The sequence below is a fragment of the Rhinoraja longicauda genome, chromosome 8 (assembly GCF_053455715.1).
Source record: "Rhinoraja longicauda isolate Sanriku21f chromosome 8, sRhiLon1.1, whole genome shotgun sequence".
NCBI classification, from domain to species: domain Eukaryota; kingdom Metazoa; phylum Chordata; class Chondrichthyes; order Rajiformes; family Arhynchobatidae; genus Rhinoraja; species Rhinoraja longicauda.
The window spans coordinates 49601589-49737817 of NC_135960.1; the positions used below are offsets into that span (position 1 = coordinate 49601589).

General features: G+C 39.9%; 4 protein-coding genes across 15 annotated transcripts; 2 read left to right on the forward strand and 2 right to left on the reverse strand.

Moving 5' to 3' along the window:
- Positions 1-11099: 11099 nt before the first annotated feature.
- umps (uridine monophosphate synthetase) lies at positions 11100-35490 on the forward strand. Of its 2 annotated transcripts, XM_078403903.1 has the most exons (7): positions 11100-11279; positions 13270-13423; positions 17799-18494; positions 19848-20023; positions 20549-20663; positions 24208-24409; positions 33302-35490. In XM_078403903.1, exons 1-6 carry the CDS (start codon positions 11145-11147, stop codon positions 24384-24386), a joined length of 1455 nt encoding a protein of 484 aa, XP_078260029.1. In that variant the 5' UTR covers positions 11100-11144; the 3' UTR covers positions 24387-24409; positions 33302-35490. The 2 variants fall into 2 exon arrangements, with proteins under 2 accessions (XP_078260029.1, XP_078260030.1); XM_078403904.1 differs by lacking the exon at positions 33302-35490 and having other exon boundaries at positions 20599-20663; positions 24208-24344.
- Positions 34270-37910, reverse strand: cybrd1 (cytochrome b reductase 1). The gene is made up of 4 exons (XM_078403913.1): positions 37586-37910; positions 36581-36789; positions 35929-36083; positions 34270-34966 (listed from the first exon to the last, which is right to left on the reverse strand). The coding sequence occupies exons 1-4, from the start codon at positions 37770-37772 to the stop codon at positions 34675-34677; spliced, it is 843 nt and encodes a 280-aa protein (XP_078260039.1). The 5' UTR covers positions 37773-37910; the 3' UTR covers positions 34270-34674.
- Positions 37911-48524: 10614 nt separating this feature from the next.
- Positions 48525-81473, reverse strand: dcaf17 (ddb1 and cul4 associated factor 17). Of its 4 annotated transcripts, none has more exons than XM_078403899.1 (15): positions 81355-81473; positions 77192-77435; positions 76032-76135; positions 75137-75227; positions 73946-74082; positions 71095-71173; positions 69778-69867; positions 65315-65422; positions 61648-61753; positions 61408-61550; positions 57621-57730; positions 56866-56953; positions 54768-54848; positions 51133-51288; positions 48525-49126 (listed from the first exon to the last, which is right to left on the reverse strand). In XM_078403899.1, the coding sequence occupies exons 2-15, from the start codon at positions 77375-77377 to the stop codon at positions 48995-48997; spliced, it is 1611 nt and encodes a 536-aa protein (XP_078260025.1). In that variant the 5' UTR covers positions 77378-77435; positions 81355-81473; the 3' UTR covers positions 48525-48994. The 4 variants fall into 4 exon arrangements, with proteins under 4 accessions (XP_078260025.1, XP_078260024.1, XP_078260027.1 ...); XM_078403898.1 differs by lacking the exon at positions 81355-81473 and adding an exon at positions 79079-79156; XM_078403901.1 differs by lacking the exons at positions 65315-65422; positions 81355-81473 and adding an exon at positions 79079-79156.
- Positions 80858-113559, forward strand: mettl8 (methyltransferase 8, methylcytidine). 8 transcript variants are annotated; one of them, XM_078403907.1, is made up of 11 exons: positions 81643-81946; positions 85367-85543; positions 86351-86442; positions 90605-90999; positions 92052-92101; positions 96576-96636; positions 97320-97462; positions 101541-101647; positions 103239-103304; positions 104344-104453; positions 113474-113559. In XM_078403907.1, exons 1-11 carry the CDS (start codon positions 81846-81848, stop codon positions 113501-113503), a joined length of 1332 nt encoding a protein of 443 aa, XP_078260033.1. In that variant the 5' UTR covers positions 81643-81845; the 3' UTR covers positions 113504-113559. The 8 variants fall into 8 exon arrangements, 7 of the variants coding, with proteins under 7 accessions (XP_078260035.1, XP_078260033.1, XP_078260031.1 ...); XM_078403909.1 differs by lacking the exons at positions 81643-81946; positions 113474-113559 and adding an exon at positions 80858-80973 and having other exon boundaries at positions 104344-104890; XR_013547552.1 differs by lacking the exon at positions 101541-101647 and having other exon boundaries at positions 113474-113489.
- Positions 113560-136229: the final 22670 nt, after the last annotated feature.

Below are 136229 nucleotides of genomic sequence, written 5' to 3' on the forward strand. Positions count from 1 at the left end.
CCTTGCAACACAGTGAGGGTGTGCCTGGAGCAATCACTGTGATGGCTGTTTGTGTTAAAATTGTAATTGTGTGTCTTGTGTTCTTTATTGTCTACTGCCGGACCCTGATGTGAGAGGACGCTGGCGCTATTTGTTCGGCGCTTCTCCGTCAGGATAGTTCGCCTGTTTGTTTTTGTGTCATGACTGTTTTTGTAAAGCGTCTTTGAGCATTTGGAAAAGCGCTACATAAAATAAATGTTTATTATTATTATTATTGTCCAAAATAATACAGCAAGATATCTAGACAAAATAATATAATATGCTAAAACAGCTAGCTCAAACATTAATGGCTCCTACACACCGGCCCCTAATTGTTCTACGTATATAACGAAACAATTATCAATAAACATTAAAAGGAGCCATAAAAACTTTACACATAATCAAAAAAAAAGTATGCACTATATGTTGGCATCTAAACTACCTTTGTGATTCTTTAACCTTTAAAGCCACCAGTCCTTGCTGTACTCAGGATCAGCTTCTAAGAGCCAACATATCATTGTTATTGGTCTTTCCAAGATGTTGCTCTTAGTCTTAAGTTGAACTGTGCACACAAGACCTTGTGCATCTGGTAAGGTCTCCAATATTCTGCCCATTAGCCAGGAGCTTCGTGGTGCAGTGGAATCAGCCACCACAACAATGTCACCTGTAGCAAAGCTTCTTTTCACCTTTGACCACCATTGTTGTTCTTGGATCTGCGGCATGTATTCTCATATCCACCATTTCCAAAATAAATCTGCCATATATTGTACCTGTCTCCATCTGCATCTAATGTATAAATCTTCCTTTCCAAAGAGACCGTCCGGGTGGTAGTATTGGTTTGCCTTTCAACTGAAGAAGATGATTTGGTGTGAGTGCTTCCAGGTCCATTGAATCATCAGTAGCATCCCTTACAAAAGGGATCCTGTTTGCTATACAAATGTTTGTAAGCGTTTAGTTTTATTGTTGATGTACTTAAGCACCGTTGTGCTATCGGTCCAAAAGATTGATTTGTCTAGTTGAAGCTGTAATTCATTTTGCAGCATTGTGTCAACTCTGACAGCTAGGACTGCAGCTGTAATCTCCATTCTGGGAATCGTCTTTTATTTTAATGGTGCCACTCTGGATTTTCCCCATTATGAATGCAATATGCACCTCTTTGCTATTGTTTTCCAATCTTAGATATGAAACAGTACCGTAGCCACTTTTGCTGGCTTCTGAAAAGTGGTGCAGCTGTGCATATCTGATTTGACAAAGTTTGTGGGCTTCAATCACCGGTCCATTTTAAACTCCACAATCTTGTTGAGATCTTGGGCGGCACGGTGGCGCAGCGGTAGAGTTGCTGCTTTACAGCGAATGCAGCGCCGGAGACTCAGGTTCGATCCTGACTACGGGTGCTGCACTGTAAGGAGTTTGTACGTTCTCCCCGTGACCTGCGTGGGTTTTCTCCGAGATCTTCGGTTTCCTCCCACACTCCAAAGACGTACAGGTATGTAGGTTAATTGGCTGGGTAAATGTAAAAATTGTCCCTAGTGGGTGTAGGATAGTGTTAATGTGCGGGGATCGCTGGGCGGCACGGACTTGGAGGGCCGAAAAGGCCTGTTTCCGGCTGTATATATATGATATGATATGATATGATATGATCTGCTAGCCATCCTGTCCATCGCTGAGAGAAATTTTGGGGTGTGTTTTCATCCCATCCAAGCCTCTCCTTGCAGAGTTCCTGCATAATCAGCTTGGCTGGCAGAGTAAATGGTGCTATAAATCCTAAAGGGTCGTATATAGAGCCGACTACAGACAAAATGCCACGTCTAGTGTATGGTTGTTCCTGTACAGCAATTCTGAACTTGAACACATCTGTTTCAACGCACCAGTGCACTCTCCATTGGCAGATTGTCTTTGTCCAAGTCCAATTCCTTGATCTCTTTGGTTGTATTTTCCTGAGGAACACGTGCAGCACGGCTGTTGCTGATCCATTTTGACAGCATGAATCCTCCCATTTGGCAGATGGCACACATTTGATATGAGAGAATAGTATCACTTGCAATTGGCTTTTCATTCTGTTTTGTATGTTCTAGTTTCATTTCTTTGTCTTTTTGTTCAATGTGAAGAATTTCAGGATTATATTTTTTGCACACATCACAAGCCAAACGACTCTTGCAGTCTTTGATCATGTGACCTATTTTCAAACATCCAAAACAGATTCCCTCCTCCTTTAAGAAATCTATCCTTTCTTTATGCTCTTTCTTCTTGATCAACCAACACCACCTCAATGTGTGACCACTTTTGTTACAGAACAAACAAGAACCTTTTCAAAATCTTTTCTGATGTCGTCACCTTGTGGCTGAACATCAGATCTAACCACAGACATACTTGTACGTTGCTATCCCTTTAAGATGTGTAGATGTAAAGACGTATCAAGCACAAGAATTCAAAACAAACTGATATCTTGCGATGCTCAAGGTCACTTCTTTGTTCACAGCATTCCAAGGTTTCCAGCAGCCGTTTCCCAATACAACGTATGAAATACAGCTTTTCCAATAATGCTTAATGCTGTACTCACTTTTCCCGCAAGTGGCTTTCAAAGTTTCCATTCTCCGTTAGTCAGATTAGCGCAGGTAGTAACCCTGTTCAGTCTGTGGTATTCGGCTTCAAGGTTTTTGAAATAAAACAATCCTTGTTCCGTCCAGTGAATTTACAAGCTCCAATCTCACTAATAGAGCCAATTGTTACTTTCAATGGCTCTTTAGAGACAGTTCTTACTTTTAATCACTCATAGAGGGCGGTTCTTACATTTATGTGATGGCAACTTCAGTCCTTTCCAATAAATTCCTTTCTGCTTGCCATTGTTTCACAGAGAGTGGGAGTGATCGATCTTGATGCAAACCAACAAAGAGATCTTCAAGACGTTTCAGTTTAATTAGTGATTTGTTGAAGTAGTTGTACGAAGCAGGTCTGTAACTACCCAAGAATTCAAATCTTGTCACAGGTCTGGTAAGAACTATATCTCGCCATACTCTCTGTGTCTGACCTCTCCCGTCTCTGCATCTCCAGATATAGTACTTAGTTCTGGCTCCTCGCAGTCAATTATGCCCATATATGTATTCATCTCACGACAGTAGGTAGGTTTAAAAACCCAGCGCGGGGCTTGATCACACAGAGGCCCAGAAGCGGTTGGAGGCGGTTGGAGCAGCGTCCGGGCGGTAGGATTTAAAAACCCAGCGCGGGGCTTGTTCACACAGAGGCCCAGAAGCGGTTGGAGGCGGTTGGAGCAGCGTCCGGGCGGTAGGTTTAAAAACCCAGCGCGGGGCTTTGTTCACACAGAGGCCCAGAAGCGGTTGGAGGTGGTTGGAGCGGTGTAAAAACGTTCCCACACACTTTAAAAGAAGTGTTCTGGAGGAAGCCGCTGATTGGTGGAAGTGGACTAGAGGAAGCAGCTGATTGGGCGTAACCCCGGGGTTGTAATTCTGATTTTTGTTCGTACTTTTAGTTAAGGGTTCAGTGAGTTAAGGGTTCAGTAAGTTAAGGGTTCAGTGAGTTAAGGGTTCAGTAAGTTAAGGGTTCAGTGAGTTAAGGGTTCAGTGCTTTTTAGTAAAGGTACAGTTTAAAGGATTAAGAGGGATTTGATTTAATTTGGGGGTAAGACATGTCAGATGAGATCGGCCCCGTGGAGTGCTCATCCGGCAACATGTGGGAGATCAGGGATATTCTTGGTGTCCCTGATGACTACGTGTGCAGGAAGTGTGTCCAGCTGCAGCTCCTGGCAAACCGCATTGAACGGTTGGATCTGCGGTTGGACTCATTCTGGAGCATCCACGATGCTGAGAAGGTCGTGGATAGCACGTATAGTGAGTTGGCCACACCACAGGTAAAAGATAAGCGGACAGAAAGGAAATGGGTGGCCACTAGCCAGCATAGCAGTAGACAGGTAGTGCAGGAGTCCCCTGCGGTCATCTCCCTCCTAAACAGATATGCCATTTTGGATACTGTTGGGGGAGATGGCTCATCAGGGGAAAGCAGCAGCAGCCAAGTTCATGGCACCGTGGGTGGCTCTGCGGCAAAAGAGGGGAGGAAAAAGAGTGGAAGGGCTATAGTGATAGGGGATTCAATTGTAAGGGGAATAGATAGGCGTTTCTGCGGCCGCAAACGAGACTCCAGGATGGTATGTTGCCTCCCTGGTGCAAGGGTCAGGGATATCTCTGAGCGGCTGCAGGACATTCTGAAGCGGGAGGGTGAGCAGCCAGTTGTTGTGGTGCACGTTGGCACCAACGATTTAGGTAAAAAACGGGATGAGGTCCAACAAGGTGAAATTAGAGAGCTAGGAGATAAACTAAAAAGTAGGACCTCAAAGGTAATAATCTCTGGATTACTACCAGTGCCACGTGCTAGTCAGAGTAGGAATAGGAGGATATTTCAGATGAATACGTGGCTTGAAAAATGGTGCAAGGGGGAGGGATTCAAATTTTTAGGACATTGGAACCAGTTCTGGGAGAGGTGGGACCAGTACAAACAGGACGGTCTGCACCTGAGCTGGAATGGAACCAATGTCCTAGGGGGAGTGTTTGCTAGTGCTGTCGGGGAGGATTTAAACTAATGTGGCAGGGGGATGGGAGCAGAGAGACAGAGGGGTGTGAAATGAGGGTAGAAGCAACAGGTAGCAAGGTGAAAAGTAAAAGTGGTAGGCAGACAAATCCAGGGCAAAAATCAAAAAGGGCCACTTTTCAACATAATTGTATAAGGGGTAAGAGAGTTGTAAAAACAAGCCTGAAGGCTTTGTGTCTCAATGCAAGGAGTATACGTAATAAGGTGGATGAATTAAATGTGGAGATAGTTATTAATGATTATGATATAGTTGGGATTACGGAGACATGGCTCCAGGGTGACCAAGGCTGGGAGCTCAACATCCAGGGATAGACAATAGACAATAGACAATAGGTGCAAGAGTAGGCCATTCAGCCCTTCGAGCCAGCACCGCCATTCAATGCGATTATGGCTGATCACTCTCAATCAGTACCCCGTTCCTGCCTTCTCCCCATACCCCCTCACTCCGCTATCCTTAAGAGTATCCAGCTCTCTCTTGAAAGCATCCAACGAACTGGCCTCCACTGCCTTCTGAGGCAGAGAATTCCACACCTTCACCACTCTCTGACTGAAAAAGTTCTTCCTCATCTCCGTTCTAAATGGCCTACCCCTTATTCTTAAACTGTGGCCCCTTGTTCTGGACTCCCCCAACATTGGGAACAAGTTTCCTGCCTCTAATGTGTCCAATCCCCTAATTATCTTATATGTTTCAATAAGATCCCCTCTCATCCTTCTAAATTCCAGTGTATACAAGCCTAATTGCTCCAGCCTTTCAACATACGACAGTCCCGCCATTCCGGGAATTAACCTAGTGAACCTACGCTGCACGCCCTCAATAGCAAGAATATCCTTCCTCAAATTTGGAGACCAAAACTGCACACAGTACTCCAGGTGCGGTCTCACCAGGGCCCGGTACAACTGTAGAAGGACCTCTTTGCTCCTATACTCAACTCCTCTTGTTACGAAGGCCAACATTCCATTGGCTTTCTTCACTGCCTGCTGTACCTGCATGCTTCCTTTCAGTGACTGATGCACTAGGACACCCAGATCTCGTTGAACATCCCCTCTTCCTAACTTGACACCATTCAGATAATAATCTGCCTTTCTATTCTTACTTCCAAAGTGAATAACCTCACACTTATCTACATTAAACTGCATCTGCCATGTATCCGCCCACTCACACAACCTGTCCAAGTCACCCTGCAGCCTTATTGCATCTTCCACACAATTCACACTACCCCCCAGCTTAGTAACATCTGCAAATTTGCTAATGGTACTTTTAATCCCTTCATCTAAGTCATTAATGTATGTCGTAAATAGCTGGGGTCCCAGCACCGAACCTTGCGGTACCCCACTGGTCACTGCCTGCCATTCCGAAAGGGACCCATTTATCCCCACTCTTTGCATTCGGTCTGTCAACTAATTTTCTATCCATGTCAGTACCCTACCCCCAATACCATGTGCTCTAATTTTGCCCACTAATCTCCTATGTGGGACCTTGTCGAAGGCTTTCTGAAAGTCGAGGTTCACCACATCCACTGACTCTCCCCTGTCAATTTCCCTAGTTACATCCTCAAAAAATTCCAGTAGATTCTATATTCAGGCGGGATAGACAGAAAGGAAAAGGAGGTGGGGTAGAGTTACTGGTTAGAGAGGAGATTAAAGCAGTGGAAAGGAAGGACATTAGCTTGGAGGAAGTGGAATCGATATGGGTAGAGCTACGAAACACTAAGGGGCAGAAAACGCTAGTGGGAGTTGTGTACAGGCCACCTAACAGCAGTAGTGAGGTTGGGGATGGCATCAAGCAGGAAATTAGAAATGCATGCACTAAAGGTGCAGCAGTTATAATGGGTGACTTCAATCTACATATTGATTGGGTGAACCAAACTGGCAGGGGTGCTGAGGAAGAGGATTTCTTGGAATGTTTAAGAGATGGTTTTCTAAACCAACATGTCGAGGAACCAACGAGATAACAGGCCATTCTAGACTGGGTATTGAGTAATGAGGAAGGGTTAGTTAGCAGTCTTGTTGTGCGAGGCCCCTTGGGCAAGAGTGACCATAATATGGTAGAGTTCTTCATTAGGATGGAGAGTGACAAAGTCGATACAGAAACAAGTGTTCTGAACTTAAAGAAAGGTAACTTTGAGGGTATGAGGCGTGAATTGTCCAAGATAGACTGGCGATTGATGCTGAAAGGGTTGACGGTGGACATGCAATGGAAGGCATTTAAAGGTCGCATGGATGAACTACAACAAGTGTTCATCCCAGTTTGGCAAAAGAACAAACCAAGAAAGGTAGTGCATCCGTGGCTAACAAGGGAAATCAAGGATAGTATTAAAACAAAAGATGAAGCATACAGATTAGCCAGAAAAAGTAGCATACCAGAGGACTGGGAGAAATTCAGAGTCCAGCAGAGGAGGCCAAAGGGCTTAATTAGGAAAGGGAAAATAGATTATGAGGGAAAACTGGCAAGGAACATAAAAACAGACTGCAAAAGCTTTTATAGATATGTCAAGAGAAAAAGATTAGTTAAGGCATCTCTGGAGAAAATGGATAGGTGAAGTTTCGGGTTTGATCCTTCTTCAGACTGACTGAGAGTGGGGGAAAACACGAAGCAAAGAAAAAAACAGGACAATTCGGGGCCAGTAACATGACCCCTCAGGCAAATTTTGTGTCCATCTTTGGTATACAATAACTTATACAGTTCCTTTTTAATTGCATTAAATTAACTATGGTTTTCCGAAGCAAAACACACAGTTCTGTTGAAACCCAGTGGGTCAGGCAGTATCTGGAGAAGGAATAAACATGTTCAACACTTATTTACATCATTGATAGCAGAAATTGGAACTTTGGTATGCAACTTATCCCATTCATAGTTTTTTCTCAGTACAACTTTAAGTACATGTGCTGGTTTGATCCATTTCTGTCTGCTAAAAGAGACATTCTCTGAGGTACCTGACTGACGACGTCCAAAAGAACTCTCAGAGGCTCAAACATTTCATGAGTCAAGAGAATGTTTAATTGTCATATGTACCAAAATAGAACAATGAAATTCTTACTTGCAGCAGCACAACAGTTTTATAAACATAGTACTCAATAGATAACATAATAAACAAACAAAAAAGGTTTTCATTTATTTTTCTGTAATTTAATTTCTCACACACGATAATTAAAACAACACATGATTCAGTATCTAGGCTCAGTTACTTTTAATGAAATACCAAATTCTTAACATTAATTACTACAACTTTAAAACACAGTTGTTGCATTAGACCTGAGCTGTGCCAGATAAAAGTTATTTATGATAGGTACAAACTGGCCAAGGACATTACATCTAGTTAACCTGGGGACAGGCTTACAGCTACCCATAAAACAAGCCTGATAAGATATGTTTGACAAATAATTTTTGGGGGATTTGGCAATAGGAACATGCAAAAGATAAGAGTCCCCAGAGCTACCATCCAAAACCAAAGAGATCCATTTTATGTACCTGACCCCATTCATCAGACAATAGAGTGAGATAATATAATTCAAGGGTCAATTGTAATATGTACCAAAACGGAATAGTGAAATTCTTACTTGTGGCAGCACAATAGACCTGTAAACACAGTACTGAAAGATTACATAATAATGAAAACAAAAAAAAGATAAATGAAAAATATTAGTGCAAAACAAAACAAAAGCTCTAAGGACACTGTGGGAAGCTGAAAAATTGCAGAAGCCCTAGCTGAGATACACGAATCATTGTTAGATAAGGATCAGGTGCTTGAAGATTGGAGGGTAGCTAATGTTGGTGGAAGGTTGTTTTTCAGACTGGAGGCTTGCAACTAGTGGTGGGTTTATTGCTGTTTACCATCTATATCAATGATTTGGAGGAGAATGTACAAGGCATGATTGGTAAGTTTGCAAATGACATTAAAATAGGTGATATCATAGACAATGAAGGTGGTTATTAAGATTTGCAATGGGGTCTTGATCAGCTGTGCATGTAGGCTAGGGAATGGCAAATTGAGCTTAATTCTGATGGGTATGAAGTGTTGCATTTTGGGAAATCAAACCAGGTTGAGCAGAAGGATCCAGGAGCATTGTTGCTTGGATGACATTGCAATTTAGCAGGGCAATGAAGAAGCTTTTGGCTCGTTGCCCTTCATCAGTCAGCGAATTGAGTAAAGAAGTTGGGCGTTTTGTTGAACAAAGACGTTGGTGAAGCCGGTCATGGAGTATTGTGTTTGTTTTTGGTCATCCTGCAACATTATGTTGGAAAGAATGCAGCAAGCATTTACGAGGGTGTAGCTAGGATGAGGAAGTTGAGTAGGCGTGGACTTTATTCCTTGCAGCACTGGCGACTGAGAGGCGATCTTCTAGAGGTGTACAACATCATGAGGGGAATAGATAGGGTGAATGAACATTTTTTTTTCCAAAGGTAGGGGAATCAATAGCTAGAAGGCATAGGTTTGAGCTGAAAGGGGAAAGATTTAATCTGAACCTGAGAGTGGTGAGAATATGGAAAGAGCAGCCAGAGGAAGTCATTAACGCAGATACAATAACAACAGTTAAAATAAATTTTGACAGGTACATGGATAGGAAAGGTTTAGAGGGATATGGCTAAGCTTGGGCGAATAGGACCAACTTGCATCTTGAATGGAATGGACAAGTTGGGCCATGCACGTTTCATTCTGCTGTATGACTCTTAAGAACAAAGAAAGCTGCAGAAAGTGGTAGACATTACTTTCTTCATTATAGTTACTCACCTCCCCACCAATGAAGGAATCTACAGGATGCGCTGTCTTAAGAAGGCAACTAATACCTTCAAAGACCCACACCTCCTGCCCAGGTTCTATTCTTGCATCAGGATGAATGTACAGGAGTCTTATAACCATTACCTCCAGGTTCAAGAACACCTTCTTCCCATCAATCATTAGTTTCTTGAACTATCCTGCACAACCCTACCTCAGCACCAAACCATTACCGACTTTGCACTACTATGGTTGCACTGCTACTTTGCTTTTTGCATTATCATTGACTTGTTTGCTTAGAATAACAGATAAACTTATTGTACATTTCTTGTTGTGCATCTAATGATATGGTAAAGCTGCAGCAAGTAAGATTTCATTGTTCCAGTTTATATTTGATGTATATGACAAATACACACTCTTGCAACTCGTGTATCCCAAGGGATAGCCAAAAAAGGGAGATATTAGCCTCCAAATCTTGACTGAAAATTTCTTAAAATCTGGACTGAATAAATCTTAATACCAGCAACACAAAGAACTTAAAGATGCTGAAAATATGAGCATAGCACAAAGTGCCAAAGGAGGTCAGAGGGGCAGGTAGCATCTGTGGAGTAAAATGAATGGACAACGTTTCTTCAGACACAAAATATCATCTATCCATTTCCTTGCACAGATGTTCCCTGACCTGCTGAGTTCCTCCAACACTATTAGAGTCATAGTAATACAGCATGGAAACAGGCCCTTTGGCCCAACTTACCCATGCTGACCAAGATGCTCCATCTATGCTAGTCCCACCTACCCGGTTTGGCCCATATCCCTCAAAACTCTGCGTTCCATGTAGCTGTCCACATGCTTTTTAAATGTTGTTAGAGTATCTGCCTCAACTACCTCCTGTGGCAGCTCGTTCCATATACCCACCACCCTCTGTGTGAAAAGATTGTCCCTGAGGTTCCTATTAAATCTTTCCCCTCTCACCTTAAACTTATGTCCTCTGCTTCTTGCTTCCCCTATTCTTGTTAAAATATTTTGAGCATTCTCCCTATCTATTCCTCCCAGGATCTTCTCAACTCTCCACAACACTCTCATGGGTCCTGCCATTCATTGTGAAGGTATTTTTTGATTAAATCTCAATACTAATTTGAAGCAACTCAGAATAATTCATAGGCAATGAACAATTTATATTACACCCGCTGAATGCTGCCTTTTGCTTTGTTTATAGACACAAAAAGCTGGAGTAACTCAGCGGGACAGGCAGCATCTCTGAAGAGAAGGAATGGGTGTTTCAGGTCGAGACCCTTCTTCAAACTAGTTAGGGATAAGGCAAACGAGAGATATAGACGATGATGTAGAGAGATAAAGAACAATGAATAAAAGATATGCAAAAAAGTAACAATGATAAAGGAAACAGACATTCGCTGTTTGTTGTGTGAAAACAAGAAACTAGTGCGACTTGGGTAGGGGAGGATTAGAGAGAGGGGGAATGCTGGGGCTACCTGAAGTGAGAGAAATTAATATTCATACCATTGGGCTGTAAGCTGCCCAAGCGAAATATGAGACGGAAAGCCCCGCCCAGGCCTCCGGGTTACAGAAAGCCCCGCCCACGGGTTACGGAGAGCCCCGCCCACGCACCCCGGTTACGGAGAGCCCCGCCCACGCCCCCCGGTTACGGAGAGCCCCGCCCACGCCCCCCGGTTACGGAGAGCCCCGCCCACGCCCCGGGTTACGGAAAGCCCCGCCCACGCCCCGTGACGCCGCGGTCGGGAGGTCAGGGCCGCGCACGCGCACGCGCAGCCTGCCCAACGGCGGGTCGCCAACATGGAGTCGCTGGTGTCCGAGCTCCACGCTGTGCAGGCCGTGAAGTTCGGCAGCTTCCTGCTCAAGAGCGGCATTTCGTCGCCCGTCTACTTCGACCTGAGGGTCATTGTGTCCCACCCGGCTCTCATGAACCAGGTACTTACGCGCTGCCTGACGCCCAGAGTTAAATTCTTCACGGAGTTAAATGCAAGGAAGATGGGGTCGAGAGCCGGTGATGCTCGGGCGGCGTGAGCACGGACAGTGGACGGACGCTGCTCTAGCCAGGTTTACACTCTGCGATGCGATCTGGCCCGGATCCCGCATCCCGCATGTGATTTGATGTTTGGTAGTTGATAGTCTGGTGTTTTAGTGATGGGGAGGTAGGAACTCCAGATAGGCATAAAATGCTGAAGACTGTCTGAAGAAGGGTCTCGACCCGAAACTTCCTTCTCTCCAGAGTAGAGATGCTGCCGGTCTCGCTGAGTTACTCCAGCATTTTGTGTCTATCTTCGGTTTAAACCAGTATCTGCAGTTCCTTCCTACACAAGGAACTGCAGATGCTGGTTAACACTGAAGATAGACACAAAATGTTGCAGTAACTCAGCGGGTCAAGTAGCATCTCAGGAGAAAAGGAATAGGTAACGTTTCGGGCCGAGACACGGTCTGAAGGAGGGTCTGAACCTGAAACATCACCTATTCCTTTTCTCCAGAGATGCTGCCTGTCCCGCTGAGTTACTCCAGTATTTTGTGTCTTTTTTAGTTGTGTTTTGTTATACAAAATTAAGCTAATTCAGCTTTAATAATAAATATTTACAAAAGTATTTACACTTTGATGTTTGCATAAATGCTTTTGCAAATATTGTTGTAGCTGAATAAACTTAGTCTTGTTTAAAAAAAATGTGATGAGCAACAGAGTGGAGAGGCACTGATTTATGAGAGGTGGAAGGTAACAATACTTACAAAGGCTGCGTTTCAATCCAGTTCCATTTGGGTATAGGTTCAGTTATTGCCACAGTGTTTTCTGTTGACGTGCTTTCAGAAATCGAGTCATACAATACTTTAACAGATAGGTAGTCTCTTTCCCTGGATGATGCATTTATACAGACACATGGTCAAGCAGGAATTCATGTGCAAGCAGATGTGCTGTTCCAATTGGCGTCATGGCCAGCAGAGATATTTTGGGCAAAACCTGAGTTCTACTGTAATATGCTCGATCCAATAAATGTGCAGATTGGTAGGTTAATTGATACTGTAAATTGTCCCATTGTGTATAATTGAGTGGTAGAGAATGTAGGGGAAATAAAAAATGGAATTAATGTAGGACTGTTGTAAATGAGTATTTGAAAGTCAGCGTGGACTCTGGGTTAAAAAAAACGTTGTCCCCTTTAATCTCATACCCCTTACTTAAATTTGTGCCCTCTGATTAATAGACATTTCTGCTAAGGAGGTAAGTTCCTCACTATTTTCCCTATTTTCTACATCCCTCAAACTTTCTTTGTCACTTTGGAAAATAAAAACCCACCCTCTTCATAGCTGAAATGCAGCATCCCCTGCTGTATCTCCTCAGCAGTGCAATCATGTCCTTGTACAGCTTCAATAATGCACAGTACTAGCCTTACTGATGTCTTATATAATTGTACCATTATATCATTGCTGTTGTGTGCCACACCCTGGCTAATGAAGGAAATTTGTACACTTGCTTTCTTAACTGCAATTTCTAACTATGTTGCTGCATCATTCAGATATCTTAGACATGTTAGATTATGAGATTGAAGCGAGATGTTATTTGTGATATATTTATGTAACAGCCTGTGCATCAATAGAAAAACATGCATTTACACCTTCTAAATGTATATGCACTTATTATCAAAAGTTGGACACTCAGTAGATGAATCAAATAATCTTTTCCACTGCTGTACACTATTTTGTGGGACACCCCCAGTATATACAAGTTCAAATTGCTCTGAATCTGGTTGCATTATTTTTGGTGTTTTTAAATATATATTTTCTGTGTATTTGGTTTCTTTTTGCATTTTTCATCGAGATTCATTTCTGATTGCTGGTACACTGAGTATACATGCTGGCATTTAAATTCTTAGCTTGTTTTGCCACTTGCAATAAACAAATCAAATGTCTTTCCTCACAGGTTTCTGATCTCTTGTGGCAGACTGCAAACAATGCTGGAGTTAAATGCAGTTCTGTTTGTGGGGTTCCATATACTGCCTTACCTCTTGCAACCATTATCTGTTCTACCAATGGAATTCCCATGCTTCTTCGTCGAAAGGAGGCAAAGGATCATGGTAAAATTTATCATATGTAATCATAGAATTAAATCATTGTACACAGGCCATTCAATTTATTGTTCCTACCAGCTCTTTATGGAGCAAATCAATCTTGTAGAGCAATCTAATCTCTTAATTATTGCACTACTTTGTTGGTTCTGAGAATCAACCATCTGTTAATGGGAACAAAAAAAAGATGTGCAGAGTTGGAGTTCAGTGGGTCAGGCAACATCTCTGGACAACATGGATAGGTGAAGTCTTTGGACTCAATGAAGAATTTTACAGTATAAATATTGTTTTCTCTGCAGCTATTCTTATCCATCATTTTTTTACACCCCCTCTTAAGTCCCTGATGTGATGATCAGAATTAACATCAATCTAAGATGGACATAAAATGTTGGGAGTAATTCAGTGGGTTAGTCAGCATCACTGGAGAAAGGGAATTGGTAATGTTTCAGGTCGAGATCCTGCTTCAGGCTCCAGTCTAAAGAAGGGTCTCGACACGAAATGTCACCTATTCCTTTTCTCCAGAGATGCTGCCTGACCTGCTGAGTTAACACCAGCATTTTGTGTCTATTTTCAATGTAAACCAGCACCTGCAGTCTCTACTGACACGTTAACATCAATCTGCCACCTATAGACTAATGAGTTTTTAATTGTTCAAAATAATCTGCCTGCATTTTTTAAATCTATGAAGCCGAAGCTTCTGTATTCTTCACAAGCCATTCTCTATTTGTTCTGCTACTTTCCAAGACGATCTTTAATCCAACCTCTATTACTACATTTTTTCCAGATGAATGCTGAAATTTAATGATGGTGAAATTGTTTGCGTTTTATGATTGCTTAAAAATTGCCATAACATTACAAAGGTTATGCACCACATTAATAAGTCATTTGACCAAATAAGTCCAATTTATCTAAATCAATCAGCATAGCCCACTATTTCATTCCACTACTGCCTCCCTTTTCCTTTACCTCTACCATTTCCTTCAACCACTTGCGATAATGATTATCATACATGTTCTTCTGGACAAAGGTGTTTCTTCTGAATTCCCTGTTGGATTTCTTAGTGACCATCTTGTATTGATGCTCTCTATGTTGTTCTGTGCAAGTAGAAACACTTACTTTGCAGTCACTTGTCATTTTAGCAAACTATTATTTCAGCCTTTTATTTTCTAGAGTTAAAGAGACAATCTGTTTATCTTTTCCTGATATGTACTTCTTATATTTCTTTTGTATATCAGTCATTGAAAGTAAACATGCAGGTACAGCAGGCAGTGAAGGAAGCAAATGGCATGTTGGCCTTCATAGTGAGAAGATTTGAGTATAGGAGCAGAAGGTCGACCCCGACTGCAGTTGTACAGGGCCCAGGTGTGACCACACCTGGAGTACTGTGTGCAGTCTGGTGTCCTAATTTGAGAAAGGACATTCTTGCTATTGAAGGAGTGCAGCGTAGGTTCACCAGGTTAATTCCGGGATGGCAGGACTAACATGATGAAAGAATGGATAGACTGGGCTTATATTCACTGGAATTTAGAAGGATGAGAGGGGATCTTATCGAAACATATAAAATTCTTAAGGGATTGGACAGGCTAAATGCAGGAAAAATGTTACTGATGTTGGGGGGAGTCCAGAACCAAGGGTCACAGTTTAAGAATAAGGGGTAGACCATTTAGGACTGAGATGAAGAAAAACCTTTTCACCCAGAGAGTTGTGAATCTGGAATTAGACTCCACAGAAAGCAATGGAGTCCAATTCACTGGATGTTTTCAAGAGAGAGTTAGATATAGCTCTTGAGGCTAACTAAATCAAGGGATTATGGGGAGAAAGCAAGTCAAGTCAAGTCAATTTATTTGTATAGCACATTTAAAAACAACCCACGTTGACCAAAGTGCTGCACATCTGACCAGGAAAAAAAAAGAAACATACAGTGGCAGGCAGCCAAACACAACGGCGCGGCCATCTTGAACAAAATGTTAATTCAATCACCCACAGTCCAACAACAAAAGCATTAAATAAGCATCAAAATTAAAACCCCCAAAAACACAGTCCAACAATAAAAGCACTAAACAGGCACCCAAATTACCCAACCCCCAAAACACAGTCCAACAATAAAATCATTAAATAGGCATTCAAATCACACAACCCCAAAACCCCCAAAAACACAGTCCAACAATAAAAGCGCTAAACAGGCATTCAAATTACACAACCCCAAAACCCCCAAAAACACAGTCCAACAATAAAAGCATCAAACAGGCACTCAAACCACCCAACCCCAAAAACACACAAAAAAAAAGCAGGAACGGGGTATTGATTTTGGATCATCAGCCATGATCATATTGAATGGCGGTGCTGGCTCGAAGGGCGGAATGGCCTACACCACCTATTTTCTATGTTTCTCATTTTGTCCTTGTAAATGTTTATACCCTTCGGTGTCTCTATGTCCTTTTTATGTTATGGCATAAGACATTGAGTTCTGCATGCTCTAATGAAGATTTTCTATATAATTTCCCTACTTTCCAATACTGCCTTCCTGGCTATAAATCCTAGTGCATGGTTTGCTTTTGTTGACTTTAATAATTTTGTGCAGTTATTTGTAGTGATTTTCTGTGGAGCATTGGAGGCTGAGGAGAGACCTAATAGAAGAATTTAAAATTATGAAAGATATAAATAGGGTAGACACTTAGAACCTTTCTCCTCGGGTAGAATTATCAAATAATAGAAGGCATAACATCTGAGAGAGAAAGTTTAAAGGAGATGTCCATGGTATGGTTTACAGAGTGGTAGATACCAGGAACGGTGATGGAAGCAGATACGATGGTTGCGTTTAAGCACATGAAAATACAGGGATATAGAGCATATGCAGACTGAATGGATTAGTTTAAGTAGACACATGTTTTGTACAGACATTGTATATTTTGCGTTTTGGTGTTTAGAAAGTTTTTAATATGTGGTACTGAACGATAAAATTTGTAACGTTGAATAAAGATGCAAACAATATTATTCGGCCTTTTGATATATATTTAGATGGCCATGCTTATTTTCAAATAATAAAAATTTTCAATATTCTCAATTAAACGTGTAGATAAACTATGGAAGATCAAACTTGGTTGGTTTTAGGTAAAGCAGTGATGAGTGAGTTGTGCCCTGATTTGAGAATACAGTACACCCTTGCAATAACTGATCATGGGGGGGGGGTGTATGGGGGTATAGGTCAGAATGGGTTAAATTGCACTCATGCATAACTGATTGTGTAATATAAGTTGGAACTAGGGTTCAAATCTCAATGATGACACAAGGAAATATAAGTTTGATTTGTTTGATAAATCTGGAAAAACTTCTATTACACAACTTCTATTATAATGAAAACCATTAAAGCTCTTTGCTGAATAAATCCATCCTGGTTCACTCATGTCCTTAAAAGGAGGAAATCTGTTATCCTTGCTAGGTCTAGTCTGTTGGTCCGTCAAAAAGCACCAATGTGGCTATCTCTTAAAACTGCCTCGTCAATTGAGATGGACAAGAAATGTTGGGTTCCCAGTGCCATTCATGTCCAGTAAACAACTTATTTATCCAAAATGTTGGTAACCACATTTCTGTGATATAGCGAGAATAACCTTTGGAAGTTGGTAGCTTTTAGTCAGCAAGAGGATGTTAGCATTATTGATAGTTTTATGATTAGAGTCTGACAGAAGTGCATCTACCCAGGTAGCTAATTCCTTTCATGTTTAAAGGCAGCATTAAAATTAGATTTATTCAGCAAATATTTTCTCATTAAGACTAGCAGGACATATTTAATTTAGTTTATTGTCATGTATATCAAGGTATTGCAAAAAGCTTTTGTGTTGCATCCTATCCAGTTAGCAGAATGATTACAATCCAGCACCCTACCGTGTACAGACACAGGATAAAGCAATAAGATTTAGTGCAAAATAAATTCCAGAAAAATCAGATAAAAAATAGTCCGAGGGGCTCCACTGAGGTAGATGGTAGCTCAGGACCACACTCTAATTGGTGATAGGATGGTTCAGTTACCTGATAACAGTTGGGAAGAAACTGTCCCTGAATCTGAAGGTATGCGTTTTCAAGTTTTTGTTCATCTTGCTGAATAACTGAATAGTTTGGAATAATGGCAGTGACGAAACGTCATAGACGTTGTTCAATGCTGTATAATACACTTAAAAATTATGGGGTGCGATTTGTGTGGAAGAAAGTCATGTCGTTGAATGTTTAGATTATTTAGTTCAATGTTAATACTTTGTAAATTATTGAATCTTAGATTTTTAATATTTAGGTTGGCTTGGAAGAAGTCAGCCATTTTAGATTTTTTTCTCAGTAAAACCCTTTTTAAATTGTATTGGGGCATTATTTTTTGTTATTTCTATAATTACAGGCACAAAACGGATGGTGGAAGGCACTATTATCCCAGGAGAAGTTTGCCTTATTATTGAAGATGTTGTCACAAGTGGTTCCAGTGTCTTAGAGACTGCACAAGTTCTTCGTAAGGAGGGATTAAAAGTCACTGATGCTGTGGTGTTGTTGGACCGAGAACAAGGAGGAAGAGCCAGATTAGAAGAGGATGGGATATGTTTGCACTCTGTTTGTTCCTTATCTACACTGTTGGAAATTTTACATGACCAAGGCAAACTTGATTTTGACATGGTAGAAAATGTTAAGAAGTTCATAAGAACAAACGCTAATGCACCAGTCAATGAAATGATAAATGGCTCGGCAGAACGACTCCACAACCAGTGTAATGTAAAAACGCACTTTAAAGAAATGAGTTATTGTGCTCGTGCTCAGCTTCCTGCGACTCATCCGATTGCAGCAGAGCTTTTTAAAATAATGGAAAAGAAGCAAACAAATTTGTGTCTGGCTGCTGATGTCATAAACTCCAAAGAGTTGCTTCAGCTAGCTGATTCGCTTGGTAGTGAGATCTGCATTTTGAAAACACATGTTGATATACTGAATGATTTTACTTCAGATGTGTTCACAGAATTAAGAGCAATTGCCAACAAGCATGAATTTTTGATATTTGAAGACCGAAAATTTGCAGATATTGGAAACACTGTTAAACACCAGTATGGAGGTAAGTTTAAAAGCTTGTAATAGATATTGAAAAATAAATCCCTGAAACGATTATATAGCTGAATAATTTGCAACTGAATTGTAGGACTCACAGTAGATATTTGGTTTAATGCAGAGAGACTCACTTTGAGTCTGGAATTAGTATGTTCGGGTCTGGTATGTTCCAATAAGCAGGAAAGGCAATGGTAGATTTATAGAACATTGGATGACAAAGGACATTGAAAGTTTGATGGGGGGGGAGGAAACACATGTATAGGCAACTGGGTTTGAGGGTGTCCCTTGAGGAATATACTGTGTTGTAGAGAACTTAAGAAATTAACAGCGTGGGACAAAGGGACCAAGAAATGTTTCTGCCAGGTAAGATTAATGACAGTCCTATTCAGGAACAAGGGGGTGTGTCCGACAATTTGATCCATTGGGCCTTCCAACCTGCATGGTATTGGTTAGGATTGAGAGCGGGGGAGAGAGGTCGTCTTTTCTCTGCCATAACTGATGGTGTCAAAGGAGGTCAAAGTGTGCATCTGTTTGAAGAAGGGTCTTGACCCAAAACGTCACCCATTTCTTCTTCAGAGATGCTCCCTGTCCCGCTGAGTTACACCAGCATTTCGTGTCTACCTTTGTACATGGGGTATGTTTGGTGTGGGCCTGTTTCCATGCTGTGTGACTCTGACTACAACATTTAAGCAATCAAAATCAAATTTGTTGCAGCATTATTTAGCATCCATTCCTCTTTCATTATTTGACCTTAATTGTAATAAACAAGTGCTTGAGATTGTTCTGAGTAGAAAAGAACTGCAGATGCTGTTTTAAATCGAAGGTAGACACAAAGAAGGGTCTTGACCCGAAACGTCACCCATTTCTTCTCTCCAGCCTGTCCCGCTGAGTATTTGGTATTTGAGTGGGAAACCAAAATAGTGTGACCTGTGGTGATGGCGCATTGATTTAGTTTTAGTTTAATTGAGAGATACAGTATGGAAACAAACCCTTTGGCCCACCAAATTCACGCCTACTATTATTCATCCACTCGCACTAGTTCTGTGTTATTCTCCTTTCACGTCCACTCCCTGCACCTTGTGGGCAATTTTACGGAGGATAATTAACCTACAAACCCGCAAGTCCTTAGGCTGCGGGATAAAACCGCAGCAGCCCGAGGAAGCCCATGCAATGACAGGGAGAATATGCAAACTCCACACAGACGGCACCCTAGGACATGATCGAACCCAGGTCTCTGGCACTGTGAGGCAGTAGCTGTACTAGCATTAGAATTGACTATGGTGGACACGAGCCTTGGGAGTTATCGATATTACTCCAGTGCAAACGTGTCTTTATTGATTTTTTTCTTTTTGTTCACCAGGTGGAATATACAAAATTGCTCAATGGTCTGATCTTGTGAATGCTCATGTGGTTCCTGGCCCAGGGGTCGTAAAAGGACTAAAAGAAGTTGGGTTGCCTCTTAAACGAGGTTGTTTGCTGATTGCAGAAATGAGCTCTGAAGGTTCCCTAGCTACAGGGGACTACACCAAAGCAGCTGTAATTAAATCATTTTGATTTGTATTCTAATAAATTGGGAACACAAATGAGAGAACTTGGCAGGTTAAATCCACAATTGTGAAGGAGGATCTTCACCACAAAACTCTTCTACAACATTCCAAGACCCCTATTATATTGAAGAAAAGAATTCCATTCTTTTTTGTCAATATTGACTTCTTACTCAAGGAATAATACTAGATAAGTGACAAAGGCCTGCAATTTAGTGATACTTTTATAGACTTTAAAATTCCATAAAGTCCAGTAAATTGGACATATAATTATGGTCATAACCAGTATTGTTCACTGTATTTTTCAAACTTCCAGTTGATAGTGATATCTTTAATAATTAAAAAATGTAAAGGTTGTTTCGTGCAATTTTTAAGATCATGTAAAATGTATTAACTTTGAATTAACTGGGGCCAAAAATTAATGCATGAAGCTATTTTGTGAACTAATGCTCCTAAGTTCTGGAAAAAAATTCAAACAGTGATAAGCTTCTAATTTTAACCTATTTGTTTTATTTAGGTAAATCTGGCTGAACAACATACTGATTTTGTAATTGGGTTTATATCTAGCTCAAACATCAGTGGAAGATCAGAGTTTGTACATATGACCCCAGGAGTTCAGATGCAGATTGGAGGTAAGATTGCTGCTTTTGAAGTTTGATTTTAAATGTGCAATATAGAAAAGACAACATAGTGTTCAAAAAGATCTATATCTTATGATGGAAGATGTTCAGTGCAGTTGAAATGTTGCACAGTCACAGTATCAACACAATACAATAATTTCATGATGACATTTGACTCTCCAGACCCAGTAATGGATTCTAATGTTTAGAAAGATGTGAACAGAAATGACTTGTTTAGTTCAAGTAGCAAGTGATTACACAAGGCTTAGTCCCGGTCCCATGTATGTGCCAGTTTCTTAATTGTTTGTACGATTAATCATTAACTTCAATACAAGAATCTGTGCTGTTTAAAGCATCGGTAACTTATTTTTGAAACGTTTTTTCCCTAATTTAGATATCTTTTAATCTTTACAATTATATTTGCTCAAATGCTGGAAGCAATGCTGTAAAAAGGTTAGATTTTTAGGCTTTTTCCTGCACAATATTAAAACCTGGGCTGCCATGAGGATATTTAAGGAGCTCTAAATTCTGCAACTTGGAGCAATGTTGAGTGGTTGAATACAAAGATCAAAAACTTGTGCATTGTTGGGAGGTTGCTCAGAGCAACTGCAGATTTAAGTAAAGGCTTAGAGAACTGAATATGAGGGGAAATAGAGATTAGACTGAGAGATGGTTGAGGACTGGCCTGAGGATGAGGTTGGAAATCCTGTTGCTGTAACCAGCAGTAATTTTGCTAAGTACTCAATATTATTAACTTGCATTTTACCCATTGCTAGTAATCCCGGAGTGATCAGTACTTATGACGCTTGCTTCGGAACAATGTATAGTTGAACTTGGGGTCAGAAACATCATCAAACCCCTTAATTGCCATTTGGCATGAAAGACGACTCGGGTTTTGCTCAAAATGGCATCCAGATTTATGGCTGATTTCAAAGCTGATGTCATTTTGATCTTGAATCCTAATTTCACATATTTTCCTCTCTCTGGTTGTATCCCTTAATAATTTTCAATGTGTTCTATGACCTGACAATATCTTCTGTGAAAGCAGGCACATTTATACCCATCATTTGTTATATTTGTATTTCTTCAAATCAGGCACTACCCTAGTGATTTGTATGCATTACTGACCTTTATTCTAACTTCCCTTCTTTATTTGGTAACAGGTGAGGTGCTCTATTCACATAATGCAATATGGGAGTTACATGATTAAATCCAGTTGTAGTGAAGAAAACCCATGCTACATAAAGCTGAGGTGGTGTGTAATTTAACAATATAAACAGCCATTGGTTGTTACAAGAAGCCTAATGATTTGTAGTGACATACCCAGTGTAATATTTTCCCTTGCAATTATATTGTCCAAAACAAATCTGGAGACACCATAGACTGCAGAAGCCAGAATCTGAAACAAATCCTGATGCTAGGTTTCCATCCAAAACACTATACCTTCCTTTAACCCACAGATGTTGCTCGACCAGTTGAGCTCCACAAAACCAATGTAACCGATAAAGATTGCAACACAGGCGTGGAAGTAAAAACAGTATATGCCTTATCTATAATTGAGATGGAACAAATGCTAGAATTTAAAAATTGTTAATAAAGTCCCTCTATCTGCAATTATTCTGTTTTCATCAAATACTCACACAGCACTCTTGACATAGTAATCCTGAAGTTTTTTTTCCAAACAATGAAATTTGACACAGCTTGGTCAGTTAAATGAGTGTCAAGAATCAAGGAACTGTAGATGCTGGGAGCTTGAGCAAAAAAAAACATTGCTGGAGGAGCTCAACAAATGAGGCAGCATCTGGAAGGGAAATAGACAGGTGGCATTTCAGGTAAGGAGTCTTGGGTTATGCATAGCAGAGGTTGAGGCCTGAGCAGCTGAAGGCAAACTGATTGTCATCATTATATTAAAATTGGTATGCCATTTAATAGTTTCCTAATGTCACATTAGGAAAATATATTATGGGAGTAAGTAGACCTCATTATCTTCATTAACATGTCCAGTTTTCACACCAAGCATTTCTGTTTTCTTTTGGAGAATATCTCCAGGATTCTGTAAATGAATAACCATATAACCATATTACAACTACAGCACGGAAACAGGCCCGTTCGGCCCTACCAGTCCACGCCGACCACTCTCTGACCTAGTCTCATCTACCTGCTCTCAGACCATAACCCTCCAATCCCCTCTCATCCATATACCTATCCAATTTACTCTTAAATAATAAAATCGAGCCTGCCTCCACCACTTCCACCGGAAGCCCATTCCATACAGCCACCACCCTCTGAGTAAAGAAATTACCCCTCATGTTACCCCTAAACTTTTGTCCCTCAATTCTAAAGTTATGTCCCCTTGTTGGAATCTTCCCCACTCTCAAGGGGAAAAGCCTACCCACGTCAACTCTGTCCGTCCCTCTTAAAAATTTAAAAACCTCTATCAAGTCCCCCCTCAACCTTCTACGCTCCAAAGAACAAAGACCCAACCTGTTCAACCTCTCTCTGTAGCTTAAGTGCTGAAACCCAGGCAACATTCTAGTAAATCTCCTCTGTACCCTCTCCATTTTGTCGACATCCTTCCTATAATTTGGCGACCAGAACTGCACACCATACTCCAGATTCGGCCTCACCAATGCCCTGTACAATTTTAACATTACATCCCAACTTCTATATTCGATGCTCTGATTTATAATGGGTAATTACATCACCCATTCCTTCTCTCCCGAGATGCTGCCTGACCCGCTGAGTTACTCCAGCATTTTGTATCTACCTTTGATTTAAACCAGCATCTGCAGTTTTTTTTCCTACTAATTACTTGTACATGGACAAAACCAGGAAAAGAGAATGTCAGGTTGTTGGACCTCGATTATGCACATGCTTTTTAGGGAGTCGCTTCAATGCAAGGCCCAAAATTGTTCTTTCTGGGCAGCTGTTGTCAAGTTTGTCTTCAGTATTAGTGTAATACTCTTCTGAAATCTAATCAAAATGTTTCTCCTTAGTTGAGCCATTTTTTAAACATAATTATTTAAATATCTGGTCTTTTTAAAATTCTTGGAATAACAAAATGACTTTACCTTATTGTTTACCTTCCCAATAATGCCATTCCTTCCATAAGCTAGGTACTGCTCGATTCACATCTACCCCCATTGAGGGCATTGGACTTTGTCTAATGAAGTGATGTGCTACAATGCTGAGAACTACATTCTGCACTCTATCTTCCACTTTGCTCTTTCTATTGTACTTGAGTTTGTATTGAATGTATCCATTTATGGTATATTTGATCTGTTTGGATAACATGCAAAACAAAGCCTTTCACTATACATCAGTACATGTGATAGTAATAAGCCCAAGTCAACACAGGAGACCAGCTATTTTACTTTATGTTATCCATTAAAAGTAATTGCTGGACATTCTCAATGCCTTATGTTCCCAGAGCACGGGCAACAAAAGGATTTTTTAATTAATTTAAGTTGATAGTTTTTTTTGCTGATGCTTGTTACACTGTATCATTGACGTGTACACATAGTAACTATTTGTTTCTGCCTCAATTTCTTCTCAGTGGATAACCTGGGCCAACAGTATCTGAGTCCTGAAGAAGTAATTAACAAAAGGGCATCTGATATTATCATTGTGGGCCGAGGGATCCTGTCTGCAAAGGATTGTATGGAAGCTGCAAGAATATTTAAAAAAGCTGGATGGGAAGCCTACCAGAAGAGGCTGATGTCTGCTAAGAATTGAAAGTTAGATCCAAAAATACAAAGGTTGCTAAATTCTTTGAAAATCTGTTTTATCTCTTTGCATTGCTATACATACAAATAAAACTCAGTGATATCAAGACAACCTCTCTCATCTTTACAATACATAACATAAATTCTGTAAGTTGGAGACGTTGGGAAATAATTCTTCACACTAGTGATAAAGAAATATAAGAATTACATGTCATTTGGCCCTCTAAGCTTGCTTGAACATACACAAGATCATGGAAGATCTTCTACCTCAACATAATTTTCATAATTATTCCATATCCCTTAATTTCTTTAAAATTCAGAAATCTTATCAATCCCTGTTTTGAATTAACTTAATGACTCGGCCTCCACAGGCTTTCAGGCTAGAAAATGTAAAAGATTCGCCACCTTGAGTGAAGAAATTTCCCCACTTTAAGCAATCTGTGGAGATGATGTACTTTTTTCCCCAAGGAAGCTTTCTTTAAGAATATCCATAAATTGTTTACTTTGCCCTTCCGGCAATCTCTTGCTTGATGGAACTCGCAATAGTGTGTGTTTCAGATGTATTATGACATTGGTCTGTCATCATAGTTGACTCAGGGTGTTGTAAAGATAGCATTGTGCTGGTATTTTAATGTTTTTGAGGTGCATGCTGTAAATAGTCCGTGGTGAAGTAAGAGAATTATCAACGGGTTTGCACTTGGATCAAATAAGAGATATTTATTGGAGACACAAGGAATAGCAGATGCTGGAATGTTGAACAAAACACACAGTGCTGGAGTAGCTCAGTGGGTCAAGCAGCGTTTGTGGTGGGAATGGACAGGCAACAAAAACCCTAATTCCGAAGTCTGAAAAATGTCTCGTCCCAAAATGTCATCTGTCCATTCACTCCACAGATGCTGTCTGACCCACTGAGTTATTCCAGCACTTTCTTTTGTGTGAGAAATATTTATTTACCAATTGAGAGGAGCAAGAAATCCATTCACCTCCCGGGTATGGTCCACATACACGCAATTTGTACAAGTTATGTTTTTATACAACATTTGAAGAGAAAGCACAGCATTCTCAATGATGTAGAGATATTCAATTGTCAAGAGCTTGGATCAGTTAAGTGACATCAACTTTTCATGTTCATAAGTGTATATTAGCGATAAGTGCATCTGGTTGGAGTACAGTGGTTTCTTATCTGGCATTTCTGTGTTCCATTCAGGCCTTGATAACCATGATGATGGTACCAGAGGCAGGCCGATATCGCTGGTTACAACATTCCTGGAGAGACCATCTGTTTCTCTTATCTTGTGTTGTTAATTAGCTATCCCTCTTATCTGCCCACATTTTGAGCATCAAATATGCACTGTTACCTCTGTATTTTGGTCATTTATATTTTCAACTATGTACCTCTCTCGCGTGTTCTGGCCCAGTCCTCTTATTGCCTTGGGGACTTATTTATAGGATGTTCTGGTGTTATCCATGTTACCACAGAGACAATTGTGTAGCTAGAGACAGCATCTGAAATTGTATTGCTGCGTTCTTGCGCACTGCTGTGAGAACAAAGTTGACTTTTTTTTTTTTTTTAAATATTTTATTTAAGTTTTAACAGAACCCATACGTTATACATTTTACATTCCTTAGTAAACAATAGTCACTGACCTATAACTCCGATTATACACGTATTGTTCTGTATTTTCTCCCCTCCCCCCCACCCCCCACTTCAAAAGAAGGAAAAAGAAAAAGCAGAAGAAAGAAAGAAAAAGAAAAACCTGGAGTCCCGAGGGAGTCACTTCCGAGTAATTTCTTTTTAAATTCTTGTTAGGTATCAAAGCAATCCTGAATTTAACTACTTCCTATTCTTAATCCTAGCTTTGCCATGAATGGGTTCCACACCTTCAAAAAGAAGTCATATCCATTTCTCAGATTATCCGTTGCTTTTTCTAATGGGATACAACTCCGCATTTCTGCATGCCATCTTTCAAATCTTATTTCATTTTGTTCTTTCCATGTGACCGCAACACATTTTTTTGCTACTGCTAATGATATTTTGAGAAATCTTTCCTGATGTTTATCCAAACTTAGTTTTGGTATTATTCCTTTTGTATCCATTGGTATGATCTTATTCATCAATTGATCTAAAAACTTTTTTAGGTCTTGCCAAAAAGGAATTACCTTCTGACATGCCCATGTAGAGTGTATAAAAGTGCCCACGTCTTGGTTGCATCTAAAACACCTTTCAGATGAGTTTGGTTTAAATTTATTTAATTTTTCCGGGGTTAAATATAGTTGCTGCAAAAAATTATACTGTACTAAGCTGTATCTCACATTAATAGTATTTTTCATACTATCTAAACACAGTCTTTCCCAACTTGGTTCATCAATAATAATATTAAGATCTGTTTCCCATCTTTGTCTTGCTTTATGAATTCCTATCTTTGGACTAGATATCTGTAGTAGTTTATACATTGATGATATAAATTTTTTCATTCCCTTGCCCTGAATCAAAGATTCGATTCCTTTAATCTGAAATAGAGACATTGAATTACCTAACTTTTCCCTTAAAAAAGATTGTAATTGATAATAGAAAAAAATATTATTCCCTGGAATTTGATATTTATTTCTCAATTGCGAAAATGTCAAAAAGATATTCCCTTCATAGCAGTCTCCTATATTTTTAATACCCTTCTGTTCCCAGAGTTGTAGTATTTGATTATTCCAAGCAAACGGCAATAATCCATTTTTTACTAATGGAGTTTTAGCTGTTAAGAAAAATCTTTTATCCTTAACTTTAACTGTTTTCAACAATGTATTAATTAAATGTTTTAGCAAAGGTGACTCTTTATCCTTAACTAATAGCTTCGCTTCCCATTTATATATAAATTCTTCTGGACAAGATTCTTTTATTTTATCCATTTCAATTTTAACCCATGCTGTTTTTCCACCCTCTTGATAAAAGGATGAAATAAAACTCATTTGTGCTGCCAGATAGTAATTTTTAAAATTTGGTAATTGCAATCCACCTAATTCAAATTTCCATGTTAATTTTTCCAGAGACACTCTTGGCATTTTACCTTTCCAAAGAAAATTCCTCACAGTTTTGTTCAATTCTTGAAAAAATTTATTTGACAAAGGTATAGGCAGTGTTGAAAATAAATACTGTATCCTCGGAAAAATATTCATCTTAATACAATTCACTCTCCCTATCAATGTAATTGGAAGATTCATCCATTTCTTCAGGTCCTCATCTATTTTTTTTATTATTGGTTTATAATTTAATTTATACAAATTATTTAACTTATTATCTACATTAACTCCTAAAAACTTAATGCCTTCTTTTTGCCATTTAAACTGACTTTCTCTTTTACATTGTTCATAATTGCCTTCAACAAGAAGCATTATTTCAGTTTTATCTTTATTAATTTTATATCCTGATACTTTCCCATATTCTTCCATAATAATAATAATAATAATATTCATTTATTGTCATTGCAACGAGTACAACGAAATTAAAAAATAGCCAATCCTGATGGTGCGTAAAAACATATATGCAATAAATGCAAAAACAAATAAATACATAAATACAATTATATTAAGTACAAGATTTTTTAACGGTGTTGCCTAGTGCAAAGGTAGTGTTCAGTTCTCGTATGGCCCTGGGGTAAAAACTGTTCTTAAGTCTGTTTGTTCGGGATTTGATCGACCTGAAACGTCGACCAGAGGGCAGATGAACAAACAGACGGTGGCCGGGGTGGGATGGATCTTTTATTATTTTGCCTGCTCTACTGAGGCAGCGTAGGCTGAACAGGTGCTCCAGGGAGGGCAGTGAGCAGCCGATGATCTTCTGGGCCGTCGTGATGACCCTCTGAAGGGCCTTCCTGTCCTTTTCTGAGCAGCTGGCATACCATGTGGTTATACAGTATGCCAGCACACTCTCGATGGAGCAGCGATAGAAGGACAACATGAGCTTCTCCTGCAGGTTGGTTTTCCTGAGGATCCTCAGGAAGTGGAGTCTCTGCTGTGCCTTCTTTACTGTGGTGATGGTGTTGGTAGACCAGGTAAGATCCTCTGCGATGTGCGTACCCAGGAACCTGAAAGCGGGTACCCTTTCCACACAGACCCCATTGATGTAGAGTGGGTCGTATTCTACACTGGTTTTTCTAAAGTCAATTATAAGTTCCTTTGTTTTGGAGGAGTTCAGGACCAGATTGTTCACTGAACACCATGCTGCCAGCCTTTGGATTTCATCCCTATAGGCTGTCTCATCTCCTGCTGAGATGAGTCCAACCACAGTCGTGTCATCCGCGAACTTGATGATGGTGTTGGTGGGATGGGTGGGGGCGCAGTCGTGAGTGTAGAGGGAGTAAAGGATGGGGCTCAACACACAGCCCTGTGGTGAGCCGGTGCTCAGTGTAATGGTGGAGGAGAGGTGAGGGCCTATTTTGACGGTCTGGGGGCGGTTGGTCAGGAAGTCTGAAATATAATTTTCTTAAGGATTCCAATGGTCTAGTAAGACAAATTAAGACATCATCAGCAAATAAAGTAATTTTGTGATCTTCCTGATTAACTTTAAATCCTTTAATATCTAAATCTGATCTTATTAGCTCTGCCAGAGGTTCAATGGCCAATACAAATAAAGCCGGAGACAAGGGACATCCCTGTCTACTAGATCTTTCCAAATTAAATGATTGAGAAGATTGGCCATTTGTCACCACTTTGGCTTTAGGTTGTTTATAAAGAGCTTTTACCCAGTTAATAAAACCATTTCCTAATCGGTACTTCTCTAATACTTTAAATAAAAAATCCCATTCTAACCTGTCAAAGGCCTTTTCAGCATCTAAAGCAACTGCTACGCTCAATTCCTTTCTTTTCTGTGCTAAATGTAAAATACTTATAAATCTTGCTACATTATCAGATATTTTCCTTTTTTTGACAAATCCAGTTTGGTCCTCTTTAACCAGCTTCGGTAAATATTCTGCCAATCTCCTTGCTAAAGGTTTAGCAACTATTTTATAATCTGCATTCAACAATGATATTGGTCTATAAGAAGATGCATTTAAAGGGTCTTTCCCTTTTTTTTAAATTACAGTTATAATTGCCAATGAGAAGGAGTCTGGTAATGTAGAAGTTTTTTCCGCTTGATGTATCACTTCCATAAATAATGGTAACAACAAATCTTTAAATTTTTTATAGAACTCAGGCGGAAAACCATCTTCCCCTGGAGATTTATTACTTGGTAAAGAATATAATACTTCCTCCACCTCTCTCAAAGTAAAGGAGGCATTTAGTCCCATCTGCTCCTCATTAGAGATTGTTGGTAATAGTATCTTGGATAAAAAATTATTTATCTTAATTTCATCCTTTTCAGATTCAGAATGGTACAGATTAGTGTAGAATTGCTTAAATACCTCATTGATTTCTCTAGGTTTATAAGTAATAATGTTCTGATCTGTTCTAATTGAATTTATTGTTCTTGATATTTGTTCTTCTTTCAGTTGCCATGCCAATACCTTGTGCGCTCTTTCTCCTAATTCATAATATCTTTGGTTAGTTCGTAATATTAGTTTTTCTGTTCTGTGAGTATGTAAAGTATTGTATTGAAATTTTTTATTTGCAAGTTGTGTTTTTTTTGTATCTGAAGAAGTTTTCTGTAAGTCTTTTTCTAATACGGTGATTTCTTTTTCTAATCTTTCAGATTCCTTCCTATAGTCTTTCTTTATCTTAGATGAGTAGCTTATAATTTGGCCTCTCAAATAAGCCTTCATTGCATCCCATACAATAAATTTATCATCCACTGAATTTAAATTTGTCTCCAAATATAATTCAATTTGTCCTCGAATAAAATCACAGAAGTCTTGCCTTTTCAATAGTAAAGAGTTGAGTCTCCATCTATACACTGACTTCTTTATCTGGCATCGTAATTTTCATTAATAATGGTGAGTGATCCGATAACAATCTAGCCTTGTAATCTATTTGTATTATTCTACCGCTTAATTGAGCTGAAATCAAAAATAGATCTATTCTAGACTATGTATCATGTCTATTGGAATAAAAAGAGTAATCTCTTTCCTTGGGATGGCTTTTCCTCCAAACATCTATTAAATTTAAACTTTCCATTAAATTCAAGGTTGTCTTCGCTGCTCTTGTCCTTGTCGTTGTCCTTGATGATCTATCCATTACTGGATTTAAACAAAAATTGAAATCTCCCCCTATCAATATATTTTCATGTGCTTCCGCTAGATTTAGAAAAGTATCCTGCACAAACTTCTCATCATCTGTATTTCGTGCATATATATTCATTAAAGTCCACAATTCTGAGAAAATTTGACAATGTACAATTATAAATCTACCTACTGGGTCACTTACAATATTTTGTATCTTAATTGGTAGCGTTTTCTTAAATAGGATAGCAACCCCTCTTGCTTTTGAGTTAAAAGAAGATGCGACCATACTTCCTACCCAATCTCTCTTTAACTTTTGATGCTCTTTTTCCGTTAGATGTGTTTCTTGCAAGAAAGCTATATCTACTTCCAATTTTTTCATCTGTGTTAAAATTCTCTTCCTTTTTATCGGTCCATTTAACCCATTCACATTATAGCTTAAAAAATTTAATGTGTTATCCATTCATTCCTTTTTTTTTTTGTTTCCTTACCTTGATACCTCTTCCGGTATTTACATTGTGCCGTATTTCAGTGTGCTCCCCTCCATAGTCCAGGTATAAAAACAGAAAAGAAATAAGAAAGATAGAGAAATAGACCCTCCCTCTAATGTTGTTAATAAATAGATTAGCAACATTACCCCCCTCTATTATACGAGGTGTGGTCCGCACCACACTTGTGCCCATGATTATGGTGGAGCATCCACATTCTCCAACCCCCCCGATATATCAAGTACTTCTAAAAATTAACAATCCTTAATACAGTTAATCCCCTCTATAGTATACAGATATTATTAATAATCAATCATTCATGAATCTTCTTAAGCATTTCTCGATGGCAATTCTTCCGCATACTCTTCTGCTTTGACAAAGTCTTTAAAAAATTTATTTTCTCCAGTGTTGATCATAATCTTCAAAGTAGCCGGATGCAGTAAAATAAACCTATAGCCTTTCTTCCATAGAATATTTTTTGCCTTATTAAATTCTTTTTTTCTGCTCAACAAGGCGTTACTGATGTCTGGGTAAAAGATTATTTTAGTACCTTCATGTTCTATTGGTTTTCCCTCTCTTATATTATTCCCGACTGTTTTGAAAACCAATTCTCGATCTTGGTATCTTAAAAATTTAATCAACACAGATCTTGGCTTTTGATTAGCCGAGGGTTTCGGTCTTAGAGCCCTATGTGCTCTTTCTATTTCCATCGGACCTTGTTTATCTATTCCCAGAGTGGTCACTATCCAATCTTGAAAAAAGTTAATTGGGTCTTCCCCCTCCACTCCCTCTGGCAAACCGACAATTTTAACATTATTTCTCCTGCTATAGTTTTCCAAGGCATCCAACTTCTCCACCGTCTTTTTGCTTTCAATTGCTGCTGCAGTAATACTGTCTTCATTTTTTTCCACTCTAGATTTTAACATTTCATTTTCCATTTGCATATTATCCACTTTATTTGTCACTGTTTGAAATTTCTCCTCCATTTTTTTCAAAGCCTTACGAAATTTCTTGTTATCTTTCCTCATTAATTTGTTATCTCCTTCAATTTTCTTGAGCCTGTTAATAATTTCTTGAAGCATCGTTTTCATATTAGTCTCTGTATCTTCTTGCTTTTCTTCCTCTTCTTCATTTCCACTTCCACTGCTAGTGGAGTCTCCCGTTACCTCATCGTCACTCGAGTCCGAAACTCCAGACAAAACTCCAGACAAAACAGACAAAACATCAGCAGCCTCTCGGCAAACAGTGGGCTTTTTTGGTAACTCACGGCGACTCCCTCGTATTTTGACCCGAGTCAAAGAGCGCTTGCTGGGAGTAGTAGATTCCAGCTTCATACCGGAACCCTCCCCAGACTCACCGCCTGCCGAGGGGTCACCAAATCTAGTCCCCTGCTCCATCAGAGCTGTGGGCCTTCCTTCGATTTTTTTCCTTGATTCCTTTGCTTGCTTCTGTGGCAGTTGTACTCCTCCTTTTACTTTCTTGGAAGGCATCTGCACGTTCTGTATTCTTTCTGATTTAATTTAAAGTACTTGATTCCTTTACTTCGTCTTTTTTTAGCAGTTTAGGGCTTTGTTTTCGGGAGTGCTGAAAAGTTATGTCTACTCAGCCAAGCATTGGACACGCCCCTCCAAAGTTGACTTTATGGGGCAGAATGCATTGTATGTATTCTTCTATTATGACATGTCAGTTTACCCACCAAGTCATTACCCCATAAGGCCAAGTCATTGGGTATTTTTAAAGTGGAGATTGATAGGTTCTTGATGAGTAAGGGCATCAAAGGCTTGGAGGGAAAAATAGGTCAGCCTTAATCAAATGGCAGAGCAGACTCAATGGGTCAATTCTGCCCTGATGGATTGTAAACAAGTGGCTTTCCGATGTCCATGTCCTACATGTGCCACTGAGTCAAAAGTACACAGGATGGCCAAGTGCAAGCATAATCCAGTAAATCGTGAGCTTCGTGCAAGACCTTTTGATGCACTGAAGGCAATGGGAAATGTTGTTATTGAAAACAGTCTTGAGGGGTTGCTCCCAAAATATTTTTACAGGGTCTTGCATTGGTATTGTACAGCAAAGGAAATTTAATTGTTTCATGGATGTTAAGTGTAAGACTGATTCTTGCTTCTGTTTCAGTAAATGACTTGAAGATGATTCTGGAATTTGGCTTCAGAATGCACACATGCAAGTGTTCTGTTGTGAGAAATTGATTTTTAAGTTGAACCTCTAATCCTGCATTCCACTTGAGACAAAAGAGTGCAAAATGACCTGAAACATTAACTCTTTTTTCTTCACAGATATTACCTGACATCCTGCTTATTTTCTGCACTCTGGTTTTAATCTACGATGTTTCATGGCTCTGAACCTTAAGAATGCTGGTGGAACAAGCGTACGGAAGAGAAGTGCACAAGAGGACTTGTTAGCTGTCAAAACATTTCTGAGAGTGTATCTGGCTGTGAATACTCAGCCATGGTGTTTAGGGGGGGTGCCTTAGAAGATTGTTAGGACCTGGACAATCTGCATTGCTTTTGTGCAGAAAAGATCCAAAGTTCAGAGCATTGTTAGAATTCTATACCATCCTGCTTCCCCTTATCTCTAGCGTGGGTGCATTGTCATAGCAGTACTACAAAACTGTCTAGACTACTGCACAGTAGGCCAATTTTTAGTGCCAACAAAATCCTCCACCCACTGTAATTAAAGTACAGAGGTACCCAATTCAATTAAGCTCCGTTTACCTCTTTTAGTTTAGTTTAGAGATACAGCGCAGAAGCAGGCCCTTCGGCTCACCGTGTCCATGCCAACCAGCGATCTCCGCACACACACGACCTGACACACTAGGGACAATTTACCATTTTTTTACCAAAGCCAATTAACCTACAAACCTGTACGGAGCACCCGGAATAATTCCACGCAGGTCGCGGGGGAGAGTGTACAAACTCCACACAGACAACACCCGTAGTCAGGATCAAACCCGGGACTCTGGCACAGTAAGGCCGCATTCTACTGCTACGCCATCATGCCGCCCATTCTCTCGTTCTGCTCATTGATAATTATCCTCGTAAGTTGATTTTGAAAATGGTGAGGAGCTGTCCCTTGATATTGCTTGCGTTGAACCATATGGTTACGGAATTGGTTCAACGCACGCAATATCAAGGGACATGCAATAATATATTTACAAATATATAGAGTCAATGTATACAATGCACCATAATATTGAAGATGGCAATAGTTAAAATGGTATATTCTTTAAAGTGATGCCAAAATGCATTTGATATCATAAATGTAAAATATTTACTTCACAGCACATTTCACACGAATATATCAACACAAGTGAAAAGATTACATAGTGGAATTTAGAAGTATTTTGGTCCTTCTCACTACATAAACGCATGCAGGAAATACATAAATACATTCAGGGGAAAATGTCAATGTTATTAATGCAGAAAATATAAACCAATGGTGTAAATACAATGATATTTTTAATACTGATCATACTGAAGAGAAACTTTTTAGCCAATTTTTATACTGTGTTCTAGGAAAACAAGCTCCTTAGCTGGCATTTAAGATAGTTAATGCTGGTTATTTTTGCCCACAATACTATTAGATTGTAAATAATTAAAATTATTTCAAAAAACTCAAAACAGCAATAGAGCAAATTACAATTCATTTCTTAGAATGTCGCCCTCTGGTCCACATCATCTAAGTTGATTTGTCTAAATCTTGGTGTATTTTCTAAAGCACTGTCCAAACCGATTTCAGCAGAAGTATTTGTTTTGTTTAAGATAGATCCTTCTGTGTTTGTGTTGTCTGTTACCTGTTCCAGTGGGCGTTTCCATTCTGGTTGTGTGGCAATCCAGAAGATGTATCCTCCAAAGACTAAAATAAAAATTCCAAGAACATTGACCAATATAGCCTCAGGAGGTGACTGGGAATATGGGAGTGTGACATTACTTCCTGAGCGCCTGGAAGAGAAAAAAAGTATGAAGTATAACAGTAATAGCAGAAGTTCTGCTTTTCATTGAATATATATATTTGTTTGTCATCTGAAAATGTTCAAATATTCACCAATAAAAATACAAATTCAGGATTGAGTATTTCCAAGTGCATTATTTTAGGAGAGAATCAAGTTTGAGACAATTTTGTAAACTGAATCAAGCAGCATCAAGAGATGAGCTGCTCTTCCCTCTACATCTTAAAATAGCAAGTAATCATGAAGGTTGGCATTGTGTTTGGGGTTACTGAGTGGGATGTGGGACTAAGAAAAATAAACAGAAAGAAAGAATTCAATCTCGTTTCACAAATTTTGTTTTGGATAACTAGAGGGCATAACTTTATGAGGGGGGACAAAGTTTAAAGGAGATGTGTATGCCTGGAATGCACCATCAGGGGAGGGTGGTGGAGTGGAGGTAGATCTGAAGTAGTGTTTAGAGGCTTTTACATAGGCACATGGATATGCAGAGCTTAGGGATGTGGATCATATGCAGGCAGAGGAAATTAGTTCAGAGGCATCATGGTCACCACAGACATTGTGGGCCGAAGGGCCTGTAACTGCTGTTCTGTTCTAAATCTGCATAGTTTATTACTTTGTTAAAGATAACACACTATTGAAATGATAAGAATTAAAAAAATATTGAATAAGAATTAAATTTGCAATTAAGATTTTAATAAAATTGAAACAATTTATCCACCATTCCCAGTCAAATCATGTTTGATGGAAGGATGGATTAAAGAAATACCTATTTACCACAAATTGTAATTGGATGGTAAATTTTACTTAGTTTACCCATGAAGAAATTAAAATCTGAAATATGGATTATGCTCCTTAAGTCGTGGATTATTTGGGTGCAGTCAATCCTGTCATTCTATATCTATAGTAATTGCCACAATTATTCAGACCATTATAATAACAGCAGTTTATACTTACAGAGTGAAAATAAGTTTTTCAGTTATTCCCATTTCAGCTGCAATTATCCCCATTCCGAAGATGAATAGACCAGCAAACACATGGATTGACATGTAAAATGTCTTGATATACATGGGAGTGAATGGCAGCAAAAAAATGCACAACCCTAATACTACCTGCAAGGTAGAAAAAAAAACTTTACCATGTAAGAATCTACTCAACGTATTCCATAGTTATACGATGTTTAAGCATAAATAATCAGGTTTCTTTTAAGTGAAACTTACAATGTCTATACAAGAGAATAGATTATCTGTTTTTTTAATGTTTAAAGGATTGGATGGAAATTGAGCCACATTATGAATAATCATGAAATTCTTGTATAATTAGAGAATACCAAATAACTGATCAGTTAATTTTCTAAAACAGGTGCCATTGAATGAATTGTAGATTTAATTGTTGATTCACCATGTTTCTGTTCTGTGTGACACTATAATAAGTTAATATTGAAGTGGTTTGGTGCAATAAATCAACTCCAATGGGCCTTCTGCACCATCAACCTCTTCATTTCTAATATAAAATGTACTTATACACTTTATTCACTCACTATTAAACTGTTTTATTTTTAATGTGGTTTGTATTTAAGCTTTTACATTTGGATGGAAAAATCACTTACCTGCAAAGTGTACATAATAATTGCAGCCAATCCAATCCAGCTGTGTAAACTGTACATGTTGGGAATCTTCTTAGAGTTATGAAAGTCAAAAACTGCCATAAGTGAAATGACCATAAGAATAAAGGTTGTAATATTCAGGCCAGCATGAATGTTCTTCATGAGAGGTTTACTGAGATTCCATGTCCATGGTAGTCTATAAATTATCAGTGCTGAAAGAAATTAAAATATCCTTACTGAAGGAAGTAAATCTGCAGCTACATGAAATTCCCAATATCACAAACAGAAACAGTTTAGTAATAATGCAATTTGATTGAAAAAGTGGGAATGGGAAAGTTGATATATTTCAGCTACATTTAAAATAATTTTCTACGTTTTGGAATGGATTTTGGCAATTAACAAGAACTAACACCTGGAGATAACTCCTACTTGAGATGATTACTGATACATGAGACAATTGCATATTTATCCAAGTCCTAATGCACGAAATATTTTTCGTATGGTGAGTTTATACTAACTTCTGGGGAGTACAAGCACTTCCTACATTCCTTCATCAGTTTGCAAGTTGAATTTGAGCCTATTTTACTATTTCAGCCGTGGTTATTTCTTTAGATGTAAAACAAAATTTTGACAATTTAAAAATTACTGAGTTTAGCAAATTACTAGAGTGCAGCAAATGCTTCTTTTCTGGCCTCACATATTTACCGGTGAAGCAATCCCATAAATTAGATAAAACTCCCAAAGTTTTAGACTAGTTATTACTAATTTGGTAACTTTTTAAGTGAGGACGATTCAACGGAAATACGCAAGCACAATCCCTGTTGAATTCTGGAATGAGGCGAGATTGGTAAAATTATTACCTCAAACACTGTTTATGTCCGGTGGGCATAAAGTTCCTACGTCTAGGAGAACACAGTCATTAAGTAGTTTCGTACCATTGCCCTCGCCGCCCACACATCTATCCCCCGACCCCAAATCTATCTCCTCCCTCGTTGCCCCCAAACGTACCGAATCCGTTAAGGACGACGAACCCTGTTGTGCTGAGCACTGGGTGCCAGTTAAATTCAAGCAGTCCCGCGTCCCATGCCAGACCCCCTCTCCAAAGAAGTACCCAGATCACAACCGTGGCGATGGAGAGAATCGCCAACAACAGGGCGGCCAAGAGAAACGCCACGAATTGCCGGAATTTCTCCATGTATTGGCGGATTCGGATGGAAGTTCTGCTGTCGGGTAGCGAGCGGAAGGGATGGTGGCTGTGCAACAAGCAGTGGTCTGTGGAAGGGGCGGGTGGAGGGGTGTGGAGAGGTGTGTGCACCGGGCCGGGGTCCGAGTGCCCAGAGCCTCTGCTGCAGGGTTGTGTAAGGTTTTCGAAGAGACTTGACATGTAACATCTTGACGACGCACACTAAAATCGCCCCCTCGTCGCCCCCCCCCCCCCCCCCCCTCAAGACCACGTCCTGTAAACGAAGATTTCTCACTTTTGAAAAATACGTTTTAGTTCTTTTTAAAACTTTTTATAGGTTGCACATGCGCGAGTTAATCATGCCAAACACATCTGGTGAGTGTGTGGACACAAAGTGCTGGAGTAACTCAGCGGGTCAGGCAGCATCTCAGGAGAGAAGGAATGTGGGGGATGTTTTGGTTCAGACTGGTGAGTGTTTGTTTTATACTTCAGGCAGAGTGGATTACTAAGTAAACTGACAAGGAGCCCATTGTATTGTTTTAATTGCAAATCTGGAAATCAAATACACAAGCAATTGCATTGTTGTCGATTATGAGAATTCAAGTTGTTTTGATGCAACTTCCGAGATGGTTCCAGCTGCAGTTTCCTCTCGGCTGTTGTGTCGCCGGCACCGTGACTCAGCAACGGAGTACGAGTGGCAGAGGAGCGAAGGAGCAGAACTATTTTTTAAAAATACGTGTAACACTTCAGGCGCATTACGGCTCTTTAGTTCATTGGTACAGCTTGTGGTACAAAAATATAAAATTCTTAAGGGGTTGGAGAGGCTAGATGTGGGAAGATTGTTCCCGATGTTGGGGACGTCCAGAACCAGGGGTCACAGCTTAAGGATAAGGGGGAAGTCTTTTAGGACCGAGATGAGAAAACATTTCTTCACACAGAGAGTGGTGAGTCTGTGGAATTCTCTGCCACAGAAGGTAGTTGAGGCCAGTTCATTGGCTATATTTAAGAGGGAGTTAGATGTGGCCCTTTTTGCTAAAGGGATCAGGGGGTATGGAGAGACGGCAGGTACAGGTTACTGAGCTGGATGATCAGCCATGATCATATTGAATGGCCTACTCCTGCACCTATTTTCTATGTTTCTATTTAAACTCATTTCGTAACTTTACAAATTATATGATGATCCATGTGATAATTATAGCACTCCACAACAGTTCAAGATTTGTACAGCGTAGAAACCTGATCCTCGGCCCTCCACGCCACTGCTAACAATTACACCTCTCCATACTAATCCCACTTGCCTGCATTCATTCCATACCCCCCATGCCCTCTTCATTCCAGAACCTGTTAAATGTTACGACTGGTCTTGCCTCTATTACCTCTTCAGGCAGCCCATTTCAGATACCAACTACTCTGTGTGAAAAATGTGCCCATCAGATCCTCTTTCAACCTTCTTCCTTTCACCTTAAACCTATGCCCTCTCGATTTAGACACCCCTACCATGGGGAAATACCCCATCTATGCCTCTTCCAGTTTTACATACCACTATCTTTTCACCTATCATTGCTCCAGATAAAATAGACACGGCGTACTCATATTCTAAAATGTAACCTCCCAATCCAGACAACATCCATTGAATCTTTTCTGCACCCTCTCCAGCTTAATCACATCTTTCCTGTAGTGTGGTGACCAGAACTGGACTCTAGTGCAGCCTGATCTATGTTTTGCATAACTAACATGACGTCCCATTTTTTGTACTCTCTGCCGCGGCCAGTGAAGGCAAACGTTCCATACTCCTCCTTCACCACCCAGTCTATCTGTTGCCAGTTTCAGGGAATTATGTACTTGTCGCCTAATCGAAGGTATCACAAAATGCTGGAGTAACTCAGCAGGTCAGGCAGCATCTGCAGCCTCATCATCATCATCATCATCAGGTAACCTGCTGAGTTACTCCAGCATTTTGTGATACCTTCGATTTGTACCAGCATCTGCAGCTATTTTCCTACACTACTTGTCGCCTGAGGTGTCTCTGTTCAACAACACTCTCCTGGGCTCTGCCATTCACTGTGTATTTTATGATCTGGTTTAACTTCCCAAAATACAACAATTTTGTTTTGACCGAGTTAAATTCCATCTGCCGCAGGCCTTGCTGAAGTTCATGAAGATACTGTCCACTGCCATGCCCTGTCAATTCTCTACATTTCCTCTTCAAAAAAAACCTCAATCAAATTCATCAGACATGCACAAAACCACACTAACTATCCTTAATCAGTTCTCATTTTACTAAATGTAAATACATCCTGTCTATCAAGATCCCTTCCAATAATTTTCTCTGATTAAGACTGGTCAGCCTATAGTTCCCTGTCTTATCCCTGACATCCTTATTAAATAAAGGCACACCATTAGCTATCTCCAGTCTTCCAGTACCTCAGCACACCATTAGCTGTCTCCAGTCTTCCAGTGCCTCGCCTGTGGCTAACGGAATTACAAAAATCCCAGTCAGGCCCACAGCCATCTCCTCTCTTGTTACCCATAACATACTAGTTTATACTTTTGCAGCCCTTGGTAAGTACTTAATGTACTATCTTCTCCCTTTCAGCATTGATTTATTTCTTAAATATTTTAAGCAGCCACGAATGCAATGCCTTTCATGTACACCGTAGCAGTATTTCAAAAAATGTTTCTGAAAAATAACTTCCAAGTTATCACTCCTAAAAGACCTTCAAAAGATTTATTTTTAGATTTATCCTTTTAAGCAGTATCGATACTTGATCCCTTGAGATTGTTAATTTTAAGGTTGTAAGGATTATTACTTCAAAGGAGAGCAGGAACAGTAACTATTTTACTGAACTTGCCTCATTCCAAATAAAATCCATGATCTCAACATCCATGTACAACATCCAGCGGCTATCTGTTTGTTTTCACAATATTGACTTTTTCTACTCTGCTAACTATCTCATTCCAAACTCTTTTGTATCCGTCCAGGCTTTTGTGATACTCAGTTGTAGCTGCAATATGCCTATTTATTTCGATGATCATGAAATTCCCCATTGCCACTTATTTCTACAGATCAGAAGTGCAGCCACCATCAAACCATTCAACCAACCCATCACAACCTGCACCTCATCACTGTGGCATTCGCCTGCCAAATAGTTTCATTTCCAAGCAAGAAATAAAATTCAGGTTAAGAAACAAATGGTCAGGCAGCATCTATGGATGGAAATGGACTTGTGACTTTCTTGTGTCTCCATTTTCATTTTTTGATTGCTTGTTCAACCTTCTGAATATCCATGCACTATCTCTTGTCTCTCCTCCCCAACCCCCCCAAAAAAACTATTGTATGGTGTCTTTTCTCCTTATTAATTTTCAGAGATGATGAATCCTGCAAATAGATCATCTTTTCTCAAAAGTGCTTTCCCTCATAGTGCAGCACAGTACCCCAGTTCAACAAACTTGGATGCCTTGAGACCCAAAGCAAAACAGTTTAGCTTAGAGATATAGCGTGGAAACAGGTCCATTAACCCACCGAGTCCACGGAGACCATCAATCACCCGTATACTAGTTCTATCCTACACACTAGGGACAATTTACAGAAGCCAATTAACCTACAAAACTGCCTGTCTTTGGAATATGGGAGGAAGCTGGAGCACCCAAAGAAAGCCCATGAGGTCGCAGGGAGACTGTACAAATTTTGTACAGACAGCACCTGAGGTCAGGTCAGGCTCGAATCCAGATCTCTGGTGTTGTAAGACAGCAACTCTACCGCTGTGCCACCGCTTGACTTTGCTTCCCATAGGTGCACCATGCATCCCAGTCAGCTACAGTTGTACAGGAAACTGGATGTTCTTTCATGTTCTTATATTCAATTCTACGAAGCTTTCTCTGCAAACATTAGTACCTACATGAGCAATCCCTTTCACACTCCGTCCATGTCGCCACACTCAATTTGGACCACAGCATTGTGAGCCTAGAGACATTATTTCCTACCAGCTCATTGTATGTGCTTGCCAATTTTATTCTCCAAACAACTCTTGGAAAAGTTAATTATTGTTTATATATACAGATCTGTTTTATGTCAAGAAAGATGTGTAAGTAGTTTTTAATATATTTTAATGTTTAAAAATAATATTCCCACCTTCATTTCAAAGGTATTCTGAACTAAAACATCCTAGCATTTTATTTGCACAATAAGAGATGTGACTGCAAATTCCATAATGGAGATGAATCAAAGAAATTCTGGAACAAAAATAATTTCCTAATGACCAAGTGTTGAAAATATAATTTGTGATCATTAGATAGACAACCACAAATTACTGCTTGACAATGTTTAAATTAATAAAAGTGCAGAGTCATCTCTTGGAAGTCTAATATCATATCATATCATATATATACAGCCGGAAACAGGCCTTTTCGGCCCTCCAAGTCCGTGCCGCCCAGCGATCCCCGCACATTAACACTATCCTACACCCACTAGGGACAATTTTTACATTTACCCAGCCAATTAACCTACATACCTGTACGTCTTTGGAGTGGGAGGAAACCGAAGATCTCGGAGAAAACCCACGCAGGTCACGGGGAGAACGTACAAACTCCTTACAGTGCAGCACCCGTAGTCAGGATCGAACCTGAGTCTCCGGCGCTGCATTCGCTGTAAAGCAGCAACTCTACCGCTGCGCTATTATTTTTGCAATTTATCTCTTGGCATTTTAACGGTGAAAGTAGTTTATCATTAAACTTCCAGTCTACCAGCTATTAAGGTCATGTAAACATAACCAAGTGTCTTAGTGTCAAGATTCTTGAGTGTTGGAACTGCATTTATCCAGGCAGGTGGAGCATTTTCCATCATACGTTAGATCTTAGGCTTTTAAATGGCGAAATGTTTTTGGGCTGTCAAGATGTAAGTAGCCTGTCACAATATATACACTGACCCTTGGCTGCTCCTGTAGTCACAATATATACACCACAGGTCCAGTAAAATGTCTGCTCAATGGTGACCTGCAGTGGTACCCAGAGATTGTATTAAAGAAATTTGGCATCTTGCTGGTTGTGAGTTCCACTTGTAAATAGCTCATTCATTTGATAGTGTTCAGTAATGTTACGGTCAGTTTACTTGTGATTAGCTTGTCCCCGTCTCCAGTTCTTCACCATTCACCGTCTGCAGTTCTTCACCATTCACCGTCTCCAGTTCTTCACCTGGTCAACTCGCCTAGGAGCAACTATGTCATGTCTAGATTCAGCACTTGCGTCATCTCCATGTGGTCCATCCACTTTTATATTCATATTCCCTTTTAACATAGTGCTATTGATACAGCTGAATGGTTTCAGAAGTCTATGAGACAAACAATGCATTCTGGGGTCATCCATTTTCCAGGATTATCTCTCCTAAAAGCTTTTGTGAACCAGGTGCGGTTTTTTACTCCCTCTATTTTTGTGGTCACCATCAACAAAAACAACAGCTTTTTGAATTGTATTCCAGAATATTAACTGAACTCAGATTTTACAGCAAAAAAACAACTTGAAGGAGGGTCCCGACATCTTTATCCCCCCCTTGATTTCCTCCAGCAGTCTGTCTTTTGCTCCAGATTCTAGCACCTGCAGTCTCTTGTGTCTCTCTTACAATTTACAGCTCACATGGTGGGCAATGAACTCCTGTCTGCAGATCACTAGTCCATTAATTTAACTGCTCTACTGGCATCTCTGGATTATGAAATATACACTACATAAAATAGTGTATTCTTCGATTCATGAAGAATAAAGCCAAAACAGTCTTGTAATTATATTTATGATTTAATGTCTTTTTTTCATTCTGAATGTGTTCAAAAAAAGTTGCTAAAAAGAAAATGTGTCTTGGCCTCTTACCTTGAAGTTCTGAGATGATGAAAAAGGAGTGAATTAGCAGTACCAGAATGAAGGACATTTTGTTCTTTACAATTCATAAGTGTTGCTATTTTCATGCAATGAACAAAGGGAAAGAAAATGATGGCCCTTATTTTTTTTTACAAAATCTGACATAATTGCACAGAACTCTATGAATATTGGTTTGTCTAAAATGTTGCTGAACAGTGACCTTATAATTGCATCGCAGATTCTAAGCTGTTGCCAATAGCAACACCACCAGCAAAAAATAAAGCTTTCCACGATCTTCTCAATACAATTTCTAAATTTAAACAGTCCAGTCTGATGGTAGAACTTCCAATTTGAGTTTTGCTATTTGATAGAAAGCATTATTGTACGGATTATGAGAAACTGTGCTATCAGGAGTTGCCTTGGGTACAGGATGGTTGAAATTCAGAAAGGAAGTGTTTAAAAAATATATATCTGTCTGCTTGGGCAGGAGATTCAAGGGTAGACATTGAGAGGAAACTGAGGGTAATATATACAAGAATATACATTATAGTTTGGGACAAGATGGTTGGCCTTGGTAAGAAAATATAACATCTTTGGAGGTATGTTTGAGAATAACTATGTTTGAGAACAGGTGCAGAATAATACAAAGTGAAATGGATGCACATCTTTTCATCTTAAAAAAGATCACAGATTGCAGGAAATGTAATTGCGATGTTATATCTTTGAATTTATGATGTGCTCGCTTAGAAGTGTAGAGGGATGAGAACGAGTGTTGGGGATGAGATTTAAAGGGCCAATCTCCCAGAAGCTCGAGGAGATACTTGCAGATTGTTTTGAGAATTTCACAAAGTGGTTTCTAATTTCCCATGGGGAAATGTAGCAATGCGCGTCCAGCGTTGCGCTGGTCGAGGGAACACAGCCGATGATGATGATACTTTTTGTTACTTATACCTGGCTAGGTGCTGTGAAAAATTCTTTGTTTTTGCATACAAAGTACACAAAAGAGTCGCCGCAGTTGCAAAATGTACTTATCCCTTCTTCACCCCCACGCCAGGTCCCCCTTTGTTCTTGGTGGTCCCCTATGTCGGGTCCCCCTTTAATCTTGATGGCCCCCTATGTCGGGTCCCCCTCTGGTCTCGGCAGCCCCCCACTCCAGGTCCCCCTTTGTTCTCGGCGGCGCAGCCTGTCCCAGAGGCTCCGTCCTCGGCCCAACTCTGTTAGAGTCTGAAGAGTCTCGACCCAAAATGTCACCCATTCCTTCTCTCCAGAGATGATGCTTGCCCCGCTGAGTTACTCCAGTATTTTGTCCAGTTTATCTTCTGTTCGAGGCTTTGACCCAACCTTGAGTTTGTAAACTAAGGACTGCTGTGCATTTGATAATGTGACTACTAAGCAAATGATTTATTTAGCATTGATAATTCGTGCCTCTACTCTGTATTTTATGTTTGATTTTAAATTGATTATCACTTGCTGAATTAGAGGAGCTAAAGATTGTATTGGGTCTAATTAAATTTCAGGCTTTACTCTAAAACTTGGAAGTGCCAATTATTCAGCAATAACATACGCACTGTTATTTTTTTTTTCATATTTCATAAATTATGATCAATTTATATTTACGTTGACCACTTGGCATCCTTTATATTCAATTGCCATTCATTTTGATTGCCAAGTTTTCAAACATCTTGGAGTTATGGGAGAGACAAGAAACTATGGATGCTGGAATCATGAGTAAAAGACAAAGTGCTGAAGGGAGTCAGGGTGCCGGCGGTCAGATGCACAGCAGAGAACAGATGGATCTGGCGTGTGGGGTGACTGCCGAGAACAAATGGGGAACCAAGGCGGGGGACCCGCTGAGAACTAAGGGAGACCATTGGGGACTAAATGGAATACTTTGTAACTTTGTCGGCACCCGGTATGTGGCAATTCTTTGTATACCTTGTGAATGCAAAAACAAAGAATCTCATTGTGACATATCACGTGATAGTTAAGTATCATAAAGTTTCATTCATTCATTCATTCATCTGTGATGGGGATGGACAGAGGATGTCTTGGCTTGGGACCCTTCAGACTGATTGGAGTAGGAGTGGAGAAAGCTGGAAAGGAGAGGTGGGGGCAGGACAAAGCCTGGCAAGTGGTGTAGGTTTGGGGGGGGGGTGCAATTGGCAGATGAATGCAGGAAGTGACAGACGAGCTGAGAATGAGACAAAAGAATGTCGGGTAAGGAAAGAAGAGGACTGAAATGTAAAGTTGGAGGTAGGGATAGGGATGGAAGGGTGTGTAATAGATCCAATACTGAAAAATGTTGAATACAATAAAACTAACTTTCCTGCATTACCTAAATGTCTCATAACATTTTGTGGATTTAATTCATTTTAAGAACAATTTTTCAACAGCAGACTATCTTTAGGTCCCTCTGCCACAATGGGGCACTGTTACACAATGGGCATCAGGACTGGGAGTGCAGCAATTCATTCTGTCCGTGAGGGAGAGAAAGGTAGAGGAGAGAAGTTTACAGATAGGTATGAGTCAGGCCAGTTACTGGGAGCCAGTGATTGGGAGATGCGGGTAGATTTAGCAGGAAAGCTTGTTGTTCCACAGAAAATAATTACTATGAGTTTGAGGCCTGATATAGTGTTATGGTCAGTTAGTCAGCGGATGGTGTATTTTATAGAACTGATGGTGCCTTGGGAAAACTTGGTGGATGAGGCTTATGAAAGGAAAAGGCTTAGATATGTAGAGTTGGCAGCAGAAGTTGAGCAGCGAGGATGGAGAGCAAGAGTCCGTCCAGTAGAGGTGGGTTGTAGAGGTTTCATAGCGAGATCGACCACGTCGCTATTTGGAGAGCTAAGAATTTGCGGACAGAGTTTGCGTCAGGCTGTAAAACAAATGTCAGAGGCAGCAGAGCAAGGCAGAAGGTGGATTGGTGGAGAAATAGTGTCAGTTGGGGGCAGAAAGGAAACGTATGACATGCAGTATGTGTATTTCTTTTTAATTGTAGTCTGCAAGTGTATCCTGGTCTTGTGCAAGGGTGATATTTGTTACAAGCTTAATGATGGGCTTGGATTAGTGGAAGATCGGATGTGGGTGTATAGCATTTGTTAGAGTGAGCTAATTGGCTGCGGCTTCCTTTAGTAGATACTGGTTGCATAGGTGGTGAGAGCAGGTATTGGGAAGGGTTGTTTTGGGATGTCATAACCAACTGTTGAGCCTTCCCGAGGTGTCGTGGGCCTAACTCAACAAAATGAAGTTATCAAGTGGGTACCAATGAAGGGAGGTACCCACTTGATAACCTCAATTATATACTTGCATTTACAGGATTGGTTGTTTTTTAAAGAGAATTAATATGTAGGTAGCTGTTTTTTTCTTCGCAAGAGAACTTATGACATTGTGGGTTGAAGAGTCTATATTGTTCTATATATCTGTGGGAGCAGGATATTTATTTTAAGGCTGTAGTTAACTCCAGTACTGTACTTTTAAGTTTTACGCCAATTCCTTTTGGCTTACGTTTTAATTTTAATGTGTTTTGCCAAAGAGCAAATATTTTTAAAGGAATTTATAAATACATTCATAGGTTGTTAGAATTCAGTCATATTCTTAAAAGTTGCAATTCATGCTCCAATGTTGTTAAATGCAACACAAGCATTTTATGGGATTATTTCAAACTTGGTTCTCCCTTTGGATTTTGTTAAACATTCTGCTATATAAATGTATTTTGTTCAAATTGTTTTGTTAAGCATTTTTCATACTGCATTGCTCAAACTGCAGAGTTTATCTGCTGTCTTTAAAGACCATAAAATAGGAGCAAAAGTAGGTTATTTGACAAAATCATAATTGATCTTCACTTCGATCTTTCTTTCCTTCCCTATGCCTACATCCCTCATTTCCTTCAATGTGCAGAAATATATCTACCTCTGTTTTAAATGTAATCAATTTCTCAACTTCCACAACCCTCTGGGATAATAAATTTCAAGGATTTCTCCTCATTTCAGTCTTAAACGACCCACCACTTTTAGACTCTGATTTCCAGCTCTTGACTCCTTGGCTGGGAAACCTCCTCGCATCTACCCCGCAAAGTTTATGATTGAATAGTCACCTCCCTTCTAAATGCTAAAGAATAGAGTCCCAATCGCTCAATGCCTCTCCATCGGACACCCCTGCCATCCTAAGAATCAGCCTGGAGAGCCCTTGCTGTATTTCATCCACAGCAATTTTGCCCTTGCACATTTCCAGAGCTTAGATCTTTACCTCACGTCCAACTTAAAACATCATTCAAAGCTGCAAGTATCTATTTTTTTTACAAGAAACTCATCCCTCAAGCAATTGTACATTTCTTTTTAGTCACAGTCACACGGGTTTAAGGTGAGGGGGGATAGATTTAATAGGAACCTGAGGGGTAAACTTTTTCACACAAAGAGCAGTGGGTGTATGGAATGAGCTGCCGGAGGAGGTAGCTGAGGCAGGTACAATCGCAGCGTTTAAGAAATATTTAGACAGGTACATGGGTGGGACAGGTTTAGAGGGATACGGGCCAAACGCAGGCAGATGGGATTAGTGTAGATGGGACGTGTTGGTCGGTGTGGGCAAGTTGGGCCTGTTTCCACGCTATATGACTATATCTCTTGACAGTCATATCTCTGTGACACAGTCATACAGCGTGGAAACAAGACCTTCGGCCCAACTCATACATGCTGACCTAGATGTCCCATTTGCCCGTGTTTGGCCCATATTACGCTAAACCTTTCCTAAGAGTCTTAAAAATATATATAAAATAACAATTTGGAGTTTACGTAAAATATTTGTATATTGATTCCTCCCACCTACGAGCTCAAACTTTACAACTACAGTTGTACTGTCGACGCCAATCAACTGGACTCTGACAACTTGCATTCATTTTCCAGACACACTTTATTTACTTGTGCAGAAGGAGAGCGGCACTGTCCCAGTTACTGTACTACTCCAAAATTCCAATCAGAATGGTCAACTTTTTATACAGATTTTGACCCTTGAAATTGTGAGCACTTTCTAATTTCTTATCAATAATTCGTTCTCAACACATTAATATACAAATGCTATAACACGAATACAAATAAACCTACATGCTATTTAATCCTTTATTTAATTTTTAATATCAAGAACCTTGTAGAGTGCGTCAAGGAATACCCATCCCAAAACATTGGGGTACATCAATGAATACCTATCAGGAACATTGATGTGCGTCAATGAATACCTAAAGGTTGTGGTGCTGTACAGCTATCCTAACCTTTGTCGTACAACAGTTTCCACATTGTACTGTACAACTATCTTAACCCTTGTTCATACTGCAGCTTCCACAGTACAAATGCAGGAGCAAATTATTTTCATTGTAAATAAAAGAAACAACCTAGGATATATCAATCTTTATTTCCATCTTCATCTTCAGGACATTGTACCATTTTGTAAATGTGACAGCAAAATGTTCGATGTGCCAGTTGTTCTGTATGTATAATTGTATCTCTGTCGAAGAACAGTTGATGATTGTAGGTCTGGAAATTTAAAACAAAATTCCCATGAAACAGCATTTAGGAGCCATGAGTAGTTTTAATTTCTTTCAAGCCTCATAATGGTGTTCCCAAGTTGACCATCTTTGATCACAAGTCTGAGGTGAGCCAGCTGCATTAGTTTCCAGTGGGGGAGAAAGAAATCAGCTATACGGTTGGTTTCACTAGCTTTTGGCTTGTTAAAAGAATGCTGATCAGGCTTCCCATTATTGATGCATTCCAGAAATCCTTGGTCAGTTTCAACATGATTGGAATAAAAAGAAAATTTTGTTGGAAAAAGACAGCAGGTCAGGCTGCATTTGTGAAGGAGAAACTGTTAATGTTTCACGTGTGGGAATCCTTTATAAAATCAGTCTCGGTAGGAGAGAACATGGAGGAGGCCAATGAGTGGAACACAGGAAACCTTCCTGACTACCACTCTCTAATGTGATAGTAATGGGGAGTTAAGCTCTTTTGTCTGTGCTAAGTATTTTTAATGTTGTAATGTCTGTAAAATGTTGCATGGTCTGACTTACTGATACATGCTTTGTAATAGTGCGGGAGACCGCAGGCAAAAAGGCAGGCAATATTAGCTCGGGAACATTGCTGGAGAGTGAGCGCAGGTGCTCTGCACAACAAACCCCAATATGAGTTTGATTTATCCAATTAGAGAATTGTGAACACTGAATGCAGTACACTAGTTTGGAAGAAATGCAACTTAATCACTATCTCAACTGTTTAGGTCCCTGATTGTAGTACTATAATGCCAATCCTTTTTGACATTTTCTTTCATTTGCAGAGTCTGATCCAAGACATTAAATTCTCAGCAGGAAAACAGGCCTTTTGGTCCAACTTGTCTGTGCCAACTGAGTTGCCTACCTGAGCTAGAACTGTCTGCATTTGCCCCATATCCCACTAAATCTTTTCTGTCCATGTTTGTGTCTAAATGCCTTTTTAACATTGCAATTGTACCCTTCTCTACCACTTCCACCATCAGGTTGTTCCACATACTCACCACCCGCTGGAAAAATACCCCCCTCAGGTCTCTTCTAAATTTTCCCTTCTCATCTTAAATCTATGCCGTAGAATTTTAGTCCTCTAACTGGAAAAAAGACTGGCCGTTCACCTTATTTATGCCCCTCAAGATTTTATATACCTCCATAAAGTCATCTCCCAGCCTTGTGTGCTTGCACGTAAAAATAGTCCCAGCATATCCAGTTTCTCCTTATAAAATCAAGCCCTCCAGTCCTCGTAATATCCTTGTGAATCTTTACTGCACCCCTTCCAGCTTAATGTCATCCTTCCTTTAGCTTGGCAACCAAATCTCACCAATATCTTGTAACAATCACATCCTTCCTACATGTGGTGACCTGAACTGCACACAATACTCAAAGTGCGGCCAAAAGAATGATTTATACAACTTTAACGTGGCATCCCAACTCATTACTCAATGACTTAGCCAATGAAAGCAAACGGACCATATATCTTCTTCATAGATATGTTGACACTTTCAGGGAATTATGTACTTGCACCCAGGTTTTCTCTGTTCCATAAAATTCCCTAGGGCTCTGCCATTCACTGCATATGTCTTCATACCATAGTAACCATACTATGTATGGTTTAACTTCCCAATATGCACCACTTCACACTTATCATAGTTAAACTTCAGCTGCCATTCCCTTGCCCACTTTCCTAATTATTCTTTATCCTGTAACCTTAGACTACCTTCTTAACTGCCCACTACACCACCAATGTTATGTCATCCACAAACTTACAAATCATGCCACCTACATTCTCATCCAAGTCAAGAAGCTCCATTGGTGAAGCACTGATCAGTTATTAAGAGGCATGTGAAAGTTTTTCTCAGCTTTCAACTTCTTTCTGATTGAGGAAGTGTTTTCCATCCAGAGTAACATGACGATGAAGTTCAGTGGGTGGAGTACTACAAGTCTGACATGACTGTATGTAAACTTTAACTAAAGTGCCAAAGAAACATTGCTGGTCATACTTACAATATCCCATGGTTCCTTTATTGAAACACTCTTAATGAATGTGCCAGTTTGGTTATCATAAAAATCGAGACGTGCATTTCCTTCGTTGTCTGTTGGAGCTACTGCTAAAACAGTCAACAGTTCAAGCTCATCTTCGTAGTCTACCATTTTAAAAGTCTTTCAAAAATGAAATAGTAATGATGAGAATTCATTCAAATTAGAATTCACTGATAAGTTTAATAATGCATATAATGGTGAGTGAGTGCCATTCACCAATATGAATTTAGATTGCTTTGTTATGTATGAAAGCAAATGTTCAATGCCTTCTAATCTTATAATTTATCTCAGCTTAATCTTCACTTATTTGCATAATTCAGCTCCAATAACATATTTTTAACATAAGATCATGACTAGATATTTAACAAGTTTTAAAATTAAACAAGAATAATAGAGTATGATATGTTAATTAAAAAGGCTCAACATAACCTATGCTGAACCTATTATGTTACATTCAGTGTTTTATTGGAAATATAAAGATCCTATACATTGTTCAGCACGTACACCGTTCAGCCAAAACATTATGACCACAGACAGGTGAAGTGAATAACATTGGTTATCTTGTTACAATGACACCTGTCAAGGGGTGGGATATATTAGGCAGCGTGAACAGTCAGTTCTTGAAGTTGATATGTTGGATGCAGGAGAAATGGGCAGGAGTAAAGACATGAGCGACTTTGATAAGAGCCAAATTGTTATGGCCAGACGACTGGGTCAGAGCATCTCTGAAATGGCAAGGCTTGTGGGGTGCTCCCGGTCAGCAGAGGTGAATACCTACCATCAGTGGTCCGAGGAGGAACAAACCACAAACCAGAGACAGGATGTTGGGCGCCCAAGGCTCATCGATGCACAAGGGCAACAAAGGCTATTCCGTCTGGTCCGAACCGACAGAAGGTTACTGTGGCACAAGTCACGGAAAATTTGAATGGTGGTTACGGGAGGAATGTGTCACAATACACAGTGTATCACATCCTGCTGCGTATGGGGCTGCACACGGAGGACCAACAGCATATTAGGCAGGTGGTCCTAATGTTTTGGCTCATCAGGTCATAATGTTTTGACTGATACATACTTCATTCAATTTAATCTCATGCAATGTCTAAGATTTGAAGTGCAATTTAGAAATATAAATTAAACTGCATATCAAGGACAATGAGCAACATGTTATTTTTTTAAAATTGCATGTGAATGCCAACATGCCCATTTTGCTGCATTTTGGATATTTAAGATAAGCAAAGCCTTTTCCAACCTGTGTTGCTATCCACCAAAGGCAAAATGATATATTTGCATACAAAGTAATGTGAGATTTATTTTTGTCATTTGTTGGCTCCACCAATGGAAGTAACTAAATGTCACCTTTGCAGTGGCTTCGGAAAAGGTACATAGGCCCCGGAACTGTATTAAGAAGGCAGGTTAAACATGAAATTATAGTATTCCAAAGCATGTTTTGTATGCAGACCTGCTATTACAGAACTCTGCGAGATGGAAGGTGTTATGTGCAATAAGGCCATTCCTCTGTCATTATCAAGCAAACAGGGTCAAACATGGAGGATAGATGCCTGGAAGTGGAGCACAGGGGTCATGCTGCAGTAATTGTGGGTCAGGTGCATTGGCAGGAGGTTAAGTTAAGTAGAGGTCAGAATACGGCACCTTGCACAGAGAGTGTGGCCACTGAGGTCATGAGAGTCTGATGGAGCCCCTCAACAGGACATATATTTTTAACAAAATGTACACCTAACGTGGATGTAAAAAATCAATTTTCAGAATTGATGGACCATGTAGAGAGGTTGGACTCATTACAGAACATATGGAATGTTGAATATGCTAGGCAATCGCATTTCTTGCACCAACTACAATTTCCTTCCCCCTCATTATTTAATTTACTTCATTAATTTATCAGTTTCAGAAAGAAGTGCGTCTTATAGACAATAGGTGCAGGAGTAGGCCATTCGGCCCATCAAGCCAGCACCACCATTCAATGTGATCATGGCTGATCATTCTCAATCAGTACCCCGTTCCTGCCTTCTTCCCATACTCCCTGACTCTGCTATCCTTAAGAGCTCTATCTAGCTCTCTCTTGAATGCATTCAGAGAATTGGCCTCCACTGCCTTCTGAGGCAGAGAATTCCACAGATTTACAACTTTCTGACTGAAAAAGTTTTTCCTCATATCATATCATATCATATCTATACAGCCGGAAACAGGCCTTTTCGGCCCTCCAAGTCCGTGCCGCCCAGCGATCTCCGTACATTAACACTATCCTACACCCACTAGGGACAATTTTTACATTTACCCAGCCAATTAACCTACATACCTGTACGTCTTTGGAGTGTGGGAGGAAACCGAAGATCTCGGAGAAAACCCACGCAGGTCACGGGGAGAACGTACAAACTCCTTACAGTGCAGCACCCGTAGTCAGGATCGAACCTGAGTCTCCGGCGCTGCATTCGCTGTAAAGCAGCAACTCTACCGCTGCGCTACCGTGCCGTCTCCATTCTAAATGGCCTACCCCTTATTCTTAAACTGTGGACCCTTGTTCTGGACTCCCCCAACATTGGGAACATGTTTCCTGCCTCTAACGTGTCCAGAACAAGGGGCTCGAAGGGCCGAATGGCCTCCTCCTGCACCTATTGTCTATTGACATTCTGCCTGGGAATCTGAGCGCAGATTCACTCCACAGGGAGAGCTGATCTCTGAGCAACACCATCACACTATTTGCCTCCAATAACGTATTTAGTTGTTTTTAAGTAAGAGTCAGAATGTGCATACTGCTAACAAGATGTTTTCATCTTGAATACAATAGTAGAATTGAAATAAATATTAGAATGATGTTTCTCAACGTGCCTTCAGAGGGATTGCATTGCCATATACTTGTATTTCCAAGTACTATATGAGTGAGAAGTAGACAAAGAGACACTATTCATGAATGACATAAATCCATACCCGTTTATAATTGTGCTCAATTTCAGACGAAGCCAGAGTGCCATTGGAGACAAATGTTTAAACACTGATTAGTTTGACTGTGTGTTTCACAAACAAATAATTTATCTGAAATGTTTAATATGTTTATAGTGCAGAATTCCCATTTAGGTTCCATTAATACTACTCAATTTCATTCACCTTGTGCACTAGCCAAAAGAATATAAAACCTCTTTATATCTTGGTTTTCTTCAGGGTTGGAATCTGACGTAGTTTGGCGAGTAAGGTAAAAGAAAGTCTTTATTAAATGTTATTCTTTCTGTTGCTCTCAACTCCAAAACCAATTAACTTGTTCCACTGCAATCTATTTGCAGATTCCCATCAATGCCCATGGAACAGAATAGTGAAAAATATCTAGTTTGTGGTCATTTGATTAAAAAAGGAATCAATTTCACGTGAATAAATAAAGCAGAGGTCACTTTCATGTGGAAGGAGGCCTGAGGGAAGAATGGTTGATATTTGGATAATGTGCTAAACTAATCCATTGAAATGACTGGCAGGTAACCAAGTCAGTTTCAAATACAAATTCTCCACCACATTAACAAATAGTTTGAAGAACTGCTTAGCAAGGGTAGGTAAAATAAATCCAGTGGGATAATGTATTCCAATTCTACAATTACCTCGTACTGATCATCATCTAATTGAGAGTACTGTCTTTTCACAACCCGACCATAGGCTGTCACAGTTACTGAGTTCTCCACCTGGAAAGCAAGAAAAGTTGGAGAGAGAGAGACATATTTTAAAAAAATGCATCAATCTTATAGTTCCAAAACTTGCCATACAAACAGATGTAGCTTAGTCCATCACACAGACCAGATTTCCTACTATTGATTCCATCTACATTTCATGCTGCCTCGGAAAAGCAGCCAACATAATCAAAGTCTTGTCCCACCCCGGTGATTTCCTCTTCTCCCTGTTCCAATTGCGCAGAAGGTACAGAAGCTTGAAAGCACACATTGCCAGACCAGGACAATCTTCCTCTCTGTTATCAGGCTTCTGAATGGTCCTTCCAAAAGCTAGGGTACCATCCAATTCATCTCCACCCCATTGCGAACATTGGACTTTGTCCATGGAATTGATGCGATAAAATGCTGAGAATTATATTCTGCACTCTGTATCTTCCCCTTTGCTCTTCCTATACACTGAGTTTGACTTGATTGAATTTCATGCATAGTATTATCTGATCTGATTGAATCGCATGCAAAACAAACCTTTTTGCTGTATCTCAACAGCGAAAATAAAAAACCTAAATGACATGAATACAATTTTAGAATACTTTGTTTTCTTTCCAAAATTTTACCAATGATAGTCAGAATTTTATTTCAACTGCATTGATCCCTCTGATAAAACATCAGGCCATCAAAATGTAAACTATTTTTGTACAACTGGTTTAGAGTTTGATTGCATGATGCTTCATAAGTGTACAATTGTGCTTTTGAATTACTGTCATGGCTTGCACACTTGACTAACGGCATGAATTTAGGAGCCAAAACATCTTGCTTGGCTTTATTGTCTCCAAGTGTTGGCTCTGGGAAAGAAATTGCATAACTAGATTGTGATTCAGATTGCAATCCTTGTGCAGTCTGAGATAGATTAGTACTGCCTTATTCCCTTTTTGACATTGGGTATAAAATTGTGCAGATTTGAGTTTCCATGTATTCCAGACAAATGCCTATTATTCCAATTTGGATTCATCTGAAGTACGGGTTTGCTATAAGGAAAAATAAATGGTCCATAATAAAAAAGCATTATGACTTTGTTACACTGCCAAAATTAATTAACTAAAATAAAATTCAAAACAGCTGACACTTCTAGAACAGCTAAATCAATTTTATTGTCTCTTAATTTGATATCACAGTTGCTAAACAAAATTATTGTTAATTGGGTTCATTAAACATTTTTTTATTGCTTAACCAATAAATGTTTGGAAAATTCCCTGCAATCAATACCTCAAACCCCAAACAAGACACTTGCACAAGAAATTCAGCCAGGAGTTCCCCAATTCCTGCCTTCCCAACAAGCATCTATCAAAGGGAGCTTGGTCATTGGGTACCACTGTGAACATGGAACACAGATATCACAGTTAATGCCCTTTTTGTATTATTTATCCCACCCTTTCACTTACTTGCATCTTCTAAAAGATTAACAAATTAATTTGACTTTCCAGTTAAAGATTTAAAATTTCTAAAAGAGGGTCTGTGCAGTCTGAAGCATTCCCACGCAGCCTATATCTATTTTCAAATATCCGAGCGTATTAATATTGCATGAGCTCAAAATACCATACACAAAAATAAGTTTGTCCACCCTAACCAGCAGTCTGCCAATATAATTCCTTGAAAAGGCAAACATAATAAAAATAAATATTTCCCCATTGCTTGACTTTTGGCTGTATAGAGACAAAGAAACCCATATACACTACAAACAGACATACAGAGGCACAGGACGCCTGATAAAAATGGTGGCACTTGCAATCTGAAGGGAAGTCAACATCTTGAATTTCCCATCCCTCCTTTTCCAATCTTAAAATGGAAGAATTTGACTCGTGATACATCATGCAAACAGGCCCTTCAGCCCGCTGAGTCCAGGCCGACCATAACCTATTCACACTAGTTCTTTATTATCCCGCTTCTCATTCCCTACAAACTAGGGGCAATTTGCAGAGGCCAATTAACCGACAAACCCTCGCGTCTTTGAGATGTGGGAGGAAAACGGATTTACCTTTCTTTCTCTTTTAGATAAAATTGTAAATGCTTGTAAAACCTGCCATCTTTGCTTATCTTCAGATTTTTCAATCAGCTGCAACACACTGAGGAACATAATGTTAATACATCAATGATGTATTACATAAAGGTGAACATACAGTGTAAAATATCTCCTTTATAATGTAAAAGAAATGCATCAAAATCTAGATTTGATATTCTTCAATAGCATTTTGCCAAATATAGATTACATTTAAAAATTTGTAATACATTACCAATAAATCAGTGACAACCATCAGATGGTGGATTAAGGTAAAATATCTTAAAATCATAATTCACAACGTCTTTCCACTTATTCTTTCTTAAACAGATTTTTAATTTAACTGTCATTTGTTTCTTCTTCTGACGGTAGCTATTCCAAGGGTGCTAGGTATAACAGTGCATGGGTCTGCTAATACGTTGATTACCAACTATTTTACATTCCTGTTAGGTCTGCTTATTTAAGAAATCTGGAAATGTAATTCTCCTTGATATATCTAATTACACTCAATTTTATCTCAATTATTCCATGATTATTATTTGTAATCTCCCAACCAGTTCCAAATAATCACACTAGTATTGTTCTAATTTGTATTGGTTTTCTCTTTATCATGCCCTTCAGGAACCTATTATTCGGTAGAAATCTTCCCTAACCCATTTTCCACAATCTCCTTTTTAAAAAAGATAATCCGAGACTTGCTCCATTGAAACTGATAATGAACAATATAAACTTACTTAATTTGTGTCGGTCCGATGTGCATGATCCTTCCAGAATCATCTGGATGGAAATATATCCAATCAGTTTCCAAAGAAGAATATTGCATCTCTTGAATTCCATTCTCTGCCTAACTGGATAAAATTACATTTGACAACTTAAATCCTGGATTATGTTTAATCAAAAAGAGTAAGTCAGAGCACAAAAGATTTTCAGCTTTGCAATTAGAGACAAAAGAAATTAAACATTTTTGATTGTAGTTTTTTCACTATATTCTTTTATTTCGGTATTTGAATTCCGAGTGTTCAATGTCTTTCTGTAATTGTACATTTCACATATTAAGATTATTATACATCTATTATTTCCCATTCACACAACTAGCAACAAAACCTCACAAGCTGTCATATCCCTGGGCTAGCAGAAGGGAAACAATGTGAAACAGTGTACAATTTTCATTTATTCTACTGAATGTGCAGTATGTAGACACTGGCCAGTTTTGGAGAAGGGACATGAGGTTCAAGAAAACCAATGATTTAATCTACGAATTCCAACAAGGTCATTGCGGGTTTCTTTTGAGTCAAAAAGTTAGGCCTCTACAAAATCCTAGCAAAGTATGGAATACCTCAATATAATAATTTTTTTCCCAATATTTTTATAGCTTCGCATAGAATTTGGTATTATGGCATATTAGATTTTTTACACATTAAGAATGTGAGATACAAGACATTTCTGTAGCCTACCTTGAAAAGATTGTTAAGCAGTTATATTGTATGAGATGTATGATCTTCAGAAGATTCAATAAGATGTTTCACAAGGTTATTGAAATATATTCAAGATAGGTAACTTTTTGCAATAAGAAGAGCAAATTGTTCACCAAAGAGAAAATAGGAAGCTTGAATAAGCTGATTTTGTTTGGACTGGGTACCGTTTAAAGCAACACACCTCAGGGTTAGTTTGAGTTCATTTTTCAGACTTGGTACAAATAGATAATTTGAAGCAAGTCCAGAGAAGAAGGTGCCAACAGAACAAAATGAGCAGGTTGGGTAAACAGAATGTAAAAGACTTCAAAATGACAAAGCAGTTTTTATAAATGTGTTGGCATGTGACAATTAAAATCTCATGCACAGTTTATATTTGAAAGAAAGGCATGAATGGAAATATACAATTTCAGAAAGACGTTGAATAGTGTGGATTCCAACGCAATATAGAATTAATGTTGAAGTAGATTAAACCAGTAAAAAGACAACATAACAGAACTTCAGAATTTTGAGCCAGGTGCATTTTGGCCAGTAAATGTAAACCAGTATCTGCAGTTCATTGTGTCTTTATATTGAAAATAAATGTTTATAGGCTAGATCATAATTAGAGAACTACGTGGAGTCTTTGGCATCCCAAATTCAAAAATTCCAGTGAACTTTGTGCAAAAATTGTTCACCAAGATTCAGAATTTTTTTAAAGTGTGCACACAGAAATATGTCATATGACTACAATTTTCAATTAAACAAGTAATTTGCCAGATTCGTTTATAAAATAAGGACATGTGACTCCCCAGTTGAGGGAAACATAGACTAGGGTAAATTGAAAATTACCACCAAAGAGAAAGAACAACTTAAAATAAATGTACTTAGTCAGAGCTGGTGGAAATGCTTTCCAAATGAGAATGATCAAGTCAACCATTGCTTTTTTTTTTTTTAAGAAGGAAAATTGGAAGCCAATAAATATAAAAGGAGAAAACAGGTGGGACCAAGATTAATTTTGAATTGTTCCAATTAACTGCAAGCGAAGGAAGATAAGTTGGATTGCAGTTGATTGCACGGCATTTTGAAAGATAAATGTTAGGAATTCAAAAAAAAAAAAAACTGCAGATGCTGGAAATCTGAAAATGGAACAGTGTGTCGGTAATAGTCAGCAGGTCAGACATTAACCGTGGAGAGAGAATAAAGTTAATATTTTAAGTCAGTGACCTTGAGAAAAATTAGGAAATAAACGTATTGAAAGATGCAGAAGGGGATGGGGAGATAGAACAAAATTAATGTTGGTGATACAATGGCGGCCATGACTGAAATGGTGGAGGTTTGAAGGCGATGAAGGTTTATTAAACATAGTTAATTTGTCTGGAGGAGGTGCAGGAAGAAGGAGCAGCATGTAGTGCAGCAGTTAGTGTTGCTGCCTCACAGCTCTAGCGATCTGGGGGTGAACCTGACCATGGATGTTGCCTGCACGGAGCTTGTACTTCCCATGACCACATGCATTACTGCTGGGCTCTTGCATCTAAAGACATGCTGGTTGGTTAACTGGTTATTGCAAGTTACATTTTGGTGCAAATATGTGGCAAAATAATCAAAAAGAGTTGATAGGTTTGTGATACAGATTAGTTTGAAGGGATACAAGGAAATAAGGAGGGGGGATGGGGCTGTTGGGATTGTTCAGTTGGGAGTTGATAATTCAAGTGGCCTCTTCCTGTGTCACGATTGAAATATGGAATTATGGAATGCAAAATACTGCAGATGCTTTAAATCTGAACTAAAAAAGAATATAAATACTCAATTGGTCAGTCAGCAATTATATTTCCAGTTGATGACTTTTCATGGAAGAGCTTGTTATATGAAATTTTAATCTCATTGCCCTGAAGTTTATAATGTACTTAGTTTGAAAATGGAGATGCTATTGCTCGTTTGATCAATGCTAATACAGTGCTGGACTCCAGAGTGGGATGGAGAATTAAAGTTAAAGGCAGCCAGAAGCCTAGAGTCACGCCTGACAACGAGGTTTTCTGCAAAGCAGTTACCTGTTTGCCTTTGATTCTGAAATGCAGAAAGAACCACAGTGCAGTGATTGAATTCAATACATAAACTGGAAGAGGTACAAGTGAATTGTTTCTTTACCTGTAAGGAGTTTTTGGGTCCACTGATGGTGGGAAGGGTAAACAGCCTAGAGCTGTTAGTGAAGACAGAATGAATCAGAATACTGTAGAACATTCCCTTTGGAATGCAGAAGGGAAGATGTGTTTACTGGTGTCATCATCTTGAAGGTGAAGAAAATTAGAGGATGATCCTTTGAATATGGAGGTCAGTAGAAGAAGAAGACAAAAGATAGACACAAAATGCTGCAGTAACTAAGCAGGACAGGCTGCATCTCTGAAGTGAAGGAATGGGTGACGTTTTGGGTTGAAACCCTTCATCAGACTTCGGGTCTCGAACCAAAATGTCACCCATTCCTTCTCTCCAGAGATGCTACCTGTCCTGCTGAATTACTCCAGCATTTTGTGTCTATCTTTGGTTTAAATCAGCATCTGCAGTTCCTTTCTACTCATGAAGGATCTTATTCTTGCTCTGGGTGGGTGAGGTGTTGAGAGCAGGAAATAGCAGAGTACAGTCAATCATAATGGAGAGGAAGCCACAGTCAAAGGAAAATGAAGCTATTTCACTGTGAGGAAAATGTCACCAAGATTGTACAAACTGACAGAATGGAATGGAGTCATGGAGTCCTTGCAGAAGGCTGTGTGTATGGAAGTGTAGTCCTTACCGCCTCCTCTCAGCTGGCCTTTCACTCCTTCCTGGACGCCACCCTATCACAGATATCCCCTTCGTTCTTTCTACTTTTTTTGCAACAATGTATTTGACTAGTAAATTTGGTCTGATGACCTGACCCATTCACTTTGTTTCCCTCTCAATAGATATTGCCTGACCCATTGGGTATTCCAGCATTCTCAGTTTTTTTAATTTCAAATGTTAAGACCCAGTTATGTATATACCAACAAAATGTAAGATCATGTTGCACAAGAAGTTTGCAATTGTGATACATTACCAATTTTTTATCCTTCAAAGAGCTAATATGGTAGGTGCCTTTCTGAATTTGCTTATTAGGTGTGATGATGTAATGCCAGGGATATCCTCCGATTTGCAATGCACTTTCAAGACAAGCAACTTCAAATAGAACAGGTGGACAATCTGCAAAAGTAAGTCTTTAAGTTTATATCAATAGTGAACTACTTGTGTATCCCAATTTTAGATAATACACATACATTATTTTTTCATGAAAAGATACCTGTGATTTTAATATTACATGGAATTCCAAATGGAGCTGCACCTACAATTCCAGTCGTGTTGTTCCATTCACAGTTTTGTCCAAGAATACAGTGTTTCATTGTAAACTGTATGAAGACAAGGGAATTAGTATTCATACTTGAAATCTGTATTACAGACAGAAACATGTAACAGATTATTTTGTCTTCGCAATTGTACTCTTTAAAAAACCTTATTTGAAAAACCTTATCACCCGACTTGGATTTTCAATATAGCTGGACATAATTGTTAATACATTACTTACTGTTACGTAATTAATATATTTTAATGTATTTAATAAATACAAACTATAAATTCCAATAGAACAGTCAGTATTACGTCAAAGAGGTGCTGAAGGTACTGTCGTGTATGAAGGTAAATGAATCTCCAGGGCCTGATCAGATATATCCAAGGACATTGTGGGAAACCACAGAGGAAATTGCAGGAGCCCTGGATGAAATTTACAAGTCGTCTTTAAACACAGGTGAGGTGTCAGAAGACTGGAGGGTGGTAACTGTTGTGCCTCTATTCAAGGAGGGCTGCTGGGAACTATAGGCCAGTGAGCTTAACATCTGTAGTTGGAAAGTTACTATAGAGTATTTTGAGGGATAGGATATACAGGCATTTAAACGGACAAGGGCTAATTAGGGATAGTCAATGTGGTTTTGTATGTGGGAGGTCGTGTCTCACAAATTTGAGTTTTTTGAAGATATGACCAAAAGGTCGATGAGGGCAGATTCTTAGATGTTGTACATATGGACTCCAGCAAAGCACTAAACAAGGTTTTGCATGGTAGACTGCTCTGGAAGGTTAATTCGCATGGGATCCAAGGAGAGATAGCTGAATGGATAGAAAATTGACTTCATGGAAGGAAGCAGAGGGTGATGGTGGAAGGTTGCTTCTCGGACTGGAGGCCTGTGACTTCTGGTGTGCCTCAGGGTTCAGTGCTTGGCCCATTACTGTTTGAAATCTATATCAATGATTTGGATTAGATCATACACGGCAAGATTAGCATGTTTGCAGATGATACAAAAGTAGATGTTTTACAGATAGAGGATGGTTGTGAAAAATTGCAGCAGGATCTTGATCAATTGGCCAGGGATGGTTGATGGAATTTAATACAGAGAAACGTGAGATGTTGCATTTTGGGAAGTCTAACATGGGCAGGACCTACTTAGTGAATAGTATGGCTCTGGGGAGTGTTGTAGAGCAGAGGGATCAAGGAGCGCAAGTGCATGGTTCCTTGAAGGTGGAGTCGCACATAGATAGGGAGGTCAAAAAGGCATTTGGCACATTTGCCTTCATCAGTCAGAAGTTGGCAGGTCATGTTGCAGCTGTATAAGAGGCTGCATTTAGAGTATTGTGTTCAGCTCTGGGCACCATATTATAGGAAAGATGTTGTCAAGCTGGAAAGGGTACAGAGAAGATTTACAAGGATGTTGCCAGGGCTAGAGGGTCTGAGCTGTAGGGAGAGGTTGAGTAGGTTGGGACTCAATTCCTTGTAGCGTAGGAGGATGAGGGGTGATCTTACTGAGGTGTATAAAATCATGAGAGGAATAGATCGGGAAGATGCAGAGAGCCTCTTGCCCAGAGTAGGGAAATCAAGGACAAGAGGACATAGGGGAAAAGATTTAATATGAATCTGAGAGGTAACTTTTTCACACAAAGGGTGGTGGGTGTATGAAACAAGCTGCCAGAAGAGGTAATTGAGGCAGGGACTATCCCAACATTTAAGAAACAGTTAGACAGGTACAAGAATAGGACAGGTTTGAGGGATATGGACCAAACGTGGGCAGGTGGGATTGGTGTAGCTGGGACATGTTGGCCGGTGTGGGCATGTTGGGCTGAAGGGTCTGTTTCCACACTGTATCACTTTGTGAACATAACTGTATTTTGTGAATATTATAAATTTGATAGAAATTACACCAGAGAGTTGTTGATCTACAAAACAATTATTGAGAAATTAAGGTGAAGCAGTTAAGATCATGGTAGAATATATTAAGATTGAAATGAATGAAATGGAATCAATGAAAATTAATGTTATTCTGAAGTTCTCTCTTTTATAACCATAGAAAGCATGGCACTCAATATTCACTCAACAAGCTCCTACAGGTTTCATGATGATTAGATAATCTGTTTTATTGATCAGGGATTAAAAAAAAACAACCAGGAGAGCAGACATAAATCTCCTTCAAGATGAAGTAGTATTTCATTTGCATTTCTTGTACCTAAGAGTACTGCATTCAGTGCTCATAACACTGTCTCCTCTACACTGACGAAAATAAATGCAGACAGGGAGACTGCTCTGCGGACACCTTTGTTCAACGAGGCCTCATGACCCAAGTTAACACTTGCCTATCACTTTAATTCTCCATCCACCATCTTTCTCTCTGGCTCCTGCACTCTTCCAATGAAGCCCAAAGTAAGCACAGGAAACAGCATTGCATCACCTGACTATAGACATCAACATTCACCACCAAATTCGGATAACCATCTTTTTGGTTTACATCAGAACTGGCCAGTCATCAACCTTTGATGGTAAATCCATTTTCCTCTCTCCGCTGATGTTACCTGACATGCCAGATTCCCAACAATTGCATCATCTCCTATTTATATTTCCTCCCAACAGATCGGCTGAAATTATCAACCTTGCATCTCCTGATTGAGGGAGTTTCTTTACAACTGTTATCAGATAACTGAACCATTCTACTACAACTAGAGAGCAGTTCTGAACTACTATCTATCTTATTGGAGACCCTCAAACGATCTTTGATCGGACTTTACTGGCATTATCTTGCACTAAACATTATTCACGTTTTTCACTTTATCATATATCTATACACTGTGATGGCTCAATTATAATCATGTATTGTCTTTCCACTGACTGGTTAGCAAGCAACAAACACTTTCCACTGTACTTTAGTACACGTGACAATAAACTAAACTCAAACTCACTCCATAGTCCGTATCTGTAATGAGCAGCCAAAGGAAGTCATAGAAGTGCATACAATTGTGACTTTTAAAAGCCATTTGGATAGATACATTGATAGGAAGGATTTAAAGGACCATGGGCCAAATGGGACTAGCCCAGTATGCCATCTTGGTCTGCTTGGTGAAGAATGGCCAAAGGGCTTATTTCTGTGCAGGATAACTCTATGACTCTATGATGTCTGTGGCATGCCACTAATGTGGCAGTGCAACTAACTTGTAACTGCCCTTCAAAATGGCTATTCAATTCCAGTGCAACAGGCCAATTAGTCTAAACAAGACACAAAGTGCTGGAATAACTCAGTGGTTCAGGCAGCATCTCTGGAGAACTTGCATAGGTGACATTTACAGTCGGGATGCTTCTTCAAACTCTATCTGATAATCTGCAAAACATATGAACGTATAGAAGAGAAAGCAATCTAAGGGAGGAGTGTTTGCTTCCATCAGCTTTTAAAAATTTCCAGTAGTCTAGAATCACTGATAACTAGCCATTTTCATTTTATTGCACTGAGCAAAATATATACTTTTCCACAACATCATCTTTCTTGGCAAGTTTAATATGAAGCAAAGTAGTATGAAAATATTTTGCATACTACGTTAATAGCAGGGTTTTCACCCAGCAGGTTCAGCACTGACCATTATACACTAAATTTTTATTTTACCATCTCAACGATCCACTGAAAACTGTAAAGCTTGACCAGTCCCACACTGTGTGTCACAATGAGCAACCCCTGAGAAACAGTGGCATCTGTTACATTGCTTCCAAAAATCTTAGGAGGAAATGAAAAATAATGTATTTAAATTTCTTTTAAACTAGGTTACATTAACTGCTAAAATACAGTTTATTGCATTTGAATTCTACCTCTCATTTTATAATGAATACTGCAAGATTGAGATTAGTTTGTTAATTGAAATTATTATAACTATATTCCCCTACAAGTATAATTCAACATATAATTCAACAGTTCAACTATTAAACGTTCCCAGAATGTTTATGCAGCCTCAAACTTTGGATACAAATATTTGAGGGAAAGAAAATATGTATGTCAATGCAACTAACAAGGGTGGTACAGTGGCACACAGCTTGTGGAGCTACTGCCTCACTGGGGCAGACCAGGGTTCAATTCTGACCTTGGGTGCTGTCTGTGTGGGTTTTGCACATTCTCTCTGTGACTGTGGTTTTTCGGTGCTAAGGACATGCGGGTTGGTAGTTTAATTGGTCGCTGTAAATTGCCCCTTGTGTGGTAAGTGAGTGGTGGAATAATAGGGAATTGATGATAATATGGAGAGAATAAAGCTAGATTGGTGTTGGATTTGTGTAAATGTATGGTTGGGGGGAGCCAAAGAGCATTTTTCCAAGCTGTATCTCCCTATTATGATTTTTAAATGTTTTTGATGTTTGGAGTTATAATACAAGAATCACAGGAAGATACAGTTCAGAAACAGGCCATTTAGCCCAACAGATCTTGTGTTAATTATTCTAACCACTGTCATCCCTTTGATTATTAACTTAGTGATTATCCATTAACACCACACAAAATATCAGAAACATTTCCTTACCTTAACATTTATCTTAATAAACCCACCAAAACAATATTGAATGAGGAAAACTAACTTTTTACAGATCTATGCCTTATCCTTAACAGTTTTTCAGTGAATCTACACTGCTCTTTTTAATTGTGATTATATTTTTTGTTACATAAGATATGCTGACATGGAAAGTACTCCAGCTCTGTCCTCAAGCTCTTAATACAAGTTCAACCAGATGATTTTGTATTCTATATTTCCAAACTGAAAACTAAAGATTCCTTTCTTTTTAATATTCTTACCTAAATCAGTTTTGTCTATCTGCATACTAAGGCCCTAATACATTTGAAATATTGCATTTTGAGGAACATTTTTATTTTATATTCTTCCTCAGGTTTACAATTTTTATTTTTTTTCTTGACTGATCTACAATCGCAATTGATTTTCCAATTCCTCAACCCTATTTCTGGTATTACTCCCTGAAAAACTATAACATTTGTTTGCAAAACCAGTTGTGACAGAGTTTTCAACCAAAAACATTATCGGTAATTAAATTTCACCCCAAATTTGAAGACTTTAAATGTAGGTCTTTTTGCAAAGGTCATGCTTTTGGGAACACTTTATGGTCTTCTTGCACAGATGCAGCCTGACTTGCAGCTTATTTTCTGCATTTACTGTTGTTAATATAAAATCTTTATTAAATTACAAAGATTTCAATACATTCAACACAGTTGTGCAGGGGTAGAACTGATGCTTCTCACAGACCAAGACCTAGGGTGCTGTCTGTGTGGAGTTTGGACCTTCTCCCTGTGACTGTGGGTTTCCTCCGGGTGCTCCGGTTTCTTCCCACATCCTAAAGATGTGTGGGTTTGTTGGTTAATTGGCGTCTATAAATTGTGTAGCGAGCGGATGCGAAAGTAGGAAAATGTAGAACTAGTGTGAACAGGTGATCAATGGTTGGCATGGATTTGGTGGGCTGAAGGGCCTGTTTCCATGCTGTATCTTTAAACTTAAACTAAACTACATCCCATTTCAAAGCCTGACATTTGCCATAATATCTTGCATTGTGACTCATGTAAATCTTTGTAAACCATATCAATGGTAACAGTTGAAAATTAATCTGTGTTCATTATCTCTTCAAAGATGTCCACATTGTAGGTAACTTGTATCTTGCAGGACATTGGTCACATAATTTCCTATTGGAGGCCTATATGACTGGAGATCCACAGATATCCACATCCTGGTGAAGCAGCAAGCATGTAGTAACCAGACGTTAGCAAAAGGCATGGGTAGATGCCAAAGAACTAATATCACAACAGGGCACCAACCATCTAGACTTCCCCAACAAGGGCATTAAGTGTTCCCAAAAGAACAACCTTTACAAAAAGAGCTACATTTAAAACTTTACATTTTGGGGTGAAATTTAATTACCGGTAATTTTCTGGCACAGAATGACTGGATTCATTTATGCCACAATCACTTCTAAATGAGTATGCAGTGTTTTTATTGAACATTAGATGGAATATGCAGGAGAAAGGTGTCAGCCTGTGGAAAATCTGCTGAGTTTTGGTTGCCCTGTGGAATTCAGTGGCATATTGCAGTGGAGAAAGTGCACATTGGGAACTAAAAATAGCATCTCTCGTCTTTTGGGGTCATTTAAAGCAAAAAATGTTAGCTTCTGTAGCTACCAGTTAGCTTTCAACAGTATTTCATCTGATGGGAAATCCACATCGGCTTCTCCACTCAGGTCTCTTCATAGTTCTGACTTGTGGATGCTTTTTTGTGAACCAAACTGGTGACAAACAAATCATGTTGGAGAACGGAAGTGCTAACTATCACATACTCTAGTGCTGGAGTTTTAATAATGATGAACAGATTTCCTTTGGCAATGCTTGTGGGGAGCAGGAAGATATGCTATTTTACACTAATATACTTTAAATTCAGCTCTACTATTCTTGGAGATCTGACAATACTGGTTACTGTCACAATGATCAAGAAATGTTTAAGGTAAGAAGTAAGTTAAGGTAAGATTTAATAGGAACCTGAGGGGCAACTTTTTCACTCAGAGGGATTGGTATATGGAATGAACTGCCAAAGGAGTCGTCGAGGCAGGTACTATAACAGCGTTTAAAAGACACTCGGACAGGAACATTGATAGAAAAGGTTTAGAGGGATATGGTCCAAACACGGGCAAATGATCCCGACCTCCGGTTGTGTCTGTGTGAAGTTTGCAGGTTCTTCCTGTGACCGCATGGGTTTCTTCCGGGTGCTCCAGTTTCCTCCCATATCCCAAAGACGTGCGGGTTTGTAGGGTAATTGGCCTCTGTAAATTGTCCCCTGTGTGTCAGGAGTGGATGAAAAAGTGAGGCTAACATAGAACTCGTGTAAATGGGTGATCGAAAGTTGGCATGGAATCAGTGGGCTGAAGGGCCTGTTTCCGTGCTATTTCTCTAAAAACTAAACTAAGCTTGTATGGGGCATCTTGGTTGGCATGGACGAGTTGGACCAAAGGGCCTGCGTCTGGCTGTATAACTTTAAAAGGCATTCTGTAATTGTTCACATTACATTATTGACACAAATCTGAAAGAACTTCATAGAATTATAGAACAATATTCGCCAACTCTTTCACGTCAAGCAGGTTTCCTTATTAATCCCATTGCCATGCTCTGTATGCCTAACCAATTCAATTGTTTATCTAGACATATATTAATACCGTCAGTGACCAAGCTTTGACTCTTTCAGGCCAGAGTCCATAAGTGACAGCTGAAAGATCAGTCATTAGTAATATGGCAAAATACTGAGGAATACAAAAAGGATTGTGTAGCGGATCAGGCCACTCCTTGGGTCAGCCCCCTCGTTACGTGACGGACAGGCGAAAGGGGTTAAAAGCCAGACCAAGGGAAGGCGTATCTTATCCCTAGGAGAACTACGCTGTGGGCAGGAGCTCACAGCCTAATAAAAGAATCTTACTAAACACTGCCTGGCGTCTTGCCTTTTCTCTGGCCTCCGCCAGGCCACTACAATTGCGGTGATAAACCAGATCCCAGAAATAAGAAAAGCATCACTTGGTGTTGATACCACTGAATGGTGTGAAACATGTTTCACAAATGCTCTAATAGTTAGGCTTGAGGTTCCCAGCAATCAATGGAAGCTGAATGTTTAATGCACATGCTAAAATCATGTGAATTTTTTTGTGATGCTGCAGCCTGCACTTATACATGGATAATGTCTGGATTTCATGATTTCACGGAATGTCATACTTATATAAAGAAATTATGTGGTCACCATTAAATAGATAAAGATAGATATTCGGAGACACAAAGAATTGCAGATGTAGAAATCTTGAGCAAAACACCAAGTGCTGGAGAAACTCAGCGGGTCAGGTGGCATCTGTGGAAAGTCTGCAGAAGGGTCCCGACTCAAAACGTCGCCTATCCATGGACTCCTGAGATGCTGCCTGACCCGCTGAGCTACTCCAGCACTTTGTCTCTTCGTGTGGAGAGAAAGGACAGATGATGTTTTGGACCCTTTTTCAGACCAATTAAAAGATATTTGATTCAATTAATTAATCCGCATTAAATTTTATCATGAGATTTACCTTTTTGTCAATGCCCATCATTCCAACAAATGTAAGAGGTAGAACACTAAACAAAGCTAAATATAACAGAACTGAGTGTTGATTTCCAGCCTGAAAAAACAAAACATTAACAGATATTACTTTAAGTTAGCACATCAGGAAATTAGATGGCAAACAAGTTGATGGAGAGTAAGAAGAGTCAACAGGTATATGGAAAGGAAAGGGTATGTGCAACAGTGGACAAATGGAACCAGTCTAGATGGGGCATTTTGGTCGTCATCGAGGAGTTGAGCTGAGGTTTTTGCCACCCCTACAATGGTTCAAAAAATCATTGACTGGGTGAGACGAGAAAGGAATTGGATGTCTGGCTCCGTCGATGACTTGAAGCGAGGGTAAGAAGTCCAGAGTCTGGTGGGGGGGGGGGGGGGCGGGGGGGACAGTGTGCTGGGGAAGGAAAGTAGTGCTGAGCTCTGGTCTTAGTGGAGTGATATTTATGCATTTTAAAACAGCAGGTACTGTAGCGACAATTAAAAGACACTTGGACAGGTACATGGATAGGAAAGGTTTAGTGGTTTCTGGGCCAAACAAGAGTAAATGGGGTCATGATGACCAACATAGATGACCTAACCCGCTGAGTTATTCCAGCACTTTGTGTTAACTTTAAGACCTTTTTAGACCCGGAGATATGAAATGTGAATGGCCTACAGAATAGAGTGACAGGAATGTGTGCCTCTTTTGGCCATTCAAACAGCAGTTTCAGGTAGTCACCAACTGTCAGTTGATTGCCATCCTAATGCAAGTGAAGATCTACATGTGCTTCCTCTGCATTTCGTTTTCAGCAGTATTGACCGATTTAATAACTCCATTCAGAAATTTACCCAAGGCTCTAGTTCGAACCTTATCATTGATTGTGTAGAACTATAGTCACCAGGATTAATGATTGTGGGATAATTAGTACAAAATAATCTCATTGAAATTTGATTTGTTTTCTGAAATTTGATTTGAATCACAAATTACTACCACTTTCATACAAAAATTAGTTTAATTCAAACCTGAGTGACACTTATTCAAGGATAATCCAAAGTTTTGGAAATACTTTGTCAACCTCACACACAAGAAAAAAAAAGTTTATTTGGTTACTTGTGAATTTTAAATGTTTGCCATAAAAGGTAGGTTATAAATTGGTGTTCAGAATAAATGGGTCCATGGACGGCAACTAATTACGCAGAATCAAAGAAGTACTTAGACCTGTAAAAACCAGGAGAATAACTTTAAAATGCAGTACACCCCCCTCCCCCCATGCTGACGCAGCAGTAAAAGCAGCAACATACTACTCACCGCTCGAGCTGTAGCTGTAACTTTGTTCTGTGTAGTCTTTACTACAATGGTCTCTTGAGTATTGTCCCAAGTCAAATACCTGAATATTTGAATATTTAGAATATTTGTAAAAAAATACCATAGTACACCCAACATAGAAATCGATCATTTTACCTAAAAGGTTTATGTCATCTTTTGCTCCAGATACACCTCTCCCCATTTGTTTACCAAAATGGCATTTTATTTTTTGTTCCTTCATTTCATTTCATAAAATCATACAATGGTTATGGTACTGAAGGAGGCCATACACCCCATTATGTTTAGGCCTGCACTCTACCAGAGCAACTCCATACTAACTGGCCCTTTCTCCATAGCCTTTAAAAATGTTTCTTCACATTTAATTCCCTCTCATAATGAACCTATCTCCACCAGATCTGCAGACAGTACATTCTGCACTATGCAAAAAATTGTTTTTTTCCGCATTGTTCAAATCCAGATTTTCTGCATGCCAGTCCTTTAGATATAAAGACTAACAAACAGTTCATCTTTCTAGTTTGTCCTTTTCATTTCAATGATCTCTATCGATGAAGTGCCATCATTAAGAGTCTCCACTCTTTCCATGTTTCACGAATTAGTACATTTTCTGAGGTAGCCATTTTAGGTCCAAAATTATTCACCTTGCTTTTATTTTGATTGAAATCCATTTGCCACAGTGTTTCCCATTTGGTTAATATCTGTAATTTAATAATATCCATTTATACTGTTGTCCATCTTTGTGGCATTGTACAAATTAGATGATGGCCTTGTATATGAGTGATAAATTGATTAAACCTGCCAATTTTAGTACATCCATTTTTTTTTTCCACCACAGCCAATTTCCTCGCCAAGTCAATAATTTGCACTCATTTCCATGAACATTTTCTTTATGTAAAAGAGTTAATTGAGATATTATCAACTGCATTCAAGGACCCCATAAAAAATAAATCTATCGGCACCTTTTGCCTACCATTTTACATTTTTGTGTGTATGAACAAATTGGGCTTGTCACAAATAACGTCCTTTATAATTTCAAGTTGGCCTTTTCTAATCAGCGAAGAATTCATTCTTAGTTGCAGTCTCCAGAATCCTCCTGTCAGCAAATATTAGGATGTATCATCTATAATTCACTGGCCTTTCTATCCCTCCATTCCTGTAATGTAAAGTGATGTGTGCAATTTTCTGAGGTTGAGGAACCAATCCTAAATAAAGAAAACCTTTAATTTGAACTAGACCATGTGCACCCGTTGGGCCCAAACCTCTCCTGCATTGGTGCCGCACCCACTCCTCCCCTCCTCTCCCCTCCCCTCCCCTCCCCTCCCCTCCCCCTCCCTCCCCCTCCCCCCCACTCCATTCCCCTCCCCCCCCCCACTCCATTCCCCTCAACCCCCCTTATCCTTCCTCTCGAGGAGATAGATTTAAACTAAAATGTGAATAACTTTAAAAATATAACACCGATTTCAATGAAACTTCCATTAGCACCAAGGTGGGCCTAAAATTGTCGTGCTATCATGTTCCCTTTTGGCTGTAGTTCCGGAACAAACAAACAAGAATTTTAGTATATAGATTTCTCCAATGTTGTCACCTTCTTCTTTTAAACCTCTGGGAATGGATGTAGGGATTTGTCATTCTTTGATGCCATTGATATTTTTTTAAATATAGTTATTTTTTTCTGAACTAATTTTGCCAAAATCCTGTCCCTCATATGATTTTTTAATCCTTGAGATGTCCAATGTGCTATTTACTTTGTCCAATTCACATACTGACACAAAGTACTATTTCCCTATTATCATTTATAATATCAGTTTGTGTACCAAATCCCAAATTTTTATTTATCTCATATTGACTTTTTAGGGGGTGTAATGCTGGTGATCAGCGATTTTCCCACAAAACTATAGTGAAATTTTGCATTGATTTTGATTTTGCTTACAAGCTTCTTGCTCTGCTTTCTTTCAGTGCCTCGTGTTATTAATATCACCTCTCTGCTATTCTTTGTATTTCTGCCAATCAGCAAAATCTGTGATGGTTTTGCATTTTTATATGCTTTTCCCTTTAGTATTATGTGGTACAATAAGTCTTTAATAATTCTTTTTTTTTAAACAAATGGTATGAGATTTAAACTAATTCCCAAGGTCATATTTTGAACAGCTCCGACCAGCCTGTTACTATTCTGCCCAAGAGCAGATACAGACACGTGGTTGATTTATGCTTTTTTGAAATCAAAGGTTGATTTACACGTTCATATTTTCAGACTAACGTGCTCAAATTTACGGCTAACAGCATAGTCACATGTATGTTGAATTTACGCATTTTTTAATTATGTACCATTTTTCTAGCACGTAACCCCCATGTAAAAAAGCAATTTATCACAATTTTTTTATAGACAGTCTTTGTCTCATCACATGGAAATCAGGCCTTCTACAGATCTTGAATAGTACAGCAATCTGCAATTTACAAAATGGCACGCTTTAATACTCAGCAACTGAGGAAGAGAGCAGCTGACAGCAGTGCGACTCCAAGGGAGCAGATGGATTGATTCTTGATAAACCAAAACATTTGATCAATTGGTTACATGTAAAGTTCCATGTGTCATTACTGAGGTTTTAATGTAGCTGTGTAAGAAGGACTACAGATGCTGGTTTAAACTGAAGATAGACACACAAAGCTGGGGTAACTCAGCTGGATAGGCAGCATCTCTAGAGTGAAGGAATGGGTGATGTTTCAGGTTGGGACCCTTCTTCCGACTGGTTAGGGATAAACTGCTTTGCTTGACTCCCCTTCCAACACATTAAACACAATCATATTAAGAATATGCAAATTCAATCACAAAACATACCTGAACTTCAAGTGAGATGAGAGGTAAACTTTTTCTAGAATCTTTGCAGTCCTGGTAGACATACGGATTAACCAGTTGTTTGCAGTAAGGGTCAAGATTGCAGGCTTGTGGTCTGATGGTTTGGGTAACATTTCACCCTTGTGTGTTAAAGAAAAGTAAAATTAATCATTGAATTTCTTGTCAAATTTCATGTAAGGTTTAGCAAAAAATTCTGATATCGAACAATGTAATGTCACATTTGTGCATTGTGGAGTGGCTGAAAACGCAAAGTGTTGGGGTAACTCAGCGGATCAGGCTGCATCTGTGGATGGAATGGTTAGGGGATGTTTCAGATCGGGACCCTTCTTCCTGACCCGAATTGTCACCTACTCGTGTTCTCCAGAGATGCTGCCTGACCTGCTGAAGTTATTCCAGCATTTGTGGGGTTTTTTCAACCAGCACCTGCAATTCATTGTGTCTCTCGTGTTGTGATAACTAGGTGATATTCGAATGATGTACAAGATGGAGAAGGGGAGATTGGGTAACAAGCAAAGAATGGTTATAGTCAATCACTAGTAATGATTTAAACTTAATTTAATATTCCTGGATCGCTTCCATCACTTAACACCTTCCTGTCGCTATACTATATGATGCGTTGTGTTTATCTGTTTGACCAATGGTATAGAAAACATTGGAAGAGTTCCTCTCAAAACTCCCCAAAAATGCCATTAAGGATGGCATTAAGGATGGCAAGTATGGGTGGCACAGTGGTGCAACTAGTAGAGCTGTTGTCTCACAGCATCGGAGACCCAGATTCAATCCTGACCTTGGGTGCTGTATGTGTGGTGTTTGCACGTTCTGCGTGTGACTGCATCGGTTTCCACCAGGTGCTCTGGTTTCCTCCCACATTCCAAAGATGTGCAGGTTTGTAGGGTAATTGGCCTTTGTAAAATTACCCCTAGTATGTAGGGAGTGGGATAACATAGAACTTGTGTGAATGGATGATCGATGTTCAGCGTGAACTCTGTGGGCTGAAGGGCATGTTTCCATGCTGTATCTCTACACACAACTAAAAAAAAAAACTGTGCCAGAAGTTGGCAGACTCCCTTACCTTTTCTCAAATGGCATAAACAGAATACTGAAAGTAAAGGTATTGATAGGTGTGCCTTCCATTAACTCTTTAATATTATACATTTTAAAATGTACATTTACCACAGGTGACTCGCACAATAGTGCATCCTCAATCTTCTCAGACTTGTGGAGCTTGGGCAATTCATAAAGCAAGGTGGGCTGAGGCCCTGTACTGAAATTACAAAAATTTAAAGAGAGTTAGTCATACAGGCCTGTAACAGGCCCTTTAATCAACTGATTCCACACTAACCAACAAACATAATTTACCCTAATCCTACACTAAACCCACTTTATTCTCCCACATTCCCATCACATTCTACCTACCTGATTCCACCATGTGACTACTCACTAGGGACGAATGACAATGACCAATTAACCTACCATATCTCACATCTGTGGGCTGTGGGAAAAAAACTGGAGCACCAGGGGGAAACACATAAGCAGAGGGGAATATGCAAACTCTACATGGATGCAGGTGGCACAGGTGGTAAAACCGTTGCCTCACCACGCCAGAGACCCAGGTTCAATCCTTACCTCGGATGCGGTCTGTGTGAAATTTGCACATTCTCCCTGTGAATACATGGGCTTCCTCGGAGTGCTCCCAATTCCTCCCACACCCCATAGATGTGTTGGTTTGTAAGTTAATAGGTGTCAGTAAATTACCCCAATATTCGTAGGGAATGGATGCAAAAGTGGGTTTACATAAAACGAGTACGATTGGATGATTGATGGTGCCGTGGACTCGATGGACCTGTTTCCATGCTGTATCTTTCAATCAATTTAATCAATCAATTGCATTGGAGGACAAAATGGAACCCACTTTGATAGACCTATGAGTTTACCAATCACTACTTGCATGTACATATCAGATATATATATCTCCATTATTTATTGCACATTTTAAGATGTTTTATAATTATACAAAATAATATGGTAAATTTTGCCCCTTTTACCATATTTAGTTTATTTGACTTACCTAATAAAACAACATCTGTAATTGTCAAAATAAATCCTTCCTTTCTCATAAAACACTGGTGAATTTGATTGTTTTGTCCAAACTCTCTCAAAAGATGTGGTCTTCTGAAAAATGATAAAGTAATCCCTTTGATTCAATTTCTGAATAAGATTTCTAAGTTTCAATAAATGTATCAGTATATGCAGCAGCAGTTTGCATTCAATTGTCAAATCAACGTTATCCACATTCAGGCGTTTATATTTAATTAAAATAAACAATTGGCAGATTATCAAACTATTGTAGAAAATGTAGAAAATTTGTACAAAAGATCTTTTAAAAATCATGGGGGTGGGCGAGGAGTGGGGGTGGGTAGGGATGGGGTGGGGGGATATGGAGGAGGGGGGAGTGGGGGTGAGTGAGGGGCGGAATGGGGGAGGGGGAGTGGGGGGGAGGGGCAGGGGGAGTGGGTGGGAGGGGCAGGGGGAGTGGGGGTGGGGAGGGTGCTAGTCCAATGCAGGAAAGGTTTGGGGGAATTTTAAGCAGGGTCGAGGGGGGGATGGAGTGGGTGGGGGGACAAGGGGGGGGGTTAAGGGGGGATGGAGTGAGTGCTAGACCAATGCAGGAGGGGCTTTAGGTCCACGGCTCCCTCTGACTGCAGCGCTGGCGGCACTGGGCCGAGGTGACTTTGTCAGTTAGAGAGGGTTGCAAGATCGTCAGTTGGGGGAGGGTTGTCCCAGGGGAGGCCCACAGGAGAGATTTGGACCCAATGGGTCCACCTCAGTCTCGTTTATTATAAAGTTTCATAGTACAACCTTTATTCAGTAACCTAATAATGGAAAGTTGTGGGTACCCAGTTATACCAAGAATACAAATGAGGACAAAGTTCTGGAAATTAGCAGTACAGATTACATAAAACTGAGTGATTCTGCTGTATAGTAGCTGAATGGAAGGATTTCTGAAGTTTGGACATTTCAGTAATGATGGCAAATTTGGTAATGCTTAATTATTTAAATTTATTGTTTAAACGTTTATTAACTCTACTCCACTCTCATAATTTAATTACTGTTATAAAATAACTCGATCTTTTATCTAAAAAAAATGTAAGCAGGGCACACAAGATAAAAATTGACGTTAACATTGCACGATTTACTTAGATTTGACACTGACCGGACGGAACATACCTGACAAACTAACTGACAGAGGATGGTCAAGTTTTTTCTGTGAATGGAACCAACTTCATTTCCATACAAGCCAAGAGTTCTTGCGGTCAAAATCCAATAGTTATTTATTTTCCTTAAACATGAAATGTTGGTTGATTTTCTCACACCGTGCATTTTTATTGATAATTTAATTGTTAAATTGTCCATGCTTGTTTGCCCGAGGCTCCTGAAGAAACTTGAGATTATATTTTCGGAATTGCCGTATCTGACAATGGAAAAACAGGAAATCCAGTTGATCAGATCTGTGAATGCTTTGTATGTGTGAAATGCTGATTTTATATTTAGTAAATTATATACTTCAAAATTAGGATGGCAACAGTCATTATTGTGCTTAATTTCAATGAAGTTTTTTTTAACTTTACACTTCCACATTTCCTATTAACCAATTAGTAAAATCATTAATAACATAATGTGCAACGGTAACATTAAACTGATCCTAAAATTAATTCCATTAATACAATCTCTTTATTGCTGTATCAAAAGTGTGAATTTTCTTTGGATACAATAAAAAAGTCAAGGTATAGAACCTACAAAAAATACAGATACAAGGAACTGCAACTGCTGGTTTACAAAAAAAAAGACACAAAGTGCTGGAGTAACTCAGCACGTCAATTAGCATCCCTGAAGAACATGGATTGGTGATGTTTTGGGTCTTAGTGTGAAGAAGGGTCCTGACTCAAAACATCACCTATCTGTGTTGTGTGAAAATACAGCTTCCTTCATTTTCATGCCCACGTTTATGGCAGGGAATGGTCTGCATTGTGTGAATAATATTAACTAATTAATGATGCTGGTTTTGCCCTTCATATGAGATAAAGGCATATTATTGAAAAGGTGTGATTAATTTGGCTGTTATTGAGAAGGTGTGATTAATTAGCATTATCTAAATAGAATCAGGTTACAATTTATGCTAATCATCAGCAGTAAAAATGGAATGAGGAGATGCAGGAATGTAAACCTGCAAGTTAACATCTTGATTAAGAGATGTTCTGACAGATTGCAGTACCTTCCAAAATCTACCATCATAGTCTCCCAGAATCAGTTGAAAATCTCAGCGAATGGCATCATAATTTCAGTTCAGAAAGAAGGAGGAAGTACAAAAGTATGTCTGTTAAAGGAAGCACTTGTACGTTGGCTTCATCAGAAAGATGGTTTTGTCTGTGGTAACTTCTAACTGAAAAAAGTTGTATTTTACCAACCATCTCTTAAAGCCATATTGTAATTAAATCAAGGCTGTATCTCAACAGGACATAAGGTGCTAGTGTAACTCAGCAGATCGTGCAGCATCCATGTTCTCCTGACCTGCTGAGTTATTCCAGTACTTTCTATCCTTTTGTGTGCATTAACCAGCATCTAGTTCTTTGTTTCTACACTATCTCAACATTTCAGTTCTTTGCACTTTGTGGATAGGAAATATTTAGAGGCATATGGGTCAAAGGCATATTGGATAGCATAGGCAAGTTAGGCTGCAGGGCCTGTGACTGTGCTGTGTGATTCTATGGCTTGTCTTTGGTCTTCTACATTATTTTACTGAAACGCTGAGCATGCTGGAGCAATCCTAACTTTATGTTGGTGTTTTGCAGTGTTTTGGCCTAAAGGTTTGAAACTATCAATGCCAGCATTGATGATAGCTTAAAATTGCTCTCCGGCAGTAGTTTTGGAAGTCAGAGTTTTGAAAGTGAAGCCATCTTGAACTTTATATGTGACTCGTAAACCTTCCACTTCCTGGACCTTCATTCCCATTTTCCTCATTTTGTACCCACAGTATATTCCAGTTCCAAGGCATTATATTCAAAATCAGTTTTCATGATGCATGCAAATGGATGTGGGTAAATAGGACTAGCTTACAAGGGCACCTTGGTCAGCATGCACCAGTTGCGCCAAAGGGCCTGTTTCTATGCTGTATGACTCTGTGTTGATTAGTCTCTATTGTATTTGATTGTTTGTCAGCATCATCAATATTTTCCTGGATAAAATTAAATATAAAATGAAAGGGAAGATTATCTTTAGATTTTCCATTTTTGGTCTTAAACACTTAAGACCACTAAAGATGGCTATTTTCATTGTGTCTTGCTCAAATTGCTATGGGAACTTAGCTGGTCCAACAGCATTTGCAGAGGGATCGGACAGACGACAGATATCTGAAGATGGGTCCTGACCTGAAGTGTCGCCAGTCTATTCCCTCCACAGATGCTGCCTGACCCACAGAGTTCCCCCAGCACTTTGTGTTTTGTTAAAGAGTTCAGCATCTGCAGTTCTTTGTGTCTCTGGCTGTCTTCATTGTTATTTTGTTACTTTATTATAGGGGAATTGCATGGCAGGCGAGGTCACAACCCCTGACCCGTACTGTTACCACGCAAGGCCTTCTGGAGTACAAGCAGTGTACTGCAGGCAAGCACTGACTATGGCTGCCAGTACAGCGGCCGTTGAATTGTCGGTTTTTTGCCAGAATTCTGCCAGACTCTGAAGCCAAAATCGCCGCAAAACTTGCAACACCTTAGTCCCAACCAAAAATCTTTATGAATGGCACCACATAATTACAGTACTTAATCACATCAAGCTGCTTAACTTCATCCCAATAAACCTGGTACAGCTAAGGTGAAGATGATATTTAAGTTTAAGATGCTCTTTTGATAACAGATAAGCCAGATACCAGCTGCAAAACTCACAAATCACTGTCCTTGTGGCTTGTAATAACAAGGAACTGCAGATGTTGGTTTGTACCAGAGAAAGACACGTATGCCAGAATAATTCATCAGGTCGGGTAGCATCCCTGAAGAATGTGGATTGGCGACATTTCGGGTTGGAACCCTTCTTCAGACTGATCTGAAGAAGGGTCCCGGCTCAAAACATGACTTGTCCGTGTTCTCCCGGGTTGCTGCCTGACCTGCTGAGTTACTCCAGCACTTTGTGCCTTTCCTTAGGGCTTAATGAAAAAGAGCTTACTTATATTTTACAGTTCCTTTTTCTTGCTTTGGTACCCAGGAGACCAATTGCAGTGGCTCGGGTTACATTTCAAAATTTATTCCTGCAAAGCCTTTAAGGCTATAGAGGGATTTAAATCAGCTCACTTAAATGCTGGAATTTGAAGATAATGGAGACAGGGAGTGTAGCCAGGCTGGATGAAGTTGAGGAGAAAAGGATGGCCAAGGGTTTAACTTGATAAAATAATATAGCGGAATCACAGAAGGGGAGCAGTGAGAGAGGATGTTTCTGAAGTCTCGTCGGAGAGAGGAGAACTTCTTCAAAGTAGACATACCTTGAGGAGATTGGACAAAATGTGTAGGAAAGAAGTGCAGATGCTGGTTTAGATCGAAAGTAGACAAAATGCTGGAGTAACTCAGTACGTGTTGCGTGTGTTACGAGTTTGTGCTGGAAGCTGCCTAGTACTCCAGAAGGCTTGAGCGAATCCGTGCGTCACGCCCTTTGACCCGATGACCTACCGTGCAATCCCCCTATTGTCACAAGCTTGGGGAAAGACGGCGATGTGTTTGTATGCAAGGTCTTGTATGCAAGTTATTTGCTTCCCATTTTGTGAGATCAGAGAAATTGGCCTTCGGGCCCATTCAAGTGGTTTTACAGGTCATGGATATTAACACAAAGTGCTGGAGTCATGGTAGTTTAACTTGGCATCGTTCGGTATGGACATTATGGGCACAGTGTTCCTGTGCTACGCTGTTCTATGCTCCAAAGCTCATGTTAAAGGAAGTTGGTTCTTCCTTCGCGCTGTACAATAGTCTCTGGTAAGAAAGTGGGATCGTAATCATCGGACCTAACTTACTGATATTTAACAGCACAACTAATACTTAGAATGACCCTGGACATGCATGTAAGCACAAGGAAATGCAGATACTGGATTACTAGAAAAAGACAGTGTTGGAATAACCGAGTGGGTACAAATAAATGTTTATTTTTCTGCTGCATATCCCAGAGAGTGCTGCTCCCGCCTAAGCCCACTCCTAATCATCCGTCCTGACTTGTTTATATTATATACAAGTATATAGCGGGGTGAATTATTCGAAAACAAAATCGAATATGCGACATAGTAATTATTGGAGGCTGTTCAATGGCCACGGTCATACCACCATCCAAGGGAAGAGATCCTACTTGCATTAAGTAGTTACCTCGGTGCTCCTTACGCCGCCGTCCTGGGCGACAGCAACATCGACCGGGGACGTGAGCCGGTGGGGGGCACGCGCCACCCGCACTTGGTTCAAACGGCAGCGCCAGGGCCCTGTTCCCGCGAAGCCTGTCGGGAAATGTAGTTTCAATCGGCCCCATTGTCGCTTCTCAGCCGGTCTGTTGCCGCGAAGCCTGCCGGGAAGTGTAGTTCATTTGTCCCCGTCGTCGCTCCTCGGGCCGTTGTCGCGAACCCTGTCGGGTTGTGTAGAGCCGTCGCCGCAAAGCCTATTGGGAGGTGTAGTTTACTGCAGGGCCCTTGGGAAATGCAGTTCATAACCGGCGCTGTCATCGTGGACTGAGGATTTTCTCTCGTCTCAGTGCAGCCGTGACCTCCTGTCCCGACGTTTCTGTTGATTTCCCGTGTCTGCACGCTGAGTTTGCTGCAGGAACTGTGCCACTTGTTCCACTTTGCAGCTGGAAGTGGGCGTACGAAATGTCGGTGATCCCAACGAGCAGGAGGCAGGGGCCGGAGTCCCGAGGCATTGCTTTTACCTCGGTTTGCTCAGCTCTGTGCTGGTGTCCCCGGAGCGCAGGGTTAGTCTTATATGTTGCCTCGGCTACATGCTGCCGTCTCCTTAATAATTTAGAGTTTTTAAACATGATCCACTTTCCACTGACGAAGATTGAGCAGAATATTTCCTGAAGGGTTGTAGAATTAAAGATGCCAGAGTAGTGGAAGACAAATGTATGTGCAATGCCTTTATGCTGCTTTCAAACCTTGGAGTTAAGTATCTTTTGAGTTTTTGTATATTTGCCCATCCATGATTATTGTTTGAAACAACCATCCAAAGAAAACTAGCAATTTAAATAGAGAAACCAGTAACAGAAAAACAGTATCAGCACGTCGACAGATAATATGGTATGAAATTAATAGAATAGGTGTAGAATCCCAACTGCAAAGAAAAGTGATGAGAACCAGGTACAGAACAGGATGCCCTGGAGAAACGTCATAGAATTCATGGCAACACAAGCTGGTGACTTTCATTACTAGATATCTCCCAAGTTGATCGCAGACCTGGCATGAATAAATATTAATATTTTTAGTATTCTGAATATTAATATTGCAGTGTTTTTACAAAATCCTGAAACACGAAGTTCAAAAAGGTTACTGATACTATCGAGAGACAAGGGACTGCAGATTTATAAAATACACAAAGTGCTGGAGTAACTCAGCAGGTCAAACAGCATCTCTGAATCTGAAGACATGTCCTGACCTCAAGAGAGAGAGTCAAGAGTGTTTTATTGTCATATGTTCTGAAATGGAACAACGTAATTCTTATTTCCTTACGTCGCCTAACAATGTTCTCCAGAGATATTGCAACACTTTTTTTGTTACTAATGCTATCAATGGGGCAACCAGGAACGCCAGTCAATGCTGACATTTTAAATGATAGACATCTTGCAAGAATTATTTTTTAAAATACATGTATATTCCCCCCCCCCCCCCCTAGTTTCACCTGCTTATTTATCGTGGCCGCTACTAATCCGTCATGTGTCGTATGAGCAGCACAATGCTTGATTATAGCTTTTACATCTTGCACTTGTATCTAGAATCTAACTCTACCCTAATAAAGTCTTCATTTTGTTCGTTGTCTTTTCATGACACTGTTCTTAGCCGTGGCTCAGTGACAGCGCATTTGTTCACGTGTCAATAGCTACTGGCTTTAAATGTGACTCCAGTGACCTGTGCACCAATTCTGCCAACCCGCAGGTGCAGTATTGAGAGATATTATCAGAGGTGTTGCTTTGCAGGTGAATGTCTCAAGTTGTGTATTGCTGTTGGGAGCAGAGCAGGGGTGTTCTCTCTGGAACATTGCCTGACTCCATTCAGACTTTGGCTCATGTTTTGCTGAAACATCTGCAGCTTTGTTGCCTAATGCTTTTTTCTAGACTATTTTGCTTGCCTCCCTCCTAAATGCCGTGCATTCCCGGGATGGCGGGACTGACATATGAAAAACGAATGGGCCTGTATATGGGCTTGTATTCGTTGGAATTTAGGGGATCTTATAGAAACATTCTAAAATTCTTAAGGGATTGGACAGCCTAGATGCAGGAAAAATATTTTCGATGTTGGGGGAGTCCAGAACGAGGGGTCACAGTTTAAGAATAAGGGGTAGGCCATTTAGAACTGAGATTAAGAAAAACCTTTTCACCCAGAGAGTTGTGAAACTGGAATTCTCTGCCACAGAAGGCAGTGGAGGCTAATTCACTGAATGTTTTCAAGAGAGAGTTAGATGTAGCTCTTAGGGCTAGCGGAATCAAGAGATATGGGGAGAAAGCAGGAACGAGATATTGATTTTGAATGATCAGCCATGATCATATTGAATGGCGGTGCTGGCTCGAAGGGCCAAATGGCCTACTCCTTCACCTTTTTTCTATGTTTCTAGTCTGAAGAAGGGTCTCAACCTGAAACGTCACCCATTCCTTCTCTCCAGAGATGCTGCCTGACCTGCTGAGTTACTCCAGCATTTTGTGATACCTTCTATGTTTCTATGTAATCCTGAGATCAATCAACATTCTCCTGCCTGCTCTGAAACTAATTCCAATATTTGTGCATACACAAAAGGCTGCAAAATCCACACAGAGCGTACTGAAGGTCACTGGAGCTAAGGGACAGCTGGACTTCCTGCTGTGCCACATTGCCGCCCTTTCGCAAGGAATTGCCTGACCTAATGTTTTAGAATTTTGGGGTTTGCTCTTAGTTTTACTGATGATTTAACTAATATTTTCATTGCTCTGTTTGTCCATCACAGAGATGCATCATCACCTCATACCCACAACTCCAGTGCCCCTGGTTCAATTCTGACCTTCAGTCCTCTCTGTGTGACGTTTATCCACCTCAGTGATATTATCTAATTCATATCCATTGGATAAACTTTCAGAATGTTTCATATGCCTTGAAAATAGTCACCTGCTTCTCAATATCCATCTTCCTTGTCTTTCGATTTAACTGTCTTCTGAATGGAACATTTCTCCTAAATAATGGCATGATCGGTTAAGGCTTTGGATTATCTTTACTGTTCTCAACTAATTTTTTTTAACACTGTGCATGCATGTTCCTGCTTATTCTGTGTTTCTTGGATTCGCCGCATTGGGTAAGCCAGATATTTGTTACTTATTGTCACAACTCCATTCTCAATTGCTATTCCTCACAAAAGTGCCCATGTTAGAGCTCTGATTAACCGGAATGTGCTGTGCAGTTTTGGGTAAGCCATACCTTCACTGAGTCTGAAGATGGGTCCTGACCCAAAACTTTGCCTGTTTATTCCCTCCACAATCACTTCAGTTTGTGTTTTGCCCTTCGCAGTAAAATTTTGATTGGAGCCAAGTTCCCTAAAGTCTTAACAAAGCCAAAAATAAGGCATTTTTAAAATTATTTCAGCTTCAAGAACAGGTTCTTCCCAACAACCATCAGGCACTTGAAAACTACAAAATGCTACCTAAACAATGAAACTAGGAATTGCCTTAGTTGCATGAAAGACTTTTTGCACTAATCGCAGGGTTTTTAATTTATGTAATTGTTTTGTTTGTTATGTTATTTATAAGTACAGTGTTTACAGGCCTGTTATGCTGCTGCAAGTAAGAATTTAATTATTCCGTTGTTAGTATGTATGACAATTAAACACTCTTGACTCTTGATCTCTTGAAACAATCCTAGAACTGATTATTTGAAATTTTGAATGAATAAACAAGCTATTGGCAGTACTTGCCTTCCTATAGTATCTCCTTATGCACATGAACTGTATGGACATGAGAGAAAATTGGACATCTGCTTTTACTGTTTAACACTGTAACAAAAATGAAGGAATGCTTTCTCATTCTAATTTTACTGATTTTCTCAAAAGTGTTATAGCTGTGGCATGGTATTAATTACACAGTTATAATAGTTCCAACTATTTAAGACCATTTAAGTTTATTTATGTAAATAATTATTTATATTTATACTCCTTGAAGTAGACATTTCATCCAAATGAAGAGGAGGCCACAAATGGCATTGATTCACACGGTGTCTATTGCATTGCTGAAGAAAGTTGGCTTGCACTGCAGATTTCAAAGTACCGGACGACCCACTGCTCCTCTCGGCTCCCGAATTTTATCTGATCCCAGCAGAGTGTTTGAACACAATATGTGGTAAGAGGAAGTGTCACAAACCAGGCTGCATTCATGTTCCTTACATAAAATTCTGTTAGAAGAAATATTACTTTAACGTTGTTTATGATATTATTCAATTTTCTTATCACGCAAGATGGTAGCAAAACACTTAAAGACGATCGCCTCTAAAATTATTACTTCAATTTGAATTTCAGATTAAACGTGTTTCTTAGTTGAAAGGGTCAGTGGGAAGACATGTAGTAGTAATAAATTGTGATGGGAGAGCACTTGGATAAGACACTCACAAACACAATTAAAACTTCACGTCAATTTGTTATGGAGCAAGACTGGTCCAAAATTTCAGATGGCCAGCTTTTTATGTTTATATGTTTTTTTTAGATTTTACGTAGAAACAGGCACTTCGGCCCACAGAGTCCACGCTAACCAGTAATCACCCCATACACTAACACTATCCTACACTTTGGAGTGTGGGAAGAAACTGAAACACCCAGTGAAAACTCACACAGTCAAAGGGAGAACGTATAAACTCCATATTGACAGCACCCGTAGTCAGGATTAAACCCGGGTCTCTGGCGCTGTAAGGCAGCAACTCTACCGCTGCATCACTGTGCCGCCCCATTTTTATTACTTATCTTTCAATGTGCAAAAACATTGACCAAAAAAAAAGAAAGGCCATCTATTTTTGTAAAAAGCTCTTTTCCTTTCAGAGAATCATCCAGATTTTAGTCATGTACAGAATATAAAATGTCTAAATTATAAAAGCTTGCAGTATTATTTTCTCTTAACAGTAGCAACCCTTAAGAAAATTAACTTTTTTTTCTACAGGGATCACATGCAATGGACTCCAGAGCAGGAAGCTCTTGCTAGACAAAAAGCTGACGAAAATTCTAGTGTTAAAGTCTCAATAGAAGAACAAGGTGAATAATGTTTTATTTGAACCTTTTGGAGATTTTTTTGGATTTTACACCAAATGGAAGACATTGATTCATATGACACTATTTGTAACAGCAAAATCTCATATGTTGAGGTAGACACAAAATGCTGGAGTAACTCACAGCAGGACAGGCAGCATCTCTGGAGAGAAGGAATGGGCTCATTCTGCTCATGTTAATGCCAATGAGGAAAAATATTGCTCTATTTTGATTTTCTAATTGAATGTAGGCCCAGGTTACTTTTGCTGTAGGCAATGTAAAAATGAATTAACTCAACAAAATAATAGATGACATAATTATGTCAGAGGCCGAGAGACCTGATAAAACTTAAAAAAGTATGAGAAGCATAGATACCTACCTAGGCTGGACAGTCATTATCTTTTTCTCAGGGTGGAAATGTCAAAGACCAGAGGGCACATTTTAAGATGAAAGGAAATGCGCCGGGCAAGGTTTTTTTTTTTACACAGAGGCTGGCGGGTGGTGGTAGTGGCATTCTGAACCTTTGTATAGGCACATGGGTATGGAAAGATATCGATCACGTGCAGGCAGAGGAGATTAATTTAAGCTGGCATCATGTTCAGCACAGACATTGTGAGCCGAAGCGTCTTTTCCTGTGCTGTACTGTTCAAGAAAAATAGGTGCAGGAGTAGGCCATTTGGCCTTTCGAGCCAGTACCGCCATTCAATATGGTCATGGCTGATCTTCTAAAATCAGTATCCCGTTCCTGCTTTTTCCCCATATCTCTTGATTCCCTTAGCCCTAAGAGCTAAATCTAACTCTTGAAAATATCTAGTAAATTGGTCTCCACTGCCTTCTGTGGCCGAGCATTCCACAGATTCACAACTCTCTGGGTGACATTTTTTTTCCTTATCTCAGTCCTAAATGGCCTACCCTTTATTCTTAAACTGTGACCCCCCCCTGGTTCTGGACTCCCCCAACATTGGGAACAGTTTAGCATCTAGTCTGTCCAATCCTTTAAGAATTTTATATGTTTCTAGAAGATCCCCTCTCATCCTTCTAAATTCCAGTGAATACAAGCCCTGTCGACCCATTCTTTCATCATATGTCAGTCCTGCCATCCCCGGAATTAACCTGGTGAACCTACGCTGCACTCCCTCAATAGCAATAATGTCCTTCCTCAAATTAGGAGACCAAAATTGCACACAATACTCCAGGTGCGGTCTCACCAGGGCCCAGTACAACTGCAGTAGGACCTCCTTGCTCCTAAACTCAAATCCTCCTGCAATGAAGGCCAACATGCCATTAGCTTTCTTCACTGCCTGCTGTACCTGCATGCTTACTTACTTTCTATGTTCATGAGTAGCATTCCAACTATTTAAGACCATTTAAGTTTGAAGGCATCATACTACTAGCTTGGAAGACGGGATGCCAAAGTCAGGTTTGCAAGTAAAATCGTTATAAATGTACTGTACCTGCAGTAGTATTGGCAGAGGAAGAGAACTGCTTATACTCTACTACACTAGCAGCCTCTGCTGTCTAAGAGCATCACCCTCTGTCTAAGAGACATCACAGTACTGTCTAACATTGTTTCCCCAATCTAGAATATTTCTTTATAAACTGCAAACTCTTTTATTCTCCGAGGGAATTTACCTCTTTTATTCTCGCTGGAGCCTGCGTACGTGAGGCACAAACGCAACTCACTGACCAGGTATTGAGGGTAGAGAGTGACGTCTCGGACTCCACGGTCATTGTTTTGGGGGACTTTAACAAGGCTAACCTCAGTCGAGAGCTTCCAAAGTACAGACTTCATGTTATCTGCCCTACCAGAGGGGCGAGAATATTCGATCACTGTTACACTTCAATCAAGAATGCATATCGCTCTGTTCCTCAGTTGGCTCTGGGTCTCTTTGACCTTATTCCGACATAAAACAGTTTTTTTTCCACGAGTGATAGTTCCACTCAATAACCAAAGTCTGTAGTCTCTTTTTTGCTCTGGTTTATTTTCCCCCACATGTTTAAACCGTAAAGCTGGATGATCAGCCATGATCATATTGAATGGCAGTGCAGGCTCGAAGGGCCGAATGGCCTACTCCTGCACCTATTTTCTATGTTTCTATGTAATGGTGTATCCTTATTGTTTTGATGTGTTTATGCTTTATTCTTAATTGTTAACTGTATGTTTGTGTTGTCATTTGTGAGCGGAGCACCAAGGCACATTCCTTGTATATGCACATACTTGGCCAATAAACGTATTCATTTGTTCATTCATTGGTATAATTGTAAATTGTAATTATAATTGTAAATTGTAGGATAGTGTTCGTAGGTAGAGATCGCTGGTCGGCACTGACTTGGTGGGCTAAAGGGCCTGTTTCCACGCTGTATCTCTAAACTAAACTAAGATAAACCAGAAAGAGATGGATGTAATCATCATGCATGAGTTACTTTAACTTTTGTGCTGGACATCGTATTGGAACCAATTCCAGGAAACAGCATAAACTTTCATTTGGGGAGGCATAAAGCAATCTGAGCGGAGTGAGCCTATGTGACTGATTTAACTACACTTTTTCACATTGAATTATAATATACAGGAACAAGCCCTTCAGCCATCATGTCTGCACCAACAATAATGCCAAATTGAACTAATCTCACTTGCTAGCACATAGGTTCAAATCCCTCTAAATCCTGCCTGTTCCCGTATCTATCTAAATGCCTCCAAAATGGTGCTATCATATCTGCTTCAGCCATCTCCCCTGGCAATGTTTAATTTAGTTTAGAGATACAGCATGGAAACATGCCCTTCACCCCACAGTGTCCACAATGATAATCTCTCACTCGTTCCCAAAACTATCAGCAAAATTCGTGATTTTTAAAAACAATAGAGGAATAGAGAATAGAGAAAAACAACGATAGGATCGTGATTTATGGTTCTCCTGGATGATTTATCCTGGCAGTGAATAAAGGGGCCAATTTTGTATAGAAATGAAATTATTGCTATAAATTATTTTGGGAAAAATAATTTGTTGCAGTTAATAGAGATTTAAATGTCTCAAGATATTTAGTTTACTAAAGAGAAGATCTGTGGAATTTCATTATACTGCCAAGGGCAAAATACTCGCTTTGGATGTTTTTATTGCATTTCATTGCAGTTACAATTAATTTACTTAAAACATTCTCCCTCCTTGTGAATCTGATCGCATCTTTTCTTGAATCAACAACTGCTGACACTTTAAATGAAATGAAAACTTGATTGCAAAATATGCACATAATAAAGGTGCCGATAATGATTGGGAAAATGTTTTGCTTTCAAATTAGATGCTGGTGCCTGTTATTGCTCAATCTCAAGTGGCAATGCGTCACCTGGTCCACTCATGATTGGAGTCCTCGAAGGACTGTTAATTAGTTCAGCTTAATTTAGTTTTGAGATACAGAGTAGGAACAGGCCCTTTGACCCACTGAGTCTGCGCCGACCACGAGTTCCATCGTACACACTAAGGTCAATTTACAGAAGCCAATTAACCTACAAATCTGCCTGTCTTTGGGATGTGGGGGGAAACTGGAGCACTCAGAGAAAACCCACGCAGTCATAGGAAGAACATACAAACTCCGTACAAACAGCACCCATAGTCAGGATTGAACCGGGTCTCTGGCGCCGTAAGGCAGCAACTCTACTTTTACGCCACATATCACCTTTGGGTCGTATTCCTAACTGGAAAAATATGATTTAATAATTTTGTTTAAATCTGTTTTAGATCTTTTTTTGTAAATACATATTTTGTTCTGATTGCACTGATTTTTTTTCGGTTTAGTTTATGAACTTGCCTTTCTGCAACTTCCTAAATCCTTCCTAAACCTTTTCACTCAGAGAGTTGTGAATCTGTGGAATTCTCTGCCTCAGAAGGCAGTGGAGGCCAATTCTCTGGATGCTTTCAAGAGAGTGTTAGAGATAGCGGAGTTAAGGGATATGGGGAGAAGGCAGGCACGGTTACTGATTGTGGATGATCAGCCATGATCACAGTGAATGTTGGCGCTGGCTCGAAAGGCCGAATGGCCTACTCCTGCACCTATTGTCTATTGTCTTTCGACTTGTGATCACAGTTTCAAAATAACTACGAGGCTGTTGATGTGACTACACTAGATACATTTTGTGTTTCCTTTCTGTTTTTTTCTACAATTTTTTATACTGCAGTCAAATACGATAAAGGTGCCTGTAGCTACTGGAATGAATTCTACAGCACTCACCAAAACAAATTCTTCAAAGATCGTAGATGGTTATTCACGGAGTTTCCCGAGCTCCTGCCACACAGAACGCACGAGTATAATGAAGTTGACCTTGAATCGGAAAAGACTTCCATGTTATTTTCTTCCGTTTGCTCGCAGATGCAAACAAAATTGGATAGTGTTAGCAGGACCTATGCTGAACAGGCAGTTGAAACTGTGGAGAAAGCAGAATCTGTGCAGAGAACAAGGAGAACAAATGATGACATGAACATGGAGCATAAAAGACAAGAATGGAAATGGATGGACAGACAAAAGAATCAAGGACATTTTCCTGGTATTGACTTCACCTTCAAAATATTTGAGGTATGTGCACAGAGCAAAAAAGGGCTTTTGCATTGTCTGTATTTTTATTAGTTCATGTAAAGTGCTGTTAAATGTACAAAATTTATACAAATTCTGCCAATACAGTATTTTCTCTCAACTTTGGTGACAATGCACTGCCAGATATGTGAGATCTACCACCCAGTTGCCAATAGACGTACTCTCTTCTCTCCTTGTCTGTCATGCTTTTCAGGAATATGAAGCAGATGTCAGATGTTTGTTTAGGAATTGAGATAAAATTTAGACCAATCTAAATTTTTCCATTGACTTTCCATCCTTTTGGTGTAGAGTTGGCGTTCAAATAGTTTGAGCTAGCCAAAATTATTTCTGTACAGGAAAACATCATTAGGAGTTTTTGATTTCCATCAGAAAACTCCTGGGTGAGCAGCAGGTTATAAATAATCAAGTTTCACCTATTTTTGGACGGATTATTTTGTATGCCATTTACAGGCTGTTTAAATCTGCAGTCATTATTTTACAGAGTTAGTGGGAATAGAGTTTAAATTGAAAGCTTTTTTCAAAGGTGTTAATTACATAAATAAATAGGCTATTAATCTGTAGTTCATATGTTGCACATGCAGAGATCATTTTGTGGGTAGGAGAAAAAATTGTATTTTAAAGAAGTTCTCATCAATTGATCTGCACTCTAATAATTAAAAATGTGCTCACACTGTTTAACATCAGTGCTTGACCTTGTATGTCCTATTCAAGTGAAGTTGCTGATTTATGATTCTGTAACCGGTCAATGAACAATCAAAGGGATTACTGAGACTACCCCTAACTTCACTCTTCCCCACTCTGCCTATATAGATTTCAGTGATGTTTAGGATGTGTGCAACACTTCCTTTCTCTCCACCCTCTATGAAGTAACTTACTGAAACATAGGTTGAACCTTTCGACTTTATGATTCAGGCTCTGCCTATTGAACCATAATATTTGACATTTATTTTACAAGTGCACTTGTGCTACTTGCAGTCTGCTGACTGCAAAAATTAATACATTTATGCTTTTATGTTTGATTTTGATATCATCAGGTTGGATGTGGTGCTGGAAACAGTGTTTTTCCTATCTTGAGTAAAATTCGGTAAGTAAAACATTTGGTCTAAACTTTTGAATTTAATTTACCTTCATTTCGAGTAGTAAATAATTGAAGAGTTTTATATTAGCAGGCGTTGAAATATTAGGTTCAAAAGGCATAGAATTAGACCATTTGGCCCATCAAGTCTGCTCCCGCCATTCGATCATGGCTGATCTATTTTTTCCTTCTCAACCCCATTCTCCTGTCTTCTCCCCATAACTTTTGACACCCTTGGGCATTTTGCAATCCTCTACAAGGAACAGTGAATTCTCCACAAAACACAAAGTACTAGAGGAACTCAGTATTATTTATACTTAGTATCATATTACTTCACTTAACAATTATGTCATGATTGAAAACATTTATTTAAAAATGTAAAATTAACAAACACACATAATGAAAGCAAAATACAACAGAATATGCCAATCTGAAAAATAAGGCCAAAGGGTCTATTTCCATGCCGCACGAGTCTGACTCCAATTGCATAACACAAAGTGCAGGAGGAGCTCAGTGGGTCATTGGTGCATTAAATAAGAAACATGCAACCTTTCCACTCAATTTCTGAAAAAAACAGTAAGATTGTTTTTGTGTTGGATACATATTGTAAACATTTTCTCATGATTGGTAATTACTGGCGAATAAGAAACGTTTTTTTCTACATTACCTGAAAATTAGAGTCTTCAAACACTTATAACTGATGTTATTACATATTAAATAGCAAAAGCTGGATTGATTTCACTATATATTCAGGCCTTGTATTTTTTATTTGCTTTGGTTGAGTTATTTTTTTTAATGGTCGATTGGCAACCAGACCACCATTAATTAGTCAGTGGTTTATGTCTGCATTTGAAAGCTATTTTCTATATTCTTGAATCAAATGAAAATGTAATTTTTGCATGATTAATGGTATTAATGGAAAATAAAACAATTTTCTGAGTTAGCCTCCAGGCTGTTTTGTTTAGATCGATTTAAAAATTGAAAAACGAATCTCTGTGGATGATAGATTTTTATTATGAAGTCTGCATCTTGTTCTGCAAGAAGTGTTCGATACCTCGCCCTCAAGATGTAGGTGCAAAAGGGAAATGGAGGGTGGGTGACAGCTGAGGTACTGTTTGGCCCACTATTGCTGACAGGCAAAACTCACTGTTCACCACTACATGCAGCTGCTACTCCTCGCTTCAACCATTTATAATGTTTCTAAAGCACGTAGCTTCCAAAGATTATTTTAGCTTGCATCAGATTTGGCACAGAAACTGTGGGACCAAGGATCTGTTCCTGTGCTGTACTGTTCTATGTTCTATATTCAAATTTAACTAATGATTGGGCAGCACAGTGGTGCAGCTGGTAGAGTCACTGTCTCACAGCACCAGAGACCCAGGTTCAATCCTCGCGTTCGGTGTTGTTTGTGTGGAGTTTCCACATTCTCTCTCTGACCACGTGGGTTCTGGGTGCTCCAATTTCTTCCCACATCTCAAATATGTGTGGATTTGTGGGTTAACTGGCCTCTGTAAAATTGCCCCTGGTGTGTAGAGAGTGGATGTGAAAGTGAGTTAACATAGAACCAGTGTGAACAGGTGATTGACGGTTGGCATGGACTCAGTGGATTGAAAAGCCTGGTTACATGTATCTTTCAATTCCATTTAATTCAACTCAAGCTCCTTGTTGTGCATGTTTGTTACTAAACAGATTTCAGTGCTATAAATTTATGAAATAATGGGGAAATGACTTCATGCAGTAAATCAGGACTGATAAGTTAAAGTAATATAGAAAATTACATCAGGGAATTTAGTTAAAGGACTAATAGAGCAGATAAGGAAAATTCATTTTGTGAACTTTTTCCATTGGGAAAGCTGTTCCTCGTCTCATTCCTCATTCTTTGTGACCTTGTTTTCCTTTCTCTTCCATTTCCGACTGATTTCTTTGAGGTGGTTATTATTTCCTATTAAAAGGATGGATTGCTATTCTGTATCACAAGAGAAGAAGAGTTCAAGAGGGTGTTTAATTGTCATATGCACTGGGACTGGAACAGGGGAATTCTTTCTTGCTGCATCTTTATAGGTACATTACATGCAACAACACAACAATAAATATTCAACAAATTATCAGTTATTCTGACTCAACCAGACCATAATAGTACAGGCATGTATTGTCTTTCTGCTAACTGGTTAGCACACAACAAAAGCTTTTCACTGTACCTGTACACATGACAATAAACTAAACTAACTAACTAACAAAGTGCAACCTTAATAGAGCAGAGTGCATAGTAGATTGATCCTAAGCTAGGGTTAGGCAGGGTAGTTCAACTACCTAGTAGTTGATGGGAAGAAGCTGTTCTTGAACCTGGGGGTAACGGTTCTCAGGCTCCTGCATTTTATTGATGGTGGCAGCAAGACAAGCATGTGGGCAGGATGGTGTGGTTCTTTGATGATGTTAGCTGCCTTTCTGAGGCAACAGTTCCTAACGATCCCTTCGATACAACCAATTTTGTCAAAGACCCACACCACCTCATTCCTACTATCAGAAAGAAAGTGTAGGAGTCTGAAAACTGTGACTACCACATTCAAGAATAGCTTCATCACAACAACAATCACACTCTTGAACACTGCACAACACCTACCTCGACTATGAACATCTACAGACTGTCTTTGGTTACACTAAGGACTAGTTTTTTTTGCACTTGTATTCTGATTATTCATTCATTGACTTTTTGGTTATTATATATTATCTGTATTTATTTTCTTTACAGACCTGTTATGCTGCTGCAAGTAATAATTTTATTGTTCCATTGTCAGTACATATGACAGTTAAAAACTCTTGACTCCTGATGGTGGAGAGGTCATTACCAATGATGGACCAAGCAATGCCCACCACTTTGTGCAGCCTCCATTGTTCTTAAGCCCTCAAATGCAAAACTAGGCTATGAAGCAACTGGTTATAATGTGCTCCATTGTTTATGTGGAGAAGTTTGAAGGAGTTCTTGACGACATGAAGAAATTCCTCGAACGTCTGAGGAGATAGAGACATTGGTGAGCTTTCACTGCGATTGCAGCAATGTGCTGGGCCCATGACAGATCACTGAAGACATGCATGTCCAGAAATCTGAACCTGTTGACTGTCCACCACCGTGCCGTCAAAAAAGACAAGTACATGCTACCTTGCCTTCTCTTCCTGAAGTCAACAATCAGCTCCTTGCTCTTGCTAATGTTGAGAGCAAGGTTGTTGTTCTGCACCATCAAACAGATTTGAATCTTCTTGATTACTTTGATTCATAGTTACCTAATACTAACCCAACAATGGTCATACGTCAGCTATAAGTTTATCCAAGTTCTTTATGGCTAGCATTCTAGAATAACATTGCACGTAGACCACAGGAAGCCATTCTGGCCAGCTGCTCATTGTCAATGTTTATGCTCAATGTGAGTTTCAAGCCTTTTTTAATCTAGACCTATCAATTTCACTCTATTCCTTTCTCCCTGTTTGTCTAACTTCTTAAATACATCTGTGCAACCTGCTTCAATAGTAGACAGTCCAACATTATAACCTCTCCTTAGGAAGAGATATCGTCTGAACTTTGTATTAGATTTATTACTGGCCATTTTATATTGTCTGAAGAAGGGTCCCAACCCGAAACATTACCTATCCATGTTCTCCAGAGATGCTGCTTGACCCGCTGAGTTACTGCAGCATTTTGTGTCTCTTACTGTTTTGCCTTATGCATAAAATTATTTTCTTAACATACATCTGTCAAATAATTTATTCATCTTAAAATATTGCAGAGAGATCAATCCTCACTTATTTTTAGAGTATGGCCTTGGCCTAGACCCCTTTGCCGTAATGACTTACACTTAGTATTGCCCCTGATCACTGAGCCATGTTATGTCTGAAGAAGGGTCTCGACCCGAAACGTCACCAATTCCCTCTCTCCAGAGATGCTGCCTGACCTGCTGAGTTACTCCAGCATTTTGTGATACCTTCAATTTGTACCAGCATCTGCAGTTATTTTCCTACATGTTATGTAGCTAGTCATTTAATTTCAAAACTTTATGACACTAACCTGGAATTGTATTGTACGACACTTGCATTTTTCTAATTGTTTTTTTGAAGAGATTGTTGGGGTGAAACTTCATAGAGTAATATGATTTTGTGCGGCACAGTGGTGCAGCGGTAAAGTTGCTGTCTTATGGCGCCAGAGACCCAAGTTCAATCCTGACTATGAGTACTGGCTGTACGGAGCTTGTACATTTTCCCTGTGACCGCATGGGCTTTTCTCTGGCAGCTCTGGTTTCCTCCCACACTCCAAAGATGTACATGTTTGTAAGTTACTTGGCTTCTGTAAATTGCCGCTAGTGTGTGGGATAGAACTAGTGTGCGGGTGTCAGCGTGGACTCGGTGGACCGAATGGCCTGTTTCCACGCTGCATCTCTAAAGTCTAAAATTCAAGGAAATGGAAGGAATTGATTATTTTTTCTGATCATTACAGAGATTCCAATGCATTCCTTTATTGTTGTGATTTTTCAACACATGCCGTGGATCTAGTGACGGTAGGCACTTGAATGTTTTTCTCTTCATTTCTTTTAATATACACTTTTGACATTTATTGATTTGCTTTTGAATATCAAAATTATACCTTGTCAGATGAACATTTTTGATCAACATTATGTTGGTCATGTTTATACTAAAGATTTCACAGTGGCACAGCTTATAAAGCCGCAGTCTCAGTGCGAGTGACCCGACCTCGATCCTGATCTCCGGTGCTGTCCATGTGGAGCTTACATGTTCTCCCTGTGACCACGTATGTTTTCCTCTCACAGCCGAACGATGTGTGGCTTTGTAGTTTAATTGGCCTCTGCAAATTGCCCTTAATGTGTGGGGAGTGGATGAGAAAGTGGGATAACATAGAATTAGTATGAACAAGGTGATTAATGGTCAACGTGGACTCGCTGGGCTGGAGGGCCTGTTTCCATTCTGTATCTCTAAACTAAACTAAACTTTAAAAATTAAATAAATCAATACAATTTAAATTTAAGAAAGAAAGATGCAGAAGCATGAAAATAGTTTGGATTTTTGTAACATGCAAATAGTACAATTTGTTTTTTTGATTTCTAATTGTCATGTCTATACTTTATAAATGCGTACAGTTTTCATAAATATGAATTATATCTTACTAATTTAGCTGTAATAGTAATGCTTTTTATACATCTGGTTCTTCATCATCTCTCTGTAGTGTCACCCTTTGTACAATGCATCCCAGTGTCATGCCTTTGTTCATGATATGTGTGATGAAGCAACTTCCACCTACCCGTTTCCAGATGGAAGTATTGATGTCATTCTCCTTGTATTTGTGCTTTCTTCTATTCATCCAGAAAGGTAGGTAAAGGGGAGGGGCAATGAGAAATATCTTCAGATTATTTAAGTTTATTTAAATAAACTCGAGGTTATCCAACATGCTACATTAGAATTTAGATCGTAATAACACTTAGGAACATATATAAATTTAAGAAAAGTACATGATGTATGAGAAATATATTGCAGTAAATATTTTATTTGCAATAATTTTACTATATCACACATTTTGCATTTCTTTGATACCTGGTGCAACGACCCATAAAGACATCCATAAATATTTTTCCGAAGCATTAAAAGGTAATGATTGCAGAGTATATTATATGGGATGATTCGTGACAGGAATGAAATAACGATAATGTCACTTGGGCAAAAGGCAGAATCTAACAAAGCTTTGGGATTGGAGAGTATTTTTGTAGATTTAAATGAAACTATAAATTACCAAAACTATTTCTGGTTTCTTGAACTTGGTGCTATTTTTACACTTCATTATCGGTAGATTCTTGAGAAATCTACAGCTTATACTGTAAGTCCATCTGCTGTAAAATTATATTATTTACCCTTTTCCATTACCAAGAATTAAATACCCGACTAAAATAAATAATGTTATCAAAATAATAAATCACAAAAGTCAATTAAAGATGCTAGAAAATGGTTTTTACGATCAAAAACGTTGGAAATCAATCTAAAATAAACGTTGTTCGTGACATTAAATTTATCCAGCATTCACTTCTGGGCTTTGATTATGGTGCATGTGTGTATAAGTGTGTGTGAAGATGCTGCAGGTTTTCAAATTATTCAGTGATTCTCTTTTTTCTGTACCACATGATTGGATCCTGGCAGCAGGCTTGTCTCTTTAATTTAAAAGATTGCCTTTATTTGGCCACTGTGGAACAGTTGGTAGCAAAGGGCATGCAGAGGAAAGATGAAATATAGCAGCTAACACACCCACACTATATTCTGCCAGTGATAAAAATCCTTTGTCATATGCTCCTTTTGAGTTATATGTGTACATCACCAACAAAATGACAGCCTTACTATTCACGTTCAGCTTCTCCATTTAAATCACCAAATGTTACTGGTTTCTTTCTTTCAAATCTTTATGTGAAAAGAAAGAAAATAATACGTATAACCCTGCATTAGTCATTTTTGAATCTGATCATGGCTTAGTTCTCAAGGTGAACTACATTTTTTGCTCTAACAATTTCTTGCTGAGATTTTTTACACTATATAGATTCTTGCAAATTCAATACATTCTCTATTGGTCATGATTTTTTAAATGTTATCATGCAGAATATAACTGATCTTTCCAAGTAAGTGGAATTATGTTAAAATACAGATTTGAAATATAATGGGTTTTGAACAAAGAAAAACCCTTAGTTTGATACCGAAAACACGAGTCCTTTAATGTTGAGTTTATATTGTATTTGTTAAGTATATGCATGTACACTAAAGCACAATTTTATTCCTGTAGTGTCGATACTTCAGCCCTGTCTTGCCTACTATATGCATCCTCAAGTAACCCGCTTGTTAATCTCCATCTTGAGTCTTCTCTGCATGAGGTTTTTTTCTGAGTTGTTCGTGGTACTGGCTTTGGCTGTTTGTTTTGGTGTCTTTCCAAAAAGTAACCAATGGTTAGAGTGCACAAGAAGTTATCTATTCAATCGAGAAATGGACAGGCTTATTGGCTAAATATCTGCACTTCCAAACATTGGGGTTTTTATTTGCATTGATCATTCTCCCTGAAGACACTGCTGCTGTACAATTCTGGCAGGTCTGTTTCCAATTAGCAGTTAGTTCACTTTTATTAATTGCCCATTTATTCCTTTGAGGGTTTACAAACAAAAGAACAAGTCTGCAATATAACATTACCTATTTACAGATACTAAGTACATTAGCTACCACAGTGCTGTTTGAACAAATGATGACTTTTGCATTTTAAAAAGCTATAACCAAACATGGTATTTGGTAATAAAAAGGAACTGGAGATATTGATTTATACCAAAGATGGACACAAAATGCTGGAGAAACTCAGAGGGTCAGGCAGCATCTCTGGAGAAAATAGATAATAATAATAATAATAATAATCCATTTATTTTATATAGCGCCTTATCGCATGCTCAAAGCGCTTTACAAAAACAATTAACATAGAAACAAACAGACAAACTATCCTGACGGAAAAGCGGCGAATACACAACGCCAGCGTCCTCTCACGTCAGGGTCCGGCAGTAGACATTAAAAAGCACAAGACACACAGATATAATTTTTTACACAAAACAGCCATCACAGTGATTGCTCTAGGCACACCCTCACTGTGATGGAAGGCAAAGTCTTATCTCCTCCTCATTCTTCTCCCGTGGTGCCACGAGGTGATCGAGGCTCCCAACTCTTTGAAGCCCCCACCGGGCGATGGAAAGTCCCAGGACCGAGCCGAGCAGGCCGATGAAAGTCCTGAGCCCCCACCGGGCGATGGAAAGTCCCAGGGCCGAGCCGAGCCGAGCAGGCCGATGAAAGTCCTGAGCCCCCACCGGGCGATGGAAAGTGCTGCGGCCGAGCCATGCAGGGCGATGAAGGGCCTGCGGGCGGGTTGATCGTACCTCGCGCGTCGGGGCGGTCGAAGCTGCTACGGCTGGAGCTCCCAAAAGCCGGTCGCCAGCCAGGAACCTGCGAACTCCCGATGTTGCGGTCTGCAGGGCCCACGGTCGAAGCCTCCGAGATGGTAAGTCCAGGCCCTGCGACCGGAGTCTTTGAGGTCGATCCCAGCTGGAGGCCGCCGACTCCACGATGTTAGGCCGTAGCGCGAACGGAGATACGACACGGTAAAGGTCGCATCTCCGTTGAGGAGGAGATTTGAAAAAAGGTTTCCCCCAACCCCCCCCACCACCCCCCTACATACACAGAATTAAAAATAAAACAAAACGTACATTTAACAACAACAATGACAAAAAAACAAAAGTGACATTTCGGGTCAGGACCCTTCTTCAGACTAATTTATGGTATTAGGTTGTATTAGTAGAGCTATTAAATTTGAAACAGTACAATTTTGTCTTTGTACAAGGCATTTGTTTGATGGATATGGTGGACATCCAGTTTTGATCCTACCATATGGTGGATGATATATCAAGCTAAAGATTTGATGACGGACTCCAGTTTAAACAATATTGGTTCCTCTGATAATTGAAAGGGATAGGATTGTTTCATCTTAAAGGTGCAAGAACTTCAGGAAGATTCGTGAGGAGTTTGTAAATTGGTTGAAGAGGTCGTTGTGTTTCTACTGACAAATTATTTCAGTTTGACAAATTAGGGAAGACCAGGTTATGCATATAAATCTCATAAGAATTGGGTCAGGTTAGATAATGACCAGTGAAACAAGCTGCCGGTTCATGTGTAGGAAGGGTCTCGACCTGAAACGTCACCCATTCCTGCTGTCCAGAGATGCTGCCTGTCCTGCTGAGTACTCCAGCATTTTGTCTACCTGCCGGTTCATGTGGTTCAACCGGGGTCCTGGTGAGTCGGGGGAATGTGACAAACGTTATTTTAGGTTAGTTTAGAGATACAGCATGGTAACGAACCCTTTGGCACACCGAACCCACGTCAACTATTGATCACCCACTCGCACTAGTTCTATGTTATCCCACTTTCTCGTCCACTCCCTGCACCCTGTGGGGCTATTTTCAATGGCTAATTAACCTAAAACACGCATATTTTTGGGATATCAGAGGAAACTGGGGCACCTGGAGGAAACCCAGCAGTCACAGGGAGAACATGCAAACTCCACGCTGACAGCACCCAAGGTTAGTTAAAATTGGATTTTTATCTCCTCGCCAGAAAAGAAAATTGGACCGGAACCTGTCTGGAAATCACACAAATTTTCCTCATAACCATCAAGATGTTTATGACTCTGACATAAATGCAGAAATCCCCAAATCCCACCAACCTAAAATCTCTAGACTGCAGATTTGGATTTTAGCAGTTTTATTTACCCACTGTATTTTTTTTAGAACAATTGCATTGTTTAATGGCTACGAAAGTGCTAATGTTTTAGATTAAATTATGAATTGGTCAACTTGTGCATGATTAACAATTATTTCTTTACCTCCAGGATGCAGATAGTAATAAATAGATTGAGCAAGTTACTCAAACCTGGAGGAATGATATTGTTTCGGGACTATGGTAGATATGATTTGTCTCAGCTTAGATTGAAGAAAGGTAATGTCTTAAAGCCTGAAATGTATTTTATTTGATGATTTCCTATCACATGCTCAATTTGTGGTAATATTTTTCTTCAAATTTATTTTACTGTCTTTCCTGAGTCGTGACTCAGGTCATATGCAGCTCTATGACAAACGTCCCAGAAAATCCTAACGATTTTGAGTAAAGGTTACAATTTTCATTCAGATAGTGAAGGATTTGTGTTTGGGTTCCACGAGTAGATGGGGAAGATTAACATCGACTCTTCTCAAAAGGGATTCAGAATTTTTTTATGTGGAGGAATTCCTTCTCTCCAGAGATGCTGCCTGTCCCGCTGAGTTACTCCAGCATTTTGTGTCTACCCAGAATTCTTTTATTTTCTGCTCATCACTAAAAACTGGGATGATTTTTTCCTAATCCATGACAGTTAGTAATCTTCAACAAATTCAGTTACTGCTTGCTTTAAACTGCAAGAGTGTACTCATCCATTGTTCCATAGACATGAATCAAATATAAATTATGAAAGTTATTTATCCATCAGGGTCTGGAATTCTGTTGTCTTGATGACTGTCTTCTTTTAAGAATAGCAGTTATTCTCAGCTCGTCCAAGAACAACCTTCCCATTTTCATATAAGACCATAAAACATAGGAGCAGAATTAGGCTATTCAGCCCATCTTTTTTCAGCCCCATTCTCTTGCCTTCTACCCATAATCTCATAATCCTAATAATTTTGCAGCATGTAAATGAAACACCAGGTATTGTGCTCAGAATTGCAAGGCAAAGTCCTTTCCAACCGATAGTTTAACTACAAAATACAAAACATTTTCGTGATGGGTGCAGGGATTGCATTAGCAATACTTGTATGTATGATTGGAAAAAGCAAGTTCAGCATTTCATCTTATCATAATGCATCACTGACTGTGATGCCTATGATTTAATCGTGTGTGAGAGATCATATATATTTTTGCAGCTAATTTTTAGTCAGCATAAAAAAATGAATTAATTTCAAGGTCCAGGTCAGTTTATTGTCACATGTACCAATTAAGGTACAGTGAAATTTGAGTTACCAAGGCATCAACATTTAGCTTCCAACCAATGGCTGTTCATCTCCAAATAAGGTTAGATGACGAGGACTATTCACCTAGCCTCTAAACTTGCCTGCTTTCTCTTTGGACGATAATTACTTAACAGACTTTAATAAGATTAATCGTTTTACCAGCTATTGATCTTGAACATCAGAGGGCAAAAGAGTCAAAAGTGTTTAACTGTCATATGTACTGACATCGGAAGAGTGAAATTCTTACTTGCAGGAGCATAGGAAGCACAATCCTCGTAGATAACATAGTCAATTAAAAAAATCTATTTAAAAAACCCCAGTGTTAGTGCAAAAATCCTTAAGTCCATAATGCAACCAAGATAGTTCTTAGTTAGTTAGTGTTTAAGAGCCTAATGGTTGTTGAGAAGAAGCTGTTCATGAACCTGGATGTTACGGTTTTTAGACTTGAATCTGCTGTTTCCTAATAGGACTATATACATTAAACTAAAATATTATCCAACATATTTTCAGTTTAATTTCAAACCTGCTAATAATTACATTCTTTTTCTCAGGTCGTTGTCTGTTTGGAAACTTTTATGTGCGAGGAGATGGTACTTGTGTTTACTTCTTTACTAATGGTATGAATGTTTGCAGACAAATTTAAATCATAATGTTCAATCAGGAATTTTATAATTCAATCTTCATATCATAAATAAAGATATCTGCAATTTCGACACAAATGTGTGAAATTTGCAGATGTTTTTATTTATGAAAAGGTCACAAATTAATTGGCACCTTGCCTGCCTGCGGAATAAGTATAGAGTTACTAAATATTCTATATTCTATAAATATTCTATAACTATACTATATTGTCTTATAGTGGAAGTGAGATTTTGTAAACACCTAACAGGAGTGTCGGCTATTTTAAATCTCTAATATATAAGCTGTCTATTCAATTTCTTTGTATGGGACTGATAGAAATGTTCAGACACCTTCCAGAAAATGTCATTCATGGGAACGTTTTGCTCTAAACAGAATACTTTATATATATCATATGTCACAGACCAAAAGTGCTGAGCCAGATTGCACTAACCTGGATTGGTTTCTGAAACACACCTATGCCAGCATTTACCTGTCTTTAATCTTTATTAAAGTCAATCTTTAATCGGACCTTACTGGACTTTATCTTGCACTGAACTTTATTCCTTTTATCCTCTATCTGTAGAGAATGGCTTGACTGTAATCCTGTTTAGTCCTACCGCTGACTGGATAGCACGCAAGATAAAGTTTTTCACTGTATCTTCGTATGTGTGCCAATAACCTAAACTACCCAGTCCAACTGCAGAGATCATAGACACACAGGCCAGCCATACAACAGAGTCAAGCAGCATTGTCCAAGTGCCAACCAACCTTGAGCATTGAGGGTTTCTTGCAATACTTAGCCATTTCACTGTGTTACGGTTAATATTCACATAGTGAACGTAATTTTTTAAATGCCCCTTTGTCGTGATGTAGAAAATCAGGTCGCTGCGTGTTTCTTTTCTGTTCCTGCTCATAGTAATTTTTGACCAGTTCACAATTTTATGTGTAGACACCAAAAATATATTTTAGCCTGACTGCTAATTAAAGCATCTTATTATTATAATCTATTTTTATTGAACATGTTTTCTTTTACAGAAGAGATTGCACGTATATTCATCTCGGCAGGTTTGAAAGAAATTCAAAATTTAATGGATCGACGACTCCAAGTTAACCGCAAAAAGAAAGTTGCAATGCATCGTGTTTGGGTACAATGCAAATACCAAAAACCCTTCACAAAAGATTTAAATTAAAGTTGCAGATATTTTTTAGATTTCCTTAAATTAATATTGCTGGTGTCTTTGTCTTTGCGCTGTGCAGTTTGGCCGTTACACCCCCTCCTTTAAATTGGCAAGTGATACAAGTTTCTATTTGATATTCTTGATGTATAGGCCCATTTCATTTTTGAATAAGCGAGTTCAGTATCTCGATAACCGCAAGGAATCATGGGATTTGTCAAAGGTTATTCGAGATAAACAAAGAGCATTGCTAGTTATCGCGAATGCAGTGCTGGGTAAACTGTGCGGAACTCTGAAAAAATAACATTTTCGGTCTGAGTTTTCAGTCTAAGTAACAAGAGACAAATTAACTTGATGTTTATGGTATACTAGACCAAATGGAGCCATTGGGCCCATTCCTCGTAGAGGACAGGGAATGGGAGAGAGTGCCACTCACCTCAGCCCCGTGGCGCCAGCGCTGCAGCCAGAGCGAGCCGTGGACCCAAAGCCTCTCCTGTATTGGTGTAGAACCCTCCCCCCCCCACTAAACCCCCTTATCCCCCTCTCCTCCCCCCACTCACCTACCCGATCCCCCCTACCCCACCCCCAGTAGCACTGACATTGGCCCCATTTCTCCTGCGGAGCCGAAGCGTCTCCTGCAGCTCGGCTGTAATCTGCGACAGGGAATGGTGGCGACGGCATGGACCCGTTGGCGGGCGGGGAGTGTCTCCCGCGGCCGTGGGTGGGTGAGAGTTGACAGGGAGAAGGCACTGACTTCGGCCCCATTTCTCCTGTGGGTCCGGGGGCTTGAAAGTGAAGCCTCTCCTGCAGCTCGACTGCAATCAGCGGGGAGCGGCGGGCAACGGCCATCTTGTTGTACCCTGTGCCGCCGCCTCGGCCCCGCGCTGCATTGTGGGAGGAAGGTCAGGCGTGGGGCATGCCAGGACGGGTGCCGGTCCTCCCGCTGGTCCTCCGAGGGGGGGGGGAGGAACGCATTTATTAAAGTTTATAAGGTAAATTGTTTTTAAAAAGAGTTTGGGAAGCTGGTGCACGGCAGAGAGGGGAGAGAGGGGAAAGGGGAGTGGTGTGAGGAATTAAAGTGGTGTTGGACGAACTTTGTGTGCTACCTCATTCTTCGACGGACAGCTCCGTGTCCGCTACATCTGGTGACCAGCCGACATCCAAAATAGAGATTTTGGAGGATCAAAATGCACGCCGCCAGCGACCAACCCCGGCCATCCCCGCTGACCAGGCCCAACTCGACGCCATCGCTCTGAAACTGCCAACCTTCTGGATCGCCCAGCCGTATGGTTTCGACAGGCCGAGGCGCAGTTTTATCTTCGCGGGGGTTACGACTGACGAGACCCGCTACTATTACGTGGTCGGCGCGCTCAACCAAGAAACGGCCGGTTGGGTACTTCCTCACCTGCAGAATCCACTGGTGGCCGGGATATATGGGGGCCTCAAGGTGCTGCTGCTCCGTACTTTCGGCCTCAGTTGTCTGGAACGAGCGGCCCGTATTTTCAACATGGGCGGTCTTGGCGACTGGATGCCCTCAGTCTTAATGAGCAAGATGCTCTTGCTCATGGACGGCCACCAGGGGTGTATGCTTGGGCATGTATGGCTGCTGAAGGTACTGGCTCACTTATCGTCATTGATGATTACAACTGCTGATGGTAGTAGCATAATGAATTCTGAAGTGTATGGACACATCCTATCTGCTCAAGTTCAAACAAATGCCTCAAAACGCATTGGTGGTTCATTCTACAGCAAGACAATGATCCCTAACATAATGCTAAAGCAATAAAATAGTTTTTCAAAGCTTAAAAAATGGTCAATTCTTGAGTGGCCAAGTCAATCATCTGATCTGAACCCAATTGAGCATGCCTTTTATATGTTGAAGAGAAAACTGAAGGGGACTAGCCCCCAAAACAAGCATAAGCTAAAGATGGCTTTCAATACAGGCCTGGCAGAGCATCATCAGAGAAGACACCCAGCAACTGGTGATGTCCATAAATTGCAGACTTCAAGCAGTCATTGCATGCAAAGGATATGCAACAAAATACTAAACATGACTACTTTCATTTACATGACATTGCTGTGTCCCAAACATTATGATGCCCTGAAATGGGACTATGTATAAACACGGCTGTAATTTCTACATGGTGAAACCAAAATGTGTAAAAATGGCCTCAATTAAAAACTGACAATGTGCACTTTAACCACATGTGATTTTTTTCTATTATAAATCTCAAATTCACGACCCTCAAGGTGTGAGATAAGGATGGAAGAAAATAAAATTTGTATTTCTTCTATTCATATCTAACACGTTTTGTCTTTTCATTTTTGTCCTTTGTCCAATCATTTGCCTGTTAAAAATCGTCTCACCTGGATCTACCTGTCACTCGCCACGCTTTATCTTGCCCATCCATTCTTCCAGCTTATCCCCCCTCCCTCCCCAAACTGCCATAATCCGTCTGAGAAGGGTCCCGATCCGAAACATCATGTATCCATGGTTTCCAGAGATGCTGCCTGACCCACTGAGTTACTCCAGCTCTTTGCGGCTTTTTTCAACTAAATCTGTTAGATAAGCAGATCAAAACTGTGCACAATACTCCAGGTGTGTCTTCACCAATACTCTGTACAATTGGAACAAATGTTTAGCATTACATGTTGATGCATATGGAAAATGGCTGAACAAAACATTGAGAAACACTCGTATATTGAATTTCGTCTGCCACTGTTCTATCCATTTCCAAATGTTGTACAGTTTTTATTCACTGTTCTTTAGCTGCTGTGTTAAGAACAGTTGCTCCTGCCCCTTCCAATTTGATATTGTTTGGCACAGTTTACAAAGCTGGATCACATGAGAACATGAAATTAAAGTTGCAGAAGTGGGAGGATTGGAAATGGGGAGGATGTTACAATGTGTGACAATACGTTGGGAAGCTGACTCCACTCCATTGAATTTCAAGTTTCACTGTGGCACTTGGGTTTCACTTAGGCAGTGGGATAGCAATCATCTCAAGAGAGGCAGATTGATCTTAACACATGTTAATCACTGGTTCAAAGCTATTTTAACATGGCCTTTTAACTTGAACTTTGAGCCCACAATTCTTTTGGTCTTCCTGGAATTTTCCAACAGAAGTAACTGAGTACACAGCACTAACATTAACATAAAGTCATATGAGTCCCAATAAGAACTCAGTAATTGCCTACTTGTGAATAAAGGTTTGTTCACAGAACTTCTGCCAAAGATTAGATTGCACATTTAAAGTCTCATCTACACTTTGGACCTGTGATCTATTAGATCAATAACACAGCACTTGTCTGTCATATCTTGGAGAAAATACTAAACCTCTTGATAGGCCTATGTTAGATCATTGTGACCAGTTTGGACTCACTTCCTCAGGGCAGGTGTTAAGAGTCGAGCGTGTTTTATTGTTACATATCCCAGACAGAACAATGAAATTCTTTCTTGCAGCAGCACAGCCCAATATGAAAATATGGTACTCTGGAAACAATTTTCCAGACACAAAAAAAGTTGAATACATACACACACATACACACATAAAAACAACCAGTAATAGAGCAAAAAGACAAAAACAATGCGCCAAGTCTATGTAGTTCAAAGCTTATATGGAGGTTGTGTTTAATAGCCTGATGGCTGTAAGGAAGAAGCTGTTCATAGAAACATAGAAAATAGATGCAGGAGGAGGCCATTTGGCCCTTCGAGCCAGCACCGCCATTCATTGTGATCATGGCTGATCATCCACAAGCAGTAACCCGTGCCTGCCTTCTCCCCATTTCCCTTGATTCTGCTAGCCTCTGGAACTCTCTTAAATTCATCCAGTGAATTGGCCTCTACTGTCTTCTGTGGCAGAGAATTCCACAAATTCACAACTCTGGGTGAAAAAGTTTTTTCTCATCTCAGTTTTAAATGGCCTCCCCTTTATTCTTAGACTGTGGCTCCTGGTTCTGGACTCCCCAACATTGGGAACATTTTTCCTGCATCCATGTGTAGGAAAGAAAACTGCAGATGCTAGTTTAAATTGAACATAGACACAAAATGCTGGAGTAACTCAGCGGGTCAGGCAGCATCTCTGGAGAGAAGGAATGGGTGACGTTTCGGGTCGAGACCCTTCTTCAGCCAACATGCACTTCTTGTGCCAACATGCACTACCACTTCCGTTGCTCACCTTTACCGTTGAGGATGCTCTGCAATCGGTCCATGACGTCCTGGACCCTGGCACCAGGGAGGCAACACACCATCCTTGAATCCGGCCTGTTGCCGCAGAAACCCCTGTTTGTGCCTCTCACTATGGAGTCCCCTACTACCACGGCTCTGCCTGACGTCTGTCTCTTCGGCTTTGCTTCAGAGCTATGATTTGACTCGCAGACCTGTCCGCCACTCAGACTAGCAGTGTCTTCTGTCCCGATAGCTTCCATGAGGGTGAACCTGTTTTCAAGAGGTACAACCCCCGGGGTCTCTTCTCCAAGCTTCCTTTCCTTCCTCATCATCACCCACCTTCTCTCTTCCGGAATCTTCGGTGTAACAATCTCGCTGTAGGACCTGTCTAGGAAACACTCGTTTTTCCGGAGATCCTGAGGTCATACAGTTGCCTCTCCAATGCCCCAACAAGGTCCTGCAGGAGCTGAACCTGGACACACTTTCCACAGTTGTAGCAGCCAGAGGCACCAGCGGTGTCCCTGACCTCCCACATCCTGCAAGCATCACACTGAATCAGCTTACCTGTCACTGCGTTTCACCCTCTCCAACTTTTGGAGTAGTCTCCTCACTTCAGCCTCCTCGCTGAAGACTCTCAAGCCAAAGTCTCGCACTTTTCTCACAAGACACTTCCCATGACAAGGCCGCTCCCCATCTCAGCCAATCCCTGCACTCACTCCACCTTTATCTCTACCCAATATTAATGCAATCATATGGAGAATCCATAGGATATTTAGCATAGAAAGAGGACATGCAGCCTGTTGATTTGCAATTGATTTCCACTCAAGCCTCCTCCCATCTTTCCTCAGCTAAATTATCAGGTTACATTATCAATGTAACCCCCTATTTCCTTCTCCCTTACATGTTTATCCAGCCTGCTTTTACATTTATCAATCCACTTTGTTTCAACCACTGTGTGTAGTAGTGAGTTCCATGATTTTACCTTCACCATTTTTTGGGTACAAAATGTTTCTTTTGAATCCCTATTTCATTTCTTTGTGACTAAGGCCTTGACATATAACTTCTCCTTTATATTTCACTTCTCTTCTCTCCTTATCTGACATTTTTGTGTTCTTTTTGCCTCTAGCCTTTATCACCCATCTGCCAATCACCACCCTCCCTCACATTGGTACTCACCTAGCACTTGCCAGGTCCTGCCTCTTTTCCAGCTTTCTCCCCACTACTCCAATCGGTCCAAAGAAGATTCCCAATCCAAAATATCGCCTGTCCATTCCCTCCGCAGATGCTGCCTGAATTCCTCAAGCACTTGGTTGTTTTGCTTGACTTGACTGTTGACTTCAGGAAGAGAAAGCCAGATAACCTGCACATGTTCATCAGCTGGATGATGATAGAGAGAGTCAAAAGCTACAAGTTCCTGGCCATGCACTTCTTTGGTCTGTCCTGGGCCCAGCATGAAGATGCAATTGCAAAAAAAGCTCAACAATGCCTCTACTTTCACGGAGGTTTGAGGAGATTCGGTAAATACTCTGCCAGACTTTTAAACATATACAGTGGAGAGCTATACTGACATATCGCTGCCTGGTTTGGTAATTTAAATGCCAAAGAATGAAGGAGGCTGCAGAAAGTGGTGAAGTCTAGTCCAACACAAGTATTGACATCCCCATCATTGGAGGTATCTACAGGAAAGGCTGACTCAAGAAGTCAGCTAATATCATCAAAGACCCACAGCACCTTGGCCATGCTCTCATTTTGCAGATACTATCAGGAAGAAAGTACAGGACCTGAGAACCATTACCTCCAGGTTCAAGAACAGTTTCTTACCATCAGGCTCTTGAACCACCCTACACAACCCTAACCACAATCTTACCTCAGCACTAAACTAATAGGCTTTGTATAATGTTGCACTATATTAGTCCGGCTACATTTTCATCCAAATCATATATATATATATATATATATATATATATATATGTGTGTGTGTGTGTGATTAGTAAGTTTGCCATCAACATAAAGATTGGCAGTGGTGAATTTGTGTGAAAGGTCAATGGAGACAACTGGAGAGATCAATTGGAAATGTGGGCAGAAATGTTAGATGGCATTTAATCTGGATACATGTGAGGTGTCACACTGAGGGTAGTCAAATGTAAGGTGAACATGTACGGTAAATTGCAGAATCCTCGGGAGCGATGATGTACAGAGGTATCATAGGGGGCAAGTCCGTAACTCCCTGAAAGTGGCAACACGGATAGAACATAGGCAATAGACAATAGGTGCAGGAGGAGGCCATTCGGCCCTTCGAGCCAGCACCACCATTCAATGTGATCATGGCTGATCATTCCCGTTCCTGCCTTCTCCCCATACCCCCTGACTCTGCTATCATTAAGAGCTCTATCTAGCTCTCTCTTGAAAACATCCAGAGAATTGGCCTCCATGGCCTTCTGAGGCAGAGAATTTGCAGATTTACAACTCTCTAGATAGGGTCATAAAGAAGGTGTATGGTTTACCTGCCATCATTATTCAGCCTGTTGGCATAAAAGTTGGAGACGCATAATACTTTGGTTAGGCCACATATGGAATATTGTGTGGAGTTCTGGAAGGGTATTGAGGTTCTGGAGAGGGTGCAAAAGAGGATTGTCAGGATGTTGCCTGGTTTTGAGAACATTCAATGATGATTCAGTGATGCTTAATTTGTCACATATGCAACTGCACAGTGAATTTTCTTTTTGCATATTTACACATGCAGCTCTGCCATTTTGTCAAATATGGTCCATGAAAGTTTACAGCAAGAAAATAAAATCATTGGCACTGATGATGTGGTTTATGAGTACAAGTGGGCAGTATCATACACCAAGAGGTAATCGCCACATGAATTAAGTTAGAGTTAGTTAGATGTGGTCACATAAAGAAAGTTTCCAAAGCCTAGATTGTTCTGGAAAAGCCCTGCTGGACTCAGCAGAGCTTACATTAGTCTCTGTGGTGATATTTCCACTTTAGACCTCAGAGGTGATATTTCCACTTTGGCTCCAACAACCTCCCTCTTTTAGGCACAGATGGCTCATTGCGGCAGGTTTCCTGTCACCAAACATTATCACATTGGCTCTGTCCTACTCAAGAACAAGAAAATGTTCCACTCCCACTCACACCTAAGCAATGAATCCTTGTGGTTTCATTCAGCACCATCCAGTTTTAACATTGGAATGTCCATTAGGAAGTAGTTTAGTTTATTATTGCCACGTTTACCAAGGTACAGTGAAAAGCGTTTGTTTGCATGAGAAACAACAATACCTGAACACAATCAAGCCATTCACAGTGCAGAGATAAAGGGTGCAATATTCAGTGCAAGATATAACATTGAAGTCCGATAAAGTTAAGTTAAGGATAATTCAAAGGTCTCCAATGAGGTAGATGGGAGATCAGACCTGCACGCTAGCTGATGAGTGGTCGGTTCAGTTGCTTGACAATAGCTGGGAAGAAACGGTCCCTGAATATGCAGGAATGCTTCTCCAGTTTCCTCTGCAAATCTCTGAGCATCTTCATTTGGAAAAATGCCATCATCTTGGAAACCTTTACCTAATAGCATTTAAGAGTACCTTCAATAGAAGGATTACAACAGTTTGAAAAATGGTTTACATTCACCTTCCAAGGCCATGCGAGGATAGATAATAGTGCTGACCTTGCCAGTGATACCATTCTCCTAATAAATCTGGGCTTGAATCATAATTATACAGCATGGACATTGGCACTGGCTCAACTTGCCCATGTTGACCACGATACCCCATCTACGCTAGCCCCACCTGCTTGCATTTGGCCCATATCCCTCTAAACCTTTCCTATCCGTGTACCTGTCCAAATGTCTTTTAAATGCTGTTATATTACCTCCTCTGGCAGCTTGTTCCATCTACCTACCACGCTCTGTATGAAAAAACTGCCCCCCAAGTTCCCATTAAATCTATCCCTTCGCAATGTAAACATGTCCTCTGGTTCTCAATGTCCTCTTCTCGGGGTAAGGATTCTGTACCTTATCCATTCCTCTCATGATTTTATACATTGTCTGGGCTCAAATATTTATTGTAGTCACGTATTTTAATTCTATTGATGTCTACAAGATAATTGCAAGCATCCTTAAAATACCGTCTGCACAGTCTTTCTTTTCATTGTAGAATTTATGCCTAATTTATGTTTCTGTGTGCTGTCTGAGTTTATGTGCCTGTGCTGCTGCAGCAAGCAAGAGTTTTTATTATACCTTACTGTACTTACACATACGGCAATAAACTCAACTTCATCCAACTTCAATAACGAAAATATAAAATACAAGCTAATAACTAAATGTTAAACTCACATTGAATTTCATGACATTTGATGAATACTTTGGTACGGTTTCATACAGGTCACCAGCTTAGATTTTGCCTCTTGTTTCAAGCCAGCCTGAGTCTTCATATTTTCAGATCATGTGTTCATAATGAAATTGTCAAAGTTAAAGTAGATACTTTTTGCAAACTTTCAAATTGAAGTGAACAAATATTATCTTGCAATGCACTTGAGTCTGAAATTATACCTTAAGCAGAAACCAAGTTCTAAATTGAAATTTGGGATCAAATTCAATTGCTTAATTCACTGGAACAATTAATACTTAGAATGAAGATATTTGGCAAGGAAATTCTCACTGCAGACAACACAACAGTAAGATTGTATCATATTACAGAAGAATTACACCCGTGCTGTAATTCATTGAATGACATTTGTCCAAAAATAAATTTAAGTTGAATGAATGTAATTAGACAAAAAACATCTCTGTTATAATATAACTTTTTTATTCCAGCAGAATTTGCAGTCCGGGACTGAACAATGGTGAATGGTCTGAACAATGGACTGAACAATGAACAATGATCTTAAAGAAATTTGCCAACATTTTAGTTAATTCTGTGATAGGGACATCCTCTTTCCAGATACTTCCCATTCCCAATGTTGGGTTTCAGTTCAAGAAGATTCCTGGCATCCAGCATATGTGATGTACATATGGCTGAGCAGCAATCACATTTGAGGAGTAAGTACAATTTTTAATTAGTAAACATTTTATAGAGTATTAAATAAAAATATGAACATAGGCACGTGAATGTTAGACTGAAAATCATAAATGTTTGAACCTTTTTCTATTTTGAGAGCAATGTGTATGTGTAATGGCAGTATAATTCGTTTTCATCAAATTACATCTTCTTGGGCAGAGATTTTGCAAACCAAAGGTTGTGATTGAGCACGTCATTACAAAACTCGGACTTTGTTCAACTTTGTTCAACTCGGACTTTGCAGCATAACAAGATATTTTACAGTGCGACCAGTTCTTCAGTACTTTAAATTCACATCAATTGAACTGATTTGCTTTGATTCACTTGGAGAAAGCTGGAAACACAGCTGCCTTTGGAGGATATATAAGGAAGTGTAGATGCTGGTTTACAAGAAAACACACAATGTGCTGGAGTAACTTAGCAGATCAGGCTGCAATGCTGGAGAACGTATACAGGTGATGTTTCTGGTTGGGACCCTTCTTCAGACTGATTGTGGTGGGGGGGGGCAGGGGGGGAAGGTGGAAGAGAGGAAGGTCAAGTGATAGCCTGGTGAATGTTAGGTGGATACAGGTGAGGGGGGTTTATTGGCAGATGATTGGACAAAGACCAGAGATGAAAAGGCAGAAAGTGTCAAAAGGGGTGTGAATTGTGAAGCCAGAGGAAGAAATATAAGTGGTAGGAGTGTGGGGGGAGGGGAGAAATGGGTGAGTCCAAATGGGGCACAGGGAGAGGGGGGAGGGGGAGGATTGTGTGTAGGAATTAGGTACGAGGGAAGGTTGAACAGACTTGGATTGTTTTCTATGAAATGCCAAAGGTTGAGGGGAGACCTTTGGACAATGGGTGAAACACTAACCGCAACTTAAGGATTCCCACCTTAAACTATGAAATCCCCAAATTACTGGCAGCTATATGGTATAATAATAGTTGTTTACAGAATTCAGGCTATTTCTACAGAAAACAAAATATTTTGTAGTTAAACAAATAGCTTCCTGTCAGCTGAGTCGACCATTCTTATAAAATTTGATGTCTGGCATATGACCAAGATATTTTGCTGAACCTGAAGTATTTCTTCTTCAGTGGCAAGAGATGTTAACTCAACCTTCTGCTTCCTGTATTTTATTCCCCTTGCCAAAGTCAAACTAAAAAAGTGAGGTAATCATCTAGTCTGAGGCTGTTTAATTGCTGCTCTACAATTGGTCAGCAAGGACAGACGTTCATTCAACAGTCAAACATCTCGTGCATTAGCAAGGAGAATCGCAGAAAGAAATAACAGTTTGTAAATCAGTGTCTCAAACATGTTGTCAGAGGTGGTGATAAAAACAGAAATGATACTGGCATTTAAAATCCTGTTGGATGGGAACCTGAATATGCAAGGAATGAAGAGACATAGATCATGTTCAGGCAGGAGGAACTAGTTTAATTTGGCACCATGCTCGGCACAGTCATCATGGGCTGAACAGCCAATTCCTCTGCTGCACAGTTCTATATTTTATGCTCTACATCTCTGAATATTTTAAGTAAATAAAAGAATAATAATAATAATAATAATAATAATAATAATAATAATAATAATAATAATAATAATAATAATAATAATAATAATAATAATAATAATAATAATAATAATAATAATAATAATAATAATAATAATAATAATAATAATAATAATAATATTCCTTTATTCGTCCCACACCGGGGAAATTTGAAAATAATTTTCAAATAATAGGCTGACTTGAAAATATTGCTAAACATTTAGACTGGGGAAATAATGGTTTATTCTGAGTATTGCATGCAGTTCTGGTCACCTCAATACAGGAAGAAGGTGGAAAGGATGCAGAGGAGGTTTACCAGATTGATGCCTGGAATAGTGGGTATTAGCTACAGGGAAAGGTTGGACAGACTTGGATTGTTTTCTCTGGAGCATCAGAGGGGAGGTCTGATAGAAGTATATAAAATTATGAGAGCTTTGGGGAGGCAGTCAAACCCTTTTTCCCCAAGATGGATATATCAAATCTGAGGGGACATAACTTTAGGGTGAGAGGGGCAAAATTAAAGGAGATGTGCAGGGCACGATAGGCTGGTGGGTGTCTCAAATATACTGCCAGGGATGGTGGTGGAGGCAGATACAATAGTGGGGTTCAAGCAGCTTTTGGATGTTCTACGGGGAAATAATGGCGTTAATAGCAGAACGGAGAAGCACTTGTAATATTTGTAGAAGGGACGTTAATCAGATATTTCCAGCCCAATTAGAAAAAATACTTGATCCAGATTTGGAGAATGAAATGGGGAAACTGAAGCATGTTTTCCTGAGAATTTGGGAAATAGCAATATTAATAAATGCAGAGTAGTTACAGAAAAATAATGTATTCAACCGGAAAAGGTCCGCTACTGGGTTAAAAAGGGATCTGACCTAAGGAAATTTGTAGCCAAACATTAGTAGATAAAGCATTTAATGTGCAGAGAGATCTCCAATTAGGAGATAGTTCAGTTCCATAAAGGGGAATGAAAGAGCATCCAAAAATAGAACTACCGGAAATATTAAAAGAAACTGAACCTCATGAATTGTGCAGGTTATAGGTGAAATGGCTGATTTCTGCAAATTTCTATAAATTTCTCTTTTTCTGTATAAATTTCTGTAAATTTCTATCTGTTCCTACTGAGCAACCCATCCAGCCCCTATTCTCCACTCTTTCATTTTCCCCATACCCTGCAAATAACTTGCCCATCCCTTTTGAAAGCTGATTAAATCTGCTTCAGTCATAAAACCCTGATTCTTTCACCCACAACTTTGTTTCCTCTGTTTATTAAGTAATCTGATAATAGGGACAGTTTCTCTCTATTTATCCTAGTTAAACTAATCTTGCACACCCCTGTCACAACTGCTCTCAGTCTTTTTTGCTCCAGGAAGAACAACCCTTGTTTCCACAAGTGCAGATCAGAAACTTTCCACCATCTACATGGCACATATCAGGAGTGCGATAGAATACTCTCTGCTTGTTGGGATCTGAGAAACTCCATAGCTAGCAGGAAAAAGTCATCCACTTGATTGACACTCCATCAAGACTTTAATTCCATTCACCACCATTGCCAGATTGCATTTACTTGCCAAGGTTACTCAGAAAGAAAATTTGTGGCCTCTACCACCAACAGGTGCATGGGAATACCACAAACATGTGTTGGGTTAGTGGGTTATTATTCTCATACATACCAAGATACAGTGAAAATCGTTGGTGTGCTCTTCAGTAAAATCAAATGTTGTCCACCTTCCCCCACTCCAAGACATACACCATCATAAAGAGAAAATGTGTCACCTTGCTTTCAAGTCACTGTGTTGAATTCTTGGAACTCCTTATCTAACAGCATAGTATGACCTCTGTTATCAGAAGGACTGCAGCAGTTCATAGCAAGAGCTCCTACAGTGCGGCAGTCACTTGCATTTCATCTGAGATCGTAAATGGATTGCGTCCGCTGATAGATCCAAAGTAGCCGATTGGCTACCTTTCTGTGTGGATGTACCAACCTTTGCTTCGACTCTGGGTACACAGACATAAAATATTACCATGTGTTGAACTTCTACCTGATCCTGATGTTGCAAAGGATGGTTCTGGCCATGCTTCCACAAAATATTCTGCTTGGTTGAATGTTCTTACCTAAAAATACAAGTTATTTTGAAGCTTCTAACTTTTAAGAATAAACACGTCATGTAATTAAACAGCTTTAAAGTTTTCTCTTCTCTGTTGATCATAGATTTTCACATTTTCTGGTTTGGCAACATTGTTTCAGATTCACTATTACTAGTGTTTCTTTCTGCCATATTATTACTATTATCATTACTATTACTCATGTACTATTAATAGCAATGTTATTACTATATTATTAGTAATATTATTTTCTAGATTATTACTAGTATTGTTATTAACACTATTACTATTATTATCACTACTGTTTTTTCAGCCATATTATTACACTTTGTCTTGGTCTTTATCTTAAATATTGTTCAATATCTATTGGTTTTAAGGTAGCAATGCAGCAATAATAACTATCAAATCCACATATATATGGGCAGCAAATTCACCTTATATTTTCTGCTTTGTGTATCTCAAAATTGCATCAGACAGGAACATATGCACACACCATTTATTTTATCCTAGCTGCTACAAGGCATTACAAATTTCACCATGAAATGGCTGCCTGTACTCATTTGACAGTGCCATTTGTTATTATGTGGCATTTGGCATCAGATTTGCATGTATTTCCTTGGGTTCACATGAAGGGAAGAAGAGTTCATTCAGATTAATAAATATATTTTCAGGTTTACTAAAATATTATTCATCAGTCTGATACCTCTTTCACCTTTAGCTATATACACAAGTTTTGCCATTTCAGATTATGTTTCTGGATTATGTTCCCCACAATATCCTTTTAGCAATTAATGCTTGGAATACTTTTAACCAGAGGCATTAACAAAGCTACGTTCTCAGCATTGATTATTTGATCTGCTGGATCTGCATCTTAATCTCAGAATCAAGAATGCATGCACAGGGCTACAAGTGGCATGTTTCACTTTTATTTTACTTCTTGTTTCTGCTGGATGGTTAAGAAAACAATGGTGCTGTGCTGTGCATCTTGAAAACTACCTCAATGTCACCAAAATGAAGGAACTAGTCATAATAATCCTTTATTCGTCCCACAACGGGGACATTTGCAGGGTTACAGCAAGAAAGTGGATAGCGAAAATAAATAAGCATTCATTAAAAATTAAAATAACGGCAATTGTCTTTATTTACTGGTCTGCTGGGAGCAGCATCAGGAAGCAGGATGGACTACACACTCCAGTCCAGTCACTCCAGTCCAGTGGTGCTGAAGTGGAGATGGTTGAGAGCTTCATGTTCCTGGGTAATAAATATCTCCAACAATTCATCCAGGTCCAACCACATGGCTAAGAAAGCACATTATCGCATTTACTTCCTCAGAAGGCTAAGGATATTTAGCATGTTCCAATGACTGTAACCAATTTCTACAGATGCACTATATAAAGCATTCTATCCTGATGCATCACAGCTTGGTATGGCAACTTCTCTACCCAAGGCCATAAGAAATTGCAGAGCTGCGAATGCAGTGCAGTGCATCACACACCCTCCCTCCCATCAAATCTATCTACCTCGGGAAAGCAGCCAACACAATCAAAGCCAACTCACACCATGGTCAGTCTCTCTTCTCCCCTCTACTGTTGGGTAGCAGAAACAAAAGCTTGAAAGCATGAACCACTAGATGGAAGATCAACTTCTTTCCCACTGTTATCTGAATATTGAGCAGATCTCTTATTCCCAATCTCCCAATCTATATCGTTGCAGCCTTTGCAGTTTATTTATCAGCACTTTCTCTGCAATGGAAGAAATGTCATGGCAGGGTAATGATCACCCATACACCAGTTCAATCCTACACACTAGCGACAATTTACAGGAGCCAATTAACCTACAAACTTGCACGTCTTTGGAATGTGGGAGGAAACCAGAGCACCCGGAAAAAAACCTACGTGGTCAGAACATACAAACCCCAACAGACAGCACCCGTAGTTAGGATCTAACCTGGGTCTGTAGCGCTGTAAGAAGCTACTCTACCACTGTGCTGCCCTGACTTGTTGTCAAAAATAACTTGTTAGCTATAGCTGCGGCCACTTTGATTTAACCTTCCCCACAAAAAACTCTGCCTCAATGTTACCAAAATGAACCTCAATGATACAGCTATGCTCCATCTTCTATAGTTCTGAATCCAAACTACAAAGTTATCATGGATCCTGTGCATCTTAATCTTCTGGAGCACCCTGCCATGATGGACTTTATCAAATGCCTTACTGATATCCATGCAGACAACATCCACTGCTCTACCCTCTTCAATCACCTTAAACTCATCAAAAAACTCAATCAAATTAGTATGGCATGACCTACTGTGGAAAAGCCATGCCGACTGTCCCTAATTATCCCATTCTCTTCAAAATGTGAGTAAATACTGTCCCAAAGAATCCTGTGCAATAGCTTCCCTCCCACTGGCATGAGTCACCAACCCATAATTTCCTGAATTAGCTCAACTCCCGCCCTTGAAAGAAGGAACAACATTTGCTTCACTCCTCTCCTCCAGGACATCATCTGTGTCTGGAAAGGATACGAAGATCTTCGTCAAAGCTTGTGCATTCTCCTCTCTTGCTTCTCTCAATAACACTGCACGGCGATGCAGCGGTAGAGTTGCTGCCTTACAGCGCTTGCAGCACCAGAGACCAGGGTTCGATCCTGACTTCGGGAGCTGTCTGTACGGAATTTGTACGTTCTCCCCTTGACCGCGTGGGTTTCCTCTGAGATCTTCGGTTTCCTCCCACACTCCAAAGACATCCAGGTTTGCAGGATAATTGTCTTGGTATAAGTGTAAATTGCCCCTAATGTGCGTAGAATAGTGTTAGTGTGCGGGGGATCGCTGGTCGGTGTGGAATCGGTGGGTTGAAGGTCCCGGTTCCATGCTGTATCTCTAAACAAAACTAAACTAAATAGTCTGAGGTAGATCTCATGAGGAGCTGGGGATTTATCCACCTTAATGCTTTTCAATAGTCACAATAACACCTCCCTCCTGATTTCATAGTGCCCTGGCGACATTAGTATATCCCACACTAATCTCACTATCTTCTGTCCTTCTCCTTGATGAAAACTGATGCAAAGCATTGGATTTGATAAGGGAACGCAAGGTAAAGGAGCCAACAATGGCTGAAAGGGAGATACCAGAGGGTAATGGTTGACAATTGTATGTCAGGTTGGAGGCCAGTGTCTAGTGGAGTGCCCCAAGGATCTGTGTTGGGTCCACTGTTGTTTGTCATTTACATTAATGATCTGGATGATGGTGTGGCAAATTGGATTAGTAAATATGCAGATGATACTAAGATAGGTGGAGTAGTTGATAGTGAGGTAGATTTTCAAAGTCTACAGAGAGACTTGGGCCTTTTGGAAGGGTGGGCTGAAAGATGGCAGATGGAGTTTAATGCTGATAAGTGTGAGGTGCTGCATTTTGGTAGGACAAATCAAAATAGGACGTACAGGGTAAATGGTAGGGAATTGAGGAATGCAGTGGAACAGAGGGATCTGGGAATAACTGTGCATTGTTCCCTGAAGGTGGAATCTCATGTGGATAGGGTGGTGAAGAAGGCGTTTGGTATGCTTGCCTTTATAAATCAGAGCATCGAGTATAGAAGTTGGGATGTAATGTTGAAATTGTACAGGGCATTGGTGAGGCCGAATCTGGAGTATGGTGTGCAGTTCTGGTCGCCAAATTATAGGAAGGATGTCGATAAAATGGAGAGGGTACAGAGGAGATTTACTAGAATGTTGCCTGGGTTTCAGCACTTAGGCTACAGAGAGAGGTTGAATAGGTTGGGTCTTTATTCTTTGGAGCGTAGAAGGTTGAGGGGGGACTTGATAGAGGTTTTTAAAATTTTGAGAGGGACGGACAGAGTTGACGTGGGTAGGCTTTTCCCTTTGAGAGTGGGGAAGATTCCAACAAGGGGACATAGCTTCAGAATTGAGGGACAAAGGTTTAGGGGTAACATGAGGGGGAACTTCTTTACTCAGAGGGTTGTGGCTGTATGGAATGGGCTTCCGGTGGAAGTGGTGGAGGCTGGCTCGATTTTATTATTTAAGAGTAAATTGGATAGGTATATGGATAGGAGGGGATTGGAGGGTTATGGTCTGAGTGCAGGTAGATGAGACTAGGTCAGGGAGAATGGTCGGCGTGGACTGGTAGGGCCGGACAGGCCTGTTTCCATGCTGTAGTTGTTATATGTTATATGTTATGTTATATTAGGAGGTAGTGATCATAATATGATCTACAATTTGAGAGGTAGAAGGGAAAATCGGAAGTGTCAGTTTTACCTTTGAGCAAAGGGGACTATGGAGGCATGAGGGAGGAGCTGCCCAAAGTTGATTGGAAAGAGACCCTAGCAGGGATGACAGTGGAACAACAATGGCAGGTATTTCTGGGAATAATACAGAAGGTGCAGGATCAATTCATTCCAAAGAGGAAGAAAGATTCTAAGGGGAGTAAGAGGTGACCATGGCTGATAAGGGAAGTCAAGGACAGTATGAAAATAAAAGTGAAGAAGTATAACACAGCAAAGATGAGTGGGAAGCCAAAGGAATGGGAAACTTTTAAAGAGCAACAGAAGATTACTAAAAAGACATTTTGGGGAGAAAAGATGAGGTACGAAGGTAAGCTAGCCAAGAATATAAATGAGGATAGTAAAAGCTTCTTTAGGTATGTGAAGAGGAAAATAAAAATTAAGACAAATGTGGGTCCCTTGAAGACAGAAACAGGGAACAAGGTAAAGGCAGACGAGTTGAACAGGTACTTTGGATCTGTCTTCACTAAGGAAGACACGAACAATCTCCCAGATGTACTAGAGGCCAGAGGACCTAGGGTGACGGAGGAACTGAAGGAAATTCACGTTAGGCAGGAAATGGTGTTGGGTAGACAGATGGGATTGAAGGCTGATAAATCCCCAGGGCCTGATGGTCTGCATCCCAGGGTACTTAGGGAAGTGGCTCTAGAAATTGTGAACACATTGGTGATCATTTTCCAATGTTCTATAGATTCAGGATCAGTTCCTGTGGATTGGAGGATAGCTAATATTAACCCACTTTTTAAGAAAGGAGGGAGAGAGAAAACAGGGAGAGAGAAATTATAGACCAGTTAGCCTGACATTGGTGGTGGGGAAGATGCTGGAGTCAATTATAAAATATGAAATAGCGGCACATTTGGATAGCAGTAACAGGATCGGTCCAGGTCAGCATGGATTTACGAAGGGGAAATCTTGCTTGACTAATCATTTGGAATTTTTTGACGATGTAACTAGGAAAATGGACAAGGGAGAGCCAGTGGATGTAGTATATCTGGACTTTCAGAAAGCCTTTGATAAGGTCCCACATAGGAGATTAGTGGGCAAAATTAGAGCACATGGTATTGGGGGTCGGGTACTGACATGGATAGAAAATTGGTTGGCAGACAGGAAACAAAGAGTAGGTATTAACGGGTCCCTTTCAGAATAGCAGGCTCGGTGCTGGGACCGCAGCTATTTACAATATACATTAATGACTTAGTTGAAGGGATTAAAAGTAACATTAGCAAATTTACAGATGACACAAAGCTGGGTGGCAGTGTGAACTGTGAGGAGAATGCAGGGTGACTTGGACAGGTTGGATAAGTGGGCAGATGAATGGTAGATGCAGTTTAATGTGGATAAATGTGAGGTTATCCACTTTGGTGGCAAGAACAGGATGGCAGATTATTATTTGAATGGTGTCAAGTTCGGAAAAGAGGAAGTACAACGAGTTCTGGGTGTCCTTGTTCATCAGTTACTGAAAGTAAGCAGGCAGGTACAGTAGGCAGTGAAGAAAGCTAATGGCATGTTGGCCTTCATAACAAGAGGAGTTGAGTATAGGAGCAAAGAGGTCCTTGTGCAGTTGTACAGGGCCCTAGTGAGACCACACCTGGAGTATTGTGTGCAGTTTTGGTCGCCGAATTTGAGGAAGGACATTCTTGCAATTCAGGGAGTGCAGCGTAGGTTCACAAGGTTAATTCCTAGGATGTCGGGACTGTCATATATTGAAAGAATGGAGCGACTGGGCTTGTATACACTGGAATTTAGAGGTATGAGAGGGGATCTTATTGAAACATATAAGATTATTAAGTGATTGGACATACTAGAGGCAGGAAACATGTTCCCGATGTTGGGGGAGTACAGAACCAGGGACCACAGTTTAAGAATAAGGGGTAGGCCATTTAGAACGGAGATGAGGAAAACCTTTTCACCCAGAGAGTTGTGAATCTGTGGAATTCTCTGCCTCAGAAGGCAGTAGAAGCCAATTCCCTGGATGCTTTCAAGAGAGAGATAGATAGAGCTCTTAAAGATAGCGGAGTCAAGGGATATGGGGAGAAGGTAGGAACGGGGTACTGATTGTGGATGATCAGCCATGATCAGAGTGAATGGTGATGCTGGTGCGAAGGGCTGAATGGCCTCCTCCTGCACCTATTGTCTATTGTCTATTGTTTAATGCCTTGCCTACATCCACTGATTTACAGGAATTACTTATATAGGTCAGTGTGTGGGAAAGGCGAGGCTTGAACATGACTCCATTAATTTTACATTTTGGTGTTATGTTCTAGTAGGTTATTATATTTCACTGCGAAGAACACTGTGCTAATGTATTCCTTGTTTTTAGTTTTAGACATACTTTATTCTCATACCTGCATACTGTGCATGTAAGCAGTCATGTTTCCATCATACTCAGCAATACATCTATACAACCAATCACAAATATAAGGGCTCAAACCATTGGCATTCACAATGGTGACAAAGATGAATTGAGTGGAAATGAAACTGAAATCAATTTGCCCATGTTGTGCATGTGAGTACCACCCAAAATGAACTTTGCTCTCAATATTTTGTTTGATCTATTATCCAGGATTTCTTGCTGCACCAATATAGAGTTTATTTTTCAATGTTATGTCAGTCAACTGTTTAACCCCAAAGCTCCTCAGGAACCAATGATGAATGCTTAGCCTGACAAAACAGGAGACAAAATAGAGTGAGATTTAGCCTTTTGAAATGATCACCAAGAAAAGATCCATGATCACACCTTCAAATTGTTTGCATCGCAGGAAACCTAGCATTGTTGAAACACCACCCACTGACAGTGAATCCATAGAAAGTAGAACCGTACAGCACAAGAATAGGCCCTTCAGTGCACCAATTCACAAATGAATAATCTAAGGCTGTAGGTGAAACTAAGGAGGTTCAGTTGGAACAGTAATGAATACCTTTCAACAGTCAAGAGTCATCCATCATGTGGCCGAAACCTCCCTCTTATCTCAGTCTTAGAGTGATACAGCATGGATAAAGGCTTTTCGGGCCACCAAGCCCATGATGCCCATCAAACACCTGTTTATACTAATCATTTGCCAGTCCCATCCCATTCCCATCAACTCCTCTCAGATTCTAACACTCTGCTACTTACTAAAGGTAATTTACAATGACGCATTAATCTAACAACGTGCATGTCTTGGTGGCTGTGCAAGGAAACCAGAACACTTGAAGGAAACCAATGAGGTCATAGGGAGAACATACAAACTCCAAGGCGACAACACCCAAGGTCAGAATGAAACTGGGCGGCTGGAACTACGAGGCAACAACCCTGCTAAGTGTGCCTCAATGTTGCCCTTAGGGGAATCTGTGAGATAAGAATGACTCTGTAATGATACAAGCCTCAAAGAAAATGTAAATAAAATGAAACTCATATGTTTCTTTCAATTTAAATATGAAGGGATTAATGTTGTTCAGTTCAGTTATTCTTACGCCGTGTTATCGCTTTTTCCTTTAACTAGCATTTTGGACATTTCCTCTTTCACAAAACTGGGCGTAACTCTGAACATATCTGTGCAGTTTTTAATCTAATAGTTTGGCTTCAAATTGGATAGGGAATTCATTGGAGGTTGCAATATTCGACGGAGGAGATGGTGATGGAGGTGGGGTTGTGGGGTCTGATCCTTGGGGACAAAATTGATTGCACCAAAGATAAACAGACACAAAATGCAAGAGTAACTGAGTGAGTCAGGCAGCATCTCTGGAGAAAATGGATTGGTGACGTTTCGGGTCGGGACCCTTTTTCAGACTTCTTCTGATTGAACCATCTAGCTGATCCGATCTCCAAACTGGAGATTTTTACTGGGGTGGATGGAAAGGGTGCTGATGGGAGGCTCTGTGACCTTGGAAAAAACATTGCTTATCCTGATCCACAAATCTGAAGGCTCTTACATTCTCCCTGAAGCTGTTATCACCTTGCTTCAAGGCCTGGAAACAGCCCAATTGTAAGACTAGAAAATCCAGATAAAACAAATGCTTACATCATTATTAAATTATTTTAAATGTCAGCCAATAGAAGAGATCTGATTCATTCCTACCCGTTCTCCTACTTCTTAATCCCTTGAAGTATGTGCATTCAAGCTATTTACGAGATGGGATTTGGAATTTTACCCAATGTAACAGCCACTTGCATCCAATATGCTAACTCATGTTAAAATTCCTTCTAATGATTCAAAGAGCAGACTTGTGGCCTTCAATGTTGCATTTTTCAGATTAGCATGTTGAGTTTAGTATCACTTCCATAAAAGATCAGTAACAATTATTTCAGCTTTGTATTTAATAGTAAAGACTAATCCTATTGACTATTTTTGGTTGCACCAAGGATTTCAGATATTTTCTACATTAGTGTCACGGTTATTAAATTATTGGATTTTTTGTTTATTTTATATTATCTATGTGTGTTGCGTTCATAGGTCTGTTATGTTGCTGCAAGTAAGAATTCCAATGGCCCATTTTCGTTACATACGACAATTAAACATGCTTGATTCTTGATTCTTCAGGATGTTTTTGAAAGTCTGGTGCTAATGACCAATTCATCAGTGAGATCAAGAGTTAGTGCTCCCTGTTGGAGATACTTAATGTTACGAAGCAGATCTTGATAGTTAACATTTGGAATACAGCACGATTGTGATGGCAATTGTATTTAAAGAACCGTTATGTTCAAGATCATCTTTTCAAGAAGGCTTTACTCTGTCGTGAAGCTTCCAGCAGGAATCCTCCCATATATCATGCAGTGATTATTTTTGTGATGGTTTGCACCTCGAAAAATTTAAAACTTAGAATTTCACATTTTTAGAATTTTAAATAGTTTTATGCTTTTTAGTTGTTAGTTTATTAAATTAGAAGTTGATTGGTCACAAAATCAAAGCAGAAGGGGGGTATATTGATGGTAAAAAAAAATTGAAAATTTGTTAATATGACCAGCACAGTCTTGCAGCAGCAGAGACCGGGTTTGAGCCTGACTACTGGTGATGTCTGCATGGAGTTTGTACATTTTCCCTACGACTGCGTGGGTTTTCTCCGGGTGCTCCAGTTTCCTCCCACATTCCAAAGTCAAAGATTTAGTAAATTGTAAAATTGTCCCTAGTATGTGTAAGGGCCTGCCCCACTTAGGCGATTTGTTTTGGCGACTGCCGGCGACCGTCAAAGTCGTAGCAGATTGTCGAAGTGTTCTTTTACCCGACGACAATGACCACGACAATGCCGAGTCAGGTCGAGATTACAGCGTCTTCAGAAACATCGCGAAATTCCCATGCTGTCAATGCTTCTCCGGCATCCTAATTTTCGCTGAAATCACTGACAAGTCAGTAAGTGCTTGATTGTTTTGAACTATAACATCTTGTATGGGTTACTTAAAAACCAAGCTTCACTGTAACAAGGCATAAACTGGATTGACTTCCAGTTTACTGATAGCAGTATTAAAAAAATTAATTTAAAAAGTGGTTAAGTGGATTTTTGTGAAAAGTGTGTGGGCATTCTTTGAAAATGTACGGGAGATGCATATCTGGTTTCTGGGTTGCATATCTGGGTAGGGAGCCCACTTTAAATGTAATCGCTGATGGCCATAAACATCGCGAAAATTCCCACGCTTACCTGACCGTCAAACTGTCGCCTCCAATCTACCTGTCAAATGTCCTGACGGTAAATAAATTGGTTAAACAAGCAAATTAACTTATTTTAATATTACGTGCTTCTAAATGAATATAAGAGAAACTATCAAACCTGGGGACAGCATGCGACAGCGCCCGCAATAAGCTACGATACCTGCCGACAAGTCAGCTGTCGCCGAGAAATTTCAAACTGGATTTCTCAGTGACGCGCTGAGATCCACTACAAGTTTTGGAAGACTCCTCACGATCATGCCCGGGACACCCCGGCGAACTGTCAGCGACAACCTAGTCACCGGCAGTCGCCTTAAAATCGCCTAAGTGGGACAGGCCCTTTAGGGTAACGGGTGACGCTGGTTTGCACTTACTCGGTTGGCCAAAAGGCCTGTTTCCACACTGTACCTCTAAACTAAAGTTGAAAGTAAATGTAGGTTAATTTGTAGTTGATATGTGTACTGGGAACCTTTTGTCTTTAAAATTATCACTGAGCTCAGGTAATATTTAAAATTCTTAATCCCACAGGAACAGATTGCTTGCTGCCACCAGTCCTGGGTCAGGGAAAAGTCAAAAGGGTCTTATGCTCTCAGATGGGTGGTTGGCACTGGCATTCATCCAGTTGGGTACAGTTGTTCATGAAAATCTTGATGGAGATCATCTTATAATAGTTCAGACTCCCCTCCACAATTCAGTTATGGAAACTCTTCCCTGTGCTCCACGTGGATTTACACCCATTTTCCACCTATATTCCATCCTCTGGCTTCACAATTTGTAGGTCTTCTATCCTTATCTCATGCTTTTTGTCTCTTCATCTATGGCCTTTGTCCAACCATCCATCTAACCCCCCACCCCTCATCTGTATCTACCTATCATTTGACAGGCTTGTCCTGCCCCCTATTCTCTTCCAGCTTTCTCCCCGCAAACTCAATCAGTCTGAAGAAGGGTCCCTATACAAAATACCTATCCATGTTCTCCAGAGATGCTGCCTGGTCCACTGAGTCACTCCAGCTCTCTGTGTCTTTTTTTGTAATCCAGCATCTGCAGTTCCTTGTGTCTCCATGGAAACAGCATAGATGCTCTTTGGATGTTGATGGTTTTGTAAAGATAGTGTGCCTTTCACATAAATTTAAACATTTACAGAATCATAGCTACTCCAGGGCCCTTCAGAGTTTGGATAGGTGTCCATTTTATATTAGTCTAAATATTGTTTAAACCATGAAAGGTTAAAAAATGTTTGCATACTTACTGATCATTTTGGGAGCGTGACTTGTGCATCAATTGGTTGTTATGCAGCTCAAAGAAGCATACTTACAGGTGATAATTCAACTCTGCCTTCAGGGGTTTCAGCAATTCAGCCTCGTAGGTCAGAGATCATTTGTTCTGGTAGTAGGACTATGAGCATTCAAAAATGCCAGTTAATCACTCCAGCATACCTCAGCTACCACCAGCATCATGTTGACTTTTTGCTCATAGTCTAATGCAGGAAAGCACACCGCCTTTAATGTAAGGATGTTAATTTGTTTTGTCCAGCATTGTCAGTAATGATTGCCACAACAATTCAAATCGCTCACAACTTTCAGGTTTTATAGGCACTTTTGCAAATTTCTCTTCAGAAGGATTTTCATCCATCTGATGGATTAGTTTGCAGACTATGTATTCTTTATTACAGGAAGTTTCCATTGTACCACAAATTAACTTTTGCTGGCTTTACATGTTAATACAATATGTTTAGAGGGATTTGGGCCGAACACGGGCAGATGGGACCAGCATAGGGAGGACATCTTCGTCAGCAAAGGCAATTTGGACCAAAGGGCATGTTTTCATGTTGTACAATTGACACTCTAAATTATTATAAACATCTGCATTTTGTAAAGGTAGGTAGAAAGAAAAAAAATGCTTTAGAAAATCAGGGTAGACAGCCAGAACCATTTTCCCAGGGGGGGAATATCAAAGAGTAGAGTCAAAGGGTATAGTTTTAAGGTGAAAGGGGCAAAGTTTGGAGGAGATATTCGGGGCATGTTTTTTTACACGGTTGACTGAACCGGGGTGGTGGTGGAATCAGGTAAAATAAGAGGCTTTTAGATATGCACATGGACATGCATGGAATGGAGGGAAAAGGATCTCGTGGAGGCAGAGGCGATTAGATTATCCTGGCATTATTTGCGGCACAAACATTGGGGGCGGAAGGAATTTTTCCTCGGGTCTACTTTTCTATGCTCAATGTTTAAGAGCACCATTCTAAGAACTCAGAAAATGCCAAAGCATTTTACAGCCAAGAAATTGCTTTTGAACTGTAATCATAGACATAATTTTGAAACACAGTAGTCAATTTGTAGAGGAAGGAACTGCAGATGCTGGTTTAAATCGATGATAGACACAGGATGCTGGAGCAACTCAGCGGGACAGGCAGCATCTCTGGAGAGAAGGAATGGGTCAATTTGTAGAGGCAGGTTCAGCAAACAATGTTCAAACCTGTTTTTTCTGATTTTGATGGTGGGTTAAAAATGACCAGACCATTAAAGAAAACCCCTCTGAGCCTATTTTGAAATAATGCTCTTTTATATCCATCTGAGAGGTAGTGTGGCCTAGATATAATATCTCATCCACCTCGGAAATTGCGATAGTCCCAATATATTAATCTAGAGCATCTTCCTTGTCACTAATTATCTCAATGGAACTTAAACCAAAACCTTCTAAGATAAGCAGCACATGGTGCAGCGGTATAGTTGCTGCCTTACAGGGCCAGAGATCCAGGTTTGATGTCCGAAAGAGTGAAATATGTATGTGTTTATATTCTGGAAAAGACACAAAGTGTTGGAGTAACTCAACGGATTAGGCAGCATCTCTGGAGGACATGGTCAGGCGATGGTTTGGCATGTTGGGCCCATCTTCTATTGCAAATGTGCATGTATAGGTGCAGCTGCCCTTTGTACTCCATTTCAGAAATTTGCTTCCTTTTCCTACTTTGAGATGTTTTTTCCCGAAATAAAACCATAAATGAAATTTAGAGACACAAGGAACTGCAGATACTGGAATTTTGAACAAAACACAAAGTGCCGGAGGAACTCAGCGGGTCTGAGAGCATATGGTGAGAATGAAAAGGTGACGTTTCGGATTGAGACCCTTCATCAGAAATGAATTAAATGTAACAGTTTATCAAATAAGTACAAAATCGTGATTACAATCCGCCACTCCTTATTGATTGTCAGAATTTGTAAATTAACCACAGACAATAATACACAAAAAGAGAGATGATTTTTAACAGTATTCTTGTGTAACACCATATTGTGTTGAGAGTTGTAGAAGATTGAGATGGTGGCCTCATACAGAGTTATCAAATCATATTCTCGTGGACAAGTCAACTTCATTAGTAATAGTGGACTCTATAATCGGGGTACGTGCTAGCATTTCTGTGGCCATAAGCAAGATTCCAGGATGATGTGTTGCCTCCTCTAAGAGGGGAGGGTGAGCAGCCAGAGGTCATGATCTGTAATGGTACCAATGACATTGGTAGGAAGGCAGATGAGGAGCTGCAAAGAGAATTTAGGAAGGCAGGTAAATGATTAAAAAACAGGACTTCTCGTGTTTTGATCACAGGATTACTACCCATGTCATGTGCAAATGAGGTAAGGAATAGAAAGACTGTACAATTTAATACATGACTAAGGAGAGAGGGCTTCAGATATATGGACTCTAGGCTTGCTTCCAGTGTAGATGACACCCATACAGGAGGGGCAGATCAGTGCATGGAACCATGATGTGGCCATTACAGAGACTTGGTTACAAGAGAGACAGGACTGACAGCTCAATATTCCAGGGTTTCTGTTGTGATGCAGAGGGATGTAAAAGACATGGAGGAGCTGCACTCAGAGTACACACTGGAGTATTCATTCACTGAGGCAATATAGGTAGATCTCAAACATTACAAAGGTGCAATCATTCAGGTGGGATTATATCATTGGCCTCCCAAAAACCAGCAGAAAACAGAGTTACAAATAAATTCTGCAAAGTTTCAAAAGCGACAGGGTTGTGGTCGTGGGACTTCAACTTCCACAATATTAACTGGGACTTTCTTAGAGCAAGAGGCTTGGACAGCGCAAGAGTACCTTAGTCGCTCTGTTGAGCTACTTTTTTGGCATTTGACTTCTACTACCCTATATTGACTTACATGATAACACAACATGGGCATGTAAAGTAGTATCCTTCGGTTTAAACCAGCATCTGCAGTTCTTTCTTACACAAAGTAGTATCCTTGTTTGATCTGCGTCAGATTACAGTGAACTTTGCTCATACATCTCTGTGTCCTCAAAGGCAGACCTAGTGCTAGATGAGGTAATATTTAGTTTGAGTTAAACTGTTCTGTTCAAGATAAAATTTTCTGATGAACCTGAAACAGTCTCTGCGACAATGTTGAATGCTGGATGTTTCTGACAGTTGTGGGGTTTTTTTCAGAGTTCCAGAGTACTACTTTTCCAAAGAATGGTCCTAATGACAATTTAAAAATAACTAAATACCCTACCTCCGTGGGTTGTGCATCAACATATTCAATTGATTCAGGACACAATCCAATCCATTCACAGCCATTTACTGCCAAACCAGTTGTGGTGAATTCTGAGTCCCAACATTAAAGAAACTGCAGAAACAAGGACCTGCAGATGCTGGTTTACACAAAAGGACACAAAGTGCTGGAGCAACTGAGCGGGTTAGGCATCATCTCTGGAGAACATGGAGAGGTGACATTTCAACTTAATCAACTAAACAAACTGTCTTTGATATTTGTACCTTTGCAGGTCAGATTTTAATCAACACTGACTCCAATCTCATCAGAAGCAAAGTCCATAAACCTTATTTGTTAATGGTATCTGCTGAGTTCAAGTTAATAATATTATTACAACATCAGTGAGGGTGAACAGTCACTGGAATCTTTAATTACCATTCATCGGCTTTGGGATTTTGGAAATCCAATGCCAGCACTTTGCCCAATGAAATTAATTCTGTGAAAGCACATATTACTTACAATGCATCTTATTTAAAATAATTATTTCAAAATCTCTTTTAAAAAAAGAGAACCAGAGTGAAAATGTAACTGATGGGCTCCTGTAAATTAGACAACAGCTGTCTAAAAGGCACCGGATCACATTACTCTGGCACTCTGCTATACTTGGGTAGGGCTGAGAGAGGCAGCTAATGCTCCTGGCTCTTTCGGTTGGGACACAAACTTTAATATGTACATCAGGATCTTGTGGCACAATGCTCACCTTAAAATGTGATTCTTAAAGATACAGCAGTGTAAAAAAAAAGGCCCAACGAATGCTTTTTAACACCTTTATTGATGTAACGAAGAAAAGGGTCAGATAATAGCATGACCTCTGATGTAAACGACCAGCTCCAGAGATCAGCGCCTTTTCTCGGCACACGTTACCTGACACACTTTGTGCTGTTGCTCCTCTCCCACCTTTCTCTCCTCCCCTGAAGAAGGGCCCGACCAGAAACGTCACCTATCCATGTTCTCCAGAGATGCTCTGATACTCCAGCACTTTGTGTCCTTTTGCCACATTTCAAATTGTACGAAGGAAGTATTATGCTGTCAAGAATAGCACAATTTGGATGTAACATTGGACAAAGATCAACCAAAAACTCCCCTCAGCTGTATCGACCTATCACTAGCCTGACAAAGAAAGGGCCCGACCCAAAATATCACCTGTCCTTTTCCTTTAGAGATGCTGTCTGAGTGCTGAGTTACCCCAGTACTTTGTGTCTTTTTTTGTAAAAGTCATCTGTAGTTTATTGTGTCACTTTCTCTTGTCTGCTCTCTTAGGTGGATGTTAAAGATTCCAAGGCACTATTTTATAGCAGAACATGGTAATTATCTCTGCTATTCTGGTCAATATTTACTTCTTAACAATGTTACTGAAATTATTTCCTTGTTATTATCATATTGTTGGTTGTGGGATCTTGCAAGGGACAAATTGGCTGCTGAGATCCCTGTATCAAGTCCAATTATTTATTGTCATAGGCATAAGTACAGAGAGATACAGGTACGAAGAAAATCTTGCTTGCAGCAGCATCACAGGCACATAGACTTAGACAACACACAAAAACACAGTTTATATACAAATTACATATAAGTTGTGAAAAGAAAAAGAGGTAGAGTTCGGTTGATGAGGTAGGATTAGGGTTATGCAGGTAGGTTCAAAGACTGATGGTTGCAGACTGATGGTAGCTGTTCCTAAAACTGGTAGTGTGGGACTTCAAGTTTCTGTACGTCCTTCCCGATGGCAGGACCAAGAGGAGGGGATGAGCCTAATGATGAGGATCCTTGATGATAGATGCCACCTTCTTTGGGCAGCTCCTTGTGTTGACGCTTTAGATAGAGGGAAAGCAGTGGCTATTGATGAATCAGGCTGAGTCCTCCACTTTCTGCAGCCTCTTGCTTTCTGTGCTTGTAATTGCCATGATACAACCAGTCAGGATACTTTATACAGCACATCTGTAGAAGTTTGTTAGTATATTTGGTGACATGGCTGGAACTTTTTAAACCTTTAAGAAAGTAGAGGTATTGGTCTGCCTTCTTTGTGATTACATCCATGCGGTGGGCCGTTTGATTATTTGAGATGTTTACGTCCAGGATAGATCATTTGAGATGTTTACGTCCAGCAATTTGAACCTGTTAACTCTCTCCACCACCGACCCACCAATGAAAACCGGCACACTGTCACCTGACTTCCTGGTGGATGTAAATACTACCCGATGATAGTCATTGAGGCAGGTCACCATGCCCCTTTAATCTCAGAACGCAGAAGCGAGAGGTTGAAAATGTCCTTGCATGCTCCAGCCAGTCAGCCTGTGTGGATCTGTAACACACGGCCAGGTTCACCATCTGGGCCGACCACTTTGCATGGATTCAAATGGTATCTTGAAAGAAATATCAAAACAATATCAACAATTCCAAAATACTTCAACATCTGGAAACAGTCAGTTTATGAAAGAAAAAACATTGCTAGGGATCCCAGGTGAAGCCAGTGTTTATTGTCTATATTAACTGAGTAGGTGGCAGTGACCCACCTTGTTGAACTGCAATGACCCGTCTGGTGAAAGTTGTCCCACAGTGATGTTGGATTGGAATCCAGTATGTGGACATACTATTAATGAATGAACAGTGATATATTCCAAGTCAGACTGGCATTTGACTTGGAGGGAAATCTGCAGATGGTGGTATTCTTATACAACAATTGCATTGATCCTTCTGAATGCCAGAGATGGCAGATTTGATAGGTCCAAACAAAGAAGCCATGACAAGCTGCTGAAGGTACCACCCTGCAATTTTATTCAACACTGTCAATTTTTGTATTGAGAACGCCCAATAATCATGATCCTTTGGAGACACAAGAAGCTGCAGATGCTGGAATCTTAAGCAAAAAACAAAGTGCTGGAGGAACTCAGCATGTCAGGCAACATCTGCGGAGGAAAATGGATGGGCAACGATTCGGGTCAGTTCTCTCCTTCAGATTTATGGAGTTGGGCATACAGAGCTGAGTGAGGTTAGGGTGAGGAGCAGTGATTGTCAGATAAGTGGGTGAGGAGGGTTTAGGTGATCATCTCTCCTCACTTGTATCCACCTTTCACTTGCCAGGCTTTACCCCACCCCGACCTCTCCTCCAGCTTTCCCTGTCCTGGTTTGTCAGCGTGAAGAAGGGTCTGACCCGAAGGGTCTGACCCGAAGGGTCGCCTGTGCATTCTCCTCCACAGATGCTGCCTGACCTACCAAGTTCCTCCAACACTGTTTTTTGACCATGATCTGTTATTTCTTACCACTAAGCTGTGTTCACAGAATTCCATGTGCCTTTATTCTGTCGATAATTTACCAAGTTGGATCTTGTTTAAATTGATTTCTTGAAAGATACAGCACGCAAACAGTCCCTTCGGCCCACTGAGTCCACGTCGACATCGATCACACGAGGACTATGTTATCCCATTTTCGCATTATCTCTCTACACACCAGGGGCAATTTACAGTAGCCAATAAAACTACAAACCTGCATTTTTTTGGGAGGAAACCCACGCGATCACAGGGAAAATGTGCAAATTCCACACAGACAGCACCCAAGGTCAGGATCGAACCCGGGTCTCTGACGCTGAGACAGCGGCTCTCCCACCTGCGACACTGTGCTTCTCTCAAAACTTTGTTAATATGTATGTAAAGTGTCATTGATCCTTTCTATTCCATAGTTAATCAGAGACATCCATCAACAAATTGATGTCATTGATTGTCATTGGGGTAGCTTGTTTATCTTTTTTTGAAAATGGAAGGAAAGGTACTTTATTGGAAGCGATAAAAAGTTTGATTAACAGCTGCCAATATGGTTGACACAAGGATCTGCAGATGCTGATTTACAAAATAGAACACAGAGTGCTGGAGTAACTCCGCGTGTCAAAAAATAAATCGACCTATCATATCATCATATCATATATATACAGCCGGAAACAGGCCTTTTCGGCCCTCCAAGTCCGTGCCGCCCAGCGATCCCCGCACATTAACACTATCCTACACCCACTAGGGACAATTTTTACATTTACCCAGCCAATTAACCTACATACCTGTACGTCTTTGGAGTGTGGGAGGAAACCGAAGATCTCGGAGAAAACCCACGCAGGTCACGGGGAGAACGTACAAACTCCTTACAGTGCAGCACCCGTAGTCAGGATCGAACCTGAGTCTCCGGCGCTGCATTCGCTGTAAAGCAGCAACTCTACCGCTGCGCTACCGTGCTACCTGCTGAGATTTTATTTTGTGTTTCAAAAATAAACTTTATTCAGAATCAAAAATAACACAAAAAACTGCAAAATTCTTCATACATTCTCTGTACATTCAATTGTTACACTCAGTAGCATTCAAGGATATCTTTTAAAAAGGCACTCTTGGTAATGTTATTTTTATTTCAAAAACAGACTTTTT

What these genes read in the sequence shown, in the direction of transcription:
- umps (XM_078403903.1), top strand. Translation starts at nt 11,145, where the DNA reads ATGGAGTCGCTGGTGTCCGAGCTCCACGCTGTGCAGGCCGTGAAGTTC. An exon ending in ACCCGGCTCTCATGAACCAG is followed by an intron (nt 11,280 to 13,269) that starts GTACTTACGCGC and finishes CTTTCCTCACAG; the next exon opens with GTTTCTGATCTCTTGTGGCA. An exon ending in TGTTAAACACCAGTATGGAG is followed by an intron (nt 18,495 to 19,847) that starts GTAAGTTTAAAA and finishes TTTGTTCACCAG; the next exon opens with GTGGAATATACAAAATTGCT.
- cybrd1 (XM_078403913.1), bottom strand. Translation starts at nt 37,772, where the DNA reads ATGGAGAAATTCCGGCAATTCGTGGCGTTTCTCTTGGCCGCCCTGTTG. An exon ending in TTATTATGTACACTTTGCAG is followed by an intron (nt 36,084 to 36,580) that starts GTAAGTGATTTT and finishes TCTACCTTGCAG; the next exon opens with GTAGTATTAGGGTTGTGCAT. An exon ending in GAAAAACTTATTTTCACTCT is followed by an intron (nt 34,967 to 35,928) that starts GTAAGTATAAAC and finishes TTTCTCTTCCAG; the next exon opens with GCGCTCAGGAAGTAATGTCA.
- dcaf17 (XM_078403898.1), bottom strand. Translation starts at nt 79,098, where the DNA reads ATGCTGACCAAGGTGCCCTT. An exon ending in TGATGGGCATTGACAAAAAG is followed by an intron (nt 65,423 to 69,777) that starts GTAAATCTCATG and finishes TTTCCTCCTAAG; the next exon opens with ATTTTTGGAAGCAATGTAAC. An exon ending in ATGTAATATTAAAATCACAG is followed by an intron (nt 61,551 to 61,647) that starts GTATCTTTTCAT and finishes TTACTTTTGCAG; the next exon opens with ATTGTCCACCTGTTCTATTT.
- mettl8 (XM_078403905.1), top strand. Translation starts at nt 81,846, where the DNA reads ATGTCGGTGATCCCAACGAGCAGGAGGCAGGGGCCGGAGTCCCGAGGC. An exon ending in TGGTGTCCCCGGAGCGCAGG is followed by an intron (nt 81,947 to 85,366) that starts GTTAGTCTTATA and finishes TACTCCTTGAAG; the next exon opens with TAGACATTTCATCCAAATGA. An exon ending in TCACCTTCAAAATATTTGAG is followed by an intron (nt 91,000 to 92,051) that starts GTATGTGCACAG and finishes TGATATCATCAG; the next exon opens with GTTGGATGTGGTGCTGGAAA.